Source organism: Chionomys nivalis, chromosome 4, assembly GCF_950005125.1.
Source record: "Chionomys nivalis chromosome 4, mChiNiv1.1, whole genome shotgun sequence".
Lineage (NCBI taxonomy): Eukaryota > Metazoa > Chordata > Mammalia > Rodentia > Cricetidae > Chionomys > Chionomys nivalis.
In genome coordinates, this window is record NC_080089.1 from 14337488 (window position 1) to 14481666 (window position 144179).

At 45.7% G+C, this 144179-nt stretch overlaps 1 pseudogene; it reads right to left on the reverse strand.

The window, feature by feature from the left end:
- Positions 1-22794: 22794 nt before the first annotated feature.
- Positions 22795-93997, reverse strand: LOC130872640 (26S proteasome non-ATPase regulatory subunit 8-like; annotated as a pseudogene).
- Positions 93998-144179: the final 50182 nt, after the last annotated feature.

Sequence of the window (144179 nt, forward strand, 5' to 3'; positions counted from 1 at the left end):
CACATCCCAAGCCTCATGCCCGGCTACAGGGCATACAACTAGATTTAGTGTTTGCTTTCCCCATTGGGAATTTCCCTTGGTCCCATCTTTCTTGTAGTTCTGCCGTCCCTCTCTTGTGGAGTGGAGATGTTTACTCTGCCGTTACCTCTTGGAAGGAAGTACTTTTCTTTTTCCTATCTAGGGGTTCACAGCTAACAGTCTGCCATCGGTTTCAGAAGAAGCTTTTAGTTTGGACTTTGGAGGACACCTGGAGATGAATTCACTTTGTGCTAAAATGACCAAGAGCTTTTGAGGACCAGGGGCAGGAAGTAAGAGTTTGAGTAGGAAATGTCTCCTACAGGGCAGATTTGAATTGGTCCCCAGAAGATGGTGTGCTTTGGGATTTCCCCAGACTTGCACAGGTGAAACCTAGTTTGACGAAGTGGGTTGCTAGAGGGATGGTTTTGGAGATGAGCTTGGCTCCCCACTCTGCCTTTGCTCTCTGATTAATGTCTCCCATGAGGCTTCTTCCTTCACAGATTCCTGCCACCACTGTCTTCTGTCTTCCCATGGCCCTGAATCATTAGAATCATGTCCTGTAAACCTCACAAAACCGTGAGCTAAAGCATTGTCAGTGTACTGGCTAATTTTATGTCAACTTGGCACAGCAAGAGTCATCAGAAAGAAAGGAACCCCGGTTAAGAAAATGCCTGCCTGAGTTTGGAACATCCTTGTCCATGCCTCCTGCTGTACCGGGGGCAACAACTTCTCGACGTTTTGATCCATGTAAGGAAATGGCTCTTCTTCAGAGTATGGCCTATTATCTTCACTGGAGGAGGCTGAATGGTGTTTCAGGCTCTGATGGTCTAACCTCCTCCCAACAGTCGACAGGCATTGCCCGTGTCTCTTAATTTACCAGCTATGCACTTTCAAGATTCTTGGTATTTCTTGAGGGGCACCATGATGTCATCTTTTTACGAGGATGATCAGGTATTCATGTTTACTTTCTCTTCACTTCCTCTTCTGGGTGTACATGGCAAGGTCATCTGTTTCTTTCTGCTGGGAGAGGTTCAGGTTTGTCTGTGTGTCTCTGATGAGCAGAAATTCCTGTGGGTATCTCACTGCAGATGTATATTCTAGTTTGTAGGCTCCCTTTTCACTTTTTGAAAAAATTATTTTACTTTTACTAATGTGTGTGTGTGGCGCAACTACATACAGAAGCCAGAAGACGGAGTTACATCCCCTGGAGCTGGGCTATAGTTTGTCTCCACATAGGTGGAAATTGGATTCCGGTCCTCTGTAAGAGCATCAAGCGCTCTTAACATCTGCTACCTCTCCAGCCCCTTCACCTTTCTTTAATTTTAATTTTTATTTATTTATTTATTTTTGGTTGCCCTTTTCCAAACAGGAAAGATATTCTCCCTTTTAAGGAACATCATTGACTATAATTGAATTTATCAATCTTCCATTATAGTTTCTATGCAATATTAGAAACTCACCCCAAATGTAGTGGCAGAAGTTGAAAATGATCCAGATTTTCATAGGAGAAATTTACCGCGCTGCAGCGTGTTCATGCACCACAGCACTGTACCTTTGAGCTTGTCTGCGGCAGGTCACGTGACCACAGAGTGACCCACTTCAGTGAAAACTGAAGCTATGAGCAGCTGGTGGAACAGCGCACAGCATGAGGGGAGGGGAGTCCTCTTAGAACAAGACTCAGGTGTCCCGTCCACAGCTTCTTCCAAAGCCCTTGAAAAGATAAGTGTTTGTTCGTGGCAGAGGTTGACCCCCAGGAAAGGCAGGCATGGCAGGGAGGCTCAGTGAGGACCAGCTCTGCCCTCCGGAACAATGTGTGCAAAGTTAATAGTTTTGTCCTTTTCTTTTCTAAAGGTGCATTTTATCTTTATTTATGTACACGTCTGTGTCTGTCATGTGTGCAGGCACCTGTGGAGGCCAGAGGAGTGAGTCAGACCCCAGAGGGTTGTGGGCCAACTGATATGGGTGGGTGCTCGAACGAAGCTCAGGTCCTCTGCAGGGGCAGCAAACACTCAACGCTGGCTGCTGAGTCATCTCTCCAGTCCGTTTAGTCTTGTGAGTGTGTGTGTACGTGTGAGTGTATGACTATGAGTCTGTGAGTGTATGTGTGACTGTGAGTATGTGTGAGTGTGTGACTGAGAGTGTGAGTGTGTGTGCACGTGTGAGTGTATGACTATGAGTCTGTGAGTGTATGTGTGACTGTGAGTATGTGTGAGTGTGTGACTGAGAGTGTGAGTGTGTGAGTGTGAATGTGTGCCTGTGAGTGTGTGAGTATGTGTGTGAGTGTGGGATTGTGAGTGTGTGTGAGTGTGTACGTGTGTGACTGTGAGTGTGTATGTGTGTGTGAGCTTGTGACTGTGAGTGTATGTGAATGTGAGAGTATGAGTGTGTAATTGTATGAGTATTGTGAGTGTGAGTGTGTAACTGTGAGTGTGTGACTGTGAGTGTGTGAGTGTGAAAGTGTGAGTATGTGTGTGAGTGTGAATGTGTGAGTATGTGTGTGAGTGTGATTGTGTGTGTGAGTGTGTGACTGTGAGTGTGTATGTGTGTGAGAGTGTGAGTGTGTATGTGTGTAAGAGTGTGAGTGTGTGAGTGTGTGACTGTGAGTGTGTGTGAATGTGAGAGTGTGAGTGCATGATTATATGAGTGAGTGTGTGTGACTGTGAGTGTGTGTGTACTTTATTCACATGCTGTAAATAATTTCTTGTGTGTAAATATCTCATTTAAATACTCTGATGTTTCATGCTATGACAAGGGATGAAACAACTGCCCTTTAGGGACAACAAGATCTTTCTAGATATCACCTCTGTGTTTGCAGACATATTTGCTTTTTATTTAAATAACAAACAACCATATCTATCAGGCATTTCTCCAAAGTTAAAAAAAGTAGATCAAGAGAAAGATCAGGTTCCAGCCGTGGAAACACAAAAGCAGCCCTCAGCCATCGTTGGGGGGGAGGGGGAGCTTGCACCAGCAGAGCACCAGGGCTGTGCATGTTTATCACGCAGGCTTAGAAGCCAGGAAGACGTGAGTCAGACAACGAACAGTCTGTCACGAGAGAATGGAGACACATTCAAATCTCTGATTCCAACTCTTGAAATTTTTTTTTAGAAAATTAATTTGAACATGAAAGATGAATGCACCACACCAATGGCTAAAGCAATCAGGCAGCTTGGAGCCCAATAAGAGATTTCTGGGTGAGGCATTTTTGCCAAGCGTTCACATATGCAGCCATTCCCATTACTAACTCTCCGTCCGCTGTCTCGCTGCGCCTCTATGTAAAGACACCAAGGAGAAACCTCTCTCTCACCACATGGCTCTGCCTCATAAAAAACGAGAACTTAAACTACACAGGCAGCTGCTTTCCTGGCCTGTCAGGACATGCACAAGCCGGCCCTTCCAGCCTCTGCCAGATCTGGCTACCTCAGCTTCCCAGCCTCCCTCCAACAGAGTCTTAGTCCACTATCCTTCCAGGCTCCTAAGTTTCTCTACTTCTACAGAAAATCAGTGGAGTGTGACCCTCATTTTCATCTTATAGAAAATAAATATATTCTGTGCTAATGTCAAAAGTTTGTTTTAAAATGCTACAGTGCATTGAGTGTTTCCAAGGGAATTTAAGAAATAAAAATAACAGATTAGGGCCAGCAAGATGGTGTAGTGGTTAAAGGCACTTGCTGTCAGGCCTGAAGATTTGAGTTTCATCTTCAGGGCCCACAGAGTGGCAGGAGGAAATTGATGTCTGCAAGTCTTCCTCTGATTTCCATGTGTGTGCCATGGAATGTGTACACACAACACACACACACACACATAGTGGGTGAGTATGTAAAAACATAAACTACACCTAAGTAAAGCTGACGACAAAGAGCACTCCTCTCTCCACTGCCAACATTCTTGACCCTTGGGGGAAGGGAGAGAGGGGGAAGAAGGATCAGATTGGAGTTGACGTCTGTGGCCCTGAGCACCATCCATGGTAATCCTCGGAAATGGTAGACAGTTGCTCCTCATCCTTGCCCAAGCCAAGGGCAACCTTGATGTTCTAGTAGAATCTCTCATAGACAGTGGGGTGTCTCCCAGATCCTTGCTGGCACATAGAATCTGCAGATCCATCATGAAGACAGGAATGATGAGAAGTTCTTAAAAGGGTCTGCTGTGTTTACCCTGAAGTTTTGGGATATAAATAAATATGGAGACCAGAACCACTTCTTTCTGAAATTTCTGAAAGAACAAGGCTCCATGGAGAACTTGTCCTCACAGAGGAAGGGGAGACCCTGGCTTACTGTACTTGGAAAGAATACAGAAGAGTACCCTGTGTGTTCAGTCCCCTGGGCTTTGGAGTGTGAGAATAGAAGTTTGGAATTCTCACAGTGTTGAAAGGAACCTGCCTTAGAAAAGGACTTACATAGTAGTCAGAGTTTATGAGTACCTAGTGTGTTCTGAGCAGCAAGAAGGAGCCATAGACCCTGCTCAGGGAGCCTGGCACTGCCTGGCCCATAGGACCCCTATTGACATCTTTCAGAACTTGAGCTACAGCCTTCCTGCATGTCTCAGGATCCACCCATCCTTCTTCCAATCCTGCTTCTGGGTGCCCTTTTAACCCACTACTCTTTGCCCAATAAAAATCTCCCCTTTGTCAGTGAAACAATCCCAATCATTTTAAACAATAGCTTAGACACATAAATCTTCCCCTGTTTGTGGAAAAGGGCATAGAATTTCAAGTCAGATAGGGTTCTGAGTTCCTGTCCCAGCTCCGCCTCTTCCGAGATGGATGTCTTGACTGTGTATGTCTCCCCTGGGAGAAAAGTCTATCTGTCCCCAAGGAGATATTGTGAGAATCATGTGAGCGAAAGTCTATAAAACACTAAGCATTCTACAATGATACTTAATGTTATCCTAATTTAGGTGAATTTGAGGAGAGCAATGAACCTCACAGAACTTCAGCACCTCTGCTTTTAGAACAGAGTATTAATAAAAGGCTTGTCGACTTCATAAAGTTTATGCCAAACCCATTGGGATAACAGACATGAAGGGCATCTTCTATATCAGAAAGAACTCTTCAACCGAAAGGTACTGTTAGCATTCTATGATGCTGTTCTGGGTTGAAGTTTTCTTCTTAAAAAGGACTCAAAAGAAAACAAGAGGGAGGGCATAGATTCAGTCATGGTATGCAGTCTCTCTGTGACATTTATGAGCAACTTAGAAACCACCCACCTCCATGAATTACTACAATTCTATTGGAGGAGGCTGTTTGTTGGTTCCCGGCCACCCGAAATAATCACACAGAAACTGTATTAACTAAATTACTGCTTGGCCCATTAGCTCTAGCTTCTTTTTGGCTAACACTTATATTAATTTAACCCATTTCTATTAATCTGTATATCGCCATGTGGTTGTGGCTTACTGGCTAAAGTTCCTAGAGTCTGTCTCCAGTGGCTCCATGGCTTCTCCCTCTGACCCTGCCTTCTTTCTCTGGCTATTGGCCATTCAGCTCTTTATTAGATCAATCAGGTGTTTTAGGCAGGCAAAGTTACCCAGTTTCACAGAGTTAAACAAACGTAACATGAAAGAATGCAACACATCTTTGTATCATTAAACAAATATCCCACAGCATAAACAAATGTAACACATCTTAAACTAATACTCTACAACACCTCACCTCTGTGAGGGTGTTTCCAAAGAGGTTTACTAAGAAGGGAGGACACATCTGGAATGGAGGCAGCAATGCCCCATAGGCTGGGGTCCCAGACAGATTACAATGCCAAGCACCAGCTTCCTGACTGTGGACGCAATGTGACCAGCTGCCTCCCACTCCTGCTGCCACAACTACAGCCGCTCTTGAGGATCCTTGAACTGTGAAACTAGTAATGAAGTTTCCTTCTCCAAGCGGCTTTTTCCAGGTATTTTGCTACAGCAAGTAGAAAAAGCAGCTTCAAGAAGGTGGTGTGTCCCACCATCCCACAACCTGCTTAGGCTTGTTCCCATGGCTCCCAGGAGAGCTCCAAGAGAGACCAGGCTCCGAAGTGACACATTGTCATTTAAGTTGTAATCCAAAGGCCAAAAGGAACCACAGGTGATGGAGGAAGGTCATTGGTTAAATAATAAAGAAACTGCTTGGCCCTCATAGGTTAGAACATAGGTGTGTAGAGTAAACAGAACAGAATGCTGGGAGGAAGAGGAAGTGAGCTTAGACGGCATGCCTGCTTCAGTCCGGGGCAGACGCGATGAAGCTTCGACCCAGGATGGACGTAGGCTAGAATCTTCCCGGTAAGCATACCTTGGGGTGCGATACACATTATTAGAAATGGGCTAGTCCAGGTGCGAGAGTTAGCCTAGAAGAGGCTAGATATAATGGGCCAAGCAGTGTTTAAAAGAATACAGTTTGTGTGTTGTTATTTCGGGGCATAAGCTAGCCAGGCGACCAGGAGCTGGGGCGGCAGGAACACAGCCCGCAGCTCCTACTACACACAGGGTCAGTTTTCAGGGATCAGGACATAGATCTGTGTGGATATGGGCAGTAGGTACAATTGCTTTTTACAGGACATAGGGAACCTGCAAAGACTGCAGCCTCTATACAATCAGTTCAGCACACATTAGAAGGATCATGACTCTTATTCCAATTATCAAGAGATGTCATCAAGGTCTGAAGGGTAAAGGAACATTCCTGAGAGTTCAACATAAATTTTAAAGTAACCCTTCCGGCAGATGTATCAAATGTACAAATGTAAACCTTAGGAGACTGATGGAGGAAGGTCATTGGTTAATTAATAAAGAAACTGCTTGGCCTCATAGGTTAGAACATAGGTGGGTGGAGTAAACAGAACAGAATGCTGGGAGGAAGAGGAAGTGAGCTAAGATGCCATTTCCTCTCCTCTCCAGAGCAGACATGATAAAGCTCCGACCCAGGATGGACGTAGGCTAGAATCTTCCCGGTAAGTGCACCTTGGGGTGCTACACACATTAATAGAAATGGGTAATCAAGATGTAAGAATTAGCCAGTAAGAAGCTAGAGCTAATGGGCCAAGCAGTGTTTAAAAGAATACGGTTTGTGTGTCATTATTTTGGGGCATAAGCTGGCCAGGTGGCCAGGAGCTGGGTGGCAGGAACGCAGCCCGCAGCTCTCACAACAGGAGACCATGGGAACTAGGAGAAAGACCACTGAGTGGGAAAAGGAAGATAACATTTAACACAAACAAACACTTGCACTTCAGAGCCGGGGCCTGGGCCTGCCCCATGGCAACTTCTGGGTTAGTTTAAGGCTGAGCCAAGGATTGCATGTGAATTAGACAAAGGCATCCATGCTGGCTCTGAGCAGAGGGAAGAGTAGAGCTACCAGCCAGTGACATGGAGAACCCGGAATCTGTAAGGAGATACTAGGAGCTCTGCAGGACAGTTAAGCTTGAAGTGTCCATCCGACACCCAAGAGGAAGTGCTGACTGCACAGCTGGGCACAGCAGCCTGGACAGGTTTGGAGAGATTATTGTGGGAGTTGTTTGGCCTGCAGCTGGGGCTAAAGGCATCAGTGTAACTGGGATCACAAAGAGAGTGGATACAGTGAAAGGAGAAAGGAAAACAAAGGGCTGGGCCCTGTAACAGGAGAGAATTCTTCCAGAAACCTGAGATGGATCAGCCAATGGTGCTGAGGGAAAACCAGAGGCCATGGTGTTCTGGACACCATGTGTGGAAAGGACAAAAAGGAACAGGGAGATAATTAGTGGGGTCACCACTAAATCCACCTTCTTCATGAGAGGTGCTTGGGTGATGAAGGCCTTGTAGGGGTTTCTCTGGAATAGGGACTCCAAGCTCAATCACATGCATATCAGCAGAAAACATTGTGGTCTTAGTCTGCCCGAGGGTAAGGGCATCCGATCTGTCATGGAGGAGGCCCTCCTGTCCCGAGAATTCCCCAGGGCTTCAGATGGGAACATCGCCCCTGGGTCCAGGCAGGGAAGCCCCCAAATATCACAGACCCAGAAGTGACTGAGGCTCCAAGGAGCAGCTGCGGTCAGAAACTACAGTTGGTGGAGAAGAAAACGAAAGGAAGCAGGCAAATGCTGAGCCTGAGAAAGAAAAACTGTGGGTGACTTGAACCAAGACATTTCCTGCCTGATTTGCATGGCTCTGGCCCTGGTGGCCACGCCCTCAGGTCCTCCAACCAGAACTCCACTGCCCTCTGAGTCCCTGCTTCCTCTTTTGGTTCCTCGTTCTGCAAAAGTTCCTGGCTGTCCGGAGAGCTAGCGGGACCCTGGGCATGGGGCAAAACAACCTACACTTACGGCCTAGCACCCCCAGGCGCTCCCTCAATTAAAATCCAAGTTTCAAGGGATTGCTGGGAGAATTCTATCAATGAGGTTTACAAAGTGTCCTTTAGTTTGTAAAGTGTCACCTCCGTGTCTTAGTCAGCGATTCTATTGCTGCGATGAAACAGCGTGACCAAAAAGCAAGTTGGGCAGGCAGGGGTTTACACTTCAGTCCAATCACACTTCATCATTGCTGTTCATCTCTGAAGGATTTCAGGACAGGAAACCGAACAGGGAAGGATCCTGGCGGCAGGAATGGATGAAGACACCATAGAGAGGAGCTGCTTACTGGCTTGCTCAGTCCACCTTACAGAATCAGGACCACCAGCCCAGGAATGGCACCCCCCACCATGGGCGGGGCCCTCCAGCATTGATTACTAAAGGAGAAAATGTCTTACATCTGGATCTCATGGAGGCATTTCCTCAACCGAGGCTCCTTCCTCTGATGACTCTAGCTTGTGTCAAGTTGACACAAAACCAGTCAGCACACTAAGTGTACGAACATATGGTCCCAGGAACAAGCCTGAAAGATGTTCTTTCCATATAGTGTCAGAGGAGAAAAGAGAGATAAAATAAAGACTTCATACTGAAGGACTAGGGGAGACTGACGTAGGTGGGTCTTCTATCTATCTGTTGCTTTCATTGGTTAATTAATAAAGAAAACTGCTTGGCCTGATAGGGCAGAACTTAGATAGGCGGAGAAAACAGAACAGAATGCTGGGAGGAAGAAGGCAGTGAGACAGATGCCATAGTTCTCCTCTCCGAGATGGATGCAGGTTAAGAATCTTCCCGGTAAGCCACCACCTTGTGGTGCTACACACATTAATAGAAATGGGTTAATCAAGATACGGGAGTTAGCCAATAAGAGGCTGGAATTAGTGGGCCAGGCAGTGTTTAAAAGAATACAGTTTCCGTGTAATTATTTCGGATGTAAAGCTAGCTGGTTGGTGGGACACAGCCTGCCGCTCCACACAACACTGACCAAGAGCCAGATGGGAATAATAGCATAACAAACAAAAGAAGAACACCCCACCCCACCCCCAGATGGGGTGACCTGTGCCCCCATAGCAACCTGAAGCTGTGCAAGGATGACCTGCCCCCCACCTGAAGCTGTGCAAGGATGACCTGTCCCCCACCTGAAGCTGTGCCAGGATGATCTGTCCCCCACCTGAAGCTGTGCCAGGATGGCCTGTCCCCCACCTGAAGCTGTGCCAGGATGGCCTGTCCCCCACCTGAAGTTGTGCTGGGATAAGGAAAACATGGTCCATGTGACAGCAGAATACTATTTAGCCAAGAAAACAATGTGTGACAATGTAGTTTTTTGCGAGAGAATTCAGCCAGGTGTAAAAACACAAGCCCACAATCATCTGTGGTATCACAGAAGCTGGGGGTAGAACAGAGGTTATCAGGCTGGGCGAAGCAAGGAGGGAGTGGAGGAAGGAGGCCGGTGGACATGTTTAACCTGATTTAGATATCTCTTCCTTTGTTTTCCTGTGCTGTCTCTCCTTTGCCCATGATGCGTAAGGGTGGCTTTGTAGGCTGAAGATGAAGATAAAGGAGTTGTCTCTGCTCCTGTCAGCGCTGCTGTCCCTGGGGAAGGGCTCCCAGCTTAAGAGGCAGACGGTGTTGACTTGTGTGTGACCCTTCCCACCCCCTCTGCCACACCAGAACAGAGTGCACCATTTCCAATATAAACTGTGCGGCTCGAGCTTCCCACCCTGCAGAGCATCCAGTAACTTTTGCTGAGCCATTCAAGCCCAAGGAAAAACAACCCGCTGTGACAGAACAAAGGCAGCTTTAGCTCAGGCCGGTACGCGCCAGTCAGGAGAGGCAGGCAAAGGCACCTCTGGGCAAGCCTGGTCTTTGGAGGGCTGCCAAGCTGGCTGTCCTGAGTGACAGAGAAAGGGAGGGCCCAGTCAATGAGAAACAGATCTGCCCTAAAAATAATAATGAATGAACAGGCATGGTTACAAAGTCTTGCTTCAGAGCTGGTTTGGCACAGAATCAGTCCTAATGATAGGTTCAGAAGGAAAAATTCATGGTTGGGGTTTGGAATCCTATGAGCCAACCAGTTATCCACAAACAGGTCCAGGGCACTTCTGTTGGTTTTCCCAGCAGAACTTCCAGGACAGGGCTCTGGCCCAGCAGCTGTCCTCCACGGAAGTCTCCATGGCCATTTCTGGAGTCGCCTATTCCAGAACAGAGGGACAGAGGAGAACCCCTGAGGGCACATAGTTCCAGGTTGTGCGAGCAGACCCAGAGGCTGTGGTGGAGAGAGCTCGGCTTGGAGAGCTGGGAAGAGGAGCTCAGACGTGGGAGGGTCTCCTCGGCCCTCAGATAGTTAGTGAGCACTTCCTGAAAGATGAGCGCTGAGGGCAGAGGGCACGAGACAAGCAGCCGTCATCCTGCCCACGCATGGCTTATCAAAGTACGCATCTCAGAGTGATTTAAAAATAAGTTTGTGGGGGTGGGAGATGATGGCTGTTACCAAAGATGCCTGGAGACCATTTCGCTCTTGGGTCAAGTCCAGCTGCCTGGAAGCCTGTGCTGGGAAAGTTCATAAAGGTTTGCTGGAGTTTGGGATGAGCATAGTGAGGGCCTGGGTCGTCGGCATTGTCTGTGAGAATGGAAGGGATCCCAGCCTGCTCAGTGCTCGGAATTCCCACCTCGTCTGACCTATTTTACGAATAGGAAAGGCGAGTTCCACATGGGGAGATGGCAAGGTAGAAGAGAGCCAGCTGTTCATAGCTACAGTGGAGCCTCTGCTCCCCTCCCTCGGAGACTCGGTTTAACAGTATGTTCCAGGAGGAGCAGGCAAGGCACAGTCACAAAAGAGCTCAGGAGGGAAGGAGGGGAGGCCTCCTGGAGGTCACAGGGAAGCTCTTTGTTAACGCATTTGCTTTTCACAGAAGTGAGCTCCTATGAGCCCTCTTGTCTTGTCTTTCCTTGAGCATAGAAAGTCCAGATGAGTTTGGATTGAGCTCAGCAGCAGTCTGACTGGTTTCTTAATCATAAGCCATAGCTTCTGATGACACGAGTGAGCACGCGCACACACACACACAAACACACACACAGAGCATGTTAGCACCCTGATGTGACTTGGTCAGCCTCTGTGAAATCTAAAATCACATAGCGATACTATTATCTCTCTATCTCTTTTTAACTGATCAGACCATGTTAACAGCAGGTGCTCGCCAGGTGGTAGTGGTGCCTTTAACCACAGCACTCAGGAGGCAGAGGCAGGTAGATCTCTTTGAGTTTGAAGCCAGCCTGGTCTACAAGAGCTAGTTCCAGGACAGGCTTCAAAGCTACAGAGAAACCCTGTCTCAGAAAAACAAACAAACAAAAAGATGGCGGGTGCTCATAGAATGTTTATATGTGGAGTACATGTATGAACATATATGATTTATTTCTGTTTTTAGAGGATTCAGAGATTAAGAGAGTATGCTCTAGTTAGAGAAAGATAAAATGTTCACTCCATCATTGTTATTATTTCTAAGGAGTAAATCACCATCACCACCATCACCACCACCATTATCATCACCATCATTACCACATCATCACCATCATCATCACCACCATCATCATCACCACCACATCATCATCACCATCACCATCACATCATCATCACCACCACCATTGTCATCACCACCATCACCACTACCATCATCATCACCATCATCACCACCACCACCATCATCACCATCATCATCACCACCACCATTGTCATCACCACCATCACTACCACCATCACCACTACCATCACCACCATGATCATCACCATCATCATCACCACCATCATCATCACCACCACATCATCATCATCACCACCATCATCATCACCACCACCATTGTCATCACTACCACCATCACCACTACCATCACCATCACCATCATCATCACCATCATCACCACCATCACCACTACCATCACCACCATGATCATCATCATATCATCACCACTATCATCACCACCACCATCACCATTATCATCACCATCATCACCACCACCATCACCATCATCATCACTACCACATCATCACCACCACCATCAGCAGCAGCATCACCATTGTCATCACCACCACCACCACCATCATCATCTTCACCGTCATCACCACCACCATCATCATCACCATCATCACCATCATCATTATGATAAATAACTAAACTTTACTGAGGGATTACCAGGTAGCTGGGAACAAACATGTCAGGAGATTGTTCAACATACTATTTCACAACTCCGGAGTCTAAGATCTCACCTAACACAGGTTGTCAGGGGACAAGGGGCAGTAGTATGGTCCACATGGAACCAGACTCATGTTATCATGGCTGTGCTCTCCCCAAGGACTGCACTTCACGCCCGAGTCCTGTGTATCCACCCAGCCGATGAGAAAAGAAGTTTAGGTGATAACAGGGGAGTTCTAAAAAGTGAGACTATACAGAAAAACCCACCTTTGCTCGACCAAAGAGTTACAGAACCTCATCTGGATTCCCGGGAGTTGGGAGATGTCGCTAGTGACCTGATGAGGAAAGGAAAAGAACTTGGCTGTGTCTGGGGGCTTCCACCATGGTGCACTAACTCCACTCTCGGGACGACCTGGCGGTTTCCATTTCATACATGAGGAAACTTTGGCTAGGGACTCAAAGTACTTCTCACAAACAAACGCTCGGTGAAGAACAGAATGGGGTACTGCAGACTAAAAGAGTTACGCTTCTTGAGTTGAAGTTCAAGTAGATTGCTTGTTCTTCCATGTATTGGTGATTTTCACGTCCCTGTAACGTCAAACCTGATAGGAAGGACTTGAGAGAGGAGGTGGTTTTTCGTTAGTTTGTTTGTTTGTTTTGTCTCCTGGATTCTGCCCATTATAGTGGAGAAGACATGATGGAGAACATCTGTAGAAGGAGCCCATGGCAGACTCCATTCACACAGTAGCAGACAGGAAGCAGAGAGGGTACCAGAACCTGGAGTGGGACTATAGTTTACCTCTGTCAGCTAGCCCACACCTCCTAAAGGTTCCAGATCCTCCAAACTAGCACCACCAACATGAGCCTACGGGCATTTCAGATCTAAACCACAGCCCTCTGCTCTCTTCACCATACAGGTCCCCACAGCGCTGGTCTGGGCTTTCCTGGTCCTAAACTTCCAATGCCATTTGACCAGAATATGGAGTACCTTGTCTCTTCCCCATTGCACTCATGTGGTATGTGCTCTTAGCTCTACTTTCCTGGAGAAGAAATAGAGATGGGATGGATTACATAACTTGGACATGCTCGCTTGGCCGATGGAGACACAGCAAAAGAAAGGTCAATCTGTGTAGTCCTTTAGTGGCTTTGGAAGAATTTGCTCTAACTTGGTCATATTACCCTTCCCCAAATCTAATTCAACAACCCATTTTCTCTGGAATGCCTAAAGTATTTGCAGGGTCAGTGACCTCAACTTTGAGGTTACCCAGGTCAGACAGGCTCCTTAGTCTCCACATCTGATTTCATTCTCAAGATCTCCAGCACCCTGTATCTTATTAACTATCATTAGATTGGCACAGCTAATGCTCCATGAGGTTCCACCCAGCCAAAACCATACAGGAAGCAAAGAATCAGATACACAGGTCTGCTGACGCAAGACTAGAGAGAAACCCCAGACTCCAGCAAGGGGTGGGTGGTCTCTCCAGGCCAAATGTGAGCTGTTCCTGACAGCATTGCTGGAGGCAGATGTGTGAGCAGCAGCTAGGACAGGGTCTGTCTGTCAGGCCCGTCTCTGTCCTCTCTCACCTCTCCCCAGTGTGGCCTGGCTGTACTGTCTCCTTGACCCCAAGCTTCTCCTTGCCAGACATTGTCTTATAGAGTCTCCCTTTCTCGCCCCTCTCCAGGCGTACAGTACCGTCAGACATGTTACGCTGGTTGGTCTCTGTGGGATGAAAACAGGAAATGAGTCTAACTCAAACCGTTGCTCTGAGAAGGAGGAATTCGTGATGACAACAGCGATCTGAGGGAAACTGGTGGATAAAAACAGCAAACAGCCGGCTATGAGTCCTCGGGGCATTTAACTTCACAGTGTCTTCAGCCATGAAGGCTGTACTTGTCACCGAAGCACACTGTTGAGTCCCTGAGCTATAAGATGCCAGCTCCCTTACTTCCACGGGCCACGGCAAGTTACATTTCCTTCCCATGGTGATGTCTCTGATCCTCCTCCCTAGGACCCTCACGCCATCACATGCTCTTACAGACCAACCTTTATGGAATCAGCAGCAGCAGCAGCGATGGTTAACAGCAGTGTGAAGAACCCTTCCTGACACTGATAATCTACTCCCATGACCAACTGTGTCTTCTTATTGCTGTAACAGGAAACCTGAGGCTGGATACATTACAGGAAAAGAGGTGTGTTTGACTCATGGTTCTAGAAGATGAGAGTCCAAAGCACTGCGCCCACTCTGACTTCATCATGCCATAGTGGTTTGTACAATGTGCACAGGAAGGTCACACATGGAATGGGGAGGGCTCAGCCTTGCTCTGTCATGATAACCCTCTCATTAGAACTCTCGGAGGCGCCACAGAAACTATTGGTCTCCTCTGAGGATTAACCTCCCACTATGTTCTCTTCCATTGCCACGCTCAAGAGATACATTCAAACCATACCCAAAGCAAGTACCAGCGAGGTACTGAGGGGAGGGGTCAGATTGGTTAACAAGGAACCCAGGACACCCAGTGCTCCAGCCTTCAAGTCTACAGATCCTCTCTGCTAGCCCACATGTGGATATGTGAAATAGTATAGCTTATTGGTTCTCTTTTTCATCAAAAGTTAGCTCCTAAAGAGATGCCTTGGTCAACAACTGCTGGTCAAGTTGATTCTATGGTGTGTGTGTGTGTGTGTGTGTGTGTGTGTGTGTGTGTATGTGCATGGAAGGTGAGCCCTGGCTTCTCTCATTGTTCTCAATCTGGTCCAAGAACCTGGGCTATTTCCAGGGACACTGTTTGAATTCCCACCTTTGCCCAATATTCTCACTGCTGATTTGGACCCACCAGAGTCGGTGTGCACAACTCAACTTCTATAGGGACCTTCTAAGACAGGGCTCCCTCTCTAATAAATCCACATCTCCTCTCCTAAGGCCCAGTCCACAGCACACAGATAAATGTCACCTGTTAATCAAACACTCTATATACCAATGAGTTGTGTGAATTAGATAAGACATTGAAACTGTGACTCTCCATTTGTCCATCCTCCTTTACAGGGCTCACACATCCTCTCTGGTCCTTCCAGTCTAGCAGCGGGTGCTAAGGCAACCAGGAGAACAGACAAAGGGGAGAGTGCTTTTTAGCCTTTTTGAAGAGAACAAGATGTTTTCAAGGTCTTTAGAAGGACCTATTTTTATACAGATGAGGTCATTCAACTATCTCTGGAGCCAGCTGCCACCAGGCAAGGGCTTTGGATGTCCCCACTGCAATCCCTCCTGACCCTCCACACTCAGTCACTTGGAAAGCCCCTTCCCTGCCAAGCGCTGCTCTTGAAGTAGGTGACTTCAAAGGGCCACTGGAAAATCTTCAGATCTCTTATCTGAGACACCAGTAAATGGATCTGACAGCAGGAGCGAAGCCTGAAATAATTGAAGGAGCATAGTCCTTCAGCAAGGCCTTGCTTCAGGACTAACCTCCAAAGGACACTGCCATTGATTCTGCCTGGCGTGGTGATGTAGTTGGCATCATCAGGACAGGGCAGGAGTTCTGGGCCTCGGTGTCTCTGTCTCCTTTGTATGACTCGGAGCAATTAGCCTGTTCTCTCCAACCTTGATCTGCCTTTGCAGCGACAGTCACATTGTAAGGAGAAGGGGGAACTGTAAAAAGATGTACAGATGTTAGCTCTGTATTTCAAAGTACCCCATCAGTCACTTTGTGGCTTACAGAGCATGGACTGTTTCCTACAGGCTAGTATGCGTCAGAGGAATTTGGTAAAATTGTGTTGGTTCAATTATATAATCAACTACCTGTCTGATTACAAGGTTCTATGGAGGCACACTGGGAAGCAGCCTGGTGCAACAGTCAAGGGTTTGTCATCTGAGGTAGCCAGGCTGCATGCGAATCTCAGTTCTACAATCCACCATCTAGGGCTCTGAGGTGGATGCTTCGCCTTGCACAGCCTCCGTTTCTTAATCTTTAAAGTAACTTAATGTCTTTAAGTATTAACCCCAGAGGTGATGGTATTTGGAGCTGGAGCCACTGGGAGTACTTAAGGTTAGATGCGGTCCTGAGGATGGGGCCCTCAGGACAGGATCAGGACCCTTACATGAAGAGATGCCAGAATGCTTGCTCTTGTTCTTTCCTTCCTCATGAGAGCACAGCAAGCAGGAAACTGCTGCAAGCGGAGTGGAATGGGGAGAAGTGCTCCGGCGTCTCCACTTCTCCTTCTTCAGAGAGGTCCAGAGAACATGGGGCTGGGCACTCACAGAGCCCAGGTAGCGACACAGTATAGGGCATCATGTGTGTGTGTGTGTGTGTGTAGGGGGTGTATGTGTGAGAATGAGGTGGGTGATATGCACCAACATTTCTACCTTTTTGCTTTTAATATTGGCCAAAGGGTAATAAGTATATACAATACTGCTTTGTTTTGTTTTGTTTTGTTTTGTTTTAAATAGAAGATAGCTGACACATGTGCTGCAGCTATAGCCTGGTTCAGTAACTGCTCCCTTCCTGGACCCTGTGAGACCTGCTAAAACCCTGAGGGAGTTACAGATACAAGACACCTGCAGTCAGCTGCTGCAGGCAGGTCCAGAGGCATCTAGGAGCTGACTGCTAAATTCTCAGCTTAGTCAGGGGCCAGATCTGGAGCCAGATCTGCAAGTCAGGGACTCACACAAGCCTGTGAGGTTATTTCCCATACAGATCCTGGCAAATGCCCACCTCAGCTTCCTTCTGCTTCGAGGCTGGTTATTAAATACTTATAGCTGACACTATTCTCATCCTGTCCCATCCCTCACCCCCACCTCCTTCGATTCTTCAGAATAGTAAACCCAGTGAGACCACAGGCCTTTAGAGTTTCTGGAGATGCCACAGGAAAGTTAACAGATGTAGCTCATGAACCCAAGAGAAGGAAGGAATGTGTGGACTGGAAATATTTTATCAAAATGAATGGGCATTTCAAAGCAAAAACTCTGGGGAGAGAGTCCTCTGAACAGGAGGACAATATTTTTATTTTCTTACGATAGAATAAAGCAATCCTTTTCTTGACTTACCTTCCAGTTTACTATTGACAAAAAATGCAAAGATATGACATCTAAATTCATTTCAGGAAATTCTTGGTTTTATTTTACTTAGTGTTCTCCTTTTGTTCATTTAAACTAAGAGTTGATTCCTCTGGGGGTGGACCTGACTTTGAGCCACAGAAACCGGAAGGACAGTGATGTTGAAAAGATAAACCATTTCTCACTGTCATGTGACCAGATCCAGAGTTGGTCACACGGCAGTGAGCAAAGGTGACATGAGAGCTCTAACTGCCTCTAGCCCAGGGCGTGCATCCTTATGTTTCCCATGGTCCAAGACACATATCAGTGTTACGTATCACACCATCTGTGCAGAGATGTGGGAGGTAAAGAGAGAGCTGTCTAATTCTTCAGAGAAATTCTAGAAGCTTCTGCTTGGACTCATTAACCACCCTCAGCTGCAAGAGAAGGGGTGAAGCAAGCTTGAAGGCTGAATGCATTGCTGCCCTACATAACCCCGATCTCGGCTACTAAAGGAAAGAAAAGGGCTATTGGCTAGGCACATAGCGATGAGCATCAGTGTGCGTGTTCTCCGCCCAAATGCCTGTGTGTGGAGTAGGGAGAAGATGAGAACATGTGTCTGTGTGCAACGTGAGTATGTTTCAACACAGAAATAAGCCCAGACACGTTGTGATCTCAGAGGATGTACAGTCTTGATAGCAAAATGCCTGTATACATGCACACACATGTGAACACACAGTCACATGCACAAGAGTCTATAGGAGAGGAATTAAATAAATGAATTAAAGAAGTACAAACAAAGAGCCATGGGGTGTGACAATTTGAATTGCTGGTATCTCAGAGCATCTTCTGTGTGACCTCTATACCTGTGTTTTCCTCTGTTTAGACGTGTGTGTATGTGAGCTATCAATTTTTGCAAAGGTGGAAGTAAATGGGCTATAAAATGAGGAAACCTTTTCCACTTTCTACTCTTCTCCCTCATGCTCTGTCATGTCAAATTAATGAAGAATTATTATAATATGGTTACATGTATGTGGATTATAGATGTATTATTCCTTGTTTCTTTCTTTTAAAACAAGAATCTGGGGTTGACACAAAGAGACTAAAAACCACTTTTGAAAAATCAATAAATAGGAGTGAAAAAAATCCCTGGGCAACAGACAACGGAGAAGTTCTTCAGGAGCCAGGATCCCAGGACTTTCTTCCAACCCTATCAGCTGTGGAAATTGCCCCATCTGTAGAAGGAGCTATGACAAGATGTACCTCAGATTGACTAACTGGGTTGTACACATTAAATCTAGACAGGTACCAAGCATACAGTAAGGGTATTTCCTGTGATTGTTGCTATAGGGAATTAAGTTGACGTCAAGAACGAAACAAGTCAGAACCCCTCTGCAACCACCGCATCAGGCACAGCTTCTCACCTGGCTCCATCACCAGCATCAGGCACAGCCTCTGACCTGGATCCATCACCATCAGTGGAAGGCCTTGATTGATGGCAACTGAATGAGTGCACATTTGATAAAAAGCAAAGCAAAGTTCAGTTGAAGGCCAACGAATTGAATGAAGAGCAGGAGGTGGGAAGCAGGCTAGCTTGTGGAATTCAGCTTTTTGTTTATCTCAACTCACTAACCTTTTATAAACCCCAAGAGTTGGACACTTCTGTGCTTATCAGAAGATGCCTAATCTGGAAAATACTTGTCCCGAGGTTGTTGGTGTTGTGATTAGGCACATGTCAGCCAGGGGTTTGGAAAGTGGCCACTTTGAACCTTTTGCTGGAAGACAATTCTCAACAGTCCCATCATGGGCTTTATAACTTCACTGCTAGGAACCCATCTAATTTCTTGAGAGAGGCTCAGTGTCTGTAGGTTGTTCTAGTGTGTGTTCCCTCTCAGGCAGAGAGATGGAATCCTCCTCCACCACTCTCCAATACGAGCTGGAAAGCTCCAGACTCTTGGATTTGGGAGAGTCCACTGTGCAGTTAGTGACAGAGCTATGAGCCCTGATCAGAAATGTCATCTGTCACCACAGTGTCATAGCAACCGTGACAGCACAGCCAGTCACTGTGGGTTAGCAAGGAGTACAAGGTTTATATACACTATGACATTCAGTCTTCCCAATAGTTAAAGTATGTGATCTTATTATCATCGTTTTTCCACCAACATAGCTGAGGCTCAGAGAGGTTTGAGTCACTCACCCAATTTCATGGCTAGTTAAATCCCAGAGTGAGGATTTGATCTTGGGTAGGACTTACTGCTCACTAGATGTTGTCTGAATGCTATTGCCAAAACTGGTCACCTTCGATTGGATAGGATGTAAATGGGAAACTTGTTAGCTTGGTATGAAGTTATTTTTCAGAGGAAGGAATGAGGAAAGAGTGAGAATCCAGGGTCTCCATGAGGCTAGTATGGATGGCAGCTGGGCTCAAGCTGAGGGCCCTGAGACCAGGGATCACATGGAGAGCCACAGGCAATGGTAAGGATAAAGAGGGACAGGTATCTGTTTATATTTGCTATGTCCAAATAGGATCATACCCTTCACCTTGTGATTCTCTCCAAAATCCCAATTGCAAGAGTCCTCCGATTCCTGCACCAAATACCCCGTGTGCTGAGGAGAATGTGAGACGGAAAGGAAGCATGTTGTTCTCCGCCATGATGCAGCTCATGGTCAGACCCCTACCAATGCCTGTGGAGTCACAGCACACAGTCACTGTGGAAACTGAAGGCCTCCAGGAGTCTGTGGAGTTCCGTTACAATCATCCCTCTGAAAGACACTAACGGAGCGTGAGGATAGCTCTATCAGATCTTGCTGCATAAACATAAGGGCCTGAATTCAGTCTCCAAAAGCCACACATAGAACTGCTGTGGCAGTCTTGCAATTCCAGTGCTGGGGAGACAGGGACAAGTGTATTTCTGGGACTTGCTAGCCAATCAGCCTACTTGGCAAGCTCTGGGCCAGTGAGAGGCCTTGTTTCAGAAAAAAAAAAAAAAAAAAAAAAGCATGGTGGATGACTGCTGAAGAACAACAGCCAAGGATGCCCTCTGCCCTCCACATATGTGTGCGCACACACCCATGCACCTGCATGTAAAAGAACATACACACACACACACATACACACACGTGCATGCACCACACCACTAAATAAGTCCACTTTCCTCATATGGAACCAGCTGGGCTAAGTTGAAACCTGAATAAACCCTCCTGTGATCTATTCTGGACTTGCAATCCCTGTAGCTGAATGGTTCAGCAATATAACAATCACAAAATATAACTTGATCACAAACCTCACAACCACCGGAGCAGACAACGTGCAAGTTGTCACACTTCAAAGCTGCTTCATCCTGTCTCCTCAAATTCCACGTACCTGTGCCCTTCCACCCTGGACCTTGCATTGTATTTCACCAAGGAAATCAAAGCAGGCACTAGACAAAGAACTTCCTTTTCTCCCCATCTCCAAACTTCTATCCCGCCTGCACCAGAGTCCCTGTTTCTCCTCATCTGTGGGAGAAGTCACAACGCCTCTAGTGAGGGTGAGCCCGCTGTCTGATTCCAGTCTCCTCTTTCTCCTGGAATTTGTTCCCTTCATCATGTCCGTACACTCTCTCCTGTGATCAGCACACACGCACGTGTCCTTTCTTTGGGAACAGAAGCTCAAAGTCACATCTCCTTCGCACAGCTAACTTGCTTTCCTGCAGCCCCATTGCCCCCACAGTGGGTCTGTGACCGCTCCCTCTCAGCCATGCCCCTCTAATGAGATCAACGACACAACGGAACCGAATTCACTGTCTGTCCAGTGCGCTATGTCAGAAGTACTTGGTGTGGTGGCTGGCTTCTCAAATCATTTCCTTCTCTTGGGTTCTGTGTCTCTGTCCTAACTGGGAGACTCTCTCCTCGTTCTTCTGTGAGTGATTTGTAAATACTGTGCTACATGGAACGTGTAATTTGGTCTTGTCTCTCTTCTGAATCTTCCTTTATTCTTCGTTGTTGTCATTTCTTTTGAAACAAGTTCTTATGTCGCCCAGGTTATCTTCAAACTAAGTATGTAGTTTAAACTGGTCTTGTATTTATGATCCTCCTGCCTTTACCTCCCATGTCCTTACAAACCCAGCACGGTCCTTGCACATTCTAATAAGAAAACCACTAGACAGCTGCGGCTGCCAAGTCTTTGAACTCTGTTTCTCCGGATTGGCACATGCTGTGTGCATGGAAACACACACACACACACACCTATGTTTTAAAAAAGAAAGTATTTCAAATGATGTTAAGCGCAGTGAGGTGTCGGTGGAACCCACTGCAGCAGTGAGACATCAGAGGAATTCACTGCAGCAGTGAGATGCCTTCTGTCTACACACTCTGTGCTGCGCCTTAACCTCAGCCTGCTTAGGGAGCCGACTGGCCTAGTGTTTCAGGATATGCTTTTGTTGGTACGTTAAAAACATTTATACTCTGCATTATTAATATTTTACACTAACTTAGTAGAATTCATCAAGTATTTTTATCTCATGAAGTGAGAGATAAAAATCTGCATATTTTTCCTTGAGGACCTTTAGTTAATTTATCTTCCTTGAGCACAATGTTGAAACAATTTACTGCTTGGTTATGGTTTGTGGCCAGTGGCATATTTGCTTATTCAGTCCTCCTCCTTATTATTAAGGATAAACACCAGTGTTGATCAGCCCTGCCTGCTGTTTATGGATGACCACCGGTGTTGATCAGCCCTGCCTGCTATTTAGGGATGACCACCGGTGTTGATCAGCCCTGCCTGCTGTTTAGGGATGACCACCGGTGTTGATCAGCCCTGTCTGCTGTTTAGGGATGACCACCGGTGTTGATTAGCCCTGCCTGCTCCTTAGGGATGACCACAAGTGTTGATCAGCTTTACCTGCTGTTAATGCTTCTTGATAATGTTCCTACCTTGGGAATTATGAAGATCTCTTTTCTGCTTACACAACAGAAACAGCTGTTTACTTGTATACTTCTTTAACATCCATACAACATAAAATAGAAGGTTATAGTAAACCAGTTACACATGCACATATTGTCTTGTAAACTGACATCCTTTTCATTTCAGTGTCAGACCTGATGATTTGGAAATACCCTGATGCAGTCTGGTACAGGTAGGTTATAACTGGGACCTAGCAAGCTTGTGATGACAGTTGCAAATTCAAGTGCTCTAACTATGCTTACAGCCCCTTGTGTGTAAAGTGCGGGTATGCAAGCCCTACCTTCCTCACCAGAATTCTTTTTTTTTGTTTGTTTGTTTTTTTTTTTTATTTGAAAAATTATTTAATCCATGGCCAACATTTTTAAAATTGAGACACATGGTACTTCACTGGAAAAAACCTAGTCCCCTGGCCCAGCACCACAATGCATCCACAGCTGGCTAGAAGAGTCCTCAATCTGGGCCTGTGCTCTCCTGTGGGCCACTGGTAATCTACACGTAAAACCCAGAGCAATGGCTGCTGGACAACACATACCCTGGGGGCCCAAAGGCCCCCAAACTCCCAATTCTCCAGGAGCAACTATTTCCCACGGTCCCACTGGGAGACTAGGGCCCATAAAAGGTTAATCCGCCTTTATTGAAGGCTAGCCTATACTGGGTTTGTTGGACTAGCCATGTCCACCCATCCTGGCCGAGGCTCAGACAATCATCTCCAGCTGCCGGGCATACTCGATGACCTGTTTGGCCAGCTCAGTGGAGGGGATGGTGGTGTCTTCTGGCTTCTGCTGCTGACTGGCAAAACTGTAGTAGTTGTTAGGACCCAGGATCCAACCTCGCTTCTTGGCGTAGTCTGTCATCTTCTTGGGTGTGTTGAAGAAGAGAATCCGGGTAGCTTCAGCAAAAAGGATTTTCTCATAGGCCTTCTCGATGCATCCTGCGATTTCATCCCTGATAGTATCCAGCAGGATGTCAATGAAGAAAGTATGGCTTTCGGCAGGGATGTTTCCCTTGGCCAGGAACACCTTGTTGTAGCTACCCTCCATTAGGTATTGCTCGAGGGACACAGGGTGCTTGATGTAGACATTGGTCTGGATGTCCTTGGCAGGCAAGCGTTCTAATTCTGTGTGGAACTCAGCTACTCGATTCTGGGATAGCAGGAAGAAGAGGTTGAGGCCCAGGAGCTGGTGCATGTAGGCTGACTCAGGAAGCTGTTCCTTGTAATCAAAGTACTAGCGTTTGAGCTGGGCCATGTAGCGCTCGAAGGAGGGGATGTCCTTGCATAGGATGCTCCACTGGGCCCCGATGGGCCAGAATGAGCTGCTGTTTGGTCAGTTTGGTCCCTGTGGTTGGCAGGAATTTGAGCTCCAACAGAACCAGCTTCAGACGGCCCAGCTCTTCTCCACATTTACTAAGATTCGGGCTCTTCCGGTTCCACTCGTCCTTGAGCTGCTCGTACATGCCGGCCGCTGCCTGCAAGATCGCGCCCGAAGTGGCCGCGGGCCCCGAGCTCGAGACGCCGGTCGTCCCGTTCACCGTAGCCGCCCCTCACCAGAATTCTTAAAGAAGGGCAGTAAATTGCCCTAACTCTGCAGACACAAAGGCAAAGACTATAGAGGGCAATGATGAAATCTATTTCTGGTAATCTTCCCAATGCGGTGCCAGGCCACCATGGGTCTTTTGAACCAAAACACCAAGGTTCCAATTTGTGTTTTGGGGTGGTGAATGGGGGAGGTCAATGCTCTTGCCCAAATATCTAGGCTGGACTAATTGGATAGCCGTCTGGACTTTCACTTTTTCAGGGAGGGGGAGTGGGAACAGCAGGAATCAGGTGTCATGTTACCGAAGAATTGCTGCTGTTGTTTGGCAGGAAAGTACACCATACAACAGAGCTCACCTGGGAGATATTGCGGGAGAAGGATGCAGAGATCAGCCTCTGGGCTTGGGAGCAGCAGGACAGAGAGAAAGAGAGACAGGATGGGCCTGCTTTTTATAAAGAGGTATAGCGCATGCACACAAGGAGAACTCTGCATAGCAGCGGTGTCTTGATGACATATTCTGTCCGGAACCTTACCACTGGCCAGTGTAGATGCCTGAGTACTAATAAGAGCCTAGGCGCAAGAAGTGCCGCTAGCGGCCACAGTTGAAGACCCCAAGGGTGGGCCAGTGTAATGCCTGAATGCCAATGTTTCTTCCTTTTGTTTATTACAAAAAGGTGAAAAAAATAGAAAGGTGAAGAGCAGGTGAAACAGGAAATGAGGGTGTTGTGTCCTCAAGACTGCTTCCTGCTGACCCGGGGAACCTGAGAAAGCTGCGGTGCTGGATAAGTCCTGGGATAGCTGGCTGTCTTACTTTGCTGTCCAGGCTCTGTGGGACCGTCTGGTTTTCGAAAAGTGCAGGTCTCCAGCTGAAGCAGTCTGGAGCTGGACACTAGGGCTTCCCACTTTGAAGCTGTCCCAGGTGCAAATTAAGGGGACACCTGGACATGGCAAGATGCTGGCAGAGCAGAAGGTAAAGTTAAGTTTAGGGGGAAATGTTTTTCTTAGGTCCTGGTAATTGAGGGAGGGAGTGGGAAAAGAGGGAGAAACTTAGGCTGTTGATTGACAGGGCTTATCTGAAAGGCATCTGACCTGTTCCAGGTGGATTCAAGTCGACCCCCTTGAGCTCACAAGAGGTTTTTGAGTTTACAAAAAGATACAAGTTTTAGACACATTAGCATTCCGAGGGTTTGTAACCTGTACTGAAATTTACACTGTAGAAACGGCCATAGACTCATGCCTTTGAGTCATAAGTGACCCAGGAATGATTCTGGTTGAAAGTATGAACACCCTTTCTTCTATCTGGAAAGCTGTGGCAGGTGTTTTTAGCACAATAAAAGGCACCTTTTAAGTCTATGGTTAGAAACAACCAAAGGGAGTTTAAACCCCTGAGCTCGTGACTATGCTGTTAGTGGTGGTATTCTGCCAGGGCTAGATTAACAGTTTACCAGAATTTTATCATTACTGTGAGACTATGAACCTTTGCCATTTTAATATAACAGCAGCATAGCACGTGCGAGAAATCAGGAACACGTTTCGTTCTTTTGTCCATCTCAAACCACCCTTTCTTCTCACCACTTAAGCCTTCCTGTCTTCACACAGACAAGCCTTCAGCACTGGTCCTTGCCATCGTCACAGCATCACCCTGACGTCCACTTCTCATCCAGCTTACCAGGAAACATAGGTGCTTGACTGCCGAGGTGGCCATGATAGAGTGGGTAACTTTGAAATAAAGGAATAGGAAAAAAAGTCACACTGAAGTCTGTCCTGTGAGTCTCTTTTCTGAGTCTGGGGGCACGAATACCTCTGGGGTGCTACTGGTTCTCGCTTGCGCCTCCAGCTCTGTGGCTAGCGGCTGGCAGTCCTGTAACAACAGCTGATTAGTTGTTTTAGTAGAGATTTTTTGAATGTGCCATTGGAGATACATAGAGAAGGAATTAATGATGCAGGGTGTGATTAGTAGGGACGGGAGAATGAGAAGAGGGCCAGGAAGAAAAGCATTCATTCCATGTGGGGTTCTCAGGCCAGTAGAGTTGAGCATGGCTTGCAGGTAAAGCCTCATTCTTCTGGAATTGGGGACAAGGCAGTTGATCTTGGTGTCCTCTGGAGCTTGAGGAAGCACGGTCCTGTTAGAGTTGGTGTGCATGAGGGAAGATTGTCTTGAGGCTGGGGAGTGAGGGACTTGAGGTGGGATAAGTGAATTCAACAAGGGAGGCCCTTGAGTTTAGCGGCTGTGGGGTTACAAGGATTACCTTGAAGGAGTCCTGCCATTTAGGAGAAAGGGTGAAGGATGTTGGTCAGGAGAGAGAAGGATCTGACCCCCAATGCTGATCGGGGATGGACAGGGATTGGTGCATGGTCGGGGTAGGGAGTGGTCAGTAAAGTTCCACAGGAGAAAGCAGAAATGGCAGAGAAAGGGTGGAAGCAGGTGATCCAGGAGAGGTGAGGGTTTAGCTGAGAGATCAGTGGTTAGAACCTGCCACCGACATGAGCTCACATGGCGAGATGGCACGATTCATTTGGGGAGAGCCTGGAACCAGAGAAGAGCCCAGGACAGGAGCTTTACCTAGGGGAGGTGCAGTGACATTTTGACAAAGGAGTGTTTTTTAGGTAACTATTAGTTCATTCTCTTTCCTGAGGACCTGGGATGGCATGGGATATGAGAATGCCGAGGGATGCTGAGGGCTTTAGATAGGATTTGGGAAATCTGGGAGGTGAATTCAGGACCACTATCTGACGGAATGACCTCCTTGAGGAGGCTGGAGACTGTCTAGCCCTCACGTTGGTGGTGGGGAATGCCTCCATCAAGACCAGGAAGAACCTAACTCTCTGACTGTGGGCATGTGGGTAAAGTCAAGTTGCTGGTCAGTCCCCAGAAGGGAGCCTCTGGCCTGGTGGGGAGGAAAAGGAAGGCTGCAGTCTCCGGAGCTGGGGGTCTGACATTTGACAGACTTTACTCGAGGCAGTAATAGTGCTTAAGAAATGCAAGTCCTCGGGGGTGGGCTGCAGGCGGGCCTTGACAAAGTGACAAGCTTGGCAATTAGGGTGAAAGAGCTGGTGTAGATAGGACAGAACTTGCCAAGTGTCAGGGAGTGACAGTGAGGGTGTGGGCTGGAGTGCAAGGATGTCCTGCGATGGGGAGGTGAGTCTGGCCGTTGGAGGGCTGCAGCTCTAGCTGCCTCGTCTGCTCAGTTTTTCCTCTAGAGGTGATGGAGCTGTCGGTCCCGTAGGATTGCCGGTGAACAATTCCTGTAGCTGTGGGGAGATGGGAGGCCTTTAACAGGGCTATAATTTGACTTGAGCTGGTTATGGATCCTCCTTTTGCTGTACTTACAAAGGAAGTACACGTTCCTTCTAGAAGGCAGTGTGGAACGGGAGGAAATGAGAAGCATATCTGGAGACTGTGTAAACATTCAGGGATCGTCCTTGTGCTAACGGAAAGGCAAGGGTGAGAGCTATTAGTTGATTAGTGGTGTGGACAGAGAGGGCCTATACCTCAGCCACCTCAGTGGCTGATACAATGGCATAGCTGCCATCTGCGTCCTAGGTATGGGTGCCCTGAGACAATGTGCCTTCCCGTATGTGGGAGGAGTGTGGCAGTAGTTTCCCTAGGGTTTCAATGTAAGAATAAAAGAAGGAGTAGCTGGTATTTGGTAGGGGGGAAGATCTGAGATATTGAGAGGTGGGCAAGATTGGAAGGTAAGTATAGCCTCTTCTACCAGTACCACGTGGAGGGAAAGAATCTCCAGGTAGAGTTTGTCCACCTTCGCAAGTGAAGAGATGGGACAGGTAGTGACAAGAGAAGACAGTGATGGGCGACCCAAAAGTTAGCTTCTTTGATTCATGAATGAGAAACTCAGTAGCTGCTAAAGTGCATAGTCAGGCTGCCCATCCTTGGGTGTTAAGGTTTAGTTTTTTTTGATAGGTATGCTACGGGTGCAAAGGAAGGTCTCAGTTGGTGGCCTAGGATCCCAAGGGCATATCCCTCTTTCTCTGTTACATAGAGGGGGAAGGGGCAGGTTAGGTCTGGGAGATGTAGCAGCTGGGGCCTGGAGGAAGGCCTGCTGGAGCTTTAGAAGGGGCTTAGTAAGGGGAGTAAGAAGGGTTCATGCGAGGGGCCAAGGGCTGCCTCATATAAGGAATCGTCAAGGAGGGGAAAGGAGGGGATCCGGGAATGTGAGATGACAGATGTTCCTAGGAACGATAAAATTCTTCTTTAGTAGAGGGAATTGCAAGAGACTGGGTTAGACATTTTCTATTCAAGGTTGGGGTAATGGCTAGTCCCAAGCACGTGACCTGAAGAGTGGACGGCTGGATCTCAGATGGTGAGGCTCTATAGCCCCAGCTGGTCAAGAAATGTAGAAGAGCAGAGGTGTTAGCTGGCTAGTTTGTAGGGATGGCTGGAGAGGAGAAGGTCATCTATGCACTGTATGAGTTTAGACTTGGGGAGAAGCAAGGGTCTGGCCAAACAGGTGAGGGCTATCCCGAACCCTGGGGTAGGCCAGTCCAGGTGAAAGCAAAAGTGTTTTGTGACTGGGTGCTGAGAGGCGTAGAGAAATGGGAGGTTCCTGGGGGCATAGAGACATGTGCAAGGGTTAGGCACAACAGGGTAGAGTGGGACCACTATAGAATTCATGAACTGGAGGTCTTGAGCCAGGCATTAGATCCCTTGGACTACTTAACTGCAACTGTTAGGGTGATAAAGGAAATAGATAATAGACAACCTTAAGAGGTGAGAGATGATAGGTTCAAGTCCCGTGAGGCGCTGGAGTGAGAGTGGGCACTGACCTCGAGTCCTGTAATTGGGCGATTATGGGGGGTGATGGTGGTTAGCAATTGAGGGGTTTGGGTGTACCAGACTTGGGGGTCACCTGGGAGGCTGCAGAGGAAATGGGTGTTGGAATCAGTATGTTGGGTGTCTAGGAGGAGGAAAAGAGGGGCTGCTGGTGAGTCTGGGGTCAGGTGAATTGGGGGAGCAAAAGAAATAGAGGCCCCCCCTGTGGCTAAAAGATCCCTTCCCAGTAGGGGTGCAAGGCAGGTTGGCACAACCAAAAATGAATGAGAGAGAAGAATACCCCTGAAAATGCAATTGAGTGGTGGGGTCTGGTGAGGCTGATAAGACTGTCCAATTGCCTCGACAATAGGGAGATGAGAAGGAGAGGTGGGTCCCCAAAACTCCATCAGGACCAAGCAAGTGACCCCAGTGTCCAAGAGGAAGGAGATGGATTGCCCTGATACTGTAATGACTACCAGGGCTTCCTGTCAGAGATGACAGTGGTCAGCTAAGGGAACCTGGGTCTTTTCAGTCATCAATGGCCAGGTCTAAAACGTTACCTGAATAATGGCCTGTGTTTGATGTTCTCATGCCACAAGGGTCACGAGGAAAAACAAGAGCCCATGTCCCACTTGGTGGCACCTTGGACATGACCCAATGCATGGATTAGGGCAATGCATGGATTATGCAGGGATTGGGGCAGGCCCAGTCCCAGGAACCCTCCTGACCACATTTGAAGCAAGGACCCAGTGATCCTCAAGCCTTAGGAGGCAAGGGAGCCCAGGCAATTGCCAAAGTCGGTAGAATGGCCTTGGCCAGCATTTGGTGTTTCTGTGGCTATTCTCTGATGGTACACTTTAAAGGCCAGTGCTAAGACTTCTGCCTATAGGGTTAGACATCCTCTCTTCAAATGCTTAAGCTTGGCCCTAATGTCACACCTACCTCTTGTCTTTCCCAGATTATGGACTCTCCCTTTCTACTGTAAGCCAAGAATAAAGTGTTTCTTCTGTAAGTGGCGTCTCATCATGGCATTTTATAAGAGCAACAAAAAGTAAGACAGCTTGAGCTAATTTCTTTCTTCCTTATTGCTTATGTATTCCCTCCAAAATGTAAGCCTTATTCTGGTATTGACATAAAAAGAAAACATGCGTTTAGTTTTCATCCTGTGTTTCTGATGCAAGAGTTTCAAAGACCTCTGGCACCTCTGGACCAGTGTCTTTTTACTTGTGAGATACCTAAGAGAGGAGCAGGAGTCTGATCTTTAGACTGCTTCAGAATGGGAGTTTGATCTTGGAATGCCCACTGGGTGCTGTGATTACCATTAATGAATAAAGAAACTGCCTTGGTCTGTTGATAGGGCAGAACTCAGGTAGACGGAGAGGCAGATAATCCATACGGTCTCCTGGAAAGCAAAGCCGCTTGGTGTGAACATGAAAGATGGATACTTGATGGCAAATAGAAGACTTTGCCTTTGTTTATCTTTTGGCTCTGCCACCTTTTGCCTCTACAATGCTCAGTTAGGGCACCGGTGTTCACAAACCTGCAGTGGCTCCCTCTGGCTCCAGAAGGAATGCCTAATCCTGTCGTATCTCGTTATATGTGCTGAACAAGTGACAGTTCCCCAGGAATGTGGACAGTTGGTAAGGTATGCGGCACTCTCAAGAACTCTCCATCTCCTCAGTGCTGCCGTGCCAGCTCGGAGAGAGAATCCAGTTTTTGTGGTGTTATAACTAGAAAGTTCGTCCAAACACCTCCTTCGTGGCAGCTCCCTGGGAAGATGAAATATGGGTGCACTTTCAGGAAGGGGAAATTGTGTGCTTCCCTCTGCCCTGTCAGTTGCCCCTCCACATGCAGAAGACTCTACGGCTTCTTCAACTTGTTCTTCACTCTCTCCTGGGATCCAAGAGTGACACAGGGCTCTCTACCAGAATTACATGTATCTGCCTGCACTTGAACTTCAGGTGACCTAGTGTCTCTGCCTAAACCCTCTGACTTCAGAACTAAGAGGATCTTCCAGCACTCAGAGCAGGTCCCATTAAAATACCCACAGGGACCACTGATGGAGAAGAAGTGTCCAGAATTCAAGAAAGTATATGACATCTGAACCAAAGGCCAAGAATGAGACAGAGCCTTTGTTAACAAGAGTCAAGATTCCAGCCCAGTGGAGCTGGGGGAAGGGGAGTAAATCTGGGGACTGAAGTGAAAATGAAGTAGGTGAATAAAAATGTAACAAGGAGCTGGGGAGTGTGGCTCAGTTTAAAGAGTGCTTGCTGAGCACAATGAAGTCCTGGGTTCAGTGCCAGCACCAAATAGACCAGGTATGTGAGACACAGCTGAAATCCCATCACTTCAGAGGTAGAGGCAATGGGATGAGAAATTCAAGGTCTCCATCCTCAGTCACATAGAGAGTTCAAGCCAAGGTCTTTGATCCATGAGACCCTGCCTCAGTGGATGGATGGGTGGATGGATGGGTGGGTGGGTGGATGGGTGGATGGGTGGATGGATGGATGATGGGAGGATGAATGGGTGGATGGATGGATGGATGGGTGGGTGGGTGGATGGATGGATGGATGGGTGGGTGGATGGATGGATGGATGGATGGATGGATGGATGGAGGGATGGATGGATGGGTGGGTGGGTGGATGGGTGGATGGGTGGGTGTATGGATGGATGGATGGGTGGGTGGGTGGATGGATGGATGGATGATGGATGGGTGGGTGGATGGATGGGTGGATGATGGATGGATGGATGGACAAGAGACAAACATATAACTAGTGAACTAGAGCATGAAGACAGCAAAGAGAAGAAATGAGAGATGAATAGCTACAGACTTTCTATCTTGTGGAATATGTTTAGCCAGAATGAAAAAAAAACAGCTTCAAGGCACGACACTAGACTTTCCTTACGGGGGAGGTGTTCCTTCAGTCTCTGGTATATCATATCAAAACAACGCTTCCCTGCATTCTTCTACCAAGGGCTATCAGGTGAAAGGTGAAGTGTGAAACCCTACACTGTGGGATTATAAAACTACAGAGAGAGGTGAAAACACCCAAAAGTCACTGAGGATTTGCAGATCTTACAGGCAGGCAGGACTTGAGTCTTCGTCACTGGTGAGTGAAATCTGAGCAGTTCTTCCAGCCAAGGAGTCAGAAATCAGCATGCAAAATCTGTGAGCTGTGGCCCCAGAAGGGAGCAGATGGAGTGGGACTCTGGGGAGTTATTTTAATTTTCTCGACAGGTTGGGTACTGGGTCTTCAGAGACTGGAACAAGACTGCGAAGCCCAAAGTTCAGGAAGGCCTTGGTTGGGCCAGGGCATAAGCTCATACGTTTGAACACATGGTCCCACCTGGTAAACATATTTTGGGAAACTAAGGAAGCTCTGGGGGCAGAGTTGAGACAGTGGGCATTGTGGGTAAGCCATTAGCACCACTCTGACTCCAGACCATGCTCTTTGATCTATCAACCTGTGAAGAAGCTGTGACGTAGCTCTCACTGGCACTGGCGGTGCTATTCCAGCAGCCATGCCCCCACCATGATGACTGTGCCCTTTGGAACTGTGGGCCAAAATAGACACTTCCTCCTTTATGTTTTCTTGCCAGATATTCTACCACAGCAATAACAAAAAGTAACTAGTAACTGAAGCTTTCTGACAGGATCATTCAAGCCGCAAAGTCTGTCGAGAGGGCGTGAGGAGTGGCTTCAGCTTCACTCTAGTCTGCATTAAAGGCTCTGCTTTGTGCTTCGGGCTTTCTTGGGGTGGGTGGGTGGGATCAAAGCGGCTGTCATTAAATAGCAACTCTGCTGCGTGCTGAGAACTCTGGGACCTGTACCGGCACCTAAGCTCTCTAACCAGACCATTTCTTCACAAACAAATATTTCTAAAGAACCTATCATGTCCTGGTTGAAGGTTGAACATACAAGCATAATTCTTGACTTTGAGGAACCGACACACATGTAAAGAGGAGCCTGGCGTCCTCCTGCTAGGAAGTGACCTTTAGTATCCGAGTTCAAAGGAGCCGTGGCAAAACCTGTAACAGTTTTGTCCATTCTCAAGGACTGGGTCATTAAACTGTGAGCCAAATAAACCCTCCCTTACATAAGCTGCTTTTGTCTGCTTTTCTGGCACAGGAATAAGAAAAGCAACTCAAAGTCTAAGAAGATCACAGCTTTAAAGAGTTAGGAGGATTCTAACTGTTTAAAGGCAGAAGACAGTATTGTGATCCCCTGTAGTATCCCAGGCAAGCCCCAGGGCAGAGGTGGTGGAAGGCAGGAAACACTGTTCACCCACAGAGACACTGGAAGGGTCATCTGAGGACACACTAGCACTTTGGCTATGCGGGTGAGCCAAATGGCAGTTAAAACTGGCCTATTCTCCTATCTCCTCTGTCTCTATTTCTACCTCCTTTGAAAGAATGGTTGCTTTCTTGCAGATTCAAATTTCCAGCTTGTTTTTTGTATCTTCCTTATCATATCTGATTTGTGCTGCTTACAGCAAGCCATTGGCATTCAAGATGCAGCCAGCCCCGGTGGAAATAGCCCATCCTGGAAACTAGCTGCCCTGGACAGAGTCTGTGAGTGTGGGAACGTGAAATGAGGGGTAGGGTGCTCACTCAGCACTGGAACCCAAAGCAGGTGCAGTAGCCTGGAACTTCCTCAGCCAGACAATTGCCGAGCATGACTCAGCTCCATTAGGGCACACTGATTGCCCAGAGCCTCGCATGCCAGCTGCGCCACTGGGCAGGCTGGTGGGAAATCACCGTTACAGGGTTCCAACCGCCGTCTTTGCCAAAGAACCAAACGAAAAGACAAATAGAATAATACTCATAAAATTGTTCCAGGATCTAAATTTTCTGTGAGGGAGGACAGAAAGGCAACGCAGTATTTCCATCCACTTAGAGAAGCCAGAAATGAGGAAGACACTAAGCGATCCAGAGCAGGCTAGTATCTGCACTTGGCCAGAGTCTGCAACCTTCTGTCTACCCTGTGAATGTATACAACACTTAGGCCATCTTCTTAGCATAGCCAGTGTGGTCTGTGCTGGGTTCCTTCCATGTGTAGCCCAAAGGTTAGCTGCACTCAGCTAGACCCTGAAGACCTAGAAAAAGTCAGTCAGGAGCTGGAGAGATGGCCCAGTAGATAACACGCTTGCCGTGTAAGCAGGAGTGTTTGAACTTGGTCTCCTAGAACCCACACAAAAAGCCAAGTGCGGAGGGAGGTTCACACTTGCAATTTCGGAGTTGGGGAAGCGAAGACAGGAGGATTCCTGGTGCTTGTCTGGTTAGCTAACCTAGGTACAGTGAGATGCTGGACCTCGGAGGAGAGATATCGACCATTGACCTCCAACCTCCACACACACTTACACACGTATGTGTGCGCTGACATACAAGTGTGCACCCCACGCACTGTACACATGTACACAAGAAGGTATTTTTTTCAAAGTAATGTAAAATGTTTTTAAAACCAGAATGATTGGCTCCTATTTTGAGGAAATCCAAAGCATGTCCAAATTTTTAAGTATTGCTGCAGATTCATGGGGGGATTTGTGTTATTTCTAAGAGCCCTCTTGGTTTCAAACTGAAGTGATTCAGCAATGAAGTAAAGCCTTCATCCTCTTCCTCTACTTAGAAGAGAGAAGCAAAATAAAATAGAGCCCTTTTAACACTAGATCTCTGTTGTCATAACAACCGTGGTTCTGAGAAACCATCTGAAAAGCCAGCACCCACGCTTTTGAGTTGAGTATTAGTCATCTCCCTCCTCCCGTTCAGTTCAGCCTTCACCCTGGCTCCCGTGAGGAGCCCATAAGAGCTTCTGACTCTCAGAGCCAGGAGAAAAGGAACCAGCTCAGCCTCCCACCCTCGCTCCTGTGAGGAACCCATACGAGTCCATATGAGCTCCCAGCTCTCAGAGCCAGGACAGGCACCCCTTGATTGATAAAGACACATTTGTTGACTTCCCTCAGTAACAGTCATGCAATGGCCCCTCACCCAAGTTCCTGGTTTTATAGCTGAAAACACTAAACCATCTACAATAAGAAGAGTCTTCCAGTGTTTTGAGGCAGTTGATGTATCAAACCAACCCTGGGGAGAATTTCTTGGTTCCCCACATTCTAGCAGTCTCTGACCCGAGAAGATGTCTGAGAAGAAACTTCAGGCTTTACGTTTTAGAGAACAGTGGAATGTTTGGGGGCAATTTAAGCAATGAAGAGAGGGTTGCTTTCCAGAACTTTAAAAGTCATACCGAGTGAGGGACATCCCCCATAGCACAAAATGGCGATCGTCTTCCAAAAATGAGCTGATGAGGTTGTGATCAGCTCCAGCCCAAATATGTACGAAAGCACCAGAAGCTTGCTCTAGTCACGCATCACTGGCTTGTCTAAGGACATGAAGGCATTCGGCTTTTTATGGCATTTCTTTTTGTCTATACTTAACACTTACATATTTGATTTTGAATCAAGGCAACAAGGTTCGTCTTCCCAGAGTGAGCAGTCGGTGTTAGTTTTCACCCAAATCTCTCTTAAGATTTGTCCAGTCGACAGCTCCCTGGAAGGCCGTGTCTTACTACAATGGAGCATTCTTAAGGACAGCTATCTTAGCTACTTTCTTCTTTCTGAGATAAAGTACCATGACAAAAGCAAGATAAGAGAGGAAAAGGTCTTACAGTTACAGAAGGATGCAGTCTGTCATGGTGGGGGAGATAGGGCAACAAGCAGGGAAGGCACAGCGGCCAGAGCCTGAGGCTCACATTGGATTGGACTCTGAGAAACAAAGAGTAAACAGAAAGTGGGGCCAGGCCATAAAGTTTTAAGACTGTCCCTTGGTGACCTTTAGTGGGATTCTACTTCCTAAAGGCTCTTCAAATTCCCCCAGTTCCAACAGCTATTGGTGGGCTCTTCCGTAGTGACAGAGTCTTCAAGTGTTCAAACATGTGAGTCCACGGGACACACACCATTTAACCTACAGGAGTGAGTCAGGTTTGGAGAGTTACAGAGCTTTTACAGAGCACTGGGCAGCCAGGTCCTTCTCCGGGTGTTTGAGAGTAGTACATTAGGCAGAACTGGCTCAGTGAGTGGCATTGCTTTGGGCCTCCACGAAGAGCAAAGGGGACATATCTGGACTATGCCTGATTAGCTAGACATACCAGCCCCATAGAGAGAGAAAAACTGCCTAAAATACAGGTGTAAGCCCCAGGCTAGCCTAGTCCTGGGCAATTTCTTCAAGGACGTTGCAGAAGCTCTTGAAGGTCTTATACACATCATGTTTGCTTAGTTAGTCTAAACTGTGTTTTAGTTACTTTTGTGCTGCCTTGATAAGACACCATGATCAAGGAAGCACAGAATAAAGAGTTTATTGTGTTCCTGAGGGTTAGAGCTCATGACCATCATGGTGGAGAGCAAGGCAGCAGCAGGCAAGGCGCTGGAGCAGCAACTGAGACCTCGTACCTTGAAACACAACTGTGGGGCAGAGATTGGGAATGGCAGGACCTTCTGAGACCGCAGAGCCTACCCACCCCAGTGACAGGTGCCCTCCAACAAAGCCACACTTCCAATCCCTCCCTAAAGGTTTCACCAACTGGGAAACAAACATTCAGGAACCCACGATCCTGTGGGGGCCATTCTCATTCAAATCACAAGCTGGTCCCTGGCTTTCACTGACAGTCTGGAAGAGGATACCCTGGGCGTGTTGGAGGGCAGTCCACTAAGGGCAGAGGGATTTGGTTTTCCTTTGCAACAACTTTCAAGTTCCTCTGAGTCTCTGTGTACGCTGGGTCTACTGGGCAAAGAGAAAAGCATCCAGAGGTAGAATCTGCATGTAGTTATTGGTATAGACCTTCTCTTGCAAAAATATACAAAATTTACTGTCCTTAAACTAATGAAGACACAAATAATTCAACCTTAAGTGGCGTGTACCTGATGACCTTTTTCAGTTTTTGATTTCTTAGTTTCTTCCTTTCTGTCTTAGTTTCTTTCCTTCCTCCCTTCCTCCTTTCTGCCTTCCTTTCTTTCTTTCCTTCCCCTACAATAAAACACTCTAACACACGCAGTTTTAGTGGAGAAACAGTTTATTCAACTCACAATCCCAGGTTATAGTCCATCATTGTGGGGAAATTAGGCAGGAACTTAAAGCTGTCAGTCAAGCCCAGAGGATAGAGAAGAAACAGAAATAAATGTATGCGTGCCTACCACTCAGCTCACCTTCTCTCAGTTACTATCTTTCAGTTCTCAAGCCCAGGGAATGGTGTCACCCACAGTGGGCGGGACTTCTTACGTCAGTCAGCATAATAAGACGGGCTCCCACAGACATGCACACCTCCAGACCACCCTGATCTAGAGACTCTCTCATTGAGGCTTTCTTCATGGTCAGTGTTAGGTGTGTCACACCGACAGCTGAAATTGACCCTCACACTTCCTTCTCCCTTATAAATATTTGTGGGATATAATCCTAAAATTGTATTTTAGAGGTAGGAATGATGATACCTTCAGTTCTATAATTTTTGCAATTCTTTTTTCCTTTGGTTTTTTTGAGACAGAGTTTCTCTGTGTAGCCTTGGCTGTCCTGAAACTCGCTCTGTAGGCCAGGCTGGCTTCGAACTCAGAGATGTGCCTGCCTCTGCCTCCCAAGTGCTGTAAAAGGTGTGTACCATCATTGCCTGGAAATTTTTACAATTCTTAAGATAATGATAAAATTAATTCAATGTACATTAAACACTCTCATACATTTAGACATAATTTTAGCAAAATTCTAAAAATGAATATTATTATCTCCATTTTCAGATAAGGAAACTGAGATTCTATATTATTCTTTAAAATCAAGCAACCAGTAAATAACATAATCAGAGTCTGAAGTAAGGTCTTTCTAAGAATATGCTCATGAAACAATGCTGGTTTGCGTTCCACACTATACCTAACACAATTGGTAAGCAATAAAATCATTGTTAAATGGAGCTGGAAATCGAAACTATTTAATAAGTAGGTGAAAAATTATGGTCATGAAGCTATCAGCTTCCGAAATAACATAATTTAGTCCTTGTTATTTCTGGTGTGTTTATCTTATTTCTTCAGTCTGAGGAAAATTGCTTGGACCCTGAATCCTGGCATACATGTATCCTCAAGAGAAAGTTTTTAAAAAGTGTTGCAAACACAGTAAGTATTATGGAAATTTTTATTTATTGGAGGTCCCTAACTGCATCTGGGCTTTCCATTGTTTGACGTTGTTCATACCTTTGCAGTGACTGTTAATCCGGCTCATGCTAGAGAGTACCTCTGATAGGCGAACTCAGAAAAAGAAAACAGAAAACTATCTGACCTCCATCACCAACAAGGATGGTCCCCACCGTCCCCAAGACACACAGCTAAGGAAGTTTTCAACACCTCAGGCCTTTGAGCATCTAAAGCCTTTCCCCTGTCCCATGCCTGCCAAGGCCTGCACCCTAAGCTGCAGGCTGTTGTTCTCTTGCTGCACTTGCCGCAGATATTGCTGCCGTCATCAGGAACTGAGAACCTGCATGCAGGTCACAACAGGCAGGCTGCCTTTGAACTTGACTTCTGTGTATCACTGCAGACTCCACAGTTTTTAGGCATTTCAACTTCCTGATTTTAGGGGCTTAGTAACTGATTTAAGCAGTAGGGAAGAGGCCTTTGGCCAAGGCAGGTGTTAGAAGAAGAAAGGGAAGATGCTGGTTTGGGGATATTGGGGGATTTCTGCTCCTTGGGATGGTTTAGCTTTTCCCTTACTGTCCATCCACACAGTAGGTCCCCCCTTCCTGGTATCCTCATAATGCCACCTTGTATTTAATCACTAAAATGCCAGAGGACGGAGCAGTGGGGTAAAGAACAGGGAAGTAACCTTGGTATAAATGGAGTCCCCTGAAAGCATTCTTCATCCACACTAAGGCAAGAGAGGTTTGGCTAGAAACTCCACTCAAGTCAGAAGGGAAAGAAGAAAGAACAGAAGGGGTGTGAAGAGGAGAAGTAAAGGGGCAGGAGGGCAGAGAGGAAAGAATGAAGCCCTAGTTCCTCTTGGAACACAAATGAGATTGAAAATGACAAGGATAGAATCCCGAAGGCAGTGGCCCTGCAATTTAGTACAAAATGATATCACCAAGGCGCTGGCAGCCGGTTCCTATTCAGCCTCTGTAACCAATGGGACAGGCCACTTCATGTCTGTAATCTTTGGTGTCCAACTATTACATGAAATGGGAGAACTGAGTTTTATGAGGTCGCAGGATTTTGTGTATGAATGAACTGCCTTTGCAGAACAGGAACAAGAAGATGGACAGCGTCTTACATTTGCCAGTCTCATGCCACCATCACACAGGGCTTAAAAGTTTCCAGAGAAGGGGTCTGAAAGCTCCTAGTCTGATGGTCTGTGACAGCCTTCCAGGTCTGTCCTCTGTGGTCAGCTACCCAGGTCTTAGACTCAACGGAGAGCTCTTGTGTAAGGGTGTGTTCAGAGAAGCCTTTCTCCCCGCCTTGAACCAGCTAGAAGCCATCCTGGTGGAGAAAGAAGTGAGGAAATGGACCAGAAGGCAAATGTGTCTGTGTCTGTGATGCTGGAATAGGTGCTCCAGTCCAGCCCTTGCTGCCATCATCCAGAACACACACTGGACATAGTTTGTTCCTCTCTGAGGATACTAATATTATTATTTTAGTAGTGCCCTGTGCATATCTTATAGGGATGATTAAAATGAGCTAACCCCAAGGAGAGCAACACCTGCCAACTGGACTCACCCATTCTGAGTGCTGACGTATCCCTGGGCTTAGCATGGTTGAGCAGAGAGTGTGAATGCTGTGTAGACAGTTCCCATTTCATCCTCCATGGTGTCTTCTCAGTGCCTTCTCTTTCCTTCTGCAATCCTCTCCAAATAAATTCTAAAAAATTCTCAACGTATCTAACAAATCCTTCTGCAAGCACATCTCACAGAGAAGCTGAGACTTGTCTCCAGCGGGTCCTTCCCTTGCATCCTGGCAGAAGTCACCACCATGCTGCACTCCCTAGCAACGTCAGCTTACAGTGATGCTTCATTTGCCACCAGCCGCATCCTTGTCTCCTCAGCAAAGCTAAATCACCACAGTCTGTGCAGGGGAAAATAGAGCGACTGTTTTCTCGTTTTCTAGTTGTGAAACTTTAACTTAATTTTCTTTATTCTGATCTGCTTCATCCTCTAACTAGATATTAATACCCACATCAAAAGCATGACATACAAATGAAAAGTAAGGCATATGAAGCGTCTCGGACACTGCCTGACCTAGAGCAGCTAAGAGAATCTTTAAGGCCTAAACTCACAGCAGCATTTCAGCAATGCCCTAAGGACACTTGGGAAATATGCTGGATGAGCTGTTTTTCTCCTGAAAGAGAGCTTTTGGGTATGAAGGAAGACTCGGACAGAAGACCCCATGTGATTAGTCAGAAGATCATAGGAACATAATCATAACAAGATTAGACAGAGGAACACTCTTAAGATTTGGCTGGAGGAAGCAGGTATATCCTGAGGAGAGAGAGCAGCCTTGAACTGCAATGGCACAGGCCCATTGCTCTTGAATGCAGATGCTTATTGTTGATCTGGAAAGTGATGGTGGAACCATGAAGGTTGAGAGTAATGTAGGAAGTCCTTTTGCATATGTATTGCTTTTATTGGTTAATGAATAAAGAATCTGCCTTGGCCTGTGATAGGGTAGAGTGAAGCTAGGTGGAGAAAACTCAACTGAATCCTGGGAGAAAGAAGGCAGAGTCAAGAGAGGCCATGGACCCACTGCTGGAGACAGATGCAAGCCATCAGCCAGAAACTTGTCGGTAAGCCACAGCCATGTGGCAATACACAGATTAATGTAGATGGGTTAATTTAAGATATGGGTTAGCCAGAAATACATTTAAGCTATTGGCCAAACAGTATTGTAAATAATATGGTTTCTGTGTGATTATTTCTGGGCTGAGCAGCTGGGAACAAGCAGCCTCTTACAACAACAGATGTCTGTCTAAAGTTCAGAAATTGGCTAGGTGTCATCTAATCCAGTACCCCTTTCCTGGTTCCTGGACCCAATATGTCCTTCTATCTTGTTGAATGTACCTACATCATCCATTGTTTCTAGACATAGCATATCCTTCCAGTGTCATGAGTGTAGATATACCTCCTAATACTACATAGACACTGTCATAAGGATAACACTGTTCCTTCATGAATTTACTAGAGATGAAATTTAGGGCATTATCCCATCAATCTCTTCAATCAGAGGGCCAGAATGAGCAAAGCCTTGAGTGATTTGGTAGAATAGTATGAGGTCTGAATTCTCATTACCAAGGAAAATGTCAGTACCTGTGAGCTCTGTGGCCCCAGAGATGGGGGTCAGCTTCCCTGCTGGCCTCAAGAATCCCAGGGGCCTTTTTGTCAAAGCATCTTTAGAGAAAAGGTGCCCCTCACCAGAAATGGTTTACAGTTACCCCTAAGCCATTTTAAATGATCCCCAGAGGGAACGCACAGAGAGCTCAAGGAATGAGGAAATGCAGAAGACCAGATGTGAGTGTCTCGGCCAAAGGATATGCTGCAGGACTTAGTAGTCAGGTCTGACTTCTGAGTCATTTGTCCTTAGCACTATCTCAGTAGAAACAGGGAAAATGGCCAGTGAGCTTGTCAGGGACTGCTGAGCCTTGCTCACAACGAAATCATCACAAATAAAAAAATAAATACATACTTTTTTAAACCTATCAGACTGGAAGAAATCTCACTTGATAATGCTGCTGGCAAGGATGATGTGGGCCAAGCATCATTTTCATACACTTTCTATGAAGCATAACGTGATACAGCCTTCTGAAAGATGAGTCAGTGTTACCTGTGGTAATTAAGCAGTCATGAGCCTATACTTTTAGTAACTTGCTTGTTAATAACCGGCCTAAGTACAGCTGTGCTTACAGGAGTCGTCCACATGTATGTGTTGGGATATTCTTGGCCATAGTTTATAGAAGCAACTGGAACATCTGACAATATGGAACTAGTTAAACATACTGTAGAGCACTCATGACATAAAGCACATGGATCAAAGAGAAAGGCTGAGGGTCAGGGGAGAGATCATGTGGCTAAAAACAGTGAAGAGGAGGGGAGGGTTTACAGAACAAACGCTGGGAAGAAACTGCAGTTCTCCCACAGTACTTAGAGGACCCACATACGTGTGTGAGGACACCAACCAAAGCTGGGGAAAGAACCACCTGGAAGGATGAGAGAACACACTACGTACCACTCACGTAGGGCTAGGGACAATGACCTTTCCAACCACGAACTTAACAGGAAATTATGCAACTCAGCGGATACACAGTAGAACATTCAGAAGACTCTTGCAGCTGTCGGGGCATTTGTCCAACACTAAATGTAGTTCTGGTCCCGCCTAACAATCTGTATAGAAAGATTGTAAGTAACTTGACTGTGCCCCACAGCTAACATGTATTATAAAACTACCAAGATACAAAACACCTGTTAAGGTAAAATTTGCAATGTCTGACATTTATTCACAAAGTGCTGAGGAGTGTGTTTTTGTACAGTGATGAGCATAGCTGCTGAGTACCTAGCTCTCAAGATGCAGGAGACTATAATTCATGAGAAAAATTGATCGACCATGACAGATGCAGAGCTGAAAGAGACTTTAGAACAAGCAGAACATAGGTGTTAGCCATAATTGCAGCCTGCAAAAGCAAACTGGGCAGAGCAATGGGACGGCCTGTACACAGCAAATGAAAACTTGAACCTGTGTGCTGCTTTGGCCAGCTACTTGGCAGTGTCCTCCAAGTTAGTCCTATATTCACTATGTATTCCAGTTACTGTACTCAAAGATAATTATACAAGAACAAAGAAATCATGTATCCCTAGGAACTGTTTTACACCCCTGCTTATAGTTATTAATCTGCAAAAGCCTAGAGACAATCCTGGCTATGAGAACAGAGATGAATGATTGGCAGTGGAAAGGAGTGAGCCACTGATGGACGCCAACAGCCTCAAGACAACTATTCTAGGTAAAAAACAATTTAAAGAGAAAAAGACACATACTAGGTGCTCTTGCACAGGACTAGGGTTTGATTCCAAGCATTCACATTGTTGCTCACAACCATCTGTAATTCCAGGGCGTCCAACACCCTCTTTTGACCTCCGCAGGTGTCAGACACACATGTTGTGCACATATATACATGCAGGCAAAATACTCATACACATAAAATAAAATAAAAACTAAAACACTAAAAACTATATTTTGATTATATTTATTTACTTATTGTGTATGTGTGGAGATCAGAGGACAACTTTTGAAACTCCATTCTCTCACTATCATGTGGTCCCAGCTATTGAACTCTGGCTGTTAGGTTTAGCCAAAGATGCCTTTCCCACTGAGCCATCTCTCGCTCTTCTAGAATTTTATACAAGTTATACCACAACAAAGTGGGTTACAAACAAAAATTAATAATTCTAAACTAAGAACTGAGGTAGAAGCCACAGAAGATACTTTTGTCGTCTTCCTAGGAAGAACCTGGTGTAAATGCTCAGATGCAGAAGGGCCATGTGGGTCTGGAGGCTGACATCAGTGGACCCAGTATTGCAACACATGGCCATGACTGCTCCAGCTGCAGTGTGGGTACAGGTAATTGGATATTGTCTTCTTTGTATGTTGTAGTCTTTCATTTTCAGATCAAAGTTGGTAAAATGAACTCATATACATCAATTTTTGTGTCTGTTATTTGGGTTTTCTTGTGTGGTCATACACACTTAGGACTATTACATCACCTTGGAATAAATTTCATTATTGTTCCACATCATACACCCCTCACTTTTGCCTTTAATAATTTCTTTTGCTTTGAGATCTACTTTATCTAATATATTATAGCCATTTTAAATTTTAATAAATAAAATTTAATATTAGTAACATATCTTTTTCCAGCCTTTAATTTTAAACCTTTCTATGCCATTGCAATTGCAGTGAGTTTCTTGCAGACAGTACATAGTTGATGATTGTTTAAATATTCTCCTGTCAAAATCTGTTATCATTTAATCAACATTTAGTATATTTATATTTAGATCATTATCTGAGTTATAGCTAGTTTAGGGCTTATACTTCTTCTGTTTTTCACAGTTCTTTTTCTCAGTCTCTTAGTACCTATCTGGTTACTTGAATTTTTACTAGAAATATACATATTATGCTAGTTTTAAGTATATTTTTAAATTATCTTGGTAAATATTGTAGATACTATTATGTATACATATGACTTATTACAGTTTTATTAGTATTTGTATTTTATTGTTTCCAGTAACATGTTTAAATTTTATGTCTACATAAGTGTTGACAGAGGTTTCTTCCCGACTGGTCCTGCAGCCATTCAGTCCCAAAGAAACACACAGAGGTCTACGTTAATTATAAGCTGATTGGCCTATTAGCTCAGGCTTTCTTTTGAAACAACTCTTACATCTTCCATTAACACAAAATTTTTATCTGTGTTAGCCATGTGGCTTGGTACCTTTTATCAGTGAGGTATTCTCATCTTGCTTCCTCTGTGTTTGAGTGACAACTGCAGACTGAGCCTTTCCTCTTCCCAGAATTCTCCTATTCTGGTAGTCACACCTGTACTTCCTGCCTGGCTACTGGCCAATAAGCATTTTATTAAACTAGTACAAGTGACAAATGTTTACAGGGTATAAAACCATTGTCCCACAACACTTCCCCCCCCCCTTTTTTTTTCAAAATAGGAACTCTGAATCTAATCTCCTTTGTTTAGCTTTTTTCCTGTCCATTATCCACAACAAGTTGGAACCAACACTCTAAACAAAAATAAGCATCCATAATCAAATTTTTGAAAATGCGAGCACTAATAATCTTATGGGGACCTAAAGAAAATTTAGTATTACGGTCAAGTCAAATATTCTGTGAGACTTCATCATCTCAGCCAGCAGCCTTAAGGCTGTTCTGGATGTAGAACTCAGAGGAAACCCCAATAGAGGTCCTCTGAGATATTGAATTATCTGGGCCATCCGCTTCGATCGGAGATTTTTTAGGGGGTCTTCCTTGTTCAAACCTAATTTTTCTTAACCCAGAATGAATCTACAGCCTTCCATTTTCTGTAGAAACAAAAGCAAAACCTCTTCTCCAAAGTAACATATCTTTTGACTTAAATTTTGAAGTCAAAGCATTTTCAAAATATATATGTCTGATTAATCCAGCAGCATTCATAATCAAATGTCTGTTAGCAGCTGTTGCTTCTTCCTTAGCTGTCAAACAATTCAAAGACAACAAAATAACAAATAGACACCAATATGGGTGACTGCATCAGTAAAACTTGAGAGAGCAGTTTTTTATTTTTGTTTTCAAATGGGCTCTGTTTGCCGGTGGTGAGTAGGAGCATTGTGGCTCCTTTCAGAGAAGTCTTCCTGATTAGGCAGTAGACAAAAAAAAAAAAAAAATGCACCTTTTTGAAATGGCTGTTCCTGGTTTGTGCTGCCAGCAGGAACTCTGGCTCTTTCAGGAGGCCGAGCACTTGAATGGGGTTTGTGGGCAGCATGGTGAAAGTGACTTGGTGGTAACATGGGCCAACTGGTTGCCAGAGTTGAGGTGGGGAGTGTGGCTCCCACCCAGCAGTCTCAGAGGCAGTGGACAGAACTCCACCATGTTGGACTGGGTGGAGCCAAAGGCAAAGCAGCCTTAGTCCTTGCCATGCCACTTTGCATTTTAAGAAGTGGCCCTGGTCAAAAAATAATTACAGACACACATGTGATAAAGACAAATCCAGATGTAAAAGATCTCTAAGGGTCACAGTATTGGATAAATGTATGTAGGCTTGAGAGAGAATGGAAAAAGAATATAGACAGTTATAAAAAGAAGTAAATGGTTTTAAAAATTAAAAGATTTAAAGAGACAGAGTACAAATAGTCATAGATTAAAGGGGTAAAGAAAAAATAAGCCATGTAAAAATAGAATATACACAGAGAATATGGATTATGTATATTATCATGTTTTCTTTGAAATTTTTGACTGTGAATGAGCTAAGTACAGAGAGACATTTCATTGTATGGGCTGCTAAGCTAAACTAACATATATGTTTTAAAGGTATCTTAACTTCCAAATTTGTGCCTAAGGATGTGTTGCTTTGGAAAAGAGGTTCTACTTTTGTTTCCACAGAAGATGAGAACCTGTGGATTCCTTCCAGACTACTGTGGTTTGATGGACCAAGACCTACTGAAAGGTTGCCATAAACACCCCCAAAAATTACTTTGCCCAACAAAAAGCAGGAAGCAGTTTGGAGAGAACTATGTCCAAATTGCCTAAATGATTGTTTATACATGTTTACATTTAAAGGGGGATATGCTAAAGAAATTTGCGTTGGTATGAATCTTGGTTTATTGATACAAATTTTAGTCAATTTTGTTATTTGTATATTTCTGCTCTTGAGTAAGACATTGTGTTTGTGCAGCTCATTTAAAAATACAGTGTATGATTAATAAATACAGGTTAATAGATAGTCATCTATAATAGTCAAATTATAGTCGTGTTAGTTGGGTTAGTTAGTTAGTTAGGTTTTCTAGATGTACAAGAGATATATTTCAGATAGATAGGTATTCTTTAAATCTTTCAAAGACTAACAGAATATGGCATTTAAAATGTTTTAAGAACTTAGGACTTTTCATGACAATGAGATACATCTGCTCCTGGCAGCTCCAATCTACTTCAAGGGAATGATGGGCACTGAAGAGGCTTCTCATGGAGTTTGTTAGCCTTTTGGGCAGAAAATTACTCTTTCCTGAACTGCTTGACTAGACTTGCAGGATCCACAGAAAAGTGACTCCTGAACTTGCCTATAGGTGAGACTGTCTTTTTCCGGGTTCCTGATTCATGAATGAGTCTGCCAGACATTCTGCAGGACACAGAAGAAAGCAACTAATGAACTTTGTTAATACAAGGCATAAGAGACCTTTAACTTTTCTGCTTCATAGAAAAGCCTGCCAGATGCTATGGGCCTGTAGGCTTAGATGGATGATCCAATGATACAGAAGAATTTTGGGTGACTGACCAGGCAATGAGATGTCTCTGTCAATTTCAGAAATTTTCTCTGTCAAGTTTTGGAAGTTGGTTACAATGCACTTCTTGTTAACTTAGGTAATATTATATCCTTCTGGAGTCTTTGATGAAGTTAAAGAAAAGATAGTTATAATTATAGTTTTCCTTAGTTATGATAAAAGATAAAGTAGATATAAATATTGTAACTGTAATTCTTGCTTGATACTTGTTTTGTATATGTAATCTTGCTATGCTAAAGGGGAGGTGATGTATATTATAAATATGTTTTATTGCCATTGGTTAATAAAGAATCTGCTTTTGGCCAGTGGCTTCACAGAATAAAGCCAGGCTGAAAGAGATATATATAGAGAGTAGGCAGAGTTAGGGGAAGCCAGGTAGCCACCCGCAGGAAGCAGGTGCCTCTCTGGAGCCCACTAGAATCTTGCCAGTAAGTCACAACCATGTGGTGATTCACAAATTAATATAAATGGGTTAATTTAAGATATAAGAGCTAGCCAGAAGTATGCTTAAGCTATTGATTGGTCAAACAGTATTGCAATTAATATTTATGTGTGATTATTTCAGTTCTGGCCACCTGGGAATGAACAAGCATCCTCCCCCAACACATAAGTAAATATTCTCCTCATATTTCTTAAAGTTTGTATTTTAGTTTTAAGTGTGTGTGTGTGTGTGTGTGTGTGTGTGTGCATGTGAGTGCTCATGGAGGACCAAAGAGGGTGTCAGATCCTTTGTAACTGGAGTTACAGGGTTGTGAATCACCTGACACAGGTGCTAGAAACCAAACACTTCCCCTCTAGCTTCTCTCCCCATATTTTAAATAGAATATTATCAACTATTTACTTAATGTATTGGACTTCAAGATAGATGCCGTTCTTTTGTTCCAGTGTTTAGCTGTGACTTGAGAAACTCATGAAGAGAGTGATGGTCCATTAGACTTCCCCCATATTTACCGATTCTATTGCTTTTCTTTCTGAAGTCTTGGGTCATCTGATTGATTTCCTTCCTGAGATTAGAATTTTCTTTAGCCAACATTTAACTCTAAGACTTTTGGAATAATTTTTCTTAGTTTTCCTTTGTCTGAGAATGTCCCCTTTGTACATAAAAAATAGTTCCACCAGATATAGTGTACAGGGACAAGTGTCACAGATGTCCAGTCTAACTACGAGACCACAGTGAACTGAGAACAATAACCATAGTTTTAGCATCGAAGGTGGTGGGTGCCAAGTGGCTAAGTAATCCACCTGGGATACAATATTAGTGAAACTGTGCAAAGAACTGAATTTTGAGGGGGAATCCCACTCCTGTTACTTAATAGTTGTGTAAGTGTGAATATTATTAAGGTGTCACTGAGAGCTCCTTAGTAGCCCGGGAAAACTGTGAGGACTGAAGATCAATAAATTGGTTGTGATACGAAGATCCACTACAGCTCTTCGCCCCAGACATAAGCACGCAAGAGCTCCCAGCTCTCCCCCATACTGTAGGCACACATATAGACACTGATGATGGCTTCTTAGGGTTTGAAAGGTTTTGATGAGATGGTGCATAAGAACACCGTACAGCAACTGACACATGAAAGGCATTCAAATAGTGTTTCCTTCTCCTTCCCCACTTCTTTTTCTATAGGTGTTAACAAGACACAAAAAAGCCTATTCCACAGAGCTACTCCAAGGACTGGATGTAACTATCTACATGAGAGCTTTTGCACCTTGAGGCAAGCTGTCCCAATGTCAGTTATCTTACAGCGTTAGACCTACCCCCACCCCACCCTTGTTTGCACAAGCATCTCAGAGTACCTGATAAATTGTTGCAATGACAAATAGTTACCTGGGAGCTGAAAGCAGAAACAAATAAGCCTGGGAACCAGAACACAAAAGGAGTTAAGTATTTAAATGCAACCTACACTTGTTGATGTAAGTTTTCTCTGCTCCAGAGATCCCTATTCATCTGTTCATTGTGAGAAATGTATGTGGGAAGATTCAGGTCTTTGGCGGCTGGCGGAGGAAGGATCAAAACTCTGCAGATGTCTCCTGAATCTCCTCTGACACAGTCACCCCTCACCCTGCAGCGCTTGGGTTTGACCCATACTCTCTGGGAACTATGAAAACTTGGGTCTGACAGGACAGTACAGGATAGCTGTCCTGGCGAAAGGAACTTAGGACACTCTTGGCTATGCCCATTCTTGTCCTCTCCAAAGTAGCTATGTAAAAGGAATGAGCAGGAATGAAGAAAGAGGAGCAGTCATCACAGAAGCCACAAAAGCCAGGGGGAGATGATCTCACCTACATGCGGTGATGGGGGGCAGTGCTGAGATAGCTGTGAACAGAGCCTGGGGGTGGGGTGCTTACGTAGTGCTGCAGAATTCAGTTGCTTCTGGCTGCCAGATGTGTATCTGGAATTTTCTAAGGACCTTGGCCGGCAGCACTAGATTAGATGTGTGACCCTTTGAAAGGACTTCTTTATGTCTTCATCACTAGTTGACTTATTTGATGTGCACCTGAAGTGCACCTGGTCGTTACGATAGATGCGGCGTAAAGAAGGGATTTAGGGGAAATTCTTTGCCCTCCCTCAAGTACAATGTCTTAAGGGACTTGTTTTTATTTGTAAAAAGGCTGTTAACTTGGTCTTCCTCCCATGCAGATGTATAAGCACACGGGACTTTTAAGAGAGGTGACAGTCATTCAACCTAGAGAATCCAAGTAAGTGTGGGCAACAGAGGACAGAGAATGTGTCTTAGAACAGAAGATGAATGTTCGGAGGCCAAGAAGCCCGAATGTTCTATGTGTGCTTTGGGAGTGGCAGATGGACCAGACTTCATGGAGTAGAAAGAAGCATGAGAGTAGGAGAAAATGGGTGCATCAAGCACCGCAGGGACTTATGGGTATCTCATTAGGGACCTGAGATCATCAAACCTCATCAGAGAAGAGCACTGGAGTGTTCAGAATGAGAGAGGAAGCAGCCATTTCAAACACAGTGTTAGGAAAAACCCCTTCCCAGGGGCCAAGGACAAGGATGGAAGCTGACAGAGTGAGGGGTGCTGCCTAAGCCGCTGTTTCAGTGATTTCAAGAGGAGAGCCTGAATCAGCACAGCATCAGGAAGGACAGGGCAGATCCAAACCAGATGCTGGCGGTTAAGACTCAGATAAGAGAACAAAGGCTCCGCTAACAGGTTCAGAAGTAGGTGGCCCACAGCAGAATGGCGGGGATTGGACAGAAGTGTGGAAGTCGGTTGAGTGGACCAGGCTGTGTATCCAGTTCTTAGCTCAGTCACTCTAACATTGCCTTTCTTCCCAGGGTACACAGACAAGGTGTTTATTCTTCCCAAATCTCTGTTTGTTCTTCTATAAAGCAGAGGTCAGAGTACACACCTCAAAGGGAGCTCATGGGGAGGGGGGGGTGTATGTGAGAAATAAATATGAATGAGGTAGCTGGGCTGTGGGCCCACCGTGGAAACTCAGTAAGCGGGAATTCCGTTTGCCGCCTTTGGCACAGCCTGGACGTGGGCAGGCACAAGGTTCTACTGAAGTGTTTCCTCGCCTGCCGTGGTTGATCAGTCACCACGCTTAGAGACTAAGCGTGATGCATTTGCGCATCTGCCTCTTGTTTAAATGGTCCCTGACTGAAAACAGGCAAATCCAATGTCTTTACTAGAGATGTGTAAGACCACCGAGGATGTGAATTTCAGGGTGGAAAAAAAGAATGTGGCCAAAATGTTAACTAATTAATTTTTTGACGTTTGTGCTGAAAATGTCCCACCTCAGATTGGTGGAGAAGATGCTCAAATGTGGACTTGCAGTAAGGTGTTTGTGAAGCTGAGAGGGCTTTCTCACGAGCCCCAGAAAGGCCCGTGAAGTAGAACATAAACCAGTCCTTCCACTAAAACCTCATGAATGCTAACGAAGAAAGCAAGTGCACAATGGGCACCAATTACAATTCGTTTCAATTAAAAAATAATTTGAGCAGGAGTAGAATGGTGAAAATGTGAACAGACCATCTGAAGCACATGGGAAAAGCGTGACCATTTTGCTGATGGTGAGAGGCAACCATGAACTCCTTGATGGGAAAAGACAAATACGGTACCTCGGTGAGAGGAAAAGGAGGAGCAGGTGTAGAGATCACGTGACCTTCCAGAGACCGGTTCTGCAAAGAAGACTAGTCTGACACCTTCTCAGACTAGCCTGTCCATGCCTGAGATGTCTAGAGTTAACCACTCTTTCCCAAAGGGTTGATTCTTACTCCCCCCCCACCCCCATGGCATCACAGCCTCCAGGCTACCAAGTGCTGAGCAGTACTGACAAAGATTGCTTAGTCTTCTCCTGCCTGTCTACATTGTCTTGCCTGACCCACTTACCTGAACCACATGGCCTCTCTCTCCTGGGTGTTTGGAAAAGTCAGCATTTCCTGCCTATTCTGCTTCCTGCACTACTCTGCTGTGGGGAATGCTTTTCTGGTATTCTCCAACTCCAACACGACACTGCCCAAGCACATGCTCGGCCTCCTAAAATCTACAGAAGGAAAGTTTAAACTCCTTAACCGAGACTGAATATACTGGCTTTGAACTGCACACTTGTTACTAAATGTCTTTGTTGTCCTGTGTTTAGATCACAGTTTACACAGTTTCCTGAGTGAGACCTTTCCCGCTAGTGAAACCTGGGTTTGTCCTCTGGGCTCATTCACACTTGTGTGCATACACATGTGCCTGTACACACATGTGCATCTGCCCCTATGTGCACCCACACACATCCATAAACACGCATACACACTAACACAACTGAGTCTTGTTTATTTATTTATTTTTGTGGCACTATGCCACTTTTTACTCAGTTCCATGCACTAGGCAGTCCTGGCATTTGTCCCTGCTCCACACAGGACCCAGGCAGGCTGCTGGACCAGAAGGGGTAACCAGACTAAGCTGGGTAGCTCAGCAGGGCTCAGATCCCAAGAAGAGGGCCAGGAAGAGCTGCGTTGATATCAGTGATTTGGCACCATTGAAATGATGTCAGAGCAGGTTGGTATTTTTAAAAATAAAAATTTCCTGCTCCGTGAGGAAAGTCTGTATATTATAACATGTGTAGTGTGGTGTTAAATATTTATGCTTCAATTCAAATACCCGGAATTTATTGCGTTCATTGAAAGGCAGCAGAGGTAGCAATTACGAACACAGGCTCTGAGTTGAAAGCCCAGCTCTGCCTTTTCCTGGTGGTGTGACCTTGGCCAAGTACTTAATCTCTCTCTTTCCTCTTCCTCTTCTATAAAACTGAACTGTTGCTAGTTCCCAATTTACAAAATTGATGTGAGAGTTCAATTAGTTAGCCACAGCACTGAGAACATTGCTTGGAACAATGGAAGCAACACGGAAGTGTTGGCTGTTTTTAGTGTTTCATGCATTTACACAATTTTATTAATTCTCATGCTGAAGTCAAGGTGGGACGATGGAGAGGAGGAACTTTGATGCTCTCTTATAAAGGAAAACTCCGAAGCTCCTGGTTGTAGTGGCCCTGCAGGACCAGGAGCCAGAGGAGCTGGTGTCGTTTCAGAACCCCCAAAGCAGGAGCATTACCACCACCTTCAACAGAAATTCCTGTCGTCTGCACAAGGTGAAGAGTGGCTAACTGTTCCTGAGGAGGCAAGCCTGAGGACTTGCTTCTTTGCTTTGTCCAGGGTCTACCTGTGCCCCCTGGAAGGAAAGCTTCTGTGCCTTGCAATAATGGCCTCAAGCCGCACACAACTTCGGGCGTTGGTATCAGTAAATGCTATACTTTCCTCTCAGATTTAACTGACTCTGAGCTCTGAGATGGTGGGATGTGTCCTCTGGCTGCTGGAGACATCAATCACATGAGACTTCTTTCAGTTGTCCCCCGTAAATTGTGTGTGTGTAAAGGTGTGTGCGCATGTATTGCATGTGTGAGTGTGTGAGTGTGTGTGTGCAATGCACTTGTGGAAGCTGGAGGCTAATGTTGGATGGCCTCCTTAATCTCTCTCCACCTTATTTCTTGAGACACGATCTCTTAATGAACCCACAGCTTAAAGGCTTGACTTGACCAACTACTTAGCAACCCTGCAAGAGCCTCCTTAGCTTCCCCAGTGTTAGGATCACCTGAGTCACTTTCCTTTCCTGATATGGATGCTGGAGATCTGCCCTTTGGTCCTTTATGCAGCAAGCACTTCACCATCTGAGCTACTCCCTGGGATGCCTCCTGTATGGTCTTAAAGTCAGCACCACAAACTATGGGATGGATAGCAGAGTCTGCGCTGTTTCCTGGCAATTTCCAGGACAGTTTATCTCCGAGCTCCTGCCATGCTTGGGATCACGGTTTCCTCTCAGCTCTCTGCCTCACAATAATACAGTGTGGTTGGCACTGGAGTAGAAACTTGATCCTCTGTTTGGTTCACCTTTGCTAGTTTCAACCAGAAAACATCCACAAAATGAAAGTAAATTAAACTGGTTTGGCCTAGTCATGTGTACAGACCTGTCAGGCAGCCTGGCTCTGGACGGTCCACTTGGAGACAAGTAGTCATTTTGTGTCTGTGTCACGACCCTGAGAGGGGGTGCCTCCCAGGTGTGGAGAAGCTATCAGGTGTAAAATATGTTCTCACATCAGAAGATTCCACTTAAATGGATTTTATTTTGTTGGCATTCAATTAGAACGGCTCAAAAGGAGCCTTTGGAGAAGGCACAGGCCTTAGCTGTCCACAGAATAAATGAAACGCTGAGCACAGCACTGATGTTTACAAAGTACGCATTGCTACCATGAGCGGATATGTTCATTGTTTTCCTCTGAACCAGGCAAGCAGATGCAAGCCGTTAATAAACTGGAGTGTCGGCTCAATGCAAAGCTTGCAACCTGTCCGTCATATAAGCAACCCGCATGCCGGTGCGAAGATAAACCCACGACCTGCGTTCTCACTCAGAACAGAATCACCGCACATGCCCCCTGGGTACTCACGGTGCTCTAGAATAACCTTCGAAATTCAGGTTCGCACGTTCTGTGGGCTGCTCTACTGGAGTGGGGCTGACTTGTTCTAAGTCTTGGGGAAATGTCTGGTTAGACTTGCCTGATGTATTATTAATAACCATAGCTATTGTCAACTACTCACTGTGCAAGCACCACACAATGACTTTAAGGGTATAATTCCTTGTAATCTTCACTTTGATTTGAGGCTGGATTCTACTGCCTGGCACCTATGCCTTGTCAAATGTGTTCCTCTGTCAGCTGGCCACATGATGCAGAGGGGGGAAGCTTAGCTTTAGCTTGAGACATCTCCGTTGTACTCAGGGTATTCCCTCGTGCACAGGGTGGGTCAGTGGGGGACACCTGGCAGCTGGAGGGACAGCACCATCGCAAAGGACGAAGCTGTGCAACTCCATAGCACGGGCAGTCACAGAGATGGGAGAAGCATGACTTGAAAGAAACATGAAGTTTTATGATTTAAAAATAAATGCTAATAATAAATATTTATTAATCTTTAAATCTTTATGGCAAAAGTTAGGCTACTTCTCTCCAACCATGTCATTGCCATTGATTTTATTTTTTTATTTACTGCTTCTTCCATGAATTTTTATAGATGACATTTTTTTTATAGAAGATGCTTGCAGGCCAGAGGGAGCTGACTCTCAGTTAAACTTGTTGGTTCTGTTTGTTCTATTTTTCCTCTCTTTCTGTTGTTTGACACCCTAAAATTTCTTCTTTGGGAAACATTCCCCTTGTTCTTTACAGATCACCCCATTGTCTTGCTAGCTGTTCTCTCTCATTTTGGAAATTGAGCCATCCAATCATTTTAGGAGACTGAGCCTTGAGCCCTTCCAAATAGAACCCTAAGACGGTTGCTTTGGGTCATATTTCCTTATTGGAAGAGTGATCTTTAGGGAGTTTCCATTTGGTTCAAGGTGACCTCTAAGTTACCATCTTGTTAAGAGAGAAAGGGGAGCAGTGACAGCTTCTTCCTCCCTATAGGATTTGGACTGTGGCTTATGCAATAAGTACAGGGCACTGGCTCTGCTAGGGTGCTTTCCAGGGCTCGAAAGTTCTGGGGCTGTGCTTAGCACCTCAGGTCATACAACTGGCTGTTTAGGAAAAAGGAAGAAGTTAGTGGGCAGATGTCTTGGGGACTTAGGAAGATAGTTGTAGAAATGGTAATATTTAAAGTGGGTCTTAACTAGTGTTGAGATAGAAACAGAGTTTACCGTTTTCAAGAGAGATAGAAAAATAAATTTATTCCCCCCCCCAAATCTTATCAGACATCCTTTCAAATACAATGACTGTTTCAAATTCTAACTTCATGACATTCTAATAAAAAAACCCATAATTTAAAAACAACAGCAAACAGAAAAGGAGAAGAAGATGGGGCGTGGCTTACTGGGACAGACAGGATGTGATGACAAAGGGATCATGGTGGGTGGCTTTGGTCCCCCATCATCGCAGCTTTGCCTGGCCTGATATGCAGGGTCCCAAAGCATCATGGAAGGAAAATAATGATGGGAATATGTTTTTCAGTGTTTAGTTTTTGTATGCCTGATCTCTAAACACATTTGACACCTCTTCACGGTGACCCTATGTGGTAAGCTCTGGTGGGTTCTTTGTCTTATAAATGAGTAACTGTGCTGCAGAAGGCACTGGCTGAGGTTACAGACTGAGAGGCAGAACTGGGTCTGTTCTAGAACCTGGATGCTTGTCCTTGCTGCCTCCATTATACAGCAAAAAGGGCAAGGGGGAACAGCTTGTTGAGAGAGACTTAGCCCGTTGTCAGCTCAGGGAAGCTTTCTGGTCCACGCTGCCTGTTGTTAAGCCAGCAGCAAATGCCTCAGATCCCATGCATCCTGTCTCCAGCCTATGCTGACCTCCTGGGCAAGAGTCTGGGTCCTACAGAGAGACACAAGAGAAAAAATTCCAGGAGCAGGGTAAACTGTGGTCTGTGGGCACCTAGGTTTCGTAGGGAAATTCCAATCATCTGGTTTCTGGAGAGACTTACTGAAGATAAGTTAGTCAAAATGCCAGCAAACCCAATGCTGCAGTCAACTACTGCAGAAGCCGCAAAAGCCACGCGGGTGACTTGCAGGTGACTTCCTCTGGTGCAAAGAAGACTACTGTGCTTTTCTCTGGCCAAACAGGTGACCGCGGTGGTGGGTGTTAGGATTCAAGCATTATGCTGGCCCCTGTCACCTGGCAGGACGCACCCAGGTAGTACCCTGGCCAGCCCAGGGTCCTATAGCTACTACCTCACTATGTAAGTACTCAGGTGCAAAGGTCACTTTAAGAGACAAGCTCAGCCCATTTCCCCTGCTCTTCTGAAACAGAAGTAGTGAGGTAGACACCTATTATGGCTTGGGTGTACAATGTCTCCCCACAAGCTCATGTATGTGAATATTGGGTACCCAGCTGGTTAAGGCCTCATTGTAGGATATGAGTCACTGGGGACAAGTCTTAAGGTTTCATAGTCCAGCCCTATTTTTGATCTTCTGTGTTTCATGTTTGCCAAGATATGAAGAGGTAAAGAGTTTCAAAAGTTTGTTCCCACTGCCATGCAGTGATCTGCCTGCCACCTTGATGGACTGTATCCCTTCAAACCATAAACCAAAGTTAATACCCCCACCCCACCCTGTTTAAGTTGCTTCTTTGCTTGTTGGGTAGTTGGCTCAGCAACTAGAGAAGTAAAAATTAGCCAAAGCACAAATAAGGATCTCACTGCACCCCCATGACAGGCAGCAAAGCGACCCTTGTCAGCTTCTAAGACGTCCCCATAGTAGGTTGTCTATCACTGGCTACATCTCAAGACTTACCCTGTACTCGTCTGTGACCAGGCTCACATATTTTGTCCGTTTGTATTCAAAGAACTGAGTGAGACCCAAAGGAAGCAAATTCTCCAAGACCACCGCTAATTAGTAGCAGTCAACTACTAGTAATACCTGTTTACTAAAAACGTACACATTCTCTGACCAAGGCCGTGTAACCCTTCCAAGGCTCCATGTTCCCTCTAGAGAGGACATGAATGTGTATCTCGGGAGCTGGGGTTTGTTGCGGCCACCCTTCTTTTCCCCACAAACCCACCTCTAACTGACCCCCAAGCCTACTGGCACCTCTTCAAACGTATCCGCTTCTCCCCCAGCTCCATCATCTGCTGCTCAGATCAACCAGAAGAGGCAAGACTACGCCTTGGTAGCAATTTCACCCCAAGATGTCACTGTTCTGATGCAACGGAAGTTCCTCTCTCACTTACATCACGGGTCAGGCAGGCCTTCCCATCTTTGAAGTTTTCCAACTGGTCCTCAGGTTTACCAAGGCCTCTAGCAGCAAACAAGGGGTCGACAGAGGATCTTCATCTCTAACTGAAGTGGTGTCTGTCTGTTCCACTTTCCGCCATTGTCTATAACTAGCTGCACACGCCAACCCGACTACGGGTTCTCGTGGGCATGTCACCTTCTCGCCGGCTATAGCAAAATACCAGACAGGCGCCCCTAAAGGAGAAAGGTATTACTTTGGTTTGTGGCTTGTGGAAGAAGTTACTCCTCTCAGAGTGGGGACAAAGCAGAGGGATCAGGGGAGGGACTGGGGCCAGGAATAACATTCATTCGAAAGCAGTCCCCGGGTACCTACTCCCCCCACCAGACCCTGTCTCTGAAACTTTCCACCACCTCCTCAGATCTGGCCACCAGCTGGGACCAAGCCTTAAACACGTGAGGCTCCCAAGGGCATTTCTTATTCAAAGGGCAACAATGGAAGACAAAGAGGGCAGTCGGAGTACCCAGCACCCTAGCCTGGCACCCATGATGGAACTAACACGGGAGCCTCTACCAGCTGCTCCAACACTCGTGACCACCACTCAACTTTTCTTTCCAGAAATATCTTTGCTGAGGATCTGAAAGGCCATCTTTAGGATGTATCCTTAGGATGCCCACTTGTCCTGGTCTAGCTTCGTCATCCCTCTCACCACCCATGGCTTTCTTCAGCACAGACCCACAAGTCTTCTGACTGGACACCCTCCTCCTTTGGCAGGCTAGGCAATCAAGGCAGGTCTCACCTTAAAGTCTGAAAAAGTCATACATTAATCTCAGATTTTTGAATAATGTAATTTCAGTTTACTACTGGTTCAGCAAACTAGTGGTGTAACAGACAGGAACAAAAGCCAACTAGAGGAGGATGGACAGATGCTGTAGCCTGTGACCTCTCCGGCTTCCTGGAGGAGGCGTGGCCATGCTGCTACTCCTCAGGAAGACAGCAACAGCACACACTGGGGCCTTGGGCAATGCTTCATCGAATTCTGTGTTGTCAAGTATCCTGACATCTCACCTCATGACCTTTGCACATTCTGTTTCTTTCCAGAATATTCCTCACTCTACCATACAGGTCTTATTTCTCCTCTGTGTGTGACATTCCCTTCCCTTCCTAACATGTCAGACGTGCCATTTCACAGTTATCTGTGAGTTTTCACTCTTGCCCATCATTTCCACTAAGTTGTAAATACTGGGGAGGTTTGTTCATATCCGTGTAGACCTTAGTGTTTCCAAAACATGGCAGAAGAGAGCGGTGTTCCGCTTTTCCCTTTAGTTTTTCCTTCTTTGAATTCATGATACATAAGAATGACGTTCTAAAATTAAAATCTTGTCACTCCTCTGCTGAAAAGCTGTGAGTATCCCCATCACCCAGGAGACGGCAAATGTCCATGTCCTGTTTGCATCCGTGGATGGCAAGCTTCACGGTCATCCCGCAGGAGTGACTTGCAGCCGTCAGTATCATATTGACTTCTAAGACTGGGATTCACACCCAATTTATGCAGAAGAAATACCCACATGCTAGAGCCCCTTACATTAGCTCTCATCTCTAGTTCCACGCTGGCATCCCATTTCCCTCTGGCAAGAATTCACTTGCCCCTCCTCTCTGACTCATTCAGTAAGATTTACCTCATTTCCTGTCCTCCTGAGAAAACCTTCTCAACCTGCAAAGCCAGAGAAGCCAGCTGTTTCCTTGAGTCTTCCCAAGATCTCATCAGCAGCAGACAACTTTTCATCACTGTATTCTCACATGAAATATTTTTAAAGACTTATTTTTATTTGTGTGTGTGTGTGTCTGTGTGTGTGTGTGTGTGTGAGAGAGAGAGAGAGAGAGAGAGAGAGAGAGAGAGAGAGAGTGCACACGTGTAATGATGCCTCTCAGAGGCTGGAAACTGACATTGGATTTGATTTCCTGGAGCTGTAGTTACAGAGGGTTATCAGCCATTTGATGTCAGTCCTGGGAATTGAACTCTGGTCCTTGGAGCTGTCTTTCCAACCCCAACATAGAATTACAAATGCCTGCACGTGGTGACATCAGCTTCTCCACCCACATACACAATCATATCCTTGAGGACAGAGAAATGTATCACTTTTCTTTATGCACATACTCAAAAACACATGGAATAAAATAGACATTTCTGAGAGTCAGTTCTCACCTTCTGCCATGTGGGCTCTGGGGACTGAACTCGGGTCGTCAGGCTTGGTGGCAAACACCTTTAACAGCAAAACATCTCACCAACCCACAAAAACAAAAATAAAATAGAGCTAGTGAAAAGGGGTCAGATATAGAGTGGGACCTGGCTTTGAATCTCAGCTGTACAATTCATTCAGGCTTTCTTCTCGGCTTCCTCTTCTAATCACCGGAGCTCTGACTCCGGGATGTGTGGGTCCTCCACACTCTGCTATTATGGCATGTGATGGGAAAGGCTCAGCAGCTCCTTCATGTAAAAGGTGGGTGCACACCCTCCACCTTTATCCGACCGGTGGGTAAGAGACTGGCTAGAAGAGAAACACAACTTCCTGGAGGAGAGACTGGCAGTGCCCACATCGGTGAATGTCAGAACCCTGTCCAGCTAGCCCAAGGGACCCTCATATCTCCACCTTCCCAGAACTGGGATTATCTGTGCTTGCTTCCATGCCTGGCTATTGACTGTGTTCCAGGGATCAGAACTGGGGTCCTCATGTTTATGTGATAAAGACTTTACCACATTTACTTTCTGTTCTAATGGTGTTCTTAGGGACCCTGAAGCTCTCAGGAGGGTTAAAACACAGGGAGTTAAAGACACAGATGTGGGGGAGAAAGTTATGCCTTGGAGAAACTGTGCTGCTTTAACTTAGAAGGGAAACTTTGTGCCTGAGAACCAAACAAGAGAGGAAGCTGGTCTGGATTCCTGGTCTCTTGCAGCTGTGAAGGTTTGCAGAGGGAAGAACAGGGACCCCAAAGGCTTAGCGAGAATGACTGCAGAACATTCTTAGTCAAGCTGAGTCTGAGGACCAGGCTGCTTGATATGGCATGAAATTAGCATTGCGTCTCAGAGAGAGCCCAGGAGGCGCTCAGGGAGGGTAGGCTGGCAAGGGTGGGGTTGTGCTTAGGAGGATGCCTTCCTCCATAGCTACAGGGAGGCTTTCTGACTGGCAGGAGGCAGCAAGGAGCATGGGAAGAAGGAAACAGCAGATTTTCTGTGGCTGTGAGGCTGACCAGGCAGAGGAGGTGTCTATGCGGAGGGGATGTGCTGAGGGTGAAGGCACCCTTGGCAGTCTTGGGGGACAGGAGGAACATTAAAAATTAAGCTTTAAAAGCCAACCTGAGGAACAGCCCATTCACAGTCAGTAAAATTCGTACTACCAATACAATCTAGACCAGCCACAAATCAATTTAACAAGAGAGACAGAGGATCAATAGTCAACAAAACTAGGAGATCTTATTGATAGATATGGAACAAGTGAAAATTTTACCATGTTCTTAATAGAATTACATATTTATCTCTACTGCAATCATCCTCACAAAATGAATGCAAATCCAGCTAGAATCCACGTTTGGTAAATGGACAAAGTTTAAGTTTCTCATGGGAGAAAAAATATCAGGACAGAGAGGAAGAAAAGTGGAGATGGGGGAGGGAGGGGAGAGAGGAGGAAGGGAGGAAGAGGGAAAGGGGAGAGGAGGAGGAGGGGAGGAGATCATGTTGCCTTACCAGACAACCAGATACTTCATAAGACCCCTACAGAAAATACTAAGTCATTGGCTCAGACTAGTGAAGTAGAATGAAGAGTTGTGTGGGGAGGGGGAGAAAATACATGGCAATGGGTGCTCTAATCACTCTAATCCAGCTGGGAGAGGAGAGTTTGCTGACTGTTGGGGATCTATCTAGAAGAAATCAGAAACTCTTAGTCTTCACTGTTCACAAAATATAACTCCAAATTCAACAAAGAATTCATTTTTTAAAAAGCTGAATAGTACAAAGAAATTTAGGAAATTCTATTCTGTTCAGGGGAGAGATTATTATTTTTTAGAAATAACTTGAAGATACAAAATTTAGACTAAAAATGCTATTCTTTTGGAGACAAGGCCACGCATGCGCAGAAAATACAGCCTCAGTGGACTACGAATCCCAGCGGTACAATGGAAAGCCACGCATGTGCAGGACATTTTCTCCCATACACACCTGGACTTCCCCCTTAAAAACGGGGGACACCTTAACCCGACCTCTCTCTCCTTTCGTCTCTTTACCCCCGTCCCTTACCTGTTGTTCCCCATTAAAGTTTGCCCACGTGGGACCCCGCGTGTCACGTCTCTCCTTCCCAAACCCCGCACAAATAATAACAAAAACAACAACATATCTAACTACCTTTTAAGTCTGTTTATTATTATTTACCTCTGTGTGTACGTGCATGTGCGCATGCGTGCATGCATGTGTACGTGTGTATGTGTGTGTGTGTGTGTGTGCGTGTGTGTGGTGGGCAGGGTTGATACAGAAGTCTCATTTAGGGCTGAACACTCAGAAGTCACTTATCCAATGGGCTCTGATCAGTGTGAGCCTCTGCATGAACTGCTGCCCACCGCTTGTGTGTGCATGCATGTCAACATGAGTAAATAATCCAGAAGGTGTTCCCTCAGGGGATAAGGCATGAGGAGATGGTGGGACAACATCGTGAACTTGGGTTATGTATGTTTTTGTATCAGTGTGCCAGGCAGGATGTTTATATGGTACCTCCTTGTTTAAACACAGTAAAGAAAATAACCTATGACATGTGCAGCTGCCATCATCACCACCACCACCACCACCAAATAAAACAAATTAAACGGGTTAACAGTAAGGCCAGCTGGGGCCACAGAGCTAAACCCTGTCTCCAAAAGCAATGGAAAAAATAAAATGATAATTCTTTCAAAGAAAACGCCACCTCATGGGCTGGCCACGCTTGAGTTTGAAGTCAGATACCCTGTTCTCTTAGAAGAGCTAGGAAGTGGGTGGGAGAGGAAGAGACAGAAATGATGGGTCCCTGCTCAGTCTTGTGTAAGGCGCTTCATTCTTCCTCTAGGGAATCCTTCTAGGAACACAGGCTTTCTGCTAAAACTTCTCTGGGTGTCCAGCCTTCCCCTTGGGATCTCGGGTTCTGCAGCCACCTTCTCAGGTGGTCTAATGAGGTCATGGACACACACACTTGGGAACACATCTGCTGCCAGTGCTGAAATGTAGATTGCATAATAGACTTCATTCAGTGATGGCTCAGGCAAACAGAATTAGGTTTGTGTCAACATAGTTTAGCCAAACTTTACCACCCATGAGCTAGCCAGTGTCTGGGGAATTTGGCCAGTGTGGACTTGGGAAAAAAAAATAGCCATTTGCCCTAGGCTATAGCCAAACCCTTTTCAGCTTTGGGTACATTTACATAGAATATGCTTTAAATGAGGAACACACTCTTGGGCCGTGCTTTGAATTATTTACATTTGTTCAACTCCAACAGCAAAGCAGAGCCCCGGGGCTGCAGACCCAGGAACATTATCTTCCCAGTGAATAATGAAGCATCTTGATTTCATTACTGCTCCTGAGTGGTCCAGAAGCCGAGCTGAGCTCTGGAGACAATGCAGACCTAGTCTAACTCGAAGAGACGTAGTTGAGCTGCTGTGGCTGCTGTCCGGTGTCGAACTCTTGAGCTTGGAGGTGTTTTGCTAGTTCTCTCTCGGGGGCTAAGGAAAACACACATCCTGAAATATACTGCATGACTTCAGAAGCTCACGACTCTGGGGACCTAGTTGGTTAGCTCTGTCTCCCATCTTCCCTCCTGGCAGCACTGAGGAGGAAGAGCAAGTCTCTTTTTAAAATAATTTTCTCTCTCCATTTCTCTCTCTCCTCTTCATGTGTATAAGGTATATGTATGTTGATGTGCATGAGCGCGGATGAGTACCTGCCACGGCGCACACGCATGTGATAACCTCGGGTGTCGGTCTTTGCCTTCCACCCTGTTCAAGGCTGTTCTCTGCAACATCACCAGGCTCACTGATCCTTCGGCTTCTGCATATTCCCTCCTCTCTTCCTCACACCCTGCTGCCAATAGGTACACTGCCGTGTCTAGCTTCTCATGGGTTCTGAAGATCTGAACTCAGGTCCTCACATTTACAAAGCTTTGCCCACTGAACCCTCTCACCGGCCCAGAACAAGCCTCTTGTTTCAGCCTCATCTCCAGACTTCATCTGAGTGAGGAATCCTTGCCTGTGAGTGAACCTATAAAACTCTTTTCACAGAGAATTACATTTGAGAATCAAAGAAGAGAATCCTTTTTAAACACGGGGACCTGTATGGTGCGCATCTCTCTCTCTCTCTCTCTCTCTCTCTCTCTCTCTTTCTCTCTCTCTCTCTCTCTCTTTTCCTTTGGGTTTCTTTGTGTAGCTTTTGATGCTTGTCCTGGAACTAGCTCTTGGAACAGCCAATCAGGCTGGCCTTGATCTCACAGAGATCCACCTGCCTCTGCCTCCAGAGTGCTGGGGTTAAGGGCGTGCTCCACCACCACCCGGCTACTACAGTAAACCTTTCTTAGAGACAGGTGATGATCAATAGCAAAATCCTGAGTTACTTGAGGGACAGATGGACGGGTGGACTTCTGAGTATCCACCTTTTCAGTATCTACACATGAAATTCTGCTGGGCTCTGACCTTCCCCTTGCAGAACCAATCATGTGGCCAGAAGCTGCTGCCTAAGATGTGAGCATGGCCAGCTACATGAACTGACATTCATGAAAAGAGGAGCCACAGCCACAAGAGTCAGGCTGCTTTCAAACGACAGGGCCACCAGAGGACACGGATGAGAAGAGGACATTCATATTTACCTTTTATTTTATTTTATTTTTGATTTTTGAGACAGGGTTTCTCCGTAGCTTTTTGGTTCCTGTCCTGGAACTAGCTTTTGTAGACCAGGCTGGCCTCGAACTCCCAGAGATCCGCCTGCCTCTGCCTCCCGAGTACTGGGATTAAAGGCGTGTGCCACCACCGCCCGGCCACATTTACCTTTTATAAACTGGGCGTGGTGGCACATGCCTTTAATCCCAGCACTTAGAAGGCAGAGGTAGGCAGATCTCTGTGAGTTTGAGGCCAGCCTGGTCGACAAGAAAAAAAAAATCAAACCTCCTCACAAATAGAGTCAGATATCTTAAAAAACATAGTTATATTTGATTGTTAGAATTTTTAGTAAAGATTACCAAGAAAACAGCACAGAGCACCTCTAGCAAGGGAGTCTAGGCAGAAAGGATGGGTTAGGCTCCGGAAGGAAAAACACAGCTAAGCAGGTTCTTGCTGACCCCACCCCTTCTACTTGGCAACAACAATCAACTGAGAGGTAGCCATATCCCCCGCAGAAGGCTTGGGAGCCCAACAGCACAGGCCAGAATGTCAGGAAATGGCCACATGCAGCCAAGGTTTATACTAACGTCTCGAAACCGCTACCAGTGGATTCTCAGAAGTCTTGAGCTTCTGTCTGGTTCTGAAAATATGCAGATCTACACATTCAAAGAATGAACGGGGTGATATCTCCTAGGGAAGCTAAAGAAAACAATTTTGTCATAGGCAGTCATGGAACCTGATCACTAAAAATAGAACATTATGGAACGATGTGAAAATACCCCAGGTCATCGGGAATATACGTAGAGCCTGGGAACCCCCTGAGCTGGCCCTCCAGCCTTGTCTCCCACAGCCAAAGGCACCCTCTCCTCTAAGTGAGATTTGTAAGCACTCTGAGAGCAGGATCTCATCTACTTTAAATCCATACCTGGGGCGGTTTTAGATCTGTTCCTCAGAGTGGTTCATAAATGCTGGAACGAGACAACTCAAGAAGTGTGCAAACGGATTCCATGTTGTGCCTGCCACAGCAGCATGCCTGTAGTTGCTTCTACAAGGAGAGCTGCTCTGAATCAAACATATAAAAGAAGCCATCCTCCATGCTGAAATGTATGATGCCCACAGCCTCGCCGAACAGGGAAGTCATTCTCCACACGCAGGTTTCAGGTGTCCAGTCCTGGCAGGTTTGTGAGGATGAGATGCCACTCAAAGGTATCAAGTTCCGGTCCTCGGGCTTTAACGGCTAAGCCCCCAGCCAGCAGGTTGCTTGTGATCGTTAATGAAATCTTGTCAACTCTGAAATCATGAAGAAGGCAAACCTCTGAGTATGTTTGTTGAGGGAGTGTCCAGAGAAGTTTAACTGAAGAGAAAACTCCAAAGCTGAAGGTGGGAGGCACCCAGAGTCTCTCTCACCTCTGTCTGTGAACACATGTGACCAGCCTCTTCCCTCACACTCACGCGGCCTTACCTTCCCAGCATGCTTTCCCTGCCATGAGGAACCAGAATCAACCTTCCTTCCTCCCTCCAGGTGCTTTAGTGAGGTATCTCATCCCAGCTATAGAAGAGTCAAAGTTTTCCCTCTTTGACCTGGTAACGAGAGCTGGGTAAGCTACCTCTGCTCCATTTTGGTCTAAACACAAATAAGTTTACTAACTGCAAGAATCAGTTTGTCTTAGGTGTCCTATGGCATCCACTCATCATTTTATAAGATTCTCTTTCTGTCTATTATTTCCTTGTTTGATCTGAAGTGTTAAAGGGGCAAATATGTCAAGTGGCATTGACTTCAGAGTTCAATCCCTTAGAGCCTGGCTCAGGATAGAAAATGGTCCCTGAGGGTGTGCCAGGCCCTGGGAGAAAGAAGACAGCAGAGAGCAGTTTTGGCAGCTCTCTGTTGGAAACGCTAATACCATGAGTCAAGGGGAAGGAATTGCCACGGCAAGAAGGTTTCCGACCTGTCCAGATTACATTGCTGTCTTTTTCTTTAAACTCTGTCAGACTGAAATGTAAACAGTGTCTTCAATTCTAGCGAGAAAGGAGGGCCCACGTGGAGCCTCTTGGTCTCTGGATTTGCCTGAGCTTGTGGGCGCTGCTTTTTCAAATAGCTCCTGTATTTGTCTGCAGGACAGATAATTAAAACAGCAGGGCATTTTGCTTGTGAGCCTGGCCTCACTGGGTATGGTTTCCAGATCCTTCTGGCAGGAACCTGTCTGGAAGCAGCAAGAGAACAGCAAAATTCTTTGGCCACACTGCTTGATTTTTCCATTGGCTCTGCACATCTGGCCTTTCTCCTTACCACCAATTCCCAGCCATCCTCGGTTGGATAAGGAGTTCTCCTTAGGATGCCAATGCTCCATTGAGGCCAGGAGAGCGTGAGCCAAGCCTGAGCCTGCTGCATCTCTCCACGGCCTTCTTTCTATAGACCCAGAAATGAACTCCTGAAAACAGGCACACTCTCCAGTACTGTTTCTCAAACAACAAGGAGAGTAGGAGACCTGGGCACTGTGAAGAGGACAAATAGCCCCATGGTGAAAAAGCCCACAATACACAGATAGGAAAGCCGGGTGAAGGGCAAGGCAGGAGGAGGAGACATTAGGAAAATGACACTGGCCTTCATGCCAATCATGAGAACTAACAAAAGAAGGTTTATCCTTGCACAGAGAACTTTAACAGGCACCCTTCAGGGACTACTCACCACTCCCAGGAGGGGTGTCAAAAGGGCCTTTTCCTAACAATGGCACCCCGGGGGCATTGGCTCCCTTGCTAGACAACAACTGAATAGAGCTTTTAAACCAGAACTCTGTTTCTCCTTCCCAGATCTAGGGCTTAGAGCAAGCGGCAGGCTGCCTCATGCAAACCCGCACTAGTGACTTAATACCGGCAGCTCTGTTGTGACTCAAAGGAGGAGACAACCTTGCAAAAAGGAGTGGGGATTCTCAGCCGCGGGAAGAAGCAGGCTGGGCCAAGCTCAGCAAGTTGCTTCGGGTCACATAGTTAGAAGAAGTGGAGCTGGAATCTGATCTCCAGTCTGCCTGACGCCAAAGAGCGGAGCAAGACCAGCCTTGCAGTCCCGGCAACAGCCTGTGTCTGCTGCCCTGCTCCTACTTGGGATGAAAATACCCTGCCAAGCCAAGTGCCTGCGCTGGAATTCCAGTTATGCCACCTCCTAACTTTGTGACTTTGTCCAAGTCAGGTTACCGCTCAGACCCGTAAAATGAAGAAGCCAGAATTGAAATCGAGATAACATTGCAAAACATGTACACACAGTGTGTGTACATGTTTGAATCTTTGCACAAAGCATGGCGTTTCACAAGGGACTGGGAAGCGCCACCCACAGGCAGAGAGTAGAGCAACATGCATGGCAGCCTAAGGGCGGTTGACCTTTGGAATTGGCAAATGTTAGCTGGAATGAATCTGATAAGCTGCCCTGGGTATCCATCCCCAGACCACCCTGCCCTCAACGCCAATAGACTGGGTGCAGGCAGCTGTGAACCCTAGGTGGACAGTGTTTCCTATAATAGGTGCTTAGTGCCAGAGTAGGCATTCAGGCTTTGCTCCCCAGAGAACACAACAAGCCCTGGCTGTGTCCGCCACTCCCCCTTCCCAGGAGCCTGCGTTTTACCGGTTCCTTATAAACCCTTGTTTACACCTCCACTCCCATATCTCCTTGTTTTCCCTACAAATCAACCTCAAGGTTGACTCTTTCAAAATTACTGAACATACTAAGAATAACTCGTTTCTTTAACACAATGTCTCCTGAGTACCTACGGTGTGCCAGGCAATTTAGAAAAAAAGGGGCAGGCATGTGCGCTATCTAAGATCCTGAAGAGAATTAGCGCACCTATCGGGAGACACCATGTCCCCCTGCTGTGGGGCATCTCTGCTTGGGAATGAACGATCCTTCCCCGTGTTTCCATATTGTACATCTGGGACTGACTGACTTCCTGGCCTTACTTTAGTCATCAACATTTTCAACTTTTCTTAAATCTAAATTAAATCCTTCTGAAGACTGCACCATTGTCCTAGTTCATCTTAAGATGGAAGCCCCTGGGGAGTCTCAAACTACTGCTTTTAATCACCCCCTTCTTATGTCATTGCAGGCAGCACCTCGGTTTCAGCAGCAACATTAAGGCCAATGAAGCCACACCTCTCCCAATACTGAGTGGCAACAATCTGCCATTTGGACAACTTCCAGTTCTCCACTTCTTTGGATAAACTCCAAACAGCAAACTGGAAGTCCAGTGGTGGGGATTTTTCCCAGAAAAGTCTTCTCAAGTACTCTCGAAGTTCATGCTGTGTGGGGCACAGAGATCAGGGTGTGCTGTGAGTTTAGCAGCAGCAAGATGGCTTCCCTTGCGACTTGCTAAGTAGGAACTGCATGGGGAGGCAAGTGTGTGAGGTGCCTGGCCACTCTGTATCTTGCAGTCAGGAAGTAAAGAGAGAGCAGGAAGTGGAGCCAAATTATCAAATCTCAACACCTACCCCCATGACTGCTTTCTCTACCAAGGTTCTCCTGCTGGAAGGTCCCACAGCCTTCCCCAAACAGCTTCTGGCTGAGGACCAGTGCTCAGACACATGAGCTGTTGAGGGCGCAGGCATTTCACTTGTAAACCACAGTGCCTGTGTTCTAGAGAGAGGTGGGAATAAGTCATATGACCCTGTATGCATTTGGCTTAACCACTGCAGTTCTAGGCACTGTGAGGAGAAATAGAACTGTCAGACGTGATTGGCAAGCCAAGCTGCAAAGAGGCTACCAGAGGTCCCCAGGTGTGTATACTAAATAAGACATTGACATGGTTGGAACCCTAAAACCCAAGCCGGTGGGACTAGATGACAGGAAAAGAAGGCTGCTCCATGAGATGGAGTTTTTCTTTACAATCTTTCTAAATCCCCAAATATACAGAAGTGAGTAGGATCTGAACTGGGGCACAGCAGAACCAGTTTGGGTTCCCACATTAAATGGCTAAGTGGGCCCTAGGAGATGGCACATGATGTCAATGCTGAAGACCTAAGTTTGATCCCTCACGGTGGAAGGCGGGAACAGACCCCCACCTCTCCACATTCATGACACGGCACAGAAAATACATAAACATGGAACAAATAAGTGGCTAAATAATCTCGGGTAAATCGCTTCAACTCTCTGGATTCCATTCTTTCAGTTCTAGATTCTAATAATCTGAGATGAAATCTGGCAACGCTGCCAATCATCTCCGGCCTGCTGTAAGTCACAGAGCCTTCTCCTTGCCGGTCCTTTCCAAAGGAATCATCCCCCCTGTCGCATTAGTGCCATCAGGGGTTGTGACCATCCACCCAGCTCTGTTCTGTGCCAGTTTTACCCTGCTGGGAATCTTCAGATCAACATTCGGTAAGATGACTGTCTCTTGTGTTTCAGAGGAATAAGGGAGAGAAAGGACTCCTTAGGAGGAAGATTCTCACGCATGTGGGAAAGCACACTCCATGTTTACCGTCTGTTCCTCTAACGTGAAAATACAGGGAAGCTGAGATTCATTGGTAGGGGAATGCTAGATCTCCATGAGCATAAAAGTTCCAGGGATTAAACAACAGTTTTCATTGATGCCGGGAAGAATTTATGAAGTGAGCTCGGCTCTCTCTCTCGGTGCAAGGCTCTCTGCAGCAGTGTGAGACAAAGGTCTGGAGGAATGTTCATTAGCATTGCGTGTCAACAAACAGCTCAAAGAAAGAAGAAAAAGAAGCTCATGGATAATGTGGTAACAAGAGCAAGGGCTTTGAAAAAGGAACACTGCTTTGAAACAGCTTTCAAATTCTGGATTAAACACGGTTCATGGAGCAATCTTTGGATGCTGGGTGTTGTAATAAGAGCGGCCAGGCTGCGTCCCCGGCACCCGGCCGCCCACATGACTATCTTATGCCCCGAAATAATTACACGGAAACTGTATTCTTTTAATCACTGCCTGGCCCATTAGCTCCAGCCTCTTATTGGCTAGCTCTTACATATTGATCTAACCCATTTCTAATATTCTGTATAGTACCACGAGCTGGCTTACCAGGAAAGATCTTAACCTGCGTCTGTCTGGAGTGGGAGAATCATGGTGACTCCTGACTCAGCTTCTTTCTCCCAGCATTCTGTTCTGTTTACTCCGCCTACCTAATTTTCTGTCCTATTAAAGGGGCCAATGCAGTTTCTTTATTATTTAACCAATTAAACAACAGATAGAAAGATGACCCACCTCCATCATTTCCCCTTTTTCTGTTTAAACAAAAAAGAAAGGCGTTCATTTTGACATAGTAAAATTACATATAACAGTTATCAAGCAAGAATTACAGTTACAATATTTATATCTATTTTATTTTTTATTATAACTAAGGAAAACTATAATTATCTATTTATTCTTTAACTCCATCAAAGACTCTAGAAGGATATAATATTACCTAAGTAAACAAGAAATAAGAAAACTCTAGAAATGACAGAGACATCTTGCTGCCTGGACAGTCACTCAAAGTTTTTTTGTACCGTTGGGGCATCCATCTTCAGCCTACAGGCCCATAGTATCCATCAGACTCTTTTATGAAGCAGGAATTTTAAAGACAGTTCAGTCACTATCTGCTGTGTCCTGTAGAATGTCTCGCAGACTCTTTCATGAGTCAGGAACCCCGAAAGACCATCTCACCTTTAGGCAAGTTCAGCAGTCCTTTTTTTGTGGGTTCTCTGTGTCCAATTTATGCAACAGTCCAGGCATGAGCAGTTTCATGTCCAAATGGCTATCAAACTCCATAAGGAGCCTCTTTGATGCCCATCTTCCTCTTGAAGTAGCTTGTGCTGCCAGGAGCAGACGGGTCTCACTGTCATAAAAAGCCCTAAATTATTAAAATATTTTAAATGCCATGTTCTGTAGTCTTTGAAAGATATGAAGAATGCCTATCTAATTGAAATATATCTCTGCACATCTAGAAAATCTAACTAACACGACTAAAAGCTTGACTATTATTTATGATTATCTATTAACAACCTATATTTTCTATTTATACATTACATTTTTAAATGAACTACACAATCACAATACCTTAATCAAGATCAGAAATACATATACATATAACAAAATTGACCTTAAAATCTATAACGTTGGGCGCCACTCTGTTGTAATAGGAGCGGCGGGGCTGCGTCCCCGGCACCTAGCCGCCCGCATGGCTAGCTTATGCCCCAAAATAATTACACGGAAACTGTATTCTTTTAATCCCTGCCTGGCCCATTAGTTCCAGCCTCTTATTGGCTAGCTCTTACATATTGATCTAACCCATTTCTAATATTCTGTGTAGCACCATGATCTGGTGGCTTACCAGGGAGATCTTAACCTGCGTCTGTGTCTGGTGGGCAAATCATGGCGACTCCCTGACTCGGCTTCTTTCTCCCAGCATTCTGTCTGTTTACTCCACCCACCTAAGGGCTGGCCTATAAATGGGCCAAGGCAGTTTCTTTATTAAATAAAAGTAACTCCTCCATCAGCTGGGTTCTATTGCTGCACCTTTGTGAAGTTGCTTTCACAATGTTACACTATCTAACAGTCATGTGAATCAAAATTTCAGCTTCATTTTAAACTTGAGGAATTTAAAACTAAAAGAGTCTCTGTTCTTTTGAAAATACTACATTATAAATGCACACTGCAACCTAAAGAGGTCTTGGCTTTCAACCAACTTCTCTGTCTTCCCTGTGACTCCTGCTTCATTGTTGTCTTCCCCATTCCCACCCCCACCCTGGTGGTGGTGTGTTTGTCTTTAATCCCGGCGCTCAGGAGGCAGGTGGATCTCTGTGAGTTCAAGGCTGGTCTACAGAGCAAGTGCCAGGATAGCCAGGGCTACATAGAGGAACCTTGTTTTGCTTTAGCATGGCTGTGTCCACGCCCCCCTTGTCCTTCCTGTGACTTGCTCTGGACATGGCTGTGTTCACACCTCCACTGAACTAGACCTCCCCTGTCCTTCCAATCCCACGTGAACAACTTTCTAGACTTTTTATTACACCTCTGATAAAACACATCAAGAGCTAGAAGCCTTTAAAAAAAAAAAAAAAAAAAAAAAAAACAAGAATTATGAAGTTCCTAAATTTCTTGTGGTGGAATTTCAACTTCACTTTTTCCAGGTGTGATTCATTTACTCATTCATCCATTTCTGACCCCCAAATATTTTATTTATAAAATGATTTTTGAAAGGTTCATACAAAAGCTCTTATTATCTTTACATCAGCTCCATCTCCCTCCTGCCCCTCCTGTTCCCCACACACGGTCCCTCATCTCTGTTCTGTCTCCCACATACATCAAGTTCAAGTTTGGTCTCCCCAGAGGTGAGCTTTAAATGTACCCAGCATGGTTATGATCAACTATGTCCAGACTTGTTAGTTCCGGTCTGGTCCAGAACCAACCAGTATGCTAGAGGCAGGTAGGAGTCAACTGATGTACATTCAAGGGGACACACTTCAAACAGTGTGAACCAAACAGATAGATGCCCTCAAGTGCCAATATTGTAGCTTATTCAACATGCAAGAATAAACCAAGCATGACACGCCATCTCCTTCTCCTAAAGCCCCGAGCATGACTTTGTCCCTCACTGCCCTCCTCTGACACCTTCCCCAGGATCCACCGGACTCTCCAAGGCCAGTTCTAAAATATGTAAGTGTTTGCACCATCCTCACTGCCCATGTCGTCGATGGTTTTCTGCATTGCCAGTTAGCTCATCCACTTTTACTTTTCAAAGATACCCTTTCCGTGTCTTTGGTCCCACCGTCCATCATGGTGGGGAAATGCTAGAGGCAGAAGCTTGGGTAGATGTTCACAGAGTGTTCTCATTCAGGAAGAAAGGAATGATGGTTGCTGGTACTGACTTGCTTCCTCCTTTTCATTTAGTTTGGGAACCAAGCCCTAGAAATCATCCACTGTTGATCTCATCTACATAACCCTGCCCCAGACACACCCAGAGCCTTGTCTCCGCCCCAGACACACCCAGAGCCTTGTGTCTGCCCTCAGGGACACCCACAGCCTTGTCTCCACCCCCCAGACACACTCAGGGCCTTGTCTCCACCACCCCCCCAGACACACTCAGAGCCTTGTCTCCACCCCCAGACACACCCAGAACCTTGTCTCCTGATGATTCTAGATCTTGTCAGGTTCACAGTCAATATTAACCGTCAAGCTCGTTCAGAGTGATGACTGCAAGACAAAGCCACATCCATGCCACAGACTCCAAGGAAACTTTAATAAGCTGCCCCAAAAGTTGTAATAGTGTTTAAGAATAACTAAAGGGACTATATGGTGTCCCCAGGAACACCTCAGCGGAGAGCTGTAATTACCTCGTGAAGGCCCGAAGAGTGGGAGGGAGACTCTCCAGAGCCCAGAGAGAGAGCTACATGGAAAGAATCACCTAACAGTCATCTCGGAAGGTGGGCCCTTCTTCGGTGACCCAACAGGGGTGAAGCCAGAACAAACATCCCAAACTTACTTCCCTCTCACTGTGGCCACCTGCCAAAACAAACAGGAAGACAGAGGGCAAAGTGAGTTCGTGGGTAGAGCTCACTAGGGTCAGCTCTCAAGGCTGACGGAAAAGGGCGGGGCTCAGTTATGAAGAGAAGACAGGCCTCTCTTGTCCTACTTCTTAATTTATAGACCCCGGTCGTACAGCCGGTCAGAACTGGAAACAACGCCATGGAAGAAAGATTCTACTGGAAATCAGCCTGATTGTAACTTTTCCCAAGTGAACTTTGTGTTAAAACTACTGTTTGGGTGGAAGCGTCACCCCAGCCCCTGGTATCCATATATCTAAGGAGTCTAGAAAGTTTGGGTGAAAGTTCCATCCCAAGCCCCCTCTTCTGGGAGTTGCCTCGGTCCAGACTCCACCTCCGATAAAGCCTGCCAGGCGATGGCCCCTCCCCAGAGAAGCTCAAAACCACTCACTCCCAGAGAGTATTTAAATTGTACCCCAGAGAACAAACATGTGGTTTTCCGGTCTTCCTTCCCTGTCTCCTCTCTGGGGGGCTGGAGAGCCACCCAGGAGTGTTGGTATCCTTTAAACCTGGGCTTTGTCTAATTCAGTTTGATTTGGTCTGATTTGGATTATTGCATTGGCTGAGAGGTTTTTCAGGGCACAGCAACTTTTCAACTGCTTGAGGAAAACAGACAAGGTATGCACACTCTAGCATCCATCTACAATCCATCGTGGTGAGGAAGGCGTGCTGCCAGAGCGTGAGGAAGTTAGGTATCTGCACCCAGGAAACCAAGAGGTGGATGCTATGCTCAGGTCTCATTACCCTCTCTATTATTTAGATCAGGACCCCAGCCCGGGGACCAGAGCAACCCACACTCAGGCTGAGTCTTTCCTCCTTAATTAATCCTCCCTGGCAATGCTCTCACAGACATGTTCACATGTTTGTTTCCTTTGTGAATTTAATTTCTATAAAGCTGTCAATCAAGACTAACTACAGAACGGAATGAACCGTACAAACTGCATGAGGATCGGGAGACCCGAGGTGCAGTCCTAACTCTGAAACTTACTTCTGGCTCAGTTACTTTGAACAAGAACTTCCTCCTGCCTGGAGCCCAATTCCCTTCCCCTGTGAAACTCCAACTGCCTTGTCCTACCCTGTCTTCCAGTGTCACTTGCTGCAGAGGATGGACAAATGTCACCTTGCAGATCCACCACAGCAGCCTGCCTGGGTCTTTACTTGAATCCGGAGGCAAAAGAAGGTGAAGTAGTTTTCAGGTCAGAAATCAGGTTTCTTCCTGCCAATTCTTCACCCACTACAGTACAGTGTTTCATATTGCCAAGGTTTATTGCCTTATTTAATTTATTTTTAATTTTTATTTATTAAAAATAATTCAAATAAACCACAAATAGAAGAATATACTGTTGTTAGAGGAGGGCTGCTAGTTAGTCCCTGGTCACTTAGCCCCAAAATAATCACAAAGAAACTGTATTAATTAAATCACTGCTTGATCCATTAGCTCTAGCTTCTTATTGGCTAACTCTTACACCTTCATTTAATCCATTTCTATTAATCTGTGTATTGCCACGTGGCTGTGGTTTACCAGCTAAAGTTCCATCCATGTCTGTTTCTGGTGGAGGCTACTTGACTTCTTTCTGACTCTGCCCTTCTTTCTCCCAGCATTCAGTTTAGTTTTCTCTACCTAGCTCTGTTCCCCTATAGCTCTGCTATAGGCCTAAAGCAGTTCCTGTATAACCAATGATATTCATAGCATACAGAGAGGAATCCCACATCACCTCCCCTTTTCTGTTTAAATAAAAAAAGAAGGCTTTAACTTTAACATAGTAAAATTACATATAACAAAACAGTTATCAAGCAAGAATTGCAGTTACAATATTTATATTTACTTTACCTTTTATCATAACTAAAAAAACTATAATAACTATCTATTCTTCAATTCCATCAAAGACTCCAGAGGGATATAATATTACCTAAATAAACAGGAAGTGCATTGTAAGCAACTTCCAAAACTCTAAAACTGACAGATGTTCCTTGCTGCCTGGACAGTCACCCAAAGTTCTTCTGTACCATTGGGTCATCCATCTTCAGCCTACAGGTCCATGTTATCCATCAGACTTTTCCACAAAGCAGGAAATTTCAAAGACAGTTTTGCCTATATTGGCAGTTTGTCAGTCATTTTCTTTTATGTCCTGCAGAATGTCTAGCAGAGTCTTTCATGAAGCAGGAACCCCAAAGAATCATCTCACCTTTAAGCAAGTTCAGCAGTCATTTCTCTGAGGGTTTTGCATGTCCAGTTCATCAAGCAGTCCAGGCAAGAGCAGTTTCTTGCCCAAATGACTACCAGCTCTATAAGGAGCCTCTTTCGCGCCCATCTTCCTCTTAAAGTAGGTTGGTCCTTCCAGGAGCAGAAGCATCTCACTGTCATGAAAAGTTGTATTTTAAATGACACATTCTGTAGTCTTCGAAAGGTTTGAAGAATGCCTAGCCATCTGAAATACATCTCTGTACATCTAGAAAATCTAACTAACATGACTACAAGCTTGACTATTATAGATGATTATCTAGTAACCTATATTTCTTAATTATACATTACATTTTCAAATAGGCTGCACAATACCTTAATAAAGAGCAGAAATACATATAACAAAATTGATCTTAAATTTGTGTCAATAAACCAAGATCCATACCCATGCAAATCTCTATAGCATATCCCCCCTTTAAATATAAACAGACACACTCGGGAGGCAGAGGCAGGCGGATCTCTGTGAGTTCGAGGTCAGCCTGGTCTACAAGAGCTAGTGCCAGGACAGGCTCCAAAACCACAGAGAAACCCTGTCTCTAAAAACTAACTAAATAAATAAATATAAAGAGACATTTATGAACATTATTTGGGAATATGAGCATAGTTCTCTAGAATACTTCCTGCTGATTAGGGGCACTGTTAATCAGGTCTTTCATGTTGTATCCTGTGTGCTAGGTTTGTCTCAGTCAGCAGTTGGGTGAAGTAATTTTTGAGGGGTGTTCAAAGTGAACTTTCAGGGGTCCATCAAACAATATTAGCTGGGAAGCACTCCACAGGTTTTCATCCTCTGTGGAAATAAAAGATGAACCTCTTTTCCTAAGCAACATATCCTTAGACTAAAATTCTGAAGTCAAGATACCTTTAAAGTATATATGCTGGTTACTTAGCTCCTTCACAGCCTACCTACCTTTTATTAAACACACTGTGTCTCATTTAGAGGTCTTTTATATCTAAATCTGTACTATTGTGTATCTGTAATTCTTTACTGTCCAGGAGAGCTTCTTAAAATGCTAAGCATTTCTTAAAAACTTAAGCTGCATCATTGCTAGGGGTAATACAGCACTGTCTGCTTGCCCCACCCAGCTCAGCATGGTGGAGCTGCTTGTTGCCTCTGAGAGCCATGTACACTGACCCATCTATAGGCACACAGCTGGTCCATGTTTCCACCAAGCAAGCTGTAGCATATTGCTCACAAACCCCATTCAAATGCTAGGTCTCCTGAAAGAGCCAGAGATTGTGCTGGCAGCAAGGTCCAGAAAGCTGGCATTTCAAAATGGCATGGCTTTTTTTCACTACTGCTGAGTCAAGAAAACCTCTCTTAAAGGAACTGTGGCACACTGTCAGCAAACAGCAAGAAGCTGTCTAGAATTTCTTTTCAAGTTATCTCAGGATTTTAAGTGGATTTTAGTTGGCCACGTGGGCACCGATTTGTTGTCGGAGAAGGGCCACTAGTTAGTTCCTGGCCATTTAGCCCCAAAATAATAATACAGAAACTGTATTAATTAAATCACTGCTTGATCCACTAGCTCTACCTTCTTATTGGCTTTTACATTTTAATTTAACCCATTTCTATTAATCTGTGTATTTCCATGTGGCTATGTCTTACCAGCTAAATTTCCATCTGTGTCTGTCTCTGGTGGAGGCTACATGGCTTCTCTCTGGCTCTGCCCTTCTTTCTCCCAGCATTCAGTTTAGTTTTCCCCACCTAACTCTGTTCCCCTATAGCTCTGCTATAGGCCTGAAGCAGTTCCTGTATAACAATGATATTCACAGCATACAGAGGGGAATTCCACATCAAATATACAAGGCAAATTTTTTAAAAAAATGATTCACAATTATGTGTCAGACTTTAAGATCTGTTATCACAGTGTCTCCTTCTGTACCCAGGATGAACTGAAACTCACTGTGTAGCCCAGGCTGCCCTCAAACTGATGGTGACTCTTTGGCCTCAGCTGACTAAGTACTGGGGTCACAGACACTAGCCATATCATGAAGTTGAATCACTTCTGATTTTAATAGCAACAGTGTGAGACAGGTTTTGTTATAGCTCTGTTTGTCACCAAAGAGACAGACAAAAGAATGCAGCTTACTGTTGACTGGTATTCACACCATGACCTGCTCACCTCAGGCTGAGCACAAAGTCTGTTATCTTTCCTCACCTACTCTGGGCACAGCACTCAGTTTAGATGCTCTTAATGGGCATTTGGTCCAATACTTTTGCCTTGCCTGTCTGCACCCAGTAGTGACCCTCATGAAAGATGTCTCAATCCCACACCTGCTTTCTGCTACTGTCCCCAAAGGAACACCTAAGTCTGCGCTGGTGATGGGAGTGACAGCAGACCATATTGATTGCTGGGCCAGGGTACCAGTTGGCACATCTCAGAATGGCATCAGGAGGCGATCCCTCTGAAAGCTGCAGTCCTCTGAGCACAAATCAGAATGGAGGAAAGCCTGGAAAGTCCTAACTCCTTTAAGAAAAGGCAAAGCAGTGGCAAAGCCTCTGACAGCTGCTTCTCCTTCGAAATCCTTCCTTGTCTGAAAACAGCACTAACACAGAAACATTGCCAGGGTGACAGATATAAACTAAGAAAAAGAAAAGATGAAGTGGCTAAGGACAGAAGATACTAAGAAAATGGGTTGGATGGCTCTAAGGAAACTTCTGGAAAACTAATCTGGCGGCAATGTACCGGGAACAGCCCTGGCACCATGGCTCAATGCCATCATCAACCACTCTGGACCCTGATGGCATAAGAGTTGCACAGGTCAAGCCCAAGACGTTGGTCTCTTTCACCAGCCATCCACACGTCAGTCAGCACCGTTGCCTATGCAACCAAGAGTGTTCTATGACAACTGGTGACATTCGCCTGGGTGACAGTAGTTCCCTCCCCTCCTACGTGCCCCATTTCTAGGCATCTTTAAAGAATTCCCACACACTGCCAACCAATCTGCCAGCCTCAGTATGCACAGTTCTCAGTGCCAAAGTTCCTCTGCTGCTGGTTCCTCTTCCTTCGCCACTGTCCACAAAGTCTACAGACTCTGCCTGCACAGCTTAACAAAGCCGGAAGCCATGCCAAGCCATTGTACTTTGAGCTTTTCCACCACGGCATGCTACACATTGTTGCCCAAGTTTTGTGCCTGCTTTGTGTGGACCCTCATGGCCTGCCCAAAGAAGCAACCCTTAGCTCTATGTCCATCTGGAAGCCAAAGTGCTGAGGTCCAGTAATTGTGACTGCTGAATGACGCAGCACTGCAGACCTTCCCAAAACAAGAAGATGGCATTCCTTGATCTCTTTAACTAAACATGGTTCTCTATGACTGAATGCTTGTGTGAAACACACACACATACACACACACACGTATATATTAAAAGAAGGGTTGCTTGTAGCAGTGATTCTCAACCTGTGGGCTGTGACCCCTTTGGCAAACCTCTATTTCTATCTAATTACATATTACTAACTTAAAAAAATATTTACATTACTTTCATAACAGTAGCAAAATTACAGTTATGAAGTAGCAATGAAAATAATTTTATGGTTGGGGGTCACCACAACATGAGGTTTATTAAAGGGTTGCAGCATTAGGAAGGCTGAAAACCTCTGGCTTCTAGGATAGGGGTTGCGTCGTCCAATAAAGGCCTCTGTGTGCTGGAAGGCTGAGAACCCAGTATCTGCTCAGTGCTAGGCAATTCCAATCTGGCACTGAAGGCCTGGAAAACTCAAGGACACTTTCTGGGCTTCAGCCTATATTGGAAAAACAAAGAAGCTGGAGTCTGAAGTGTAGCGGTGTTTCAATTGTGTTTTAATAAATAAAGCCTGCCTGAAGATCTGAGAGTAAAACAGTCCCACTGGTCAGCCTTACACACCTTTAATCCCAGTAGCCACACTAGTTGCCATAGAAACCAGGCAGTGCATGCCTTTAATCATGGTGATGCACACCTTTAATCCCAGCCCTAGAGAGGATTATAAAACGGGAGGAGACATCTCTCAGACACAGTCTCATTCTGAGATTACCATTTCAGATTGAGGTCAAGGTAAGAGCCAGTGGCTGGCTGCTTTCCTTTTCGGGTCTTCAGGTTGAGCATCAGTTTCTCTCCCTGAGTTTTTATTAATTGAGCATCACTGAAGTTAGCAGGGCATGGCGGTGGAAGACTGCCACTATAGACACCCTTGTTCAGGAAGGTGTTCAGATAACTTGTTTGTTTGTTTGTTTGTTTTTTCCCCAGACATATTTCTATCTCCACCACCACTGGAAAGTACCATCAACCGTGAGGATGGGTCTTGTCCTCTCAGCTAATCTACAGGAATCCCTCACACATATAATCAGGGGTGTATCTCCTAGGCCATTTTACACCACTGTCAACTCAGCTAGGGGTGTATCTCCTAGGCTATTCTAAATTACTGTCAAGTCAGCTAGGGGTGTATCTCCTAGGCCATTCTAAACCACTGTCAAGTCAGCTAGGAGTATATCTCCTAGGTGATTCTAAACCACTGTCAAGTTGGATAGGGGTGTATCTCCTAGGCGATTCTAAACCACAGTCAAACCGGCTATCAAAACCAACCATCTCACCCTACATTAAGTAATTGTCACCGGTCATTTATTTGTGACAATTATGTGTCAGTTTTTGACCAGTGTTACCTTTAGAGCTGTAAAAGCTACAACAGTAAATTTTCAGGTTTTTACTTACTCTGTATATCCAGTGGCTGCACCCAGCCTTTCTACCGGAAATATCAGTAGTTCATGACAGTTAGTGACGCTGCTGAAGATTTGCTCTCTGCAGAGAGAAGGAAAGGTGAGATCTGACTTATGGATGCCTCTTGGGCAATTCTAGCAAGAAAACAGCTTCTCTCCAGTCTGGCCACCTCCTCTGAATCTCAGAACACTAAGACTCATGTTTTCTCAAGTCAAAAGACTTATTTCAAGGAGACGCAATGAGTTCTCCATCAACAGAAAACAAGTAAAGTCAACAAGCAGAGAGGGCTGGTCCAGCACACATCCCCTTTGCTATCAACACGTGCACTCATTTGAGAAAACCCTGCCTGGTGTCATTGAAGCAGGGGACAGTAGCACTCAAGCTCGGCCAGTGCTACATGTGGTGTCCACCCAGTCTGTGCTTAGAGGCGCCATGAGGAAAGGGCAGACACTATCACAAATGCCTCTCTTGTCACAAAAAATATCATTTTAGATGACCAGCGATCACAAAGATTCCAATTCTGGCCATTGTTTCCTGACTCTGAAGTGATCCTGTGGAGATTTCTAGCCTTGGTGGCCCCCCTTCTCATAGGACAGTGCATGGTCACTCACGACACTCAGAGAGGGGGCTGCTCTATCAACCAAACAATGACCTCATCCAGAGTGACTATGCAGAAATATGCATTGTACTGTGAACTGGGAAAATACCATCTCCTTCTCAGCTCCTTCTTGGTGTCTGACCTCACACCCTACATCATGAAACAAGTCTTGCCTGAAGCACAGCCTCCATCTAGACCAACACAGTCTTCAAATTTATAAGGAATGTCATCAATTACATTTCCTTTAAGGCCTTCGCTAGTTTACCAAGGGCCTTTGCTGCTGTATTACCAACAAGAGGGGTTAGAAGCAATTCTTCCTGCACTCAGAAAATTAAAACATGTTGGAAAGGGAGCAAGCTTCAGACTTGGGACAGTGTGTGGATTCCACACAGTCTGCTCCAGCTGAGCATGGTCTGCTTGATTTCCCTGGCACTCACCAACTGGTACTTGTATTACAGAGTTCTAGAAGTTGAATAGAAATAACACTTGCACAATTGCCAGGCACTGTGACTGACACAGTAAGGATTTAAATATAACATAGAGACCAGAGGAAGGGTGGCAGAAGGTGGTTCTTCTGGGTACTGGTGGTTGGTTTCAACTGGAAGAAAAATGGCGTCTAGGCTGACCTGGGGTGTTATCAAGGAGCACCCTCATGGCATCTCACAGCTGGTTATAACTCCAGTTCTAGGGGATCTGACACCCTCATACAGACATACATGCAGGCAAAACACCAATGTACTATTAATTAATTAATTAAAAACGGACCAAAACGATAACCGAATAAGATCAGAGAGAGTGATAAAAAGAAAAAAAAGGTTGGCACATAGAAAGTGTACCATAAGTGGTATATCTTATATAAAAAGGAAATAGCACCCAACCAACCCCCTCCCCACCGACATGCACACCAATGATGGTACTACTGGGTATGATGGAGATACTGCAGAGGAACAAGAAAAGTCACAGCTGTGGCGGCCGATAGAACTGGAGAAACTTACAAGAGTGAGTACATACCATATTGGTATTTTTGGGTCTGGGTTATCTCACTCAGGATAGTGTTTTCCATTTCCATCCATTTGCATGCAAAATTCAAGATGTCATTATTTTTAACCACTGAGTAGTATTCTAATGTGTATACATTCCACACTTTCTTTATCCATTCTTACACTGAGGGGCATCTAGGTTGTTTCCAGGTTCTGGCTATTATAAATAATGCTGCTATGAACATAGTTGAACAAACGCTTTTGTAATATGTTTGGGCATCTCTTGGGTATATTCCCAAGAGTGGAACTGCTGGATCCTGAGGTAGGTTGACTTCCAATTTTCTGAGAAATCGCCACACTGATTTCCAAAGTGGTTGAACAAGTTTGCATTCCCACCAACAATGGATGAGTGTTTCCCTTTCTCCACATCCTCTCCAGCATAGGCTATCATTGGTGTTTTTGATTTTAGTCATTCGGACAGGTGTAAGAGGGTATCTCAGAGTTGTTTTGGTTTGCATTTCCATGATAGCTAAGGAAGTTGAATATGTCCTTAAGTGTCTTTTGGCCATTTGAAATTCTTCTGTTGAGAATTCTCTGTTCAGTTCAGTACCTCATTTTTTTAATTGGGTTATTTAGAATTTTAACGTCTAATTTTTTGAGTTTTTTATATATTTTGGAGATCAGCCCTTTGTCTGATGTGGGTACCCTGCCCTTTCTTAGGACTAGAGGGGAGAGGGGAAGGTGAGTGGGGGAGAGAGAGGGAAATGGGAGGAGGGGAGGAAGTGGAAATTTTGAATGGTATTATTTATAAAGCAATAAAAAAAAAGAAACTTAGAAAAGGCTAGCTAGGTAGGGTGTGGCATTATCCAGGTTCCCAGGGAGGGTAAATCTGCCCATCCAGACTAGAAAGTACAAACCACTGAACCCAGGCCAGCTGACCTTGCTGCCTTCAGAGAGAAAATGCCAACTATGAGCCAGAAGAAAAGTCACAGACAAAAGCCTGCTTTTTCGAGAGTAAGGGAACAGAAGCTGCAGGGGCACACGAGCCAGGCAGCTGCCAGGCAGCAGCGTCTCCAGGAGTTAGGGTGGGCCAGAGGCCATAGTGCCCTGTGGGTGTGGCATACTCTAGCTGTTGACAGATTAACGCAGCCAGTCGGACAGTCGGGGAACAGGCTTAGCAAGAGTGTGTCAGCATGTCTGTAAACACAGTGACCAGTCTGCATCATCAGAAATGGTTGGGAAAGCCAGAATGAGGGGGACCAGGGTTCAGCACCTGTTACATAGACCAAAAAGCTGGACTTCCCAGGGCTGATTGTGGGAGGCACTGAAGGGCCCAAAAGGAGAAATAGAAGAAGAAAACACAGTTGGCAAAACTGAGGTGTGTGTGTGTGTGCGCGTGTATGTGTGTGTGTTTCTCAATGAGTTTTATTAGGGTTGCTTCCAAGAGCATGACTGAGAAGTCATTCACAGGAATACGGGACTCTCACCTGTGGCTGTACCACTGAAGAAAAATCCTCCCTCGGCAATCTTTAACAATATACATATTATCAGAGAGAGATGGAGCCTCCTGAGCCTTCCCCTGAACTATGTCTTTCTGATCTGCCATCTGGTGATTGCCCAGCAGGGAAGCCTGCCATGCAGCCAGGGAGGATTCACTCACTGGGCCGTTCAACAATTCTTTACTGAGGAATTACTATATGCCAGACAGTATTCTAAGCACTCGAAAGCATCACACTAAAACAGCACGCACAGTCCTCTTCCTCACACAGCTTCTAATCCTTTAGAAGAAGTCCAGGGAGTCAACAGGCTTAGATGAAATCATTTCAGGTGCGGAACTCGACCTGAAGACAAGCAGGAGACTGTGGGAGAAATTGACAGGAATGGGTGCTAGGAAACTTTCTTCAGACAGCACAGTCCGGAAGGGTCACCTGAAAAGGAGAGAGTGAGAGCCAGGCTCTGGGCAGACCTGAGTAGGGACATGTTGGTGTTAAAGCTTTCCCTCAAGTCCCCAAAGCCAATGTCAGGAAGCCAAGCAGGAGGCGCGTACCTTTGACAGTTCTCCCCTTCTTAAGTCTTTCCATGACTGAAACTGTTCCGGAAACTGCTTTCCCGATTGTCTGGATTATATATAATGGTCAATATGTAGAAACAACCCAAATGTTCATTGAAAAACAGGTGAAGAGGAAAAATGTGGCGTTAAATTTCCATCTATATATGTTTTTCTGCTGAAAATGTAGTTAATGCAGTGCTGTGAACTTAAACACGTATGCGGAAGTACATCTCATTTGTGTAAGTGCTCTTACCACCAAACCACGTGGACCTTTGGATAAGCTAGTACATTTATTTACGTAATGGGATCATTGATGTCAACGGTCTCAATGTGCCCAAACCCAGCAGACTGCACACAGTATGCGTGTCTGTTGTTTATGGGTTCTACGTCAAGAAGACTGTTTTTAAAAACTGAGTTTGGGAATGGTATTACGTATGTGTGCACATATATACCACCCGTGGGTGTTTGTCCCAATAAATGCATACCTAGAGGCACATGAGCTCATAAACCAGAGAAAAAGAAGTCTCATTGGCTGTGATGAGACTAAAGCAAGCTGCTGCCCGGTGGAGTTCACTTCCTCACACTCAGAGAAAAGCAGGCTGGCTGCTTTCTGAAAGGCAAAGACTGGTTCCCAGGTCATCATGACCTTCTTAAGTCACCAGAGGCACAGGAGGGACCTCAAGAGATGATGGCCAACAGGTGAAGTGGCCAAGAAGATGCCAGAAGAGCACCAATCTATAGGCAGGAAGAGAGGGTGTGGCTACTGCCAGAGTGACCCAGCAGTAGCAACTGCCTGGCAAAATGGATGAAGGATTCAGTCTGGTTTGTAAACTATTCCTGACTCTGTGTGTGCTTACTACTCCAAGGCTCCTTGGAGTAGAAGCATAGCCAAGACTCGGGAGAAAGGTGATGAGCTAACAGCAAAGAGAATAAAAACATCTTTCTTCCAAAAACCTTGTGACCTTTCTGAATAACAGTTTCCCTTCGTTTTGTGCAGTGATGGCAAGCCATGTCCAAGGAGACATGAAAATGCGTGCTTCAGCACAGACGGGCTTTTGGTGCCGCAGCCGGGATGCTCCAAGAAAGCACCTGTCTTTTAGCGAGGAGGTGGATTTTGAGCAGAGGTCTTTAGGAGTCATCTTCCTGGATGATCTGGTTCAGACTGGGATCAAGCAGGGAGCTGGACAGAATAAATTTTCTTAAAGGCACCTTGCCTTGGCTAACAGTATTTCCGTGACTGCTCCGATGGCGACTCTCGCTCCTCATCTAACCAGGGAGGGTGCCATTGCCGGGAAGTACTGCAGTTTGCCGGACTCGGACCTGCTAGAGTTACAGGGAACCGGCTTGGGCACCTGGCTGTCTCTGGCCTAGGATTCTTCCCTTGCAAAGCTCTTGGCTCAAGCCCGGAAAGAACACTACCACATTTTTCTTGGCTTTTTATAGGGTGTTGATCCAAGGATCTGTTTTTACATTTGAATGTGGCAGTTAACTGTAGTATAATAGATTGCAGACCCTAGAGAAAAATCGCTGTGAGGCTTCAGCGGAGTGCAGGGGGCTGGCTGCAGAGAACTGCACCGTCAGCAGGTTCAAGCCGGGCACCCGGCCACCACTGCCTTTATTTCTAAAGGAGTCATTGACCTTCCACAGGCCTGCATTAGAGTGGGGTGTGGGGAGAATGTTGCCAGGCACAATGGGGTTGGAAAAGATTCTTTGCAAGTGGAGAAGTTTTGAGGTTTTTTTTAGTCTGTTTACTGTCATGGAAATTCTGCGTGTGACTTAGAAGCTCCCTGGCTCTGAGCCAGGTAGAGAGGTTTGGGAGGATAAACGCAGGGAAAGAACCAGAGTGAAAAAGCAGCTGTCTTGGCTCAGTCCGCAGAGGGATGCAAAGGACCAGAACCCACTGTGAAGACAGGAGATGAAGGACGACCCTAAAGTTAAGAGGAAGGAGCCTGTGCCATTGTCAGGGTTTGGTCAACATGCTGAGAAACTGTCAGAAGCTGTTCTGAATGTGGGAGGGCTCACGGGACACACCACTCATTCATTCATTCATTCTGCAAGCGGTCCCTAGGGCACACTTTCTTCACGAAGGTGACAGTTTCCTGTGTTATTCCTCGGAACTGACAGCTCAGCAAATGCAGCAGCTCTGAATGTTGTAGGCAGGGAGACCAGAGCTGCTCTGGGAAGTGAGGGGACAGGTCTAAGAGCCTCAGTTCGCATGGCCCCCACAGAGCACCCAGATCCATTACCACAGCCAGGAGTGGAAGTGTCGCTAATCTTGTGCTCAGAAAGCCAAGTGACTTAGCGTCTTCTCTGGAATTGCTGTAAGCACAAATGACGCATAGACTGTGAGGGTGCCTTCTCTTATGAGGTTTTGCTTTCTTAGAAGCTTACATGAAGACCTCTGAAAAAGCAGGGGTGCCTTGATATAGGCTTTTAGAAGTAAGCAGGAGGAGAAGGGAGGTGCCAAAGATTGCCTTCCTAGAAACACAGATGTCGCTTGGGTAGGCAGGCTGCTAGCCCTGGGTGCATTCTGGAACTGAGAAGGAGGAGGTAACCATCTGGCAGGGTAGAAAAGAGAAAGCCCATGGCCAGCAGCCACCACAGCCTTGCTTCCCTGGCCGGCCCAGGCTCCCACAAGCACAGACTTGTTTTCTGTTAAGCTCTCTGGAGTGTGTGTGTGTGTGTGTGTGTGTGTGTGTTTATTTTTTACAGCCTGAAGAGAAAACGCACATGGCAACTCGGTGCGCTAAAGAGGTCAGAGAACAGATGCAAAGTGGAGGAGTTAGCTAGGGAGCTGTCCTGGCTGGCTGCCAGAGTCTCTATTATTATTTTTTTTTCTGGTCAATAATCACAGTGCCTGAAGATGATGAATACCTTTAGAGTGGGACTGGGGGTTGGGAGTCCAGCTCCTTGGGCAGAGTAAACAGGACTGTGGGGGCGAACGTGGCCCACCCTGGTGTACGGGCAGACCAATGACACCATGCTGCTGTCCTGTTTCAGCAAAGGCCGACAATCTGAAGTCAGCCGGAACGTGACCATCTCACCTCACCTCTCGAAAGCTCTGAGGATGCTCCAGGAGAAAGACAGCTTTTCTGTTTTTGTCCCATGACTTCAGCTTTGCCCAGACCTAATATTGCCTCTCATGGAGACTCTGAAAACGTCAGGCAGCTTGAGTTTTATGTACCCCAGCCTAAATATATTTCCAACTTTTTTTTTTTTGCCTCTTATTGAGTTAAAGATACTAGAAACAGTTCTTACAGGGGCGTTTGTTATTTTTCATTGTGTACTGAGTCAGACGTGGTCTGCGGTGAAGTTGGGCTTGGTGCTCTCTGTGAAGATACGCTGTGCGAGGCAATGAGAACAAGGGGACAATGTCAACGCTGCCCAGCTTCCCTGAGCTCACAGATAAACAGCAGCAGCACCCACCACGTGCCAACACTTCATGCTGCTTACGAAGCCTACTCCTCTCTTAAAAGCTAATTCTTGAAGAACTGAAGAACTTATTAATTCATGTGTTTAGCCTGGTTTTCCTACTCTGTTCATAAGAGATTCATCAAAATCCTTTTTCTTTGCATATAATTTCCCAAAGTTAGGTTAAAATCATAATATCACTGCAGGTTAGAATTTTCTAAAAGCAATCAAACTGCAAAATGGAAGGATGGGAAAGAGGAAGGTAGAAGGCTGGAAAGACGGCTCAGCAGTTAAGAACACTGGCTGTTCTTGCAGATGCCTGGGTTTGATTCCCAGCACCCACACGGCCGTTCACAAGTGACCAACTGTAACTCCAGTTCTATGGGATCTCACACCCTCTCCTTACTTTTGTGGACACACAGCACATACATGATACACAAACATACATAGAGGAAAAACATTCACACATAATATAAAGGAAATAAACCTTTTTTTAAAACCCTATGTAGGAGAACATGTAGAAGGAAATGTAGAGGGGTTTCACAGGGTCTGCAAGACCTGGGTCCTTCACTCCCTCAGAGAGTGGTCTCAGTCCCAGGAGGCTGCCTGGAACCTATAAGAATTATCATTTGCTCAAGAATTTTTCTCCAACCGGAACAGAATTCCCACCATGGCCGTCAGTGTTGAGGCCCTAGACATGTCACCTCCTGCGTCAGCGTCCTCTGGAAGGCCTTCCATCCTTCCTCCCCTGTGGCTTGGTCAGTCACCTGCTTCAGACTTGCACTTTAGGGTCCACCACCTCAGGGTGGATCCACTGGGTAAACTCAGCTTAGAGTCTTGACCAGCCTAGGCTGGCTTTGATATTTGATGTTTCTCCACCTACAGTGACTGGCTCCATTCCTGCTCCAGCAGTTTCGCCAACACACACCTTCCGGAACCAAGATTACCAGGGAGAAGAAGGGCTACAGTCTCCTTCTCTGCTTTCACAAAAGTCTCTCCTCTCCCCTGGAGGTAAAGGAACAGCTGCTGAATATATGACTTCAAGTCTGGTTAACTTCAGAGCCACAGAGCCTAACTTCCGAGAGGCAGTTAATGCTGTTTAAGGACTGACACTCTCTGTGGCTGGAAAATAGTCGAAAACCATCGACGGTTTTCCTTACTCAAATTAAACACTCTCCATGCCCTGTCGCTCCATTTGAATCAGAAACAGCCTTTATTTAGCCAACAGTCTCCTTATTTTCTCCCTTAGCTTGTCAATAGACCCAAATATTTTCCATTTGTCCAATTTTGTCTTCGATATCTCCCTAAATTTTCCATAAAGTTTCTTTTAAATGCCTTTTTATTGTATTTAAAAAATCAGAACATTTAAAAAGTCATGCTACCACCACTCTTTAGTTTATAAAATTGGAACTGATAATAGAAATTATATTGGGGCATAAAATATAAACAGGACTCCACCCTTGTAAGGTTTCAGGTCTCTCGGGGTTCCTGATTCATGAAAGACTCTGTGAGACATTCTGCAGGACACAGCAGATAGTGACTGCCTTTGAAACTTCCTGCTTCATGGAAATGTCTGCTGGAAACCATGGGCCTGAAGGCCGAAGATGGATGCCCCAGCAGTACAAAAGAACTTTGGGTGACTGTCCAGACAGCGAGATGTCTCTGTCACTTCTAGAGTTTTGGAAGTTTCTTACTTCTTGTTTACTTAGGTAATATTATGTCCTTCTGGAGTCTTTGATGGAGTTGAAGAATGGTTAGTAATAGTTATAGTTTTCCTTTGTTATGGTAAAAGATAAAATAGATATAAATATTGTAACTGTAATTCTTACTTGATAACTGTTTTGTTATATGTAATTTTGCTATGTTAAAGTTAAAGCCTTCTTTTTTTGTTTAAATAGAAAAAGGAGAAATGATGTGGGAGTGTCATATATCAATCTGTTGCTTTCATTGGTTAATTAATAAAGAAACTGCTTGGCCTGATAGGTTAGAACATAGGTGGGTGGAGTAAACAGAACAGAATGCTGGGAGGAAGAGGAAGTTAGGCAGACGCCATGCCTGGATCCTGCCTGGCTGAACCCTGACAACAGTGTCTCCCAGCTTCTGCTTAGAGACAGTCACCCCAAAGCAGGAAAGGAGAGTAGGAGGAGCAGTAACATACCCGGGGGAGCATGGCAGAGCAGGGCTGATCCCCTCAGCTCCCAAGGCTGAAGTGGGAAGCTCACTTTTTTAAAAAATTGGTTGCCACAGCCTTCAGTCAATGAGGGAGGACATGTGGTCATCTTCAGCACTGGTTTCCTCGGGGCAGCCGTCCACAGACCTTTGCCTCTCTTTTCCTGCCCACCCTTCTTCTACCATGTCCAGAGCGGCTCGGAAGAGATGCCAATCTCCGAGTGCTTTGTAGTCAGTTCACACCGTTCATCCCGCAGTTTCAAAGCCCAGCACAGACGCTGACTTGTCCTCAGACACCCCGGCAGCTGCAGGTAGAGGGCACATGCTATTATCATCTTGTTTTATAGAAGTAAATCAGGCTTGGAGCCATGAACCGTCCTGTTGAAGGCCTTGTGGAGAATAATTGTATGTTTAGGGGACCTACATCCAGTCATCAAGCATATAATATTACAGTTGAAATGCCTCAAATATCAGTCTTCTTCTTCTTTCTTCTCTTGGAGTCTGAGGTCCCTTACAATCTTATAAATAGCTCCTGCAATCTACTAAGATCAAAACTCTCTTCAGGAACCAAGGTGATAGCTCAGTTGGCAGCATGCTTGTTGTGCAAGCACAGGGACCTGTGCTCAGTCTCCCAGGACCCATGTGAAAAATAGCTGGGTCTCATGGCCCTTAGATGTAATCCCAGGGGCACAGAGGTAGAGGCGAGTGGGTCCCAGGTGCTTGCGAGTCATCCATGCCAGCCTACTTGGTGAGTCCCAGGCCAATGAGACACCGTTTCTCAAGAGCACACCAGTTACGTTGTTTACAGGGTACTAACAAATCTCACACAGGAGAAAGGAAAATTCAAATAGACTCTGTGTACTTTGTGGAAAGCACACAACAGACATACAACGTTTTTCAGAAATGAGATAGTTGACATGTTGGTCAACAGCAACTCTCGGCCAACACCATCACTGCAGGTTAAACGCCTGCAGATAAAGAGCCAACTGGCCCTCAGCGACTCGAGAGGAGAGGAGAGCAGGGCAGCTCAGAGAGCGGAAGCCAGCTGAGGGTGTGTTTCTTAGACCATTAGCAGGCCTGCTACTGCTTGTAGGTGAGGGGCCAAACTGTCATGCAGGCTGACTACCCTGCTCCCCACATTCCCAGCCAGTGTTACCTCGTCCCTGAAGCGAGGGCCACCTGGAAGCAAATCCATAACTTCCCGCAACCTCCTCACTCTGGCTCCTGTGTGTCCTGAGCCTGGAGTCTGTGCTTCTCAGGGGACTGTAAACAGACAGCCTTCTAAGACTCGAAGCCGCCGTGTGTGTGTAGATGGGGCACACTGGGGACAGGAATTACTCCTGACATGGGAAGGAACATGTAATCTGTGCTTTTCACTTAAGCAAACCTAGGTGAGCATTTTCCTTCCTGAGTAAGAAAGACTGGTGCCAAGTCCCCTACGATACCCAAGTCCACAAATGCCCAAGGGGTTTACACGAAGAGGTAATTGCAGCTATATAAAACCTATAGTGCTAGCTAGGCAGGTCCAACCTGCAGCCCCATGGGGCACTGACTCCAGGACAGAGATGAATGTAGCTTCGTACACCTGTAGATGACAAGGTCTTGTGCCAATACCCAAGGTGGGACACCCCGAAAGCATGTCCTCTTGTACACTATCATCTTTAGGTGGCTTGTGACACCCAAGACCATGGGGTGAACAGTTGTCATGCTGGAGGAATGGCCACAGCCTGTGCACATTCACTACAGATGCAGTTTTCAGGTAGTTTTGATCCACACTCAGCTGGATTTACGAATGAGGATCCCAGAGATCTGGAGGGCTGCCTGCACTGAGGGGAGGTAGAAGGCTTTAGACCCCACTTGAACCAACAAGAACAGTCCCAACCGTCCCACAGGAGCAAGGCCAAGCCAGGACCCAAGGAGCGTGGTTCACAGCACTTATGGAGGAGCCTGGATTTAAAGACAGTACACATATTAATGGAGGCCTTGAAAAATCATGAAAGCTCTAAGGGCATGAGTTTCATTGCCTTTGTGGAAAAGCTGCTTAGATGCCCGCCCCTCCTTGCTCCTTCCCTGTTCCCATTCCCCCTCTGTTTTTCCCTCTCTGTCTCTTGTTCCTCTGAATTGGGAGGTATTCATAGAACTCGGCTTTATGTCCTGGAACATTCTTAGCATCTGTCCCAGGAGACTCCCCAGGAGCACCAAGAAGCCCTGCTGGCACTGGGGTAGGGACCTGAAGCAGAACAGAAACTTATGGAAATTCACCCAGTCCCATTTTTTCTGCCAGACAGCCTAGGGGATGGACAGCCTAGGGGTCAGCCTAGGGGACTCTGGGCTTGGTTTAGCGACTCACAGTCACTTTAAAGATCACATCAACACCCCAATCCATAGTTCCTAAGAATAGCACCTTATCTGGAGACAGGCTTTTTATAAGTGTAATCATATAAAATAAGGCTACTGGCCTAATATATTGGTGCCTTATAAGAAAGGGAATCAGAAACCAACAGACAAAGTGAAGAATGAACACCAAGTGGGCCTGAAGTCACAGATCAGTGTGATGTTTCTACCAACCAAGAGATGCCAATGATTGACAGGAAGCTGGCAGCAGTTAGCTTTCTGGAGAAGCACTAACGTCTTCCCTTCAGAATCCGTGTCTCCAAGACCAGGACGACTCTACATGTATTAAGTCACCCATTTTCTGGTAGTTGCTCCAGTAAATGAATATAACCACCGTGGGTACCACTTTGCTCCATGTGACTAGCCAGAAAATGAAGACCAAAGAGAAACCCTGGTAACTGTGGCTGCGAGACAGCCGTGGAGAAAGCAGGCCCACGAGGGTGCTTTTCTCTGTACTAGAGTCTTTCTGTGAGCCTGGCTGTCAGCTCACAGGGCCTTTAAAAGCAAACAAAAACACGATGGGTGCTACCATTGATTTGCTGAACTCATCAGTCAAACATGAAAGCTCGAGGAGACCTTTGGTGAGAAAATGTCAAGAATCTCTCTTGAATGTGCTAGAATGTGTGAGCTGTTCGCCCGCCCTCGAAGCCTTCATTCCAGGTCAGGAGTGCTCCACTCAAGAAATACCAGCGTGTGTTGAACATTAAGGAGTATATCCATGCTGGGCCAGTGGGTTGGGAAACAGAATTCCACAGGACAAAGCCAGGCTGCTGGGGAACTGCAGCCTGGTGAGGAAACATGGAGGTGACAGACTCAGGGAAGACAAAGACAATATTGAGATGTTCCAACCACAGCTGTGTGAGCTCAGGAGAGGGAGGCTCCTTAGGGAACATCTCAGAGGAGCTGGTATTTGAGCTGGGCTATAAAGGATGGGTAAGAGCTTTTACTGGAGAGAAAAAAAAAAACAAACCATGGCAAGTCTATGGGGGTGAACAGATCGCCGTGATGGGGCAGTGATCAGAACGGAGAGAGCCCTTAGAACGAGCAAATCAGGTTTGTGAAATGGAGCAGATGGGACGGAGCTTTGTCCTCTTCCCTGTCTTCTCTTGTGATCTATGACCAGCGCAGAGCACCAGGAAACCTGGGCATCACCCAGAACACAGGTAAAGTCCCTGATGAGTTGTGCTGGTTCCTCCATTGGAACCAAATATCGTGAAAACATGTTCAGGAAGAAGCTGGGGCAAAAGCAAGAGGAGCCTGGGCTGGAGGGCAAGGCCTTCACTGTTCTCTTCAGTCCGACTTCCGACATGCTGAGCACCTGATGGCACCCTGCCTGGCTTCCCCTCCACTGTTCTTCAGTGTCTCAAGCCACCGGTGCACCAGATGGAAAATGTCCCCAGTAGGGACTTCCTGTTTCAGCCGCTAACCTGGTTCCATGCAGGCCATCAGTCAGCAGACACACCAGGCACTGTGAGGATGGGGGCATCAGGAGCTAATGGCAGCTTTTCTCCCAGGGACAGGCTAAGAGCACAGCAGTAGCAGCCAGGGACCAGGTTTCCAGGCCCAGATGTCCAATTTTCAAGCTGGGTGACCTCAAGAAGATTGTTGGGTGTCTACGATCTTTGCTTACCTCACATCCAAAATTGGTTTTGTGGCTCTGTCCTCTTGGAAGAAGACAGAAGGAAACGTTGAGTGTGGGAGTCTCTTCTCATTGGAGGAGCCCTGGACAAATCTTACTTGCTGCTGTGTCCAAACCAGTTAGGTGAGTATACGCATATATTCATTAGAAGTCTCTCTATCAAGTCCCAGGAAGCCAAGTAAGCTGGTGAAAGCAACAAGGCAGTTTATTGTCTCATTTGACCTGAGATGATCCTGGGGAGGCTCAAGACAGAGGAATGAGCTGGGCCCAGGTACCTGGGTCTGAGGGTCTCTCTACAGCCCTTCTGTGCGTCACTTCCCCTGGCATGGTGACTTTGTGAGCCTGGGGGAGTAGTCTGAAGTCGATGAATGAGGGCACACTGCCACTGTAGGGGCCGTCTGATGCCATCGCTGTCTTTCCTGCCCCGTCACACGCTGGACCCAGCCCTGGGAAGAGAAGGCTGTTTCTCTTGCGGTGGCTGTCCTACCTTCAGCATATTCCCCGGCATGCCTGGGACCCAGAACATCTCAAAAACACATGTGGAGCCGGGTGGTGGTGGCGCACGCCTTTAATCCCAGCACTCGGGAGGCAGAGGCAGGCGGATCTCTGTGAGTTCGAGGCCAGCCTGGTCTACAAGAGCTAGTTCCAGGATAGGAACCAAAAACTACGGAGAAACCCTGTCTCGAAAATCCAAAAAAAAAAAAAAAAAAAAAACAAAAAAACACATGTGGGTTTATTACAAGAATGATACGGATGAGTACTAAGCTTCTGCTCTCTCATAGAAAGGCCAGAAGACAAAAATAAAAACAAGGAAAGTGACATGAGGTGGGGTGTACCCATGCGAGGGGAACCGTATGTGATACGGGGAGAGTTTGTGCTGATTCATACCTCAGTGTGAATGACCTCACAGAACAGTGTCCCAAGGGGAAGACGCCCATCCCACAAGACCACAGGCAGCGCAGTTCTCTGTCTCCGCAAAATACAGAACAGACAAATCTATAGCGGTAGAGAGCAACTTAGCAGATCCCAGGTGCTGGAATGGGTAGCCAGGGAGACATGGACCACCCTATTTCCTGGGAGAGAAATATGTTCTAAAATTAGGCCCTTGCAGGGGTCGTGCAGCTCTGCACATACTATAAAACAAACCAATTTGTATAATTTAAGTGGATTTCATAATCTATGGTATGTGTTATCCATCTTAGAAACACAAGATAAGCTATTAAGGGCTGTGCTGAAAATGCGTGCAGGAGGTGATGTGGTGGCAAAGGCCTGTCATCCCAGCATTGCGGAGCCTAAGGCAGAAGGATTCTGCAAATGTGAACCCAGTGTAGTCTACATACCAAGTTTAGGTCAGTAGGGACCTGGTGAGAGAGAGGGTGGAACAAAGGAATAGGAAGACTAACTCCGGAGATGTTAGAGAAGCCATCCAGGCTGGCAAAGTCCATAGATGCCAAGATCCAGGCAGCAGAAGGACGAGGACTCTAAAGGGGAAATCACTCAAGGCAGAGAGGAAGGCTAGCCCAAGGCCCAAGAGCAGAAAGCTGCTCCATGAATGCCAAGAAGCCAAGCAGTTTGGAGCAGGTCTGGACACATATCCGACATCTGTGGATTTCATTCTAAGCACAGAGCAGTCTCTGGAGAACGTAAGGCAGTGGTTAACATGACCTCTGCTATGTTCTGAACATCATGGCAGCTAACACAAGGAGAATGGATTAGAAGAGGCCCATATTTGATGTTTTTTCATTAAAGACAAAACATTGAGAAGGAAGAAAAATAAATAATGTCAAATCTCTGCCTTTACAGAGTGAACAGCGTGGTAGAAGGAAAAAGAAGCCCATAATCTCAGAAAAACCCAGTGGAGGCAAAACCAGGAAGGTAGGGAGGATTACCGGGACTCAAGAAAATGTGGCGTTAACTTGGAAGAAGAATAAATAAGATGATATTTAGCAGAAGAAAGAGGAAGAGTGGTATCCCAGTGGTCAAAGCAGCATCTGCAAGAGCTGGAAGTGAGAAAGAAAGTGTGGGAGCATATGAAAAATACCTTGCAGGACGTGGTATAGTCCCAGTACGTGGAGATAGAGACAGGAATTCAGGAGTTAGATGGGGAAGCTGGCAGGGAGGAGGGGGCTATCTGGAACAGAAGGGAAGGGGAAAGACCACAGTGTGGCAGCTAGTGAAGTGTGGGAAGCTTTTCTGAGGGTCGGAATGGGGACCTAATGACAGGGAACCAGAGCACAGGCAGACAAGACAGATCCACACACAAAGGAGGAAGGGGAAGCTGTCCAGGAAGAAGAAACGCCTACTCTCAGTACATACCATTGTGATTGTCAAAGACAGGCTCAGCTCTGAAATGGGTGTTTAAAGACACCAGTGGACCGGTCACTGGTGGCACACGCCTTTGATGTCAGCACTGGAGAGGCAGAGGCAGGCACATCTCTGTGAGTTCAAGACCAGCCTGGTCAACAGAGTGAGTTCCAGGACATCCAAGGCTACACTGAGAAACCCTGTCTCAAAAAACAAGAGAGAGAGAGGGAGAGAGAGAGAGAGAGAGAGAGAGAGAGAGAGAGAGAGAGAGAGAGAGAGAGAGAACACTAACAGAGGGATCAAGCAGCAAGCCCCTGTGGCTACAGAAGGGAAGCTCACAATTCCCAAAAGGCTGTTCCCGCACAGGGCTCCAAGCACCTAGGACTGGCCCAAAGGGAGACATTAAAGTCCACCCCAAGATAAGATGAGATGCAAAAAGGACTCATAGTAAGTAGCACATCCTGTGTGAGCACAACCAGTAGGGACACAGATCACAGAAAGACTGACCTAAAGGAGCAAGAACGGAAGAGCACACGGGTGAAGGTGTTTGGTCCTGGGCCTGCAGCTACGGGCGAGCTCCACCGCTTTCTTTCTCTGCCCACTGTCATTTTCCATGTTGTGGGAAGGGTATTGTTCCAGGGAAAGCTCAAAGGTTTTGGCATCTGGCCACCCACTATCCCCACGAGCAGCCAGAGACCACCCACCAGGACCCACGCTTTGTACTCAAGGCTTTGCCTATATTAAATTCTAATCTTTACAACAACCCTCCCAGCTCCATATGCAAAACATGAAACTCAGGAAAGATGAGGAACCTGGCCAAGCCCAGACCTCCTCCTCCTCCTTTCCATCAAGACAGACAGCTACGCTCACCGTGCCTGGCTCTCCTACCAAATGTCAGCCCCAGAACAGAATGCCATGGCTCTTTAGGTTTCTCCATCTGTAAACTGGAAACGTTTTAAAATAAAAGTAAAGACAAGTAAATTACAGGGATATAGATTTGCCATCAGCTCACAAACCTCCGAGGTGAAATGGGTGGGAGGAATTTTGAGGTCAGGAGCTGGGAGTTCAGCTTCTTGGAACCATTGGGACTCTGTTGTCTGCCCTTGGTCATGCTGCTTGGCACGGGAACAGAGGAAACTCAATGCTCTCCAGAAATGCATGGTTGGTCTAGGTTCTTCTAGATGCTATTGCCTGCCCCAGAATGAACGGCCAACAATGAGACAAGACCGTAGTTCTTTTCTCAACTATCCCGGACACTTTGCAGCTTAGAGTCCGGGCAGCAGAGCAGTCTTAAAGGAGCCTTGGGTCAAAAGAGTGGCCACGGCCACTCTGTGCAGTGAGCACCTGCCTTTGAGACAGCTCCCTGTCCTGGCTGAGGAGATCAATACCTGTGGCAGAGGTTGAAATGCACAGGAAGGTTCTGGAGAGAAGCCTTCTTGATTGTCCATAGCCTACCTGAAGTGTCACAAATGCTCACTGTGAAGTCTACACATTGCAACAGCCTTAAAGCCCATGGTAGTGTCCTGCACAGAATACAGCCTCATTAAATTATGGCTTTTATTGCTGTTTTTACATTTTTTTTAATGATGAGCTTACATCTCCTTTTATGGATCAGAAAAAAAAATTTTTTAAATGTGCTTATATTTCCCCAGGCTCATAACTGTAATGGTATTTCATTTGTATTTTAATAAATAGAGCTTGCCTGAAGATCAGAAAAATAAAACAGCCACACTGGCCAGTCTTACACACCAGGCAGTGATAACACACACCTTTAATCCCAGTAGCCACACTAGTTTGCCACAGAAACCAGGTGGTAGTGGTGTGAACCCTTAATCCCAGAACTAGAGAAAATTATAAAACAAGAGGAGACATCTCCCAGACAGAGTCTCATTCTGAGATTCCTGGAGGCAGGATTGCCATTTTAGACTGACGTCAAGGTAAGAGCCAGTGACTGGCTGCTTTGCTTTTCTGGTCTTCAGGCTGAACCCCAGTATCTGTCTCTAAAATTTTATTAATTGTGCTACACATAGCTGCAAAGTAAGGCTAAGATGGAACAGTCACATAGCTAAAAGTATTTAATTTTTGTATCATGTATTTATTTAGCTATATGTAGAACACATGGGTATTGGCTTTTTGTTCCTACTTTCTTTTGTTTTAAAGATTTATTTATTATGTATATAGTGTTCCGTCTGCATATATGCCTGCACGCCAGATCTCATTACAGTGGTTGCTGGGAATTGAACTTAGGCCTTCTAGGGAGAGCAGCCAGTCCTCTTAACTGCTGAGCCATCTCTCTAGCCCTTGTTCCTTCTTTCAAAAACATATTTTTCCATTGAAGAAACATTAACAGACTCAAACTTACAAAGATGAAGACTCTTTTGGTCATTCCTTTTCCATGATCTACAATAGAGCGTAACATGGGCTATAGAATTAGAAATCCAAACATCAGTTGGCTAGGGTGGTAAAGTGTCCAGCAGCCAAGAGGGAAAGGCAGTTGGCAATCTGTAGGATTCATTCCACATGCTGCACCACGGGGGCTGTGCTGAGGGACATAAGCACAAGCTTTGGGTGTTTGTGTGAAGAGGGCAGTCATTGATAGTAATCACTGTACAGACCCACTGTATAAATTGAATGTAGCAGTAAAATCATAATGACCAGTGTGGGACGTTTGTTAACAATCATAGTGACCAGTGTGGGATGATTGTTAACAATCATAGTGACCGATGTGGGATGGTTGTTAACAATCATATGACCAGTGTGGGATGGTTATTAACAATCATAGTGACCAGAGTGGGATGGTTAACGATCATAATGACCAGTGTGGGATGGTTGTTAACAATCATAGTGACCAGTGTGGGATTGTTGTTAACAATCATAGTGACCAATGTGGGATGGTTGTTAACAATCATAGTGACCAATGTGGGATTGTTGTTAACAATCATAGTGACCAATGTGGGATGGTTGTTAACAATCATAGTGACCAGTGTGGGATGATTGTTAACAATCATAGTGACCAATGTGGGATGGTTGTTAACAATCATAGTGACCAATGTGGGATTGTTGTTAACAATCATAGTGACCAATGTGGGATGGTTGTTAACAATCATAGTGACCAGTGTGGGATTATTGTTAACAATCATAGTGACCAGTGTGGGATTGTTGTTAACAATCATAGTGACCAGTGTGGGATGGTTGTTAACAGTCATGGTGACCAATGCCAGATGGTTGTTAAGAGTCATGGTGACCAATGCAGGATGATTGTTAACAATCATGCGACCAATATGGGATGGTTGTTAACAAGAACAGGAGACAGAGGGAAGGGGATTGGTTAGTGAGTACGGAGCTCCAGTTCAGGAACATGTATTAAAAGCCACAGTTCTCCAAAGAAACAATACTAAAAGGAGATGCATGTGTATATGAAGTATGTACACACATACATACACACACACCTTTTCTCTATTATGACACATGAAATAACTTTTTTCAAGAAAAAGTAATTTTGAGAAAATCCCAATCTTTCAGTCACGTTCCTGTTTGTATGATGGAGATTGACTTGTGTAATTACAGAGATTAAGAAGTCCTATAAACTCTCCAATGCTATGAAATCCAAGAATGTCACTGGTGCAATTCTAGTCTGAATCCAAAGGCCTGAGAAACAGGGGAGCTGACATCTTGAAGTCTGATCCAAAGACAGAAGTCCAATTTCCCAGATGGAGCAGGCAGGCAGGGAGAGAAGCCCTTTCTCTCCTTGCTCTGTTAAGGTCATTGGTGGACTGGATGAGCTCCCCCACACTAGTGAGGAAGTACAGTCAATTGAATCCACAGATTCAAATCCTAGCATCATGTGGATACACCCTCACAGACAATCCCCATGACATAGGAAAGTTGACAAATTAAACTAATCATCACAGAAGATGGACTGTCCCAGAGATTGCCTCACAACACTGTGAATGTACTTAAAGTTACTGAACTATATTCTTAAAAAGAGTTAATTTTTTTTAAAAAAAAAAGTTAATATACACAACTGCCAATCAATTGTGTCCACAACTCTCCACTAACTCCTCAAGACATGTGTAAAAATAAACTGAAACCAATTTTTGAGAGTGGTGTCAAAACAGGGAAGCCACTAAACACTAAGACAGAAGGTGTCTATTGAAGGTGGAGGAAGGAGAAGTGGGGAGAGGGGTTATTCTTCCTCAGGTGACAGGTGGAGCTTGGGTGCACCAACAGCAGTCCACTGTGGGTGACAGCTGTGGAGTGTCCCTCTGCCTGTGCAGTCCCTCCTGTACCCCGGCTGCTGGCTGGAGTCCTCAGCAGCCCCTCTAGCTCCTCAGGCACACGCGTTAGAATGTCAGCCCACAGCCATTGACACTACCTGAAGCAGATGGGACACAGTTCTGCCCTGGACATCATTGATGTGCCACTTGCCGCCTGAACCAATTTAGTCTGGGACAACTTGACCTTCACTCTGAGTCCAAGTCGAGAGCCCTGATGTAGAAAAGACTAAAATGCACCAGCGGAAGAAAATGTTTTAGGAGAAGAAAGCAATATGTTCACCAGCAGTTGCTCACTGTCAGTAAGGGAAGACCTCTCTGGAACAGAGATAGGAGATGCCTCATTACCTGACAAGATGCCTAAACTAAGCAGAAGATGGGACAGTCTCTAGGTATCATTAATCAGAAGCTCATCAGGGGGGCGTCCATCTTCTCTAATACTGAGGCATTGCCTGTACCTTCAGGCTGCTGGCAAGATGGCATCAGGGTTGGAGGGAGATGAGCAGGCCTCCTCTTCCTGTTTCTCTGTCTCAGTGTAGGAGACGTTTTCCTTCTCATCTCATTGGCCAGCAAGGTAGCTACAGGTTCATGGCTCACTCATTTATTTCAAGAAGAAAATCTTTATCCCAAACAGCCAACTCAAATTATTGGGGAGACCATAGTATCCACTGAAGAATGCAAATAGCCCCATATGCATTGAAAGTCACCCCTGTGCTTCTCAGAACAGAACCAGAGGCCTCCCTCTCAAGCCTGTCATCCCCACTTTCAATTGTAGTCCCCAGTACTGTCTGTTTTTATCACTTATCGGGGGCCTTGAATATCAGCCTCAGTACCTCCTCAGGGATCAGAGTTGGATGTCTATGGCAGGCGAGGATCTGAGGGTAAAAAATTAACTCAAGGATGTTACCTCTGCATCTTCTTTATTTTTCGTGCTAGGGGAAAAATGAAGTGAAGGGGGCATGGAAGAGAGGAAGAGTGAAAAAGCTCCATGAGCTTTCTAGTTTTTACAGCCAAAGTTGGAAAACTCCATAGGCAAGGACAATGATAATATGCATATCAGAATCACAAAGAGGGCAGGTAGAACCTGACAAAGCAGCACTCCGAAACAGGTGGCCCAACCATTCAAGGGGAAGCACCTGACATTCCAAACTGTTAGATAAAGTTACTAAACATCCCTGAATCTGGATTCCCCCATTCTCCTCATCCAATCTCTTCTGTGATAACCAGCTTTGGGGATGCCCAGATTTGTTTGTTAGCAATGGTAGGGCATGCTACCTTCCTGCTCAGTGCCTGTCTTCTATAGACATTTCCATGTGGTCTGTTAGCAGGTAATTTTGTGGGATTGACTCCATGTAAATTTGACTGTTAGAACAAAGAGTGAAAGTCATTGCTCCAAAGCCTCACGGTGTAGGGGAACAGAACAAGGTCACTCTGTTGCCCATGCCAGAGAAGTTACACTGCTGAGATTTTTGGGAATGAATCCTATTTCGAAGGGAAAAATCATGGCTTCACAAGGTTTCCACAGATATGGCAGCGACTTTTCCAAAAGACAAGTATTCCCACAGCTCTGCAAAACTTGTTGTCCCATAAGTTGTCCACTTGTGGGTCTGCCTTTATGAATCTGTCAGCTGCACATTTACTGTATGGTCTTGTAGGCTCCAACAACCATTCATCTAGATAGAGGCAGAGTGAGGATGTTGAGGTTATACGGTTAGCCATGATGGGAGATATATATTCTTCATTGCTTCTTAAGACTCCTGTATGTCATTGATGCAGGGTGGGGACATATGGGCTATATGATTACACATGATGGCACATACATATTCCACAACACTCCTCAAGACTCCTGTGTGTCATTAGCCACTCATGGGAAGCTCGCTAAGTCCTGCAGGTTTCTTACCCATGGTTCTAACCATCTACATTTTTCCCAGATGACTTAAGGTGTCCTGTAGATACTGTCCGCACATTGAGGGAGGCTCTGTGCTTTTTGGAAACAGACAATAGTAGACTCCTCTCTGTTGCTTACATCTCAGCTTGAGATGGTGTTGTTTCTGGAGATCCTGAGCCCAGCAGACGGGAGGGAAGCACTTGCACTATCATGACCTTGTGGCTTGTTTCCCCCAGACACTTGAGGTCAGAAACTATGGTCCACTCATGTCTATATGTTCAACACTCTGACAGTAGCCAGCACAGAGAAGGGCAGACTGACTGTTTCTTAGCAGAATCCGAAGGCAAAGGAATGAACTAGAATGAGCCAAGTCAGACAAAACTGGCTTTGGTCTCGCTAATCCACTATGTTCTGTATAATCACAAAGCACCTCTCCTAGAGGGCTGCACAGCTGACATTCTCCAGAAACTCCAGTCACACAAGGAAGCCTTTGTTCCTCTGCAGCCACAGCCTCCTTGGTGGGTGGAGTCTCTAGTCTCAGTCCTGTCTGAGTACCTGGAGCGAGGAGTGTTCTGCCTCCAGATTGGACCCTTGGGACTGCCGCGTGACCCTCACGCCACCTCTATAAATGGAAGATGGTAATCACCTTTTGGGTGAGGTTACTAAGTCTGTAAAAGTTCTGAAGGTGGAGAGAAGAAAGGTCTACCCTAAACACAAAGTAAGATTATAACCAGCCCATGTGGCACTTTGTAGAGGCACACACGTCGGGGCCCCCAAGGCAAAGATGATAAGAGAGGTCACTGAGGCCACTTGCTTCCCCTCTCAGTTACTGGGGTTGCATAAACCAGGGCCAGACAGCAGTGTACTATGAAGCAAACACACACACTTGGTCACCCATCCAAGAAGCATTGCCTAACCTTCCCTCCTCTGAATAGGAAAGAGATTTGGCTCAGATGTCCACTCCCCTTCTCAAAGACAAGTGTTTCAGGGAAAATTGTGCCATTCCTAGCTGTAGACAGTGATTCTGATTTGTCTATAAGCCAAGCCCAGTAGCCTCACTCCCCTTGGCAAGCAAGGCTTTGTTTAGAAATGGTTGTGTTGCTGGTGATGACGGAGGTTCACCTTTCAATTCTAACACTTAGGGGAAGCAGATACAGGCATATTGCCATGAGTTTGAAGCTAGCCTGGTCTACAGAGCTAATTCCTGGACAGCTAGGGTACACAAAGAGACCTTATCAGGAAGGAAGGAAGGAAGGAAGGAAGGAAGGAAGGAAGGAAGGAAGGAAGGAAGGAAGGAAGGAAAGAAAGAAAGAAGGAAGGTTATTTACTTCTGATCTATTTAATATGAGGTTGAAATTTGCCAAGAGGCAGCTGGGACATTTTTCTTTATATATGTAGCACACACACACACACATTGAAAAATCTTTTTTTCTTCCTCTGACAGTTGATGGCTCTGGAATGCTGGCTGGTAGGTAATTCAGCAGCCATTTCAGCACTGTTCTGAGGAGAAAGCCGGTATTAAGGGGGGAGGAAAGAGAAGGAAGGAAATGGAGGCCTTTGAAGATGTTGTTAAGCTTCAGTCATGCCATAACTGAAGCCCACTCCAGCTCACCATGTGTGGACAAACACTTCTACCATATTTGCAGTTGTGGCTTGGTTACATGTCATGGCCAAAAGCATTCTGACTCATATAAACGCTGAGGACCTACAGTCCAATCTGTGTGTTCTGTGTCTGATTAGCTTGGCTATTCTTCCCCATGTGGGGTTAGGGACATCAGAGGGAACTACCCTGGCTCTAGCTTTTATGTCTCCAACAAAGCCTCCAAACCACAGGCCCCGAAGGCCTATACAACATGAAGCAGCTATTCCTCCTGTCCAAGAGGGAATGGAGGTAAGAAGTCTGACTGCTCGTGTCCCCTTTACCTTGAATGTATGCCAGCAGCTCTTTCTTTTGAAGCTGACTGGTAGATGGAAGTGGTCAGTGATTGCTGTTATGTCACTAATCTACAAGGACACTTAGGTAAGCTAGGCCAGACAGTGGTTCACAAGGGTGACCATGTGGACTAGTTTACAGCTGACGTCATTGTATTTGCTTCTTAAATATATATAATGAATTAATCTTTTAAACTTCTTATTACATTTGTATGTATATATGAATGTGTGCATAGATACTATGGTTCATGTGCACAGGTCAAAAAACAACTTATGGGAATTAGCTCTCTCCTTCCATGGTGTGGGTACCGGGATTAACTCAGTTCCTCAGTCTTGGAAGCAAGCACCCTTACCTGCTCAGCTGTCTCAGTCTCTGGTGATTGCTCTTGACTCCTAATGATTGCTCTCCTGTCAACTTGACAGGCTCTGGACCACCTAGGAAGCACACCTCAGAGAATACCCATGAAGACATTGCCAGAGAGAACTAACCTAGAGAGGAAGATCCCTCTCTGTGTGGGGAAACCTTCCAGGGTGGCCCAAACAGAAAAGGATCGAGGGGAAAGAAAGCAGTGCTGCCTTCACTTGCTCCCGAGCAAGTTCGTCTGTGGCCATCACCACCACCAGTGCTGCCAGCCGTCCTTAGCTGACATTAGACTCCAACGTCTGCAGTCCTACAATAGGAAATGAAGACCAGCCATTCTCCAAGACTCTTCCAGGTCTTCTGAGACTGCTGGGGCATCCAACCTCACAGCCTGGGTAGCTAACTGAGTTCTCAGTCTATTTAGCATGCATATTGCCATTATTGGACTACTTAATGCTTATTTTGTAAGTCAATCTCCCTTTATAATAGATATACCAATCTTCCAGTCCTGATCATCTAGAAAATCCTGCCTAAGATACTAGATTAGGTAAAGATGGATGGCCAAGATCTCCACTGCTTCCTCTTGCATCTCTAAAAATTTCAAAAGTATAAGGATTTTTACTTCATGATAAACTAAAAGTCCCATTCTTGCTTTTTAAAGTGCGTGTATGTGCTGTGTGTGGATATTCCCACATGTGTAGGCATGCATGCCCATGGAGTCACATGTGGAAGGCATCTGGGTTCCTGAGCTGTCACTCATTGCCATAGCCCTTGAGGCAGGGTCTCTCACTGAGCCTGGAGACCTCTGGGTGCCGCTGTGACCAGGTTAAGAAGTCCTAGTCTATGAACTTCCTGTGGTTCAGGACCAACCCTTGTGTCATGGAGTTTCTCTTTAAGGCTCCCTGCTAACCTCATCAGCATTGGCAACCCCACCAGTCTTGTCCAGGCTCTCCAAAGCCACAGGACAACCTTTGGCTTTTAATGTTTCTCTTCCATCTGTAGAAACCTCTCCAAGTTCACCTTATCAGGTGGGTTTAGGATTAGTTAACAGTTTCAATTGTCATGGATCAAAATTCACTATGACTCCAGTTTTCCTTTCTATCCCACACCCACTATTTTCATGTGTGTGACTGTGCTTTATGCTAGCAGCTAACAGTTTTGTCTCTGCATAAAGGAAATTCCCCATCCCTGACTCCACATACCGTAGCACACAGCGTCTAACCATAGGGAGGAACTGTGTTGTTGAACTCAGCTCCTACAAGAAAGGTTTGACTGAGTTGCTTGTGGTCATGCCAGATTTCCATGTAAACCAACTGCCAATCATATCATGCAGAGTATTCCATGGTAAGGAATACATAATGCTCACTTCCCTTTTATTTTAGAGAAGATCTCATAGGACAGCTCCGCCAGCTCCACACATATTTCTGCTAAGTGCTATGCCAACATTAACAAATCTACTTCTCCCACACCCTACCTCTGCTGGGTTAGACACACAAGAGATGGTCCTCAGAAACACCTAACTGTAAAGAACAGAGTGCTTCTAAAAGTCCCATTCATCTTTGGTGGCGCTGGGGCTGTGAATCCCGGCTGGCAAGTTTGAAGTCAAAAGCTAACCCCTAAGTAATTCCTCCTAGACAGCACTCAACAAAACCGCCATCTCTATTGGCAGCCTGATTGGATTTAGAATTCTGTAGGAAAAACACTTCTTGACCTGAGTGTGGAAGGATTCCTAGGGGTTAACGGCAGAGTGAAGACCTACCCTGAGAGCGGGTTGCACACCCACCGATGGAAAGTCCATACTTAAAGGGTGAGATAGAAAGAAGCTGAGGTACCCAGCATTCCCTGCTCTCTGCTTCTCAGTCTGCTGAACCATGAAGAAGTAGCTCTGCACACCAGTCAGCATCACACCTTCCCCATCGTGACCTTCTGCCTGAGAGCCTAAAGAAACCTCTCCTTTCTTAATTTTCTGCCTGCCATATGTATTAGAAAAGTGCATGTGTGAGAAAAGTACAAATGTATTAGAAAAGCAGCTGACCCAGGACCAAGCCACTGGTCGCCCTGTAGGGGTGGAGCCCTGACTAATGCAGCTGTCATCTTGGTTCCCACTGGAAGGGTGGCTTTGGTGTGGTAGCGTGGCACTCTCCTTGCTGCTCCTCGTGCTGCTGTGTTAAGTGAAGGGAAGGCTCTCTGGAAGCCATTAAGAGAAAGCCTACCTGACTACCCCATGGGACATTTCAGAAGATGGGACATTTGCTGATAAGTAAATTATATTGTCCCCAGGTTAGTGACCAGTTTCCTACAGACAATGGTCTACATAGCTGATAAGCTCCTGACCTCCAGACTGTCTGGTTACTTCATGGATGTCATTATGCCTTGGCTCAGGTGAGCTTTGGAATTTTTGAGTTTTCTCTGAGTGGCATTCAAATCTGAATCCCCACAGCCCTGGCCCCCATACCCAAATGATTGACAGTTCCTTCTTTCCTAGATTCTATCCACATATTTCTAAATAAGACTCAACTTCTAATCCCTCACTGAGTGTAATAGTGATTTCCTAAGTCATCGCATTTTGCCTCTAGGTCAAGGATGCATAGCTGAGCAATTAATTAATTAAGAAATGAATTAACTAATTGATTAAGAAATTTATTAAGAAAACAGCACAGTGTGCTTATGAGACTGAGAGTCCTTACTTTGGGTGAATATTTAAAACCACTCCCTGCCCTGGATCTCACGCCCACTAGAGTCTAAAACAGTTCTGTTTTTCACCATTCAAGGTGTCAAATCCTTACTCTTTGTGGGCATTTTTTCAATCTTTTATTTATCTGTCTATTTATTTATTTATTCTTTGGTAATTTTATACAAGAATGCAATGTCCTTAAATCTTACCCACTCTCTTTTCCTGCCTCAGACTCCTTCTTGATAGTCCCCTCCTTCCCTTAATGACTTTTCTTTTTTTTTTTTCAACTATAAAACCCACTGAGTCCCCTATACCTCTATGCACATGGACGTAGCACACATGAGCCATCCAGCCCTATTGGGGCATCTATTCCCCTCATATATACAGGGTTCAGGGGATATTATCATGGAAGAACAAGAGGAAAGATTGTAATAGAGCCAGAGATGGGAGGGCTGCTGAAAAAGTGTCTTCCAGACATGACAGGAAGCTGCACTCCTGAATTTACACCTGCTGTGGTTGCCCTCAGAAGACCAGCCCTAGATCAAGATCATCAACACTTTAACCCAGTGAAGTGTGTGAGCATTCGTACGCTCGTGTGCTCCTGAGGCTCCACCCTTAGCAGGGACTCACTCCTCTCTCTCAGAAATCAACATCTTCATGTATAAAATTGAAGCAATACATTCGAAATAGCTTCTTGAACAGAGGCACAACATGAGGGATGGTGTACCTCAAAGGGAAAGCTGCACTGACCTGAAAGGAAGTCCCCCTCCCCCACCCCTCACTCCCTCATCCTAAACATCTCCCTTTCCAGGTCGGTCTATCACCTGACAGAAGATTAAAGAGGAACTTCAGGGCCTGTCTTTGTGGAAATGACAAATTCTGGTGCCTGGAGGAAGCTGGTCCTGGGATTAAACCCAGGGCACTCCCAGGCCCTGCAGATGCCAAGGCGTCAGTGTTTCCTTGCTTGTCTGTGAGCCAGCTAAACTCCTACAGTCAGAGAAACTCTCCAGTGGCAAAGGCCACTCACGCTGTCCTTTTAGACAGCATTTCTGGAGCTCAGCGCTGAACTAGACTTGACTCTGTCAAATGCCTTCCATTAGATCCCACGCTTTTTGGCTATCAGGCTGCAGCAGACCCTGTGGCCACTAAGAGGCCCCTTTCTGCTGTAATAGGTAAGGATGCCTGCTAAGGATGAAAGTTAAAGATAAATGGTAGCCAGGCCCCAGGAAAACAGCTGCTGAGGCAGACATAATGACTGCCTTCAGTACTTGGTCTTGAGGTGAAAAACAAGACAGAAGAAAACAAAATCCCCGTCTTAGGATTCTCACACAGCTCTGCAAATGACCCATTCCCAAAATGTTCCAGAACTGTCTGTCCACATGCTCTGTGAGGGAAATGGCCCAACCTCTGCCCCGAGAAGCACAGGAAATGGTGGGAAGAGGAAGGGATCGAGTTGCGTTTTGTGACAACCATGGATTTTCATCGCTCTCTCTGACTTTCATCAAAACAAGTTGTTTACGAAGATTAATGCTGGATATGAGAAAAGGCCTCGTCTACCTGTGGGTTCCGAGACTCGGGCGTGCTCTGCTCAAATTACGTCGCCTCCACGGGGCAGCTCCAATGTGCCCTTGTGAGCAGCCTTTTGCTGATTCCAAGGGAGATGACTTGAAAACAGATTAGTGAAAACCACAGACATTATAAATCACCGTTCAGCTTCAGAAGATGAATGGAGAAAAGCTTTGATCTGTGATTCAGAGCTGAGCTGAGGTATTTACAGAGAAACGCGTCTGCAGGGAGAAGAGAGGAGAAAGGAAGAGGCAGAGAAAAGAGCCTTCAGGGATCTGGAAGACTGTGTTCTTGTTCCTGTTACCTAAATGATACGGAGGCATGGGCAGAGCACACAGGGGCTAAGCCTGCGCAGGCTGGGGAGGGAGAGAGCTTACACAATAAGACATCTGCTCTGATGAAATCATTTAGCACCTAGCCACTTTCTTACTTGACCTCTCTAACCTCTTGGCTCAAGTGAGCACTCCTGGCTTCCCATGTTTTTACTAATAAAGCTCTGACTGGATCCTGGGTCTCTTCACAGGCAAGGACAGCTTCCGTTGGGGGAACGGGAGAACTAAACGGTCCTTCCCTTTTTACAAGTGTGTATAGACTTGTATCTGTGTGTGCACGTGTGTGTGCAGGTGTGCATGTAGACGACAGGCTCACGTACCATCATGACCACTGTCCATCTCCTTTAAAGACAGGTTCTCTCGCTGGCCTAGAGATCACCACTTAAGCAAGATCGTCTCTGTCTGCCCAGTACTGGCCTCTCAAACGTGTGCTGCTGTTTCCAACATTCTTACGGGAGTTCTGAGGTCCTCAGCTTGCAAGATAAGTGCTTCATGGTCATGAGCCATCTACCCAGCCTCTTGAGTGTTTCTGTCTGCTGAGTACAATGTAAAGTGGGGTAAAGCACAACCCCTGGCCTTGACATCTCATAGTCCAGCTCTTCTGTCTAAAAATAAAGATAATGTCAAACTACATGCCCTTCTTCACAGCGCTGCTCTCCACCGACGTGTGTGCCCACCCAGCAAGTCCTTGTGAAGCTCTTTCCACCCTGCCGGGAGGCTCTAAAGAACTTAGAACCTTACAGGGAGATGCTGCAGAGACTGCTCTGTAAGGTAACTTTGGGAGTCTTGGAAGGCTTAGCACCTGCATCTGCCAGTCAGGAATAGGCTCTGCAAGGTCGCTTGGAACTATATCTTGAAAGATAAAAAATGCCAGGTGGGGAGAGCAGGGAAGGGTGAGCCGACAACATGAGGCCAGAAGCAGAAAAGGTGGAAGTAGTCAAAGAACAGGTGTCAGCCTCGCCTCTGGGTGAGGCCAGCAAAGGCAAGGACAGGAAAGACATGCAGGGCCGGTATCTGGAGGGCTCCCCTCTTACAGGCCCCACACCAGCTTTCTGGGCCTCCTTCAGCAATCTTCAAGGCTGCTACTGCTGCCCGTGAGCATGTCTGAGGCCTCCACAGGCTAATCGCTCCTTTATAGCTCTTCCCCATCCTATGACCACATTCTCGAGACTTCATTCACTCAGTGACCTTGGCACAACCTTGCCCCAAGACCGCTGCATGAGTCATCAGCCCACCACAGAGACTGCCAGCTATTCTGAGGTCAAACCTAGCTTTGCACACCAGAAAGAAGTCTTCAGGCCTAAGCACTAAACAAGTATTTAATTACGGTGCACAGTTTAATTACTTGGTCCAGCTTGATATGACTTAATTTATAAATATAATTTACTGTTCCCTTGTTTCTTTCTCAAGCTATTTAGCTCATTAATAGCGCTGACTCGAAGAGCTCTTCAGTCCCTTCTTGCTGGGCTCCGAGCCAGTGGCTTACCCAAGTAAGGCAAAGGAGGCTGGGAGTGGAAGTCTGCTCCTGCGAGATGCATTTAATCACTGGCTTTGCGAAAAATCCCCGCCGCAGATTGATCATACAAGACACACTGGCCTGTATTTAGTTCACTGTTGGCTTTGAATCCAGTGTGGACGGTGTCCATCAGTACTCTCCCTCAGCAACCAGGACAGAACACCTGCCCCTCTGCCTACCCTACGCCTCTGCAGCAAGCAGTCTCTCCTACCAAAGGCGACTGGCTCTCTGCAGCACCTGCTGGGTCTTCCCTTGGGCCTCTCCAAATAGCACTTGGGCAGTCAGCATTCCAAGCTGACTCCATACCTGCTGGGTGTGAGATAGAAAGTCGTGAAAGCTGAGCAGAGCAAAGCAGCGACGGTTCCTGTGTGTCCCCCGCACACCCAGCATCTGGCTAAGATTTTTGCAAGCTTTGCATTTCATCTTCTGAGCAGCTCAAACTGTTAAATGGAGGTTTTCAAATCAGGCTGCACAAAGAAGCCACCTGGGGGCTTTGACACTTGAGCCCACTCTTCGGTGTTCCTCACCTAATGTGGTCTGGGCTGTGGCCTGGTCATTAGTTTCCTTTTTAAAAACAAACAAAAACTGCTTCAGACAATCCAAACATGCAGCCGTGCTTAGGAAACACTGACTGGAGCAATTTCATTAAGATTACATATACGGGGTGAGGCAGGCAGGCACGTTGGCCGTACAAGCCTGACTCAGAACTCCATCCTTTCGCTCTGTGGGATGAAACAGATGACCCATGACTCCCATCCTCCACCCCGCAAAGGCAAAACATTCCTAAGTTTAAAGAACAAGGAACTCAACAGAAGTAATTTCTGGGTTTTTCTGACTTGCACACCACGCAGAAGTGGTTGCAGTGGCTTCTAGGCACAAAAACAAAACAACGAAAACCAAAACACATGAGCCAATGTGCAGAGGCTAAGGAGGGGAAGGAACAAGTGACTCTGGCCATTGGAGTGGCCTGGAGGAGCGAGACAGGAGACCATGTAAGGGACAGTGCTGCCAGCACCGCTTCAGAGTAAGCATGGAGTGTGAGATGGCATCATAGAGCAGACAAAGGAGCAAGGCTGTGCAGCCCAGCGACCAGTATAGCTGGGACGCCTTCCAGGAAGCCGTGCATAGCCGTGATTCCAGAAGTTAAACCTCATTCTGTGGCTAACAGGGAGCCAGTACCGATTTTAAAATGGACAAGGCAGACTGGGATAGGATCAAAGTTGGGTGTTTTTAAAATAATTCTTGGCATTGTCTTAACGGCTTTTCAGAGAAAAAGCATTTTCTTAGGTAGTTTTCTGCTGACCCTTCATGATGAGCTATGGTGAGCTATGTAGATGATTACCATATTGTGAGTTCTCTGCCTCTTTGTCTGTCTTACCCTTCCTCCCTTGCCCCTCCCCTTTTCTTCCTCTCCCTCTCTCTGTTCTAGTCTCTGGTTCAGGCTTGGCACATGGGTGATGTGTTGGTTTAATCTTCATTGTCAATTGAACTTGTAGCCCCCCTACAAGGCACACCCCAGGGTTTGTCGTGACGGTGTTTCTAGAAATGTTTAAAGTGAGGAAAAAAGAACCACCCTGAATTTGAGCAGCGCCATCCCAGGGCCTGGAATTCTAGACTGAATAAGAAAGAAGAAAGGAAGAAGGGCACTAAGCCCTATGGTCAGCCTTCTCTGCTTCCTGGCTTAGGGTACAACGTGGCCAACTGCTTCGTGCTTCTGCCACTGTATCTCCCCTGTCATGAGGAAGCTGTGTGACCCAAATGCACCCTTCCCTCTTCCACCTTTGAGTGTGTTTGTCAGTATTTCGCTACAAACAATTAAAATAATTAATACAGAAGGTATCCATCTTGAAACGTCCTCTGAGCCCCTTTAAACACTGTTCAGGGTGCAGTCATCAGGGGCCAGACAGGAAATGCTGCTAAGGGGTATGTGTTAGGAAGGGAACAAACGTGAGAGCCAGAGGCCCACTGCAGACAGCAGTCCTGGAGCATCACAGGAGGCTCCGGCCAGAAGGAACTAGCTGCAGGACCATTCCTTTCTGCACGAGGGTGACTTATGACCTAACACAAGGCCTGATACATTGCTGTCCCACAGCAATCTCCATTCGTCCAGGCCCTGCTTGACAGTGTAATTCGTATTGATTCAAACCAAACAATGAGGACCACACTGATTATTCTAGGTTACACACATTATATTCCCCTTTCTTTATGTCTGGACTTTCAAGCCTGCATCTCATGTCACTTGTCCCCTTTCCTCAGCTGCTATGCCATCTCCAGACAGGAGCAATCCCAGCCACTGCTCAACGAGAGCCTCTCGGGTTTGATTCTGTGCAAGCTGTTTTGCATGCATTGCCTCATTAGGTCTTGTGGTCTTAAACAGGGGCTGCCAATCTGACTCTGGGCCTGGTTTTGTGTAGCACTCAACCTGTTAGGTTATACATTTCTAAAGGTTTATAAACAGCAGAAAGACAAGCAATACCCACAAAGACTCCACATGCCTTGGGACCTACGGCCTTTCCTGCCCAGTCTTTTTCAGGAGAAGTTTGTCCCAATAGCAGACGTGCCAAGGCCTGAGAAGTGGGTTTGAGAAAGGAAAGCAATTGAAGCAACCACAAAGTCCTCTTTTTCTAAGTCTAGATTCTCCAATTCTGTTGCTCCAGAATACATCAAAATCCTCCTCTCTATTCAATGTGTACCCAACCAAACCTAACCCTCTCGCAGCTTCTTGTTCCTTAGGGGGGTGTGGCATGCCTTCGCTGTCACCTACATTCCTGTCAAGTTCTGCTCTACATTCTCTTGTGTCTCAACAGGGTTTCCTCTCCCACACCTGTCACAGAATTTTGCAGAAGGCCTGGGGCCCAACCAGAACTGCAGTCCACAGGAGAGCTGGCTGGGGAGGACATGGGATTCGTTGTCTTCGAGGACCCCAACCTGACGGAGGGGGAAGGTTTTCTCTCTAAAGAGAGCTGGCCAGAGAGTCAGTAAGCGCAGGTCTGAGTAGCCGTCTTAGCTTGAGGCCGGAGCAGAAATGCAGTCCACAGGAGAGCTGATGGAGGTGAAAGGTTCTCTCTCTGAAGTAAGCGTGGATCTGAGTAGCCTTCTTGTCAGTATGGCTTAGGGACAGACACCTGTGAGCAACACCTGTTTGATGCACAGTGGGGGAATTAAGGTGCTGACCCCCTCCTCGAGAGAGGTGCCTGCAGCTGGCACTGTCTTTCTGTCTAGCTGGGGAGTCGAGCAGCCTGCTGTCAGGTTCAGTTCATGGATATATACACCTCAGTGGGCAACAGATATCCAAAAGCGTGAACTGTTTCAGTGGGTTCAGTGGTTTCTGGGGGTGCTGTTCTAGAGAGGGGGTGCGTGGGGATGGAATTCACATTTATTCAGTTCTGCATTGTCAATACTGACAGGATACCCCAAGTCACCACACCACTCACACAGTTCCTGATGCTAGGTATCTGCTCAGGGTGGGCTCATCCGTGTGATAATTATGAAATGCCTCCAATAGGAGATATCTTTCTCAGTCCTTGCCGTTTGTACAGGAATACACAGTGACTGGGGAGCTGTAGACAGAGAAAGAGCCACCAGGGCTGGGTAAGAAAAGAATGCATTGTGCAATGGAAGAGAGGGAGTGGGCTCAGTGGGACACCAGGACTCCCCTGATGAGCCAGGGTTGAAGTTGAGACTGGAAAAGTTGATCATGAGGTCCAACAGTGTTGGGCTCATCGATGCCCAACACGTGGCACCCAAAAGAGAGAGCAGGAGCCCAATGGGAAGCTGGAACAAAGAAAGACTGGTGAGCTAGTACAGGCCAGCATCACAGAGCAAGAAGCAGCAGGACTTAGTCCTAGATAGCCATGGAGGCACGTGAGCTGGACTCCTGATCTGTCTCCTCCTGTTCTTGCTTCTACATCAGGGCTGGTGGCTGTAAACCTGAGTTACAACCTCTATGATGAGATGAAACTAGATGGCAAGGGTCCAAAGCAAATACATGGCCTAACCTGTCAGTGCAAACGTGCATGTGTGTGTGTGTGTTATGGGGCTCTAACCCAGGGCCTAGAACCCATTTGCCAGGAATTCTGCCACTACACAGTGAATCCGGCCCTCTTGCGGGGTTTACCCACAGAACATACAGGCAGAAATTCACTCCAGACCTCAAGGGTCTTACTGTGGTGAGTTATCAGTTTTGCTGGTTAAGTGAAAATTATAGTTTATTTTGTTTTGAGACAGGATCCCACTGTGTAGCCTTGGTTAGCCTGGAGATCACTTTGTAGACCAAACTGTCCTCAAATTCTGCTTTTGCCAGGGTCAGGCAATGGGCAGCTTCAATGGTGATCTCCTTTGCACACCCCATATGATAAAAAACATGATTTGGATTTTGAGATGATCCTAAACAAGAAATGATTGTGTGCATGGTTTGGCTATAGGAAACTCACTTGAGCCCATTTGTGAGTGCCTACAGCATAATTAGGGAGGTTGGGAGAGGCTGGTGGAGCCATTCAGTTCCAGGCGGCTCCCCTTCTGACTATCCCCCATGAAGCAAGTTCTCAGGAGACCCTCTGCTTTCTCTGCCCAGCTGGTGTGTGCTTTCTCTGGAAAATGAAAACTCATTTTAATATTAGCTTAAGCAAGGCATAATTAGGGACACAAATCTGCTTCAAGGAAACAAGACAATTCATTCAGGAGCCAAGATTCAACAACTTGTGGATTATGTGTTGCTGTTTTTTTTCTCGTCCTCACTGCTCTTCCTGGTGGTCTCTGGGCGCTGTCTGCATGCACGTTTCCTTCTGTAACTGGCCGCCTGCTCGGAGACTCTCCCGGGCCAGTTCTCTCCTTCTGTAATAAGCGCGAAAACTCATCTTCTGTTTGTAAAGTTGAAGGGGTGGGGCAGAGATGAGGTTCTTCTAGTTGCCTCCTGTAGTGGGAGCAGAATAGAACACCCTTCACCCTGGCCTGAGTCACGGGAAGGTGTTTTTGGACTGCATACTGTTTCTGCTTTTCCACATGAAGCTCTCCTGGAGCTTTGTCCTCAGGCCTGGCCGTCTGCCCTCTGCAGCAGATTCATGTTGCCTTCTCCTTTTGTCGACATAGCAAAACTAAAGCAGAAGTAGCCACCCACCTCGGAACTACCAGCTTCTTGTCTTTGGAGGACTTTGTAATCCACACAAAAGTAGTCGTGTCGAGTGATCCCTTATGTAACCCAGTCTATTTGTGTGGGTGTGTGTAAGTGTGTGTGTGTGTGTGTGTGTGTGTGTGTGTAAAGCTGAAAATCAAAAATGAGTTTAGAACGCATCGCTTTCAGACAGGGCCCAGCTGTGGCTAAGTGTTAGGCAAGCAGAGGTCTTTGGCTGGGTTCTGTGTTGTTTAACACTATCTAGGTAGTGGAGCCGACATGACTTAGCTCCCCGCTGTTGTCCTGGCTTCATCCCAGGCTACCTACCACTGCCTTCTCTGTACTTCTGCCACACAGGTTCAGTGAAGTCCTAGAAGGTCATGCTCCCCACCTCCCCCAGTCCAGCCCTTCGCAAATGGTTTCCGTTCAATCTGGAATGATCTGCCACATCAGAAGCCAGTCCTTTCTTTTCCTTCATGCCTCAAGTTCATTTCTTATAAAATGTGGCTGTGGGCCTTGATCTACATATAGTTGTGTGGGCTTCCAACTGTGCAAACAGTTTTAACTCTCCAGTAAAAGCTCTCCAGGCAAGTCTGTGTTAGGCACTAGGGTAGAGGGAGAAGCAGTAGGAAAGCGTTTTAAGGGATCATCAAGGGAGAAGCAGTAACAGAGTTTAAGGACTCATCAAGGGAGTAGTAGTAAAGAGTTTGAAGGGAATGTTAAAGATCTCCAATGCCCCATCTACAACCACTCCTAAACACATAGAGTCCAGGGACCCGCTCTACCCTGCTGACGACACTTTTCACAAGCCAGTAAACAACAGACTCTTTGTGCCGCTTTGTACAGGATTCTAACTGCTTTTACATATTAAGTTTCTTACAGAGAAGATCTAGCTTAATTCTTCTTCTGTTTTCGCCCCTTAGACAGGGTCTTGTGCAACCCAGGCCAGCCTTGGTCTTGTGATTCTCCTGCTTCAGCCTCCCAAATGCTGAAATTACAGCTGTGTGCCACCAAGCCCAGCTTCAATTTTAGAACCTATTTGTGAAGCCTCGCATAAATACACAGGAAACATGCAAAGCAGACCTCTGACTAAGGCCTCCAGGGTAACTTCCACATGAGTCATTTAATGGCGTGGTAGAATGCCCTGAGCTTTTAAATATTGTCATCCGTGTTCATCATTTCTCAAGAACTGGCACAATGCCTGCCACAGCATGAACACTCAATAAACATTTGCCCAGTGGATGGATGGATGGATAGATAGATTGATAGATAGATAGATAGATAGATAGATAGATAGATAGATAGACAGATGATAGATAGATGATAGCTGAATAGATAGATGATAGATAGATAGATAGATAGATAGATAGATAGATAGATAGATGATAGATAATAGATAGATTGATAGATAGATAGATAGATAGATAGATAGATAGATAGATGATAGACAGATGATAAATAGATGATAGATAGATAGATGATAGATAGATAATAGATAGATAGATAGATAGACAGACAGATGATAGATAGATGATAGATAGACAGATGATAGATAGATAATAGATAGATTGATTGATTGATAGATAGACAGATGATAGATAGAAGGATAGATGAATAGATAAATCGATGGTTAGGTGAGACAGAGACAATGGTGATTCCAAGCCCTGTCCTCTAGGAACTGCAAGATGGTAGAAGGAGAATTCCAGCTTATTCTCAATACCCCAACTCTTTTCTTCCTTCTTTCCTTCCTTCCCTCCCTCCGTCCTTCCCTCCTTCCCTCCCTCCCTCCCCCTCCCTCCCTCCCTCCCTCCCCTTTCTTCCTTCCTTCCTTCCTTCCTTCCTTCCTTCCTTCCTTCCTTCCTTCCTTCCTTCCTTCCTTCCTCCCTTCCTCCCCTATTAAAGATCTTTAAGAACCACACACTGCTCATATTTTTAGATAGCATTTATGAGAGAAAATAATCCTGGGCAATGTGTGTAAGCAGGAGCTCCCTCTTGAATAAATTTGGAAAACAACAACAACAACAAAAAAGAAAACCAGGAATGACAGCTCAGATGACCAGTCTACCTCTGGAAGTCTTCACAGAAGAGGTTAAAGACATCCCTTCTTTTATATGTCTGTAATATGTTCAGTTAGGGGCAACTGCTGTAAGTCATGAGAGCAAAGCTGGTTAACTCAATATAAGTGATAGATATCTTAGATTAAAAATAAAAGGGTTAATCAGCCTGGAGTGCAGAGAGATGATCTAAACAAAATGGCGGTTGCTATGGATGGATGAACAGTGTTCGGGGAATAATGAGGATGGAACAATCAGTTCCATCTCTGAAGATGAAGAGAAGTTGTTGATCACCAGGCTCATCCTTCAGAATGGTCTGCTTTGCAATGAGAAGGCTAGATGGACCTTCCGATTAGCAGCAAGAGTATGAAGGGTCACATATGTAAGTCAGATGAAGAAGTGATCAGGGTAGTATGGAAAGATGATGTTCCTATAAATCCTATTCGCACCCCAAACCAAAATAGACAAGCATTGGCATCCTGCAAACGAGAAAACACTGGAACATGTACCACATATTCAGCAAACTCTTGAACAATTCATTTATAAATGACTACATTTACCGTTTAAATGGTAGTAATTGATGTTAGACTTAAAGTTCACATACACTCCCTCTTTCTCAAAGTGTCCCATTAAAACTGAAACAAAGAATGGCATCTAGTCTGGACTAGACCTCAGGTAGTTCCTGAACCCACATAGGAATGGGTCATGGGGTGGGAATCAAGTAAAGACCTTCAAAAGAAAGGCAGACCTGCTTGGGAGTGAAGCAAACACTCTCTTCCACCAAAGTAAAGCGACTCAAGTCCTCAAGTCACTCTTTGGTGGACATCTTACACAGAGCCTCAAACAGCTCTTTAACCCAAAGATCTACCCAGGCACACAGAAACACACAGAGAGAGTAGGAGACAAGAGAAAGGAGTGTGCACGGCCTTTCATTTCCTCATCTCTCATTACAAAGAGTCAATATTTATTTCTTTCCAGAAGAAAGAGAGGTGCAAATACGTCCATCCTTACAAATGGCAATCTGTTGAGTGACATGCCAGACCCATCTCCTCCCCATTTTCATCACACACAAGACTCATTTGAAGAAGATTATGGTAGAAGTCTCTGCTGTAAAAGTGGTAGTCCTTTGTCAGAGGAGGAGAAGAAAGAAGGGGAGACTATTTCAAGAGCCCGCATGGAGCAGTTGAGCAGCCTCTAGTCTGAGCCCCTATGCAACCCATGCACTTCTCTAGGTACTGCTGTTTGTGCTGTCTGTGTGGGGTGTGCTGGTGATGGGAATCAATAAATGCTTCTAGCCACTGTGCAATCTTCTGTCCCAAGTTGTTTTAAATGAGGACTGTGTCTTTTGGATAAGCATAGAGCATATTAACTCCACAAGAAAAATGTCTGATTTTTCAGACATGTAAAATGATGGGTTAACTGGTAGCTAATGGCAGGAGGACCTGAACATCACCCATCCCACCCCACCCCTAGAAGAAATCTTACCAAAAGAGGGCAGGGAGGGTGACGAGACAAGATATACTAAACGCAAGAGCTTCAGGGAAAGGGCAGGGCAGGGAAGATGAAGACAGGGAAAGAAGAGCTGTCACAGACTGCAAAGGTAGAGGTCCTTGTGAGGAACATGAGAACAAGCTAGCCAATCAAAACAACTCCCAGCCACCAGGCTCTGAGAGAACTGAGCCTGCAGAAGGGAGCCTTTTTGGTAAGGAGTATGCTTATCTCTCCCTCTGAAACTTGATCTCGGGGTACGTTCATTAATCAGAGGACACCTGGAGCCAGCTCACAGAGAGGAAGGACAGTACCCTAGATTTGAGAGTACCCCACACCAGTATCAAAATTGATCTCTGCCCTTTTCTATAGCCCATTCCCAGGACCATCCCCGAAGAACAAGGGTATTCCTTCCATGTGGGCTGATATTGACACGAATGGCAATGGGCAATGGAGAATGTTCACTCAGCAAAGAAAGTAGATCAGACCTAGGTGAATTGAAAGATTCCATTATCCCTGCGTAACTGAGGAGAAATGAATTAAGATTCATGAATCTACCATATGTGTTTGGGTCGCATTTAGGCTGCAAATGTCTTTCGAAATATGACCACTGGAATATGGGATTTGGAAATATCAGGGGCTAAAGAAAACTTGATTAAGGGAGGTGAAAAATACTGTCAGAGAGGTCCTGGAGCAAGATTTTAAATACTTTTTTTTTATACCGTGTCAAAACTTCTGAGGTACATAAAGATAGGAAAGGAGCGAAGAGCAGAGCTGCGGGAAGGAGCGTGGTTTAGAGAAGGGAGTGATGTAATAAGACCTAGGCTTCTAAAGAGGATTCTGAGCCCTGTGAGATGGTTCACAAAGGTGCCTGACAGCAAGTCTGATGCCCTGAGTTTCATATCTCAGAGTTTCAAGGTGGAAGGAAAAACTGGCTCCTGCAAGTTGTCCTTTTAAATCCATACTAATGGCAGACCACGCTTTCCATAAATAAATAGACTTAATTTTGAGAAATTAAAGCAAGAGAGATGATCACACAATGTCTGAGCAGCAGAAATGAAGCAAAAGCTCAGTAGACGGGGAACGCAGGAAGGAGGCTGCTGTGAGCACCCAGACACCATTGCCCCGAACTAGACCAGTGCCAATGAGAACGTGGCTTTCTGTGCACTACACCAAGTACCTCCTGTCCCACCTCTTTTCTTACCTTTCTTCACAGACCCCACCCAGCTTTGCCAATGCAACAGGGGGCATATCCCTGTAATCATGGCCACAGGCCAGAGGCTCCAACTCCATGCATCTTGACCAGAGTGTCTCCCAGTGAGATGCAGGGATCTTTTCTGCACACCTAGGAAGTGTGAGGAGGCTACAGGGTTAAAGTATCAATGGTGGTGTCCAGGAGTCCTGTGAACCAACAGTTCTGTGCATATCGTGAAGCTCTCCAGAAGAGATTGCGGGAGCAAGAACGTCCTTTGGCAACATAACGCCACCTAAGGCTCACCGTCTTCTGCTTACCCTGCCACAGTTCCCTGCCCTACTGTCAAATCATCGCGTATCCACAGGACTTACTTTTCTCAGGCTCTTTGGGTAGAAATTAGGCTAAGGCAGTGATCAAAGAACCTGGAAATTCACATGGGATCAAAGAAAGGGGAAAGTTCTGAAATGGCTGGGGTTTCCATTGAGGGTGACGGAACTGGTAAGTGCTGAGGCTGGAGGACCCGTCCATCCCCATCACATGCACAAGTGCACACACAGCGCACACTATTTCCTCTAACTTACGTGGGGCCTTGGGTCACGGCTCTGTCCTGTGAGCATCCAGCTGCACCATGGGTTGATGATGTAAGACTGCTTCCTCTCCTTTGCATTTGTCCTCCCTCCTCTTCCTTCTCCTCCTCCATCTCCTGCCCTGTTTCCTTCCCTCCTCTCTTTCTCACTCACATCACACACTCCATTTGCATGTTCCAAGGTAAAATTCTAACTAAGCTGAATATACGGAAAGAATAAATGACATTTTATTAAAGATAGGGAGGCAGGAATAAAGTTAGTCCCTCATTTACAGAGCAATTTGCTAGCATCTTCTAGTAATTTGCTCCTGCCCTGGGGTCTGCTAGGGACCGGCTGCATACGTAGTTTCTTGTGTAACAGGATGACTCAACTCTCTTTTCCCTAGGGATGCGGAGGAGGCCCCGTGCAGGTGGAGCTTGGAGGCAGCCTGCACCTTCCTTCCTCGGAGCTTTCGTCCGTTTGCAGCATTGTACTAAAACGGTGGGTGCCACACGGTATTGATTATGCACGTAGGCGGGCCATGTCATCGTGAGACTGCTTCTCGTGATAAAGTCACGGCGACAAGAAAAGAAAACATTAAAATGCAAACCAACTCAAGAGCTATTTCTTGTGTGATTGAGATGGCCCCTGACTCGACACGTTTCCAGCCCAGCAAAGCTGAAAATGTTTTAAGATGGAGACCCCGCACCTGCACGGCTCATTTCCACGTGAGATTGTTAACAGTGACTCCCAGCTGGACAGAATCTAGAATTAAAATGAAGACAAGGCTCAGGGCACCCCACAGAGAACTTTCCTGAGGTGATTAAACTAAGGTGGGACGCCCTGCTTTAACTGTGGGTGTTACCATTCCTTGGGCTTGGATCCCGGAATAAGAAGGAGAAGGCTAGCTGAGTATCAACATTCACCTCCCTCTGCTTCCTGACCCCAGTTGTCATGTGACCAGCTGCCCCGCCTTCCCGCCACCATGCCTTCCTTGTTACCTCAAACTATGAGCCCAAACGAGCTCTTCTTTCCTTCCATAAGTTGCTTTTGCCAGGTGTTTCGCCACAGTCATGAGAAAAGTACTGAATCCAGCGTCTCAGACTACCGCAGCTGGAGCAGAGCAGACATAAGCAGAGGCCAGTTTCGCCCTATCCAGGCCTCTGTGCCCTTGCAAATGGTCAGAAAGGCAAGCCCTGCTCTGTCCCAGACCCTGCCACACGGTCACCACCACACAGAGGTCACAGATCTGTTTCCTGCCTTACAATCTACAGAGCAGAAGAAATTGCTGTGTTAAGAAACGTAATTGTTTAGAATAAAGAAAGAAGTCTTATCATTGTAGCAAAAGATGGTTGTTTTTTATTTCCTTCTAAGTCAGACATCTCCTCTGAGATCTGGCTGGCTCTCAGCTAATGCAGAGCTGACTTCCTGTCCTGCTGTCCCAGACCCCTTATTGCCATCCAGCTGTGATCAGAAATATCTGTAGACTCAGAAAAGGAATGCGAACCTTAATGCTTTTTAGAAATTCCGTGCTTTGTGTTCAGGGTCATCATCCCGAAGTCTCGCTTGGAGACTTGGGGTGGGGAAGGTTAGAAACCAGCCAAGGAGCTGGGTAAGTGCAGCTGAATGAGGTGCCATTTTTTCCACAGTGCCACAGAGACTGTTTATGCTTTGTCATGACTAGACAACCCAAATACCCGCCAGGTTTGCATCGGCAGTTGTGTCTGGATTCTGTCATTGTTAGTCCCTCTGGTATTCAAAGATGCTGGCTCAGGAGAGCCAGCACAGTTCAGTTCTCAGATGCATCTGAAATCCTTTAAGCCCTTTGTTGGAGGCATTGCAGAACCACAGTGGGGACCAGGCTTTTTTCCCTTTGGTGGTTGCATCACAGCTACCAAGACAGCACAAGCGGCTCTTTCTCCAGAGAGACGTCGGCATCTGTGGTCCAAAGGTTAAGCATGCTGGGGCCCGGCTTGTTGAATTGCATTTCATTAGAGAGTCCCACAGAGAGCCAGCTGAGCTCTGTGGCTCACTGGCGAGTAGGAAGCAATCTCTTGCTATTTTTTTCTCCTGGGAAGGCAAGCAGCATACGGTGTTCTGCCTGTGGGATTGGAAGGACAGGTTCTTCACAGCAGAGCCCCTCCAAGTCTCTGCTTTTGGCCTGCAGACTCTTCTCCAGCAACTCTGTCTTGCTTGGGAGGTAAACGCTTGGAACTGAGGAGAATTTAGCTGCTTTGATTCCTTGATGCTTTAACTTGAGGTCTCTGGAACAGTTATTGTGACTCTTGACATAGTTTTAAATGTTTCTCCCTTACTCCTATATGCAAACATCCCTCTGTTTCTCTTCGCCCTCTTCTGAAATGTTTATTAATAACTGTGGAACCACATTGATTCATACGGTAGAAGAATAAGCTAAAACAAAGACAAATTATTTGGTGGTGATGTGGCAATGGTGGTGATGATGGTGGCAATTGTGGTGGCAATGACAAGGACAATACTAACAAGCATTTGTTCGGATATTTTTATGTGTCATGCACACTGTGAGGTACTTTCCACGAAGTCTCTTGCTTAGTTCTCTGTCTCCCTCCAATGTTTACACAGACAGGTATTCTTTCTGGCCTCATTTTGCAGAGGATAAAACTGAGACCTCATTTACTGGAAACATGTTCTAACAAAAAGACCCAGTAGTTAATCACAGTGTGATGTTAGCAGTGGATCTGGCAGTTCCATGACAATCTCAGAATTCTGTTCTAGAGGAAGATAATTGGTCATCGTTCTTCATAGGAACAAGTCCCGAGACAAGATAAGGCTATAACTATTGAAAGTTTTACATATGAGACATTGTGCTTGGAGCTTCACACATATTACCTCACACAAACCTACATGTTCATAAATAACAGAACAGCTTGAGCATCACAAATATAAACATCCCAAACGCAAGAGGTTCTGCTGGCTGAAACAGTCTGCGTGCTGGCATAATGCCACAAGTGGAAAATTCCATATCTAACTTCATGAGACAGGCCATAGTAAAAATAAAGGCACATTGAAAATGCTGCAGATTGGGCTGAACACGGTGACATTTGTACAAAGATCATCAAGTTCAAGGTCAGCTGGTTACACAAAAAAGAAAGAGAAAGAGAGAGAGGAGAAGAGAGGAGAGGAGACGAGACGAGACAAGACCAAGATAATAGTAAAATTTAACATTTTTCCTTTAGGCTCTATAAGGTATAAAGAAACAGGTGACTGTCATATTTCATCTTAAGTCTTACCACATCACTGTATACATGCAAATGTTTGATAATTCAAGACAATGCAAAACCTTTTAAACCCCAGATTGTTTGGAAAGCCACCGTACACATGAGAAGACAGAAGGTGAACTTCAACATTAATGTGCCCTCGCTCATCCAGCCAGTCTATGGCAAGCGGAAATTCAGAGCCAAAGCTGTGGATTTCAAAAGCCACAATACTTTCAAAAGCAGTTTTGGTTTTTTTCCCGAGACAGGGTTTCTCTGTGTAATAGTCCTGGTTGTCCTACAACTTGCTTTGTAGACCAGGCTGGCCTCGAACTCACAGAGATCTGCCTGCCTCTGCCTCCCAAGTGCTGGGATTAAATGCGTGCACCGCCACTGCCTGGCTCAAATTATTCCTTGCTGTTTTCTTAGAAGAAATGCCCAGGGAGAAAATCACATGCTTGACAGTTTCTGCATTTATCAGTGTGTGACTGGCAGGACATCATTTCTCCACACACATGTAACTTTGTGTGTTGGATACCCCGTGGAAGTCCAACTTCAGAAACATGTCTCTGTTGAGACCTGCTGCATGCCAGGCTCTCCATGGGAGGCTGGGATGTAACACTTGTCTCTGAGGACCCCACAGCCTCACAAGGAGGAAGGCTTTCAGATGCGTGTCTTGCTAGGATGCGGTGAGTCCGTGAGAGGCCTGCAAACCCTTTCCCTCTAGAGACGCTGGGTACAGCTGCACTTTGAAGGGATGCTGGTGTCCTCTAGGCACTCTTTACGTGCAGTTCGCTTTGTACAGCTACAAAGTCAGAGGGGGATGGTGTTGCTAGAAGCTTGCAAAACGGAAAAGCAAGCAACCGTAGCAAATAAAACAGCCACAGGTCAGTCAACCAGTTCCCGATCAGTCAGCTAGAACTTCCTACTCGGAAAGTATCCTGGGTCGTCCCCTTTGGCAGAACAGAACTCTTCGGGCCACGGCCCCTGTGCCACGGTGCTGCCCTCCACACAGCCTCCCTCGTCTCCTGGCCAGGACAGCAGGCTCATGTGCTTCCCCTTCCAGCCCTAGGTGGCTTGACACGTTGTCCAGGGACAACAAGTCTCTCCCAGGGGGTGTTGTGCTGTGAAACTTGAAGAAGATGGCCTTTGCTCATCCCTACAGATTAGTAGCTTTCCTGGGCTGAACCATGAGAAAGTCAGAAAATGCTGGAAAAGCAAAATAGGAAAGGGAAGAAGGAAGCAGACAAACAAAAATTTGAGACAAGGTCTCACAGTCCGGGTATTAAAAGAACACCCTTGACACTCAACTGCCTTCAAATTCAGGGGAACAAATAACCTTTCTGCCTGGAGTCCCCCATTCATTTTACTAAATTCTTTTAGAAGTGCTCATTCTGAGGAGTTTCTACTTCCTGAAGAAAGATCTTTGGCTAGACAGCTTCCAGATCCTTCTTAACTACCACAAAGTCATTGTTATGATCCCAGCAGGAACCTAAAAACAGCAGATGTGTTAGCCTTCTGCTGCTGCCTTCCTTTTCGCTCCACATTCCCTAAGCTCCAGAAACTCACTGCCTGCTTTTCTACGTGTTGGGTGCCAGTCAGCCTTTGACTCCTGTGGGCGCTGCCTCCAGATGGCTTCTGTGGCCAATGGCTGCTGACACATTCTGCCTTCTCGACAGGCGTCATCAGCAGACCTCTTGGTCCTTGTCCTTTCTTCTCCGTGGAAGACCCTCTTAGTACAAACAGCTCACCTGTCAGAATAGGCCATGCTCCAAGGCAAGAGACTTTCATTTCATCATCTTCAGACCCTATTAGAATTTAGCAGAAATAGACACTGAAAATGAAGTTACGTGGCTGGAGAGACTGCTCCTCAGGCAAGAGTGCTCCAAGCTCCTGGTAGGTGAGTTTGCTCCCTGGAACTCACATGATGGAAGGAGACAGGGTCCTCTCACAGCTGCCCTTTGACCTCTGTAGACAGGCTGCGGCTTGTGTGTGTCCCACCTTCGCAGAATAAATAAATGTAAAAAAATAAAAAATGTAGATACAAAATTAACAGATAAAATTAATAAAAATAAGCAGATGCATTCAAATTACTAGAAAGCACAATTTAAACATATCAACACTGAAATTCTGACGGCAAAATGACAAGCAGAGGCTTAGATCACATCAGACATGCCTGTGTGACCTATGGTATATGTGTCATATACTGTATCAAAGACATACAGTGCCATGTGTCTTCAGTGATACACTGTTATCATCTTACCATGTACTTTTCACCATAGGACATGGTAGATAATTATTACTTTTGTATGTTTATTGTCTCTCTCCATGAGAATATAAGGGAACGGCCTTCCTCTCGCTTGCTGAGACATCCTGTGCTCCTGTAGAAGTGATGGACACACAGACGTGATGTATAGTCAACTAACTGCCATTGGAGGAACGGCTGAAGGAGCAAGCACGAGAAATGCACAGCGGACACGGTGAGCATCCAGTGCCTTGAGCACAGAGGACTTCTTGGGTCTACTGTCCAGATCCTTGACAACAGGCCAGAGCCTTTATCCCAGCACTGAATTGCTTGCTGGCTACCAGAAGCCCAAAGCTGCTCCCTCTCCTGAGAGCCACCATCAAAGGGCAGAGACATCTCTCCCTGAAATGGCAAGAGGTTGCATACTATCCCTAGAGAAGGCCAATGGCCAAAGGATGATTAGTAGGGAGAAGAAACTATCATGGTATTGTTTGCCATCTAGAGTTTCCCCATAGATCTAAGTGACTACATCTGCCTCCCTGACATTTTGTCTCGCTCACTCCTTGCCCATTTTATTTGGAAGCACTCTCTCAAAAGTGAGGTAAGCCAGACCCAAAAAGAGCAACATGGGATGTACTCACTCATATTTGGTTTCTAGCCATAAATAAAGGACATTGAGCCTATAATTCGTGATCCTAGAGAAGCTAAATAAGAAGGTGAACCCAAAGAAAAACATATAGGCATCCTCCTGAATATTAAACTTCATCGGGCGATGAAAGGAGACAGAGACAGAGATCCACATTGGAGCACCGGACTGAAATCTCAAGGTCCAAATCAGGAGCAGAAGGAGAGAGAGCACGAGCAAGAAACTCAGAACCGCAAGGGGTGCACCCACACACTGAGACAATGGGGATGTTCTATTGGGAATTCACCAAGACCAGCTGGCCTGGGTCTGAAAAAGCATGGGATAAAACCAGACTCGCTGAACATAGCGGACAATGAAGACTACTGAGAACTCAAGAACAATGGCAATGGGTTTTTGATCCTACTGCACATACTGGCTTTGTGGGAGCCTAGACAGTTTAGATGCTCACCTTATTAGACCGGGATGGAGGTGGGTGGTCCTTGGACTTCCTGCAGGGCAGGGAACCCTGATTGCTCTTCGGGCTGACAAGGGAGGGGGACTTGATTGGGGGAGGGGGAGGGAAATGGGAGGTGGTGGTGGGGAGGAGGCAGAAATCTTTAATAAATAGATAAATTAATTAATTTAAAAAATCACTGGTATAAAAATCTTGCCATGCCCCTTGTGTATCAAGAAGCAAATCTGAGACACGGGGCCCTATTTATTATCTATTACCTATTGTTTGATATTCTTTTTTGTTTTCTTTTTTGAGACAGGGTTTCTTGTGTAGCTCTGACCATCCTGGAACTCCCTTTGGGAACCAGGCTGGCCTCTAACTCAGAGATCCACCTGCCTACGTCAGCTTCCCCAGTGTTGGGATTAAAAGCATATGCCACCACTACCCAGCTCTGACATTCTTTATCCTTTTGTAAATTTAATGTAATCTTACCTTCATAACCTGTTTGTAAAACAGTTATCACTAGTTTACTCATGCAATTCAGGTTAAACCACAATTAGTGTATTACACATGGTCATGGCAGGATCTGAACAGCAACTGATCAAATCCTGTCTCAGGATTCATATTGCCTTTCAATCCTACGTTGTTATCATAATCTGAAATGCCCAGATGGGCCCTTGTTTACAGACTTGGTTTCTTGCATGTGACACTATTTTGAAAAGTGTACAAACTTTAGGTATTGGGCTCTGGGGGCAGAAGCAGGGCAGTGGGCAGGCCTTTGAGGATTAAGGCAACCCCTAGCCCTCCCCATACCCTTTGCTTCTTTTTCATAAACAACCACTGCCACAGGTTCCTTCTCCCATGCCTTCCTTACCATGATGACTGAAATCTCTCTGAAACCGTGAGCCAAGGCAAATCTTCCCTCCCTTAATGTGTTTCTGTCATGCATTTTGGTTACAGTGGTAACAAAATAACCGACACAGAAAATACTCCAAAATATTTCAATGGCAAAACCATGTTTTGTATCTGGCCCCCAGTTAAACAAAATGTGTAATTAATCTCAACTACATAATCCCTAAACTAAAGAATAATTAAGTCACTTTTCCTTTGCCAAATTGGCTCTTCCTGCACATTCTGATGAGTCTGGCTTCCAAGTCGACGTGGGGTGCTTTTCACTGCCATCTGGGACTTAAGTAAGTTCTCAGCATCATGGGGAGACAGGTAGATCTAGCCTGTTGATTGATGAGGACATCCAGAGATATTAGGGGCTATTCCCCAAGGCAACGCAACACTTTCTCATCTGGCTTGAGTATTTCGGATTCCTTAGGCAAGCCATTCCTGTTAGTGACAGGCCACTGGAAGAAACCGGTTTTGACTTTAGTATCTCCATCTGTGTCTGATTCTATTGGCCAAAAATGGGACAAAGACCATGTTGGTATCTCCTTCAGTGACTACATCTAAGTGGAACTTGGGTCAGGTGACATATAGAGTTGAAATCTATAAACTGTCGAGAATTGGGAGGAGTGGATTGCTCATTTCTTTTGGCGATATGTTATCACATCATAAGGGACATTTTGGTTTCAAAATATTTAAGTCTTTTTTTCCTGGTCCAAGTGAGCAGAAGCTGTCAGTAGAGAGATGAACTACAAAGCAAGCATAAATGAGAGACAGCGCCTCAACCCAGTGCCACCAAGAGAGAGAAGAATGCTGGGCTGTGGCTCGGGTCGCTAGGTCTTGCAGAGGCATCAGCAGCAAGGATACGGCTTAGAGTATTCACTTCTATGTGCTTTCTGTCACTGCTGTTTCTTTCCTGTCCAAACAACGTCCCCAACTTTCACGTCCCATCTAGATTTCATTTGCTCTTGAAAACAGTGGAGTTTGTACCAAAGAAGAAAATAGAAAAAGTTTATTTCATTAAGTCTGCAGTATGAAAAACAAAATTTGCAATGTCATCCCCATATTACAATAAAATTAAAATCTATTACTGCAGTCTCCAGATGGCTGTACTGTCTTGCTTTCTTTAGACGAGGAGCTTCCAACCTTCCTAATGCTGTGACCCTTTAATGCAGTTCCTCATGTTGTGGTCACCCCGACCATAGAATTATTTTCATTTCCACTTCGTAGCTGTAATTTTTCTACTGTTATGAATCTGAATGTAAATATTTTTGAAGATAGAGGCTTTCCAGAGGGGTCATGACCCACAGATTGAAAACTGCTGCTTGGACAATTCTGTACTCTAGAGCAGAACCTCACAAAACAAAGATTTTCAAGCATTTTCATTATGATAGAGAATACTTGGCTATCAATGCCTTGAACACCCTTTTCTGTGGTAGTTCTGGGAGTTGAGCCCAAGGACTTGTCTTTGCTAGGCATACCCTGGAGTAATGGTTACAATGCACAATTCAAGGACTGCATCATGGAGTGGAGAGACCAGTTCACAAACAGACTATTGCACATTTTGCTACTTCTTGGCTTCTGTGTCCTCAGAATTATATATTAAGAGACTAGAACCAAAAAATCCTTAGTGTTTCTTCTAGTTCTGTAATTCACATTTATGAAAAGCTTTGGAGAAAGATCTCAGAGATCCCATAGCAAATATATCCTGGATAATTTCCTTCTAGAATGTTGTTGTGTGGTGAAATGTAACTTTCTCCCCTAGAATATTTATCATGTTGAGGTCTGGGACACAGCTCGGTAGTAGGGCACTTGCCTGGCATGTGTGAGGTCCTAAGTTCAACTCCCAAAACCAAAAATAAAACAGCAAAACTATAATAAAAACCAATAGACCAAAATGACAACAAAATTCAACAGATCATATTGAGAAATTCTTTCACAAGAATTTCTTTTAAATGTTTAAGCCTCATACATGGTCAAAGAAGTTATAATTGACCCAGTGAAATGAATTTATGTTAGGAAAACATAATGATTCTGGAGAAGAACCTGAAATTGAAATAGTTGGGCAGGCAACATAAACCTGATAGGTCAGAAGTCAAGATCAGCCAGCTCAGGGAGCCTGGGTGCTGTAAGTTCTGAGAGAAAGGGAACCAGGGGTGCTGTGCATCCCAACAGGGAGAATTCGGTGTCTGAAGTTACATAACAGAGAGTGATAGCTCAAAGACCAGAATCTCAGGGAAATGGGACATTTTTTCTTTTTGGGGCAAGACATAGCTTATTTGTTCTTTCTCTTTGTGTCCCTCTTGGTTTAGGCAACTGTGCCTCTAGAAATAAAGTTGATAATACAATGGCTGCCTTAACCAGGATGCTAGCAAATCCATCTGAGACTTGCTGTCCATCAGGGCTCATCGGGAGACTGGGGTGAATTAGGGATACTGAAGGAGGGTGTGATGCGATCATCTTTGTTCTTAGGTTTCTCCTGACTGTGTGTGGAGGGAAAATAAGCCTCACCACTTCCTTTACACTCTTATGCCAAGCTGAACCAGGACAGGATACCTGGCACCAGGGCACAGGCTACGGGAAAAGAAGATAAGACCAACCATGACCTCACCCTCACAGAGAACTTGACAGAAGTGCTAGCACAATCCTCTCCTCCCTTCCAGAAGCATCTCTTCCACTTTCCCTAAGAAAGCTACCTAGAATACTGCTATGTTTAAGGACCATGGTCATTCATTCACTTCCGTAAGGTTCTGGGAAGAGACACTTTGATCTTGTCTGTTTTTCAAATACTCAAGAAATTGCTTATTCAGAAACATAGCAACATAGAAGATGATCAGGAAGCAAAGCTCTCTATATCCATTGATTAGAGTTAGATATTCTGGTTTATATGTTTAGTGCAATCTCTGGTTGTCCTATGGAAAAGTGAACATCACTGGGTTAAGACTAATAGTAAAGATCTTAGTCGGAGTACTTCTGAGGAACCTACAGGAGAGGTGGCAATTGCTTGAGATTCTGACAGTATGTTTTGGTTGGCCAGGCATATGGACTAGTTTGGAGTTAGTGGATTAGTACTGACCCATAGGGCTACAGGCAGAAATAACATGGCTCATTTCTCACTAGTGCTGATGTGAGGTGACTCTTCCAGTGTCCTACCGTCTTACCAGTTCCTGGACCTGGTGACACCCCACACTGTAGAAGCCTTTCAATGAGGAGTTCCTGAAGAAGATGGAGGAGCCCCTCATGTTTAAGACACAGGGGTGGGAGCATGTTTTACTGCAGAGCAGTGCAGCGGATTCTAACACGCACATACTAACTGTGGAGATACACAGTCGGGTTTAGGAAGCAGTGCAGAGATGGACTGAAGATAAACGGCATTGAGAGGATTGTTAACAAGGAGCCAGGGACTTGCAGTGGCTGTTGGTGCCCACCAGCCACAGCTATTGCTTCCACTGAGTTCAATGTGGTCTCTAAATCCGTTCAACAAACCGCTTCAGAAATGTCCTCCAGGGAAGAGCAGTGAGTGACTTGCTGTGCTTGGGACGGAAGGCTCTCCTGAATCATCCAACAGTGGCTTGACAGTCTGTGACAGGCTAGAGAGACACATGATTAGAATCTTTATTCTATTATGGAGCTAGTGATTAAAAAAAAAATTAGAGAGAGAAATTGGGAATCAACTTGAAGATCAGAAAAGCAAAGCAGCCAACCACTGGCTCTTACCTTGACCTCAGCCCAAAAATGGTGATCCTACCTCCAGGAATCTCAGAATGAGACTATCTGTGAGCTGTTTCCTTCCATCCCATAATCCTTTCTACAGCTGGGATTAAAGGTATGCACCACTGGGATTAAGTCATGCACCGCCTGGTTTCTATGGCCACTAGTATGGCTACTGGGATTAAAGGTGTGTGTCACCACTGCCTGGTCTGTAAGGCTGACACGTGGGGCTGTTTTCCTCTCTGATCTTCAGGCAAGGTTTATTTATTAAAATACAAATGAAACAAATGCCACTCCACTAGTGAGTTAGGATGAAAGCAGCACAACCATTTTCATCTGTTCCAGCCTCTCAGATAGAGTGAAACCCAGGGCCTTTCTCTGCCATCACCAACAACAACGTCAGAAAAAAAAAAAAAAAAAAAAAAAAACCCAGAGGGCTAAGGAGAGCAACAAACCTTTTATGAGAAACAGAAATGAAAAAGAAAGAACTGCTCTCAGATAATGGCTACTGGTGGTGTAGTTATACAAAACAGTTTACCCTAACAGTAGTGACTGGTCACACTGGCTCTAAAACAGATGTCAAAGTCCCTTGTTGAATTCTTGTTCTCAGCATCACTGTTGCCCTGGCACAAATCCTTTTGTTAGACCAGTCATAGCCACTTTGCCTCAGCCACTAGATTTTTCTCTGATTATTTTATTTATTGCTTTTATTGATAATCCCACTGCATAGCCCAGGCTGTCCTAGAGCTCACTAGATGTATAGGCTGGCCTAGAAATCTTGGCAATCCTGCTTTTGCCTCATCCTTTCAGACACTAGAATTAGAGGTAAATGTCATTACATTCAGTTTAACTAAGCTATTGTAAATCAGGAATAATTAGGAAGGTTTATTTTTATTATTATTTAGCTTTTTAAAGAGCTAAATAATGTAACACATAAAACTTCTGCCAACCTATATAACTTGAGTCTAATATGCAGAATTGTTATTATTTTTGACCAAGCCTCAAGGTTTTTTCTTTAATGTTGAGTCCACATGCAATCCCAATGAGACTACAGAGGAAGTTTACATCTAAATCCAAACCACAACACAATGGCATTTTCAAGATGTCAATGGCCGTGAACCTTACACATCAACTCGTGTGGGGGAATGAGACGCTTTACTGTGAGCTTTATTTGAACTAATGAAATCAGCAGAGCATGCACTCATTAACCCAATGTTTGTTAAGCAGTTTATGGCCCTAATCACATAGACTAAGCTCAGCTCTATTGTCCCCACCCCAAACATACCCCACCTCTCTGAGGGTAAAATGGGGAAAATTGTATCCAGACCTAGTTTCCACTCACCCCAACATAAATTTCCCGATTGGATTGTAACAATGGGATCAGAGCCTGACAGTCGAGCACCAAGACACAAAAGTAATGAAAGAAGAACGGACCAGAAAGAAGCTCAGAGCAGCCTCGTGGTCAAGCAAGCTGGACAGGAAGCAAGGCTGGACAGCCATCACTACAGGCTGTAACTCCAGCACAGGCCTGCCTTGAAAGAGAACACGCTGTCTCATTGGCAGTTGGAGAGCCTTGATTCTTTTCCTTTGGGACACTCTGAGATAAACATATCAGCCCTTCCCACAGCCCTTGCGTGTAGTTAATAACCAATTCAGTACTAGTTTTTAGATCAAAATTGCCTCTCTTTCCAGTCTACACAGCACAACACTACAAGGAACCTGGGAAGACTGGCCAACAGGCTGGACCAGACTCCAGATCTGCCTGAGAGAGAGCACTTCATTCGCAGGGCCCATTTTTGGGAACTCACCGAATATTCCCTGGTAGTTCATTATGATGACAGTCTTAAGAAATGTTTATTATCCCTTACAGTGTGCCAGGACTTAGGTGTTAGGAACCAGGCCCACAAAAATTCTTTCAGTCCATCTTCCTGTAAGTGCTTTGAGTACAGTGTGAAAGACAGGCACAGACTCCACGTGCCGACCTTTCCACACCATGGCATCCCTGGGAGGACACTGCACTGAATTCTGAAGGTACAGAGAAGGCTAATTCTGGAGATATATAGGAGACCAGCTGTAGTGTTCTCCTAAGACTGTAGCATTCTGGAAACTGAGACAGTAGGACTGTGAATTCAAGGCTAGCCTAAGCTACACATTAAGACTCTGGCCAAAAACAGAAAAACAAAACAAAACAAATAAAAAAGTTATTACCTACAAAAGACAGAGAGAAAGAGAGAGAATGTGTGTGTGTGTGTGTGTGTGTTTGAACAAATAAAAAAGGCAAGAAAAAGCATTTCAGACACAAGCACAGGCCTGGCCAAAGACAAAGGAGGAGCCTTATCTTTGGGAACAATGATGACCCCAGCATGGGCTGTGTTTGCCATGTGAGGATGGAATAAGACTCACGTATAAAAATCCTAATCCCTGGAACACTTAAGAGCTAGGGGATCGATTTGGGAGTCCAGTACTGCTGGAGAAGTGGGGAAAGAGCCAGGGAAGAGCACTATGGGATATAACCGGCGGTGAGATTTGGACCCACGGAATACCCAGACTTTAAAGACAAGAAAAAATGAGTCATGGAGAGATGACCACCAAGTAATATAATATTGATAGTTTTAAGTATATGGTCTATAACAACAAAAATGCAACTAAATAACCCCAAAGTAACATGTATTCCATTTACTGCCATGAAGAGCATGCAAGTTTTCCAGAACTGTACTCTGGTGTGGGAGCCATGCAACAATGGGGTGAGCTGCAGCTGACTTGTGTTTCTGTAGCAAGGAGTGAGCTGAAGATGGTCTCAGACAAGAAAGGGCAGCTTGAAACTAAAATCAGAGGGCTCTGTAGGCTGAAGGGTAAGAATGAGTAGAAATGAAATCTACGGAGAAGATAACCAAGGAACTGCAAAGAGCAGAGAGAACACCCGCAGACAGCGTGGGCTGCTTGTACATTCTAACTGTGTCCACTGTGAGTGCATGTGACTCAAGGCCCAGCAAAAGCACAAAGGAGCAGGCATAATTAATTCTGTATGTAAAACAAATCAAGAGAGAACGTTTACACTTTGTGCCTTTTGTGACCCCTCCGTTTTCTTTCTCTACTGGTTTATTTCATTGACAAATCTGCCATTCGATTCCATGGCCCACTAACTAAGAAAGACCCAGTGGATGGCAAGGTTCTTCAGTTCCTAAGCTTAAATGAGAAAGATTGAGAAGAGATGAAAACAAAGATCTAGGTCCAGGCAGGAAGTCAAAGCAGTTGAGGCTGTAGAAGCATAGATGAAGTCATGTGCTAAGTATTCAGAGACTAGAGTCAAGGAGAGAGGCAGGAATGAGGAGGCCATCCAGAAAAGCTACTGCCAACAGAATGAAATGCTGAGCACAGACAAGGGCAGGTTGCCTGCTGCCATCCAGGCCCGGCTACACCAGAGTTTATAGTATCAGCAAGCATGACTCCCTTCTATCAGGCTTGCCAGTATTGTGTGGTACTCTTTCACCAAAAGTAGCCCAAAGTTACTGAATACACACCGAAACAGCACCACAGCACTCCGGGAGCTCCTTTGTTGCATGACAATGCCACACAGTTCTTTCAGTTCCCACCCCCACCCTGAACAGACAAGAGCACTTTCCTTCCCTTCCTCCCAGCACACACATATCCTCTTCTACCTTCATTAAAGGTTTTTCTCTGGAGTCAGAAAATGGTCCACCTGTCAGACCGGCAACACCAAGCATGGCCTTTGGCACTCTATAGGTGTAAATTGCTTACTGACTGGCATATGTTTGCCATACATTGTAGAGACATGCAGTAGCTACCCTCTGTGTTTATATTGTTGGTCCAACAGACTGCTTCCATACCATGCCACTGTAATGCTGGAAACATTACAAGTGGCTTCTGTCATTCACGTGACAAGTATTTATTAGGCCGTGACCGTGTGCCAGATGCTGGTCAGCACAGGGACAGAGTATGAGCAGAACAACATGGTTCTGGCATTCAAGTTTCGAGCATTCACTTCTGAAACGGAGGAGAAAGGGAAAGAAGAGAGATAAAGTTTTATTTTTTTTCTTCATCTTCCTCTTTCTCCTCCTCCTCTTCTTCTTCTTCCTCTTTCTTTTCTTCTTCCTCCTCCTCTTTCTCCTCTTCCTCTTTCCCTTCCCCGTCCTCCTTCTTGGTGATGGAAAGATGACAAGAAAAGAAGCCTGTGGGAGTAGAGAAATCACGTGCAAACGTAAGACTGCATGCATGTAACCTGGAGCCTGGAGTCCCATGTTCCTAGACCTGAAAGTCAGTGCTGCAGCCCTGCCGTGGAGAGAACAGGAACAGAGTGTGTAAGGTTTGTAGGCGCATTGAAGACACGTGTCTCTCTTCCACAGGGCATTTTAGTCAGGGTAGTGATATACAGATGGCCATTCCTGAATATCTGAGTATGTAGCCGACTGTAGAAACGAAATATATCTAACCGAGGTATCTCAGTGGCCAAGTCAGAGGTCTGTTTCCCGTGATGCTTTGCTCAGTCTTGTCCCAAGCATAAACACTTATGAGCATGGTCTGCATCATGAGGCATTTCCCCTCCATCCTCACAAAACATTTTAGTCATTTAAGCTGTGGTCCATTTTCTTTTTGGTTATTCAACCTTGAGGCAAAATGATAACGCATAGGACTGAGAAGCTGGAGATAAGAGATCTGACCTTGTACTACCAACATCTTTGGGTGAGACCTCAGGCTTCAGCATCAAAACAGAAGAGCATGAAGACATCTCTTTATCTGCACGCTAGGTTTGCTTGGAGTCAGCTCTGTTCTTTGGACCTCATCACAAACTGGAGGGAGTCTCAGCCGTATTCACTGTGCTTGACTTCCTTGTTTCCTGCTCCATTCCCTGGTCTCAGGAATCTCAGTATCCACATGACCCCTCCCTTATTTCTCAGACCCAAAGGTAGCTGCAGATTGAGCTGGTTGGTAGGGCTGCCTCTGAGCAAGGCACCCTGCTGGGTGTGGCAGAAGTGTAAGGGCTTAGCTCATGCATCTGGAATTCGTCTTGTGTCTGCAAAGTGCAAATCTTCAGGTTTAATGATTAATTGGAACGACACAGAGGCCTGTGCAAGACGGGTGATGGGTGCTCAGGAATGGCTGCATCTTGCTGAGACTAGAAGCCTTCCTTGTCCTGGAACCTAGGCGGTGAAGTTGGAAACCCTACCCTTTGCCAGGGAGACCCTGAGCTATCCCCTCACGTGCCTACGGAAGAGAAAAGCTGTTTACCTTTTTGGAAGGAAAGGGGGCGGGAGTTATCTTTAGCCTTATCTGGGCTCCATGCTTCACGGGCTTGCTTACCTCTGACTCCAGCCTGCTCTGGCCTGCTCTGCATCCCAAGACTCCCGTACCCAACCCTTTAACTCAATCCTTTGGAGGAACTGTTCTCCTAGCTCCTTGTAGCTTCAAGACTAAAACCCTTAAGCTAAAAACAAGTTTTTTACTACTGCAATGACATGTAATTAACTCACCTAATAGATCAGCTTTGAGTCCAAGTTCTGGATTTTACCTCTTAAGCAAATAAATCCACAAGGTGTGTTGTGTAGTGGACTACAAGAACTTTCCTCACCGGGGTCATAAAAACTGGACTAAATGAGATAATGTCCAGTGCCTCATACACGGAGCTGTTGGCTTTTGTCATTGCCCTGAGAACAGCTTATCTGAGAACAGCTGAGGTCAAATCACTCGAAGATCCAGCATTTCTACATTGCTGCTGAGTCCCACTGCACCTGCTGAACCCACTGCCGCTGAGCTCCACTGCCTCTGAGCCCACTGCCCCTGAGCCCCACCACAGCTGAGCCCCACTCCCCCTGAGTCTCACTGTGGCTGAACCCCACTGTAGCCAAGCCCCATGCGGCTGAGCCCCACTGCAGCTGAACCCCACTGTGGCCGAGCCCCATGCAGCTGAGCCCCATTGCCGGAGTCCCACTGCCACTGAGCCCCATTGCCGCTGAGCCCCACACTGTTTGGTGGTGCATAACTGCTGGTAATTTGCTCTCTGGCTCTACACACCAAGGTTGGGAGCAGGGGCCAAGGTGACTGCCACTCATTAGACTTGGCTGTATTGTGCAGTTTATTCTTCTGAACTGATTCATGCGATGGAAATAATTTTTTTAGAGTCAAATGCAGATTCCCAAGCTAATAACAGCCCAGAGAATTTGAGTCCTCATTTCTTAGAAACCGATGCAATCTTTCCACAGGGTTGAAGGTAACACGATGCTCACTCCCCTGCTTTCTGTGTTTGTCACCGCCTGTCCCAATATGGCCAATCTTCTCTCAGGGCGTTCGGGTGCTCCTGCCTCAGACCCTCACTTCAGTGACTCAGAGCTAAGGTACAAAGCTGATGAGGTTCTGAGCTCTGTACAGAAATCAAATAGCGCAAACCCGTACCTGCATTCAAAGTCTCCTGTCCGTTAGTGAAACTGACCTCCTTATCCCTGCACGCCTCTGCTTCTCAATTTCCTGCTTTGAGATGTCGCTCCCTTTGTTTACTTCCGGAAGAGCCCTCCCCCACTCTTTACCCTCCCTCCTGCTGACCCCCATTATCTCGCTTTGTCAATATTTTTCCATCTTCATAAGTTCAGCTCAAACACATTCTCCTTGCAGCTCCTGTCTTCCCTATCGCTCCTTCCTCCTCTGAGTCTCAGGTTATCTTAGGCAAAGTTCACTTGGAATGTCGTTTCCAAACTACACATTTCTTCCTCGAGCTTTGGTACTATGCTTGGGAGTCACGTCTCTGGAATTCGGTTTGGAGTCCTACAGGACATCTCAGGGATGGCTGAAGGTTGACTTGATCCAAGCACTCATCAGCTCTCCACCATGGGCTAGCAGAGAGAGTGTCCAGGTGCCAGGGACATGCAGGTGATCTTTGTCCTCGAAGACACCATGTCTTATACAAATAAAATTTCAGAAGTATTTAAAAAGCAGAGGTGCAGAATGCTAGCACAGAAGGGGCATGTATTCCAGACTGCTACCCCCTTGTTATTCTGGTCGAGTGATACCTAAGTAAGTTCCAGTGCTTAACCGGTATTGTTGCCTTTGATCATGACAACAGTGCTAAGAAGTCAGAACTGTTGCTGTATTTGAGGAAGCTACGGCTCAGTGAAGGCCAATACTCTATTGAAGCCTATCGACTGAGCCCATGGGGAGGCAGGGTCTGCTTTACTCTGAGACATTCTATCCACCAGCAATGTCAGCAATGGTATCATCCCCACCACAGGACTGTAGGGCAAGAGCCTCCATGCTGGCAAAAGCCATGTGACCCACCGAGTGTGATGTAGGAGTGTCTTCTTTCTATGTGTTGATTTCATTGGTTAATTAATAAAGAAACTGCTTGGCCTGATAGTCAGAACATAGGTGGGTGGAGTAGACAGAACAGAATGCTGGGAAGAAGGGAAGTGAGTCAGATGCCATGACTCTCCTCTCCAAGATGGACGCAGGTTAGAATCTTACTGGTAAGCCACCACTTCGTGGTGCTACACAGATTATTAGAAATGGGTTAATCAAGATGTGAGAGTTAGCCAATAAGAGGCTACAGATAATGGGCCAGGCAGTGTTTAAAAGAATACAGTTTCCCTGTAATTATTTCAGGGCATAAGCTAGCCAGGCGGCCAGGAGTTGGGGAGCAGGGTCGCAGCCTGCCTCTCCTATCACTACAGGGGTACATTTGCCTGTTTTCCGCTTGGAAGTTTCCCAGGAACCCATCTTTGCGGCTAAAACTCTATACACCACGCAAGACATTTTTAGCTGAAAACATTTACTCCTCAAAGTCCACAAGTTCTGCCTCACTTTTCACTAGCTGCCCTTTTGGCTAGAGAGTAGTACATGAGTGACTGCCATGAATTTAGATTTCCATGTCACCTTCAGGACAGAGCTGCCTCTTGACAGGGTCATCACACCCCACATTCCTAATAAGACCAAAGTCCCCACGCTTCCACAGGCAGATTTGCTAGATAGCTTTTATCTTCTAAAGCTCATACTCTCAGCAAAAGGTGTGACTTTTATCCCAGATCATCTGTGGAGCAACAATGGTCTAAAAAAGAAGGCATACGAAGGGAGTTGTGTTTTCCTGACTACCATGCATCTGAAACAGACTTCTCACACAGTAAATGTTGGCTAAGTAAAGTATATTCATACATTATTTATTTTTGAAATCATGTTGAAAGTACTATAAGATGAACTATGGAATGTGGAAAAAAGAAAATTGACTTCATGTTAAAAAAAATGAATTTGATTCCTGATTCCCCTGAGGTGTGTGTGTGCCATGATACAGCATGAGGAAGTGGTTTCTCCACTAAAAGGCGGGAATGTTGTTGCACAATCGTGAAGAAATCTTGAACTACATCAGGTGTACAGCAGAGAACTGTTGCAGGGTGGGTCCCCTACTAAGTCCACTAGAAATTTCACATTTTTTTCTGTTTATTTATGAACCATAACTTAGAAAAATCAGGTTATACCTCAGCATACTTGTACCCTTGTTTGCAAAAAAGAGAGTGTGAAGAACAGTGGCCTGGCCACTGCCATGTGCTCTCACCTGAAGAATAGCCCCTCACCGGTGCTCTTGCTGGACACCACCCAAGGGTTAATGCTCTCTTTCCATTCTCTAATGAGTTGTGTGAGAAAGAGGCCATTGTCCTCCAACTCCAGGATGGTGTGTGAGAGAGAGAGGTCAGAAAGTTGTCCAAGACCACACAGCCTGTGATTGGTGGAATCTATGGGTGTCGATTGATTGATTGATTCATTTTGCAGATTAGTTTTTACGACGTTAGCTCTTCATCTGTGAAACACCTTCTTTAAGATCTTTTCTCTGTTCTGTCTACCTTACTTTAATCCATTTTAAAAATTGATGTTCAAAAATATTTCAAGTCCTACATCTAGTTCTAATAAGGGGTTGTATTGATTAATTGAACTATTCAAGCTTAGTTATTATTTATTTATTGGTTTTCCGAGACAAGGTTTCTCTGTAGCTTTGGAGCCTGTCCTGGAACTAGCTCTTATAGATCAGGCTGGCCTTGAACTCACAGAGATCTGCCTGTCTCTGCCTCCGAGTGCTGGGTTTAAAGGCATGCATCACCACCGCCAGGGCTCAAGTTCAGTTATGGATGATATCATGAAGACTAGAATGTGAAATTCAACGTTTATTCTGACACATAATAATCATAAGATATGAGTAGGGACAGTGGCTCCAGAAAAGTGGGGAGTTCCTTCTTGCAGAGCACTGTCTGGATCAACTTCTTAGGAGATGAAGGATGTGACCTGAACCCCAAATGTCCACTAGTGCTCAGAGACATTTGCATTTCACAGATACATGGTGCCCCATGCTCTTCCCATTGTGTTTAGGTTGACAGAACCCAGGTGTGAACTGAACCTCTTAGCATCTGAGACTTTAAAGACAAAAGAATGCCGAGTGCCTCAGGCCAGGGCTCACTTGAAAAGCTGCTACAGTCAGAGTCCCCCTAGCTTTCCCCTCCTCCTCGGGGTCACAGCTTCTGTAAGTCAGCCTCACTCAGAGACATCCAAATAATTCAGACACCTTCTGTCCAGGCTTTTCTCTTCACTCACGGAGGGTGGGCAGAGGGTTGTTTTCCAAAGTTCAACAGCAATGCGGTGCCTGGTTAGAAGATACAGATCTTGTCACTGTGTGTCAGGCAAGATTCTGGGGTTGGCTCCTTACCCTCTTGTAACAAATGCAAGCCAACCACCTTACAGATGGGAAAGCTGGGGTGCCAATGCGGTCACGCAGCGTCACGTCTCAGAGCCCAGTTTTTAACCAACAGAGTCACACGAGTGTGCATCTTACCCGTCCTCCACCAGCTCCTTGCTTCCCACACTGACTTGTTACCTTAAAAGCAGCAAAAAGAATGGAACGTAGTGTGATTCTAAACATTAAGGCAAACCAAAAATGGTTTTATTTATTGCAAATAATTTGGACCAACCTATCGTCACAATTATAATGGTCCAAGTTTTGTGGGCTTTGATTTGAAAAGATATACTGCTAAGCTGCCTCAAGATCATGCAAGAACTACTTTCTAGTCTAAAATCATTTATGAAAGGACCATTATTCACATATATTGCCAAGTTAATTCAGTTCCCCTATGTGTTGGTCTCTTCCATGTACACACTGGGGATCTTGGTATGGTTAGTTTAATATCTTGATATCTGTTTATGTTGTCCCATTTTATTAAAAGTCTTTCTAGGCCTCATTTTAAGCAGAAAACTGCCCCATCCATTCTGGAATTTTATTTAACCAAATCTCCAAGAATTCCTATTGTTTCTGCTCTCCTTGTCAAGTTAAATACTCCAATGAGCACCCGTGTGTGTTTTGATTGAATTGCTTTCCCAAGCTTTGTTAGGTTTGTATCAGATTTGGTTAGTGAATGAGTCCCTAAGTACTAAGTATCTAAAGGTGCCCACCGTTGCAGAAGGATTGAGAATACTCTTGCATCCATTTATATGAAGGAATGGATAAAGATCTCCACATCTGTGGGTCTCACTGGCATCAAGGCTACCCAGCAGGAAACCATCATGAACTGTTAACGCTGCACCTCACTCGATCCCACATGAATTAAGGATTGTATTTCCCAACTTGAAAAATAGAAAAAAAAAATCATAGCCATTGCTTTCATATTTTTTGCTGAGGTCAGACATTTGTTCTATATTATGCATAAATGTGTAATTTTATCAAGACTTCCATCTAACGGAAGGATTTTTTTCTCATTTTGTATTTCTTTATTGCTTGAGAAAATGAATATCTAAAGTATTTCCTGAAAAAACTTAATATTGACTTTTAGTTCCCATAGAAGTCAAGGCCAGGCTTTTTTAATTCTGCAGCTCTCAGAAATCTAGATTGTTATGGAAAATCAAAATGAGCTCACTGAATACTCTGAGAGCGTGGGTTGATCTGGGAAGGGATACTAAACAAAATGAAGCAGAAAGCATTCCGCTGGTGTCCTGGTACAAAGAAATCTAGTGTTTGTATCAACCATTGTTGGAGGAGTTCCTTCCGCAAACACTGTGAAGATCCAAGTATGCTGCATCGTGTCCTTACAAATGAAGCCCACGGGTTCAGGTCAACTCTGGTGGTTATAGGAGAACGTGGCTGTCAAGAGGCAGAGATTACTGCTTGTCCTCAGAGCCGGCAGTCACACTCTCTGTCCCTGCCCACGCTTTATTTGCCATGCCTACAGTATTTGTTTCCTTCTACTTTCTGCCTCCCTTCTCCATGGAAGCAGGGACTTTGTCTGTCCTGTGCTACTATATCCACAGAACACTGACTGTATTTGTCATACACTGGGCACTAAATAAATGCTGTTTGCTTAAGTAACTGCTCAACACGATGAAATGGCCTGGGAAAGCACTGTGCTTTGCACTATAATCAAGCAAAATAGGTCTAGTCCAGCAGACTTCAAGCCCTATCTTTCTCCATGTGACTTTGGGCACATCACCTACCAGTTTTTCCATACTGAAAAATTAGGTTGAATTTACTTAAATGAGAGATGCCTGGAGGGAGGGAGAGACTTGATACACAGCAAGTGCCCAGTACACAGCATTCTTACAATTCGGTAGATAATTACTATTCAGAGGGTGATGTTGGGCCCAGCTGTCGATGCCCTGCCCTGAGATGCATTTGATCAGAAGGCCTGTCTGTCGAGGACCACAAGCATCTCGACCTTTTCACCCATCCCATGTGTTAGTTTGACTGTTTAACAAAGAAGCATCAACTAAACAACTTAAAACAGCCTGGATGCATTGTCTCATATTTTGGAGAACAGACATCCAAAGCTATGGACCAGGCGTGACCCAGCTCACCCTGAAGCTCTAGGGAAACTCTGCTTGGCCTCTTCAGTGCCTAGTTAGCCACCAAGGTTTGGAGGCCTTGGTTTGTAGCCGGACTGGAGCAATCCCTCTGCAGTATCCCTCCATCACACTGGATAAGAAGTCTGCCCAACTCCAGCTTCACCTTCGCATTCAACATTGCAATAAGGAGCCGACCTGACCCACATATGTAGCCCAGGCCATTATACCCATACATTCCCACATAAAATGACACCCTCTTGACTGGCTTCCGCTGGTTTAAATATAGGCCAAGATCTGCTAGGGCCTGTAAGGGAATGAACGGCCTATTGATTCAAAATCAGGCTGATCTCTGCT